Source organism: Sturnira hondurensis, unplaced genomic scaffold (assembly GCF_014824575.4).
Source record: "Sturnira hondurensis isolate 20B ecotype Veracruz unplaced genomic scaffold, ASM1482457v3 Scaffold0008196, whole genome shotgun sequence".
NCBI lineage: Eukaryota > Metazoa > Chordata > Mammalia > Chiroptera > Phyllostomidae > Sturnira > Sturnira hondurensis.
The window spans coordinates 21,277,907-21,420,383 of NW_028080827.1; the positions used below are offsets into that span (position 1 = coordinate 21,277,907).

Below are 142,477 nucleotides of genomic sequence, written 5' to 3' on the forward strand. Positions count from 1 at the left end.
AGGCACTCTGCAGAGAACCTCAGGCGCTACATAATCTCACAAACTGGGCTCTTTTTGACAAGCATCAGCCTTTCATTTCTTCCAAGAAATATTCTCTTTTTCCTCCTGAGGACTTGTTCAGAAAAGAGATACTCAAGTGATAGGTGCTTCACAAATATCTAGATAAAGGGGAAAATGGCATGAAGAATAATTTAGACAAAACAATGTAGATTGCCATGGAAACAATCTTTAAAACACACTGGGGAGAAAGAACCATTGTTAACACAGTTCATATTTTGCAAAGATATCTAATCATCAAATTCAATTCTGGACCCTTCAATCATTCTCTTTTCAAAATTCTGAGGTTGTCACACCCAGAGAGCACATGCTGGTTTTCAGGGAGCCCTTTTCTTCCTCATCTAATAATCTTTAATGAAGATAATGCTTTAATTATGGCAACTTATTGTTTCCCTGTTGGTTAATTTAAAACCAGTGAAAAGTTAAGTTACCACTAACACAGCGAGTTTACTAAGCTATTATGGAAGTATCTTTTTTTCTGACAGCAGAGGCTTATAAGAATATGAGAAAATGTGCATAAGGAAAATGGAAGGTTTATCATTTGTATTGCATGGAAAGAAAGAGAAGCCATTCTTAACTACTCAAAAGCAGTTTTTCTCAGATTTTTCTGCCCCAACATATGCACGAAAGTATATAGGTATGGATGACTCCTGATCAGTAATAATGATTCAATATGGGTGTTTAAACAAAACTTCTGGGGATTGCTAATGAACAGTTTGTTTTAGGTGCTACTTTAAAAAAAAAGTCACAAGAAGGACAGTGGCTTTTGCAAGTGAGGCCTCAGAGACATATGGTCACCATGGCCCAGGTGCTGGCACAGAAATGCAGGATCTGCCATGGTAATCTGCCCACTAGTTTCACGGGTTCCATCCCCGACCACTCACTCCCCAGGCTCCCAACCTTCCCAGGGGAAAGTTGGTTGTGTCTTCATTGGGAGGCAAAGCCATTGTCTTATCTTGTGATCCAGAACCAGCTGTATCACAAGTCATTCTGCACCCACCTGAGGACTTCTGGAGAGTGTGGTTTGTGTTCTTTTCTCCCCTTTCCTTGTCCCTCAACTTCCCAATACACGATTGGTGCAGGCTCAGGGAGAAAGAGTTAGTCTGCTTGTCTGAAATAGATGCCAAGCCTTGATGGGATTATAGGATTAAAATTATAGGATTTCTTTTTTTACCTTCTTCTATTTATTTTTACATGTATTTGTTGGGCATGTGCAATGTACAGCAGGTCCTCCAATAACATTGTTTCATTCAATGTCATTTCATTGTAAGTGATGAGAAAAGAAATTGATACCTGGCTGGGTCATTGTGTATGTGGAGTTTGCATGTTCTCCCCGTGTCTGTGTGGATTTTGTCCATGGACCCTCGTTTCTTCCCACATCCCAACGTTGTGCACATGAAGTGAGCTGACGTGTCTATCCCAGTCTGAGTGAGTGCAAGTGGGTATGAGCGGCCCTGCCATGGAAGCGTATCCTCTCCAGGATGGGTGCCCGCTCTGTGCCCTGAGCTGCCAGGAGAGGCTCTAGCCACCTGAAACCACAAACTGGAATAAGCAGGTTGGAAAACGATTCTCTTACTTGTTTTCATAAATGTATGTATCGCTAACACTTGGTTCAATGTTTTACATTAGAAAATGTTTGGGGTGTTTATTTAGAAGTTTGGTGACATTTTTGTGACCTAAAATAAGCCATAGGAACTTGCTTATTGTTAGTATCAATTGGCCCATGGTAAAATTGATTTCCTTATGCAGCATTTTGCTTTAAGTCAGTTTCCAAGAACCTCTCCATGTTAAGTCAGGACTTACTGTATCTGGCAAAGGGAAATGGAATAGAGGAGACTGGATGAGCTCAAACGAGATTCATTCCTGGAGCAAGGGCGTTGCTGAACTAAAGCTGGGTTCTGTTAGAAAGAAGGAGGGGGTGGGATTCTTGCCGTTGGCTGGGTAATCAGGAGTGGCTGTCCAGGGAGCCTGTCATCAACTTATCTGTTAGCAGTTGAGAACTTACTACAGTCAATGCACTGTATATTTCTGATTCCCACATGGCTTGTGCACTTAGTAGACATCCAATAAGTATTTGTTGTTGTTTTTTTCAAATTGATGGTAAAGGGTTGAGAGAAAGGTGTAGAATTCAGTTTTTCTGAGATCTTGTGGTTCAAAGACTTAATTTTTGCCTTCACTGTTAAAGGAAATGAAAGATTACCACATTTGTGTTCTGGCCATTTAAAGCATGGAGATGTAAATGAATCTCAAACATATCTTAAGCTGTAAGTCATCTCCTGGGTAACTTGTAAATTCTTTGACTCTGTATGTATGGCCCATCTATATGACTCTTACATATGTAAAATGAATTTAGACAGGCACTGTATGTAACTTAGCTAACTGGTCTCCTTTTCACATGTCTTGTCCTCATTTTTTATTTAATAGGCAAATTGCTCTCCCACTGAAGCTTAATTCACAATGTTATGACTTCAGAAACACAGTTTTATATTTAGAAAGAATTTCAATCTTCTTACTGTCAAACATACTCTGCTCTAATGTGGACACTTAATATGGTCAGCATGTCAATTTAATTTTGACACAGCCCCCATAGATAGAATTTTCAGTTTTTTATTCTTAGTTAATATGGATGGGTAAGAGGATGTTTGAGGTTTTTCCCTCTCTGTTTTCATGGAAACATATATTTTACTGTAAGATTGGATGACAGTAATGTGTTTGTAAAGTACTCTAAGCTTTTGAGAGCGAAAAGTGTCTCTAGTGCTCAAAACCTACTATTAACTGCCTCCAAATGCCCACCCCCCTGGGGTTGTCGTTATCTTTGAATGTTATGATCCTCTTAATAGTCTGTAGGGCACAAGAACTTTTGTTTCCACCAAGATATGTTTTCTTCCATTTTCTTTTGGTGTGACACCACTTGACTTTTAGATGTAGCAAGTTATGGCAACAGATCCATTGTTCTTTGCCCTTTAGGTCATGTTAGTGCCTGATGATTACTAGGATGTGAGTTTTTTGATTTTTGTTTAGGAGTAGGACTGGACTGAACTATTCTCAAGACTCTCATAATAGCTAGCTATGGCTTCATAACAAATGATTTCAAAATGAAGTGGCCTGAAACAATAGAGATGTATTATCTCACACAGTTTCTGGGTGGACTGGGAGAGGCTTAGCTGAGTGATTTTAGCTGAGAGTCTCTCATGAGGGTATACCAAGGTGCTGGCTTGGGGCTGTGGGTCTCTGAAGGCTGGGTGTGGTTTCCAAGGTGGCTCACCCACACAGCAATTGTCTGGAGGCCTATGTTTCTTCCCATGTGGGTCTCTGCTTGAATGTACCTAAGACAGCAGCTGGTTTGCTCCAGAGTGAGTGGTCAAAGAGAGAGACCGAGGAAGAAGCTGCAACACCTCTTACAACCAAGTCTCAGAAGTCATATACTGCCGCTTTTGCCGTATTCTCTTTATTGGAAATGAATCACTCGTCTAGCCCATGCTCAGTTCATGGAGAAGGGAATTAAGCTCCACTTCTTGAAGGGAAGTACATCGAAGAATTTGTGGACATACTTTAAACCACTACTTTTGATTTTTTTCCTTTTGTTACAGGGTGTTTGCAAAAACAAACCAAAGCCAGAGGTTCATGGTCAGCAAATGGACAGATGAATACTGCTGCCCCAATCATGGGGTAAATCATACAGAATTTCAGCCTTCCAACCTAACTGAAGTGGTGTTCTGCTCAAATTCTAAAAGGGTGGAGTGGAGGCTGGACCTAAGAGAGGCAGATTTCTTTCAGCTTTTCACATAATACTGTTTTCTATGTCCCTTGTGAATGTACAGTGGCCAGGAGGTAGCTCTTCCCAGGGTATGAGCAGAGTGGGACAGCAATAGGGATGGGTGCCGAACAGGGATAGATGTGTTTGTGTTTGGTTGTACTTGTCTGAACTAATAGGTCGGAATCAGGCAGCAGATGGTAAGACCTGAGTAAGGAATTAGTTGGTTCTGTTCCGCTGCTGATTGGCAAAGATCAGCCACAGATGGTGAGAGTGAGACTAGGAGCAGAATCGACTCTTGGGATCAAGCAAGTGCCAAAGCCTCCTGCTGAGATTATCTGCAGCACCACTGAGAGATGTGCAGAATCCGTGGGAGGAGTTCTAGGCTTGGATCTCAAAAACAGAAACCATGACGGTTCTGGCTTTTATTGCGGGGTGTGAGGGAAGGAGCACTTGGTACCAGATGGAGAGGTTACAAGAACAGAGTGTGACTGTCAGACCACAGAGTGAAGCATCGCACCATAAAGACAGATGGTGAGAGGGGTTGCCCCCGTCTGTGGTGGCTTACTGCCTTTTTGGTACTTATCCTGCCTGTGTACCCTTCACATAGGGCCTCTTCAAGAGCTTCTACTTCCAAAGCATTTTAATTTAGAAGTCAAATGTAAGTGTTCCAAACTTTAGTCCAGGCTGAGCACTTTATAGCTTTTCTTTTTTCCCCACATTTAGAGACACCTGGGTTTCTGATACACTAGTAAGGAATCATAGAATGGTATAATTTATGAACTAAGGCAAAAGAAGATGCCATATAAAGGCAAAGTATAGTGAAGAATAAGTTTTCTTTCCAGTACATTACTGCCATTAAGATACCAGTGCAAGAGAAGAGAAGGGGGGAAACATAGAAAACACAGAGATTTATTTATACTTCAAAATACAGATCAATTATGCAAGTCATTGCCCTACCAAAGAAATTCAATATTTCTCCTGGTACCACCTATAGATGCAGGTGGGAGAGGCCCGCCTTTAAGGGGCTCTGCCCTTGCCCCTCTCCAGCTGCACTCCTACCTACTAAACGAAAGACCATCAAATGGAAAATAATGTGCCTGTCCAGAGCTGACTTGACACATTTAGACCTTCCTCCAGGTACCCAGAAGCTAGAATATTTTGCTTAAATGGCCCTGAGCCTGCAGCCAGGACCCATATGGGCCTCTTCCCTAGATCCTGAAATATTTCTCCTGGACCTGGGGAACAGCCAAGAAATGATAGCTTTATAGAGGGAAATGTGGGGAACAAAGTTTGGACATGTGGATTGGAGTGCCCAGGGAACGTGGAGTACCTTGCAGTGTGGGCCGAACTGGCTGTGGGAAGCAAAAAGGGCAAGGCTGCTCTTTGTGGGGACCAGCTCTCCCTGTTCCAGCAGGGACGCTGAGAAGTCCCCGAATTCTAAGTGCAACCCTGGTCTTCCAATTTTTTTAATTTCATATATTGTTGCCTTGTTTTATAGCTTTTACATATTTAGACATTCGACATGTGGGCCTCCACATGTAGCATTTTTGTGGGTTCTGCAAACATTGTGGTTGGTTCTGGTTCCTCATTTAATACACAAGCAAGTTGAATTATCTGGCTTGGTTTTTTAAGGCCTTCTATTATTGGCTCCTCTCTAATATTTCCTCCCACTGCTCTTCTGTAGGAATCTCCCATGCACCAAACTGGTTTACCCATCACCAGGCTCTGCCCACATCATTTTCTCTGTGTTCAGGTTCACACTATTTTTCTGAAAGGCCTCCATTTCTGTCCTGCATTTGGGGAGACCAAGCTACTGTTTTAAGACCCATCCTCATAGTCTTGTTTCCTCCCTCTGGATTCTTCTAGTAGCTTTTGTTTGAGCCACTTATTGGCACTCAAAGTGTACAATGGTGTGAAGTCATTTTTCTTATTATGCACAGTGTGTGGCTATAAGATAAGGAGACATCAACATGCAACAGTTTTCAAACCAGGAAAGAAGATTTTTTTTTAAAGTCAGAAGAATAGCTAGAGAATTAGGAGACTATGGTTAGTTACGTACCAAAGGAGGTGATGGTCAGCATTGTCTAAAGGCTGCAGAGAGGTCATTGGGAAAGATGTCCCCAAATAGGACATTTGTCCACTAGGAAAGAGGTCTTTTGTGATTATTGAGAGAACAGCAGGTTGTGTGGGCAAAGGCAACATTGTAATGGGGAAAAACAGAGGTGAGAAAGTAGAGATAGCAAATATACTTTAATGTTCCTCAAAAAGTATGATTCTGAGAAGAAAGAAAAGGAGCTAGAGTAGCTTGAGAGGTGGTTTTGTTCTGTTGAAAAGATGGAGGAGATTGAGTGTTTGTGGAAGAAAAGTGCTAGCTTAGAGGGGGGATACTGATGAGGAAAGAAAAGGCAGTTGATTAGACAAAATTTGGGAATGGCTGAGATCCAGTGCACAGGTGCTGGGGTTAACCTTGATGAGCAGAAAGGCACTTCTTGTTGCTGTAGAGTAAGGCAATGAGGAGGGGACAGTGAAAGAAGGCTACAGGACAGGTATGACCATGAAGAGACTGGATTTAAGGGCGTGACTCTCCGTGTAGAGGAAAAGCTAGGAGAGCCAGAATTGTAGGGGGTGGGTCAGATTTCATATATTTAAATATCACGTTATTCATTCATTCCTTTCACATTTACTCAGTGTCCTGTGTGTGCCAGACACTGGGGTCTACAGAGACACGACTTTTCATGTCATCTGCTGTATCGGCGACAGTAAGATTTACTTTTTACTTTTCTAGATGGCTTTAAGTAGAAATAAATGCACGAACCAGAAAAGGGTACTTTGTCAGACCAGATGTCCTGAATTGAGGTTTAGAAAACATGGGCATCTGAACAACGGCACCATGTTTGAGGTGGAGAGGGAGGAGAGCCCGAGATGGAGGAATGGTAGTTTAGACAGCGTAACCAAAGAGGGTGGTGCGTCTTCCACTAGGAAGATGCGAACCTTGTCCGCATTTCAGGCAGAGCTGTAACCAAGGGTAACAGAGTCTGCCTACACAGGTGTGAAGACCAGCTTCTTCCCTAAACCAGGTGTATCAGCAAAGGCTGTGCAGATCCGGATACAAGCCAAACTCGCTATCAAAGTTACTTTCCCCCCGAACGTCCACCGCCTCTACATAAGCACGGTATTACCTTTGCCCCTACTTCACTGATGAGGGGCGGAGAAGGGAAGGAAGCGGTGGGCGGTGCGAATAGCTTTTCTATTTTACAATTGGTCCTAATTGGGCCGGAGTCGCACCTCCTACGCCGCCGCGGACTGGCTCTGGGCGCTGTCACTCGAGCTGCCGCTACCTCCCCTCGTCTAGGCCCCGCCCCTAGCCGTGGCAGGGATCTCGCGGGAAGAGCTGTGGGCAAGGCTGTGGCTGGGGTTCTTGCTGGCGCTGGGAGCGGGAGGGCTCTCCTCACACAAGCGCTTCCTCGCGGAGAGGTGGGAGCTGCGGCAGCCGCAGGCCTGAGCCCCGCTTCTCTGTCACCTCCTCTTCCTCAGGGCTTCCTTGTCCGCTGGCCCTCCGACGCTGCCCAGGTAAGACAGCCCGGCGCGCGTCTCTGCCGAAGAGTGGATACTCGGAGCAGCTGGGGCAGCGGGCTCCCGACGGGGGCGGCTCCGGGGGCGGCTCCCGGGGCAGCGTGGCGCTGCCTGGTGGGCGCAAGGCTTTGGCTGGGTTCGGCAGTGCGGAGGGTGAGGAGGCGGTGAAGTGAGATCGGGTGCAGGCGCCTAAGGGTGGGTGTAGAGGGTGCCAGGGCTCCTCGGGGTGAGGGGGCAGTTCGTTGAGGGTCCTAGGGCTCTTCTGGCTTGGGGTGGAAGTGGGTGGTGGCAGAAAGGGTGCCGGGTCTTTGGGATCGAGAGAGATTTATCAGGGTCCTGAGGTTCCTTGAGGTGTTGTAGTGGGGTTCCGGGACAAGGGGTTCCTTTATCGGGGTCTTAGGCTCTTTGGGGGCATAAGATTCAGTTTAGCAAGGTGCTGCGTCTCTGAAGGGGCAGATCATGGGGTCTGGAGGGGTCCTTAGAGCGGGAGCGGGTGTCTGTTTCTCATTCCGGGGAGGAAGAAGCAGTTTATTAGGGTTCCGGGGAAAGGGGTCTGTGTATCTGGGTCCCCGGACTGGAGTGCGATGTCTCTGCGTCCTGCAGGGACCGGGCCGCCTTGGTGTGCTGCTGGGGGCGGAAGGGTGTACCTCAGAGATCAACGTCTTTACCCGGGTTTTTGCTTTGCCCAGAGGGGGGCAGTACCTTGGCATGGTCTCGAGTCTTTTCGGGGGCGAAAGGGCGAGTTAGGCGGGTCCCCGGGTGATCTTGAATGGAGGGTGCGGCTCATCAGGTGCTGGGGTGACTCTCAGCAAGAGGGGGCTTTAAGTCGCATCCTGAGTCGGCCGGGTGGACGGTCTGTGGCATCCTGGAACAGGTCTTTCTTTCCAGATGAGCATGTACTCAATGCTTAGTTGAAGGGTTGATCGGTTTTATTGCCTAGTTGGAGAAATAGTGGGTTTGTTTTTGCAGTTTTCTTTTCTCTGTCCCAGGATCCCTTTGGGGTGTGCTGGTCTCACTGCTCAGGGAACATGAGCGGCAGCATTCTAGGTGGGGGTGTAGACTGTAGGTTCTTTAGGAGGTAAGTGTCCTCAGGTTGTGGAAGCCGCTAAGGATGGGGAAGAACGAAGAACGTGTACTTTTGGTGGTTTGGGCTTCCTTTCCTTAGGTGGTCTGCTTTGCTGATACTGCATTATTAGATTTGTACTGAAGTCTTGCATGAATATTAGGCAGAGGCAGGTCGTGCTGGGAGGTGTGTTCTGGATCTTCTCTTTTGAAAAGCATATGTGGAGAGGCATAACTTCAAGTTTAGCCTCCAAGTAACATACTAGAATTTGAAGTCCCTCAGCTAGAATTCTGCAACAGCATCGTTTGAGACTGACAGCTCTTGTAGAGAGCCTCGCTCACCAGCTTGATTGTAAAGGTACAGCTACTGGTGAAACTTACGCAGAGTTCTTGGTAACTAGTCCAGATTAGGGTGGAATTAAAGTAAAATGATCTGTATATATGTGTATAAGGTTTAATAAAAATCTATAGGTCAGAAAGTTTGAACATTTGCCTGGCTTTTTATGATAGAGGCCTGTAAATGAAGTTTAATGTGGCAGGCAGTGGATCCTGTACAAATAGTAATTCTGTAATTTTAGGTAAATAGACAAATTCGAGTATTTCAAAGCAAAGAATTTTGCCTGCCTTAGTCTTTTTCTTTTCGTCTTAGGTCCAGAAATGCTAAGGATAATGTACTTAATCCTCAAATCTTGCAATCATTTAAAAAACCAGTGGAATCCTACACAGCAATATTTAACTTTTTGCAGAGATTAGATTGCTTGTTTGTTATAATTCAAACCAAAATACCTGATTGACTTTTATAACTATTAAAAACTGATCAGCTGAGCAGATATTTGTATGGAACTATGCGCCCCCCAAATTTAAGCAGACTTCCCCCCTCACTTTTGAAAGACAAATGAGATATTAAGCAGATTTCAGTAACTTTTTTAAAAAACAGCTTTTCTTATTTCCAAGTAAACATAGTTATCAGTCAACAAGTATTTGATTATCTCGTAGGTGTCGAGCACTGGAGGTGCAATGATTCCGGCTCTCATGTAACCTACATGAACAGAGGGAAAGACAACAAATAAATACATACATAAAATAATCGAGATGCCGATAAAGAAGAAATAAACAGTGTGCTTGAGGTTTAGCTCACACTCCTGAATGATAATACAATTGATGCCTATTGTGGTAACTAGAAACCAAGTGAGATAACGGTTTACCTTCTGAATTATTAAAGAAATATTAAATTATGAGAAGTAGAGTTTAGGTGTTAAATATGTATTGTCTCCGAGGATTAGTACCTTTTATTATGTAAGCATAAAAAGTCTGAAAGGACACACATCAAATTTATTGGAGTTGGGTTTTTTTTTCAAGAGAAAATTGCAAAGGCACAAGACAGCTGTTAATTTTATGTTTTTATATTTTTAAAATCTATTTCAGTGAGCAGACATTACACTTAAGTGTAAATTGGAGAAGTCAAAAATTTAAAACATTTGGTCACTGTGCAAATTTGTGAAAAGTACAGTATTTATCAGGCTTTGTGTGTGTTGCCACTTATACTTGTGTGTACCAGTGGAGGAAACGCACATATTTAGGATCCCAGAGTTATAGCAGTGGGGCGGGAAGCACGACAAAAATAAGAAAAAGACTGGGACCTAAGTAAAATGTTAAAACATGTTCAAAGCATTGGAAATTTAATTACATAAAGGTAAATTAACCTTAGACCTTTCCTCTTTCAAATTTAATTGTGTCCTTAGTTTGACAAAGGAAGTTTTTAGACTCCCTACAGAAGGGTAGGGTGTGGTTTTATGGCAGAGAGGGAGGTGTTGTTATTGTAGCACCGACGTCAGGGAGAGTTCGTTTTATGAAACACATGCAGATCTAATATGTTTTTCTTGTGAGGCGTGTGAAACATAAAAATAGTTTTATTGTTCAGTATTACACTACTGGAAATTACAATACCAGAGTGTCTTTTGGATTATCATTCAACATTCTAGAATTATAAATATGATATACTAAGGCAGTTTCTAGAAAGGAAATCATAAGACATGAATTCTGTTCTTCACTGTGCAACTAGCCATATGACCATAAGTAATTCCTTAGTCTCTCAGGGCCTCAGTTTCTGCATGTGTAAAATTAAAGCAAAAGAAGTCTGTGTAATTAATATAAATTCCAACTCCAAGGATTCTGTTGCACTGGTTTTTATGTTGTAGATCTGCAGTATTATATGTACAAAAAGAGACACATGCCGTAAGAGTAGCTAGTTCTCAGGATGCAACTAGTAGCATATAATTTTTACATATCATACCTAATTTTGGAAGCCTCTTCATTTTTAAAATATATAGGAAATACTTAATTCCAGAATATACGTTCATAAGGATAAGTGATGTTCTTTTGATAATTTAGCTTTATCTGTTAAAGCATTGTTGTTTTTATTTCTGATTCCTGGTTCTGTAGTACAATATCTATATGATAATGTAATGTCTTTATATAAGTCTGGTTGCAGAATGAGGTCTCTAGTGGTTGAGCCCCTTTAATCCATCCTTCACATTACTGCCAAGTTGATTTTTCTAAAATGCAAATCTGTCCAGTGCCTCTTTCATAAAACCTATGCTTCTTACTTACCTACAGTATTTAGTCCAAACTATTTATCATTACAAGGCCCTTCATCATCTGACTCATCCCTTGCCACCCTCCCTCCAGCCCCTCACCCCCTCATAAACCTTGAGCTCTAACTGTACTAATAAAATCAGTTCTCTTAAAGAGCCATACTGTTTCCTGATTTGGAGTCTTTTCATGTTTCCCTCCCAGCTGCTTAGAATGTTTTTCTTTCTCCTGCCTTGATGACAAGGGCTACTGATTTTATCAGATACAACTTAAGCACTATTAGCTTTTTAAGTCTTCTGTGTCCTCTGGTCCTCCCTCTTCCCACTCCACTAGGTTATTCGCTCTGTATGTCTTGTTCATTCATTCTCTTATGTTTCTTAGTCTGCAGTAATTGTTTTGTCTGTCTCCTCCTGGACTGAAAGGCAGGTTTATATTTGTCTTGTTACTTTTTATTTTTTTAAAGATTTTATGTATTTACTTCAGAGAGGAGGAGGGAGAAAGAGAGGGAGAGAAACATCAGTGTGTGGTTGCCACTTGCTCATCTCAACTGGGGACCTGGCCTGCAACCCAGGCATCTGCCCTGACTCAGAATCAAACAAGCAACCCTTTGGTTCACAAACCCACTGAACCACAGCAGCCAGGGCTGTCTTATTACTTTTTATATCTCTGTTTCTTATTTTATACTGTTAGCGCTCATTACATGTTCGGAACTCACAATGTCAAGGCTAATGTCTTCATAATATCTGAAATGAGTTAAGTCCAGATCTCAATCTTGTCCTGTTTTTATAAAATTTGGGTCTTTCTGAATTATTTTATTCTCTTGCCTCAGTGACCTCAAACTGATAGCGGATCTGTAGTTTTTATCCTCATTTTAAGATGTGAGACTCCCCAGCACTATAGAAGTTAAGAGTACGTTGTTTAACTTGCAGAAAAGTCTTATAGAATTTTGAGGTAACTCCTAATCTCTATATCTCAAATTGCTAAGAGAATTATAACTAGTTTGGGTATTTCAGATCTTGGATATCCAATATTTGATAGATATTTTGCCTTGCCTGGTTTCTCCCTGGGAAATTATTGTTGCCAATGTGTGTTGGTTTTTATATTCCCTTAATAATTGCTTTACATACGTTGCCTTTAGGGTTTAAAAGAAGTTCTGTAGATTAAATAAGTTACTCAGGGTCACTATCTACTAAGAATCTAGATCTGTCTTACTTCAGAGTCTATAATTTTTCAAGTTAACTATACTGCTTCCTGAATATGACTGCTTATTTAGAGTTTTTAAAATTATTAATAGATACTTTACTCATTTTGTAAATTGGAGAAGGAGGTTGTAAGGTTTATTCATTCAGATTTTTCATAAAAAACTAAATTAGAGAATTTGAAGACTTTAGAGGCTATTTAATCCAGCTCCCTGGTTTAGCATATAAGGGGACTAACATAGGTGATAGAAATGGAATGACTGGCTCAGAATCACAGAGCCAGTTGGTTAAGAGTTATTCGTTGTGAACCTTAGGATTCTAAAACCATTATTTGAAAGGAATACCAGATGCCAGATTCCCACTGCTCCTCCCCACCCTCCTGCCCCCTGCAGGAAAAAAAGCTTAGCGTGGCCTTTAGAAAAGTGATGTTGAGGATTTCAGAGTCTTAAGAACATGGCTCAGAGATAATCCTGACTTTGGATCATGACACATGGAGACACCTCAGTACCTTTACTCATGTATTAGGTTGGCCAAAATGTCCATTACATTTTTTCCCATATGATGGCTTAGTAGTATTTATTGTCTTTAACTTCATTCAAAACAATTTTGTTAGATTGTTTTGTGACAGTTGTCATATCAGCGTGCATTAAAAAAAAATTATCAGCCCTGACTAGTGTGGCTAAGTGGACTGTCTGGGAAGGTCCCCTGTAGGGGGCCTGTGAGAGACAACCACACATTGATAGTTCTCTCTCTCTCTTTCTCCTTCCCTTCCCCTCTCTCTAAAAATAAATAAATAAAATCTTTTAAAATTTTTATCAAAATTAGTGAATTTTTATGCAGTCATTTTAATATTGAAGATAGATGGAACCTAATCAACAAAACAAACAAGCAAGCAAAGTATAACCAGAAACATTGAAATAAAGAACAAACTGACAGTAACGAGAGGGGAGAAGGAAGAGGGATAATGGAGGGAAAAAAGGGGAAGGTCCGTCAAGGAACACGTGTAGAGAACACATGGACAAAGCCAAAGGGGATAGGTTTGAGGGTGGGAGGTGGGGATGGGTGGGGCTGGGGGCTGTGGTGGGGTAAAAATGGAGACAACTATACTTCAACAATTTTAAAAGAGAAGAAAATACATAACAGTTTTGGTGTATTATTCTTTATTGTTTCAAGAAAGCTAAAAATGCAACTGAAACCCAAAAACAATTTGTGCAGTTTATGGAGAAGGTGCTGTGACTGATTGAATGTGTCAGAATTGGTTTGTGAAGTTTCTTGGTACTATTGACATTTTGACCAAATAATTCTTTGCCATGAGCCTGTCTTATGCATTGGAAGATATTTAGCAGCACCACTGGCGTCTACCCACTAGAAGCCAGTAGCAGGAGACAGCTGGCCCACTCAAAATATCCAGATCAATAAAGTTATTGGTGAAAATGAAAAAAATGTCTTTTACAGAAAAAGAGTAACAGACTTTTTGGCCAACCCGGTAGTTCCCTAGTCTTGGTTTCATTCCTTCCTCTTTTTTATTTTTAAAGTTTACTAATCTTGTGCCTGATGTTATTATTAGCATTGGCCTTTACTGGTAACCATTTGAGTGCCAACTATGAGCCAAACACTAGGGATACAAAAAAGCATAAAATCTAGTCACTGCTTTGGAGAGGCTTGGTTCGTTTCGGAGTAGGAGGCAGTATACACAAGGGTTGGCCAAGGTAGGTTTACAATTGTGAGTATGCAAAACACAGTTCATTCTGGTATTATTAATTAATTAATTATTGTATTATGTGAACAACTGTAAACCTACTTTTGCCCACTCGTGTATTTAATTACAAGATAGTATATAAAAATGCCATGAATAATACAGCTCCAGAAGCAGAGAAGATTAAATAAGTATGGAGTGGCTAGTGGTTATAGAAGTTTCTGTGTATAAAAGGTTTATCTTAAGTTAGTGTTTTTTGTTAAGATTTTATTTATGTATTTTTAGAGAGAGGAGAAGAGAGGGAGAGGAACATCAGTGTATGAAAGATACGCATTGCCTCTCCCATGCTCCCAGCTGGGGACCTGGCCTACAACGCAGGCATGTGCCCCGACTGGGAATTGAACCCATGATCTTTTTCACAGGCTGGCACTCATTCCACTGGGCCACACCAGCCAGGAATTAAGTTAGTCTTTAAATGAAGAGTTGGCGTCACCACTCCAACTGAAAAAAGGAAGATTTGGGGAAAATTCGAGCCTCTTTTTTTTTAACCTTACCCATGCTCACTCCTCTTCATTCACAGTGGCCACCTTGTTTTTTCAGAAGGCCTAAAACATGTTCTTACAGATATCCGTATGTCCCCCTCCCTACTTCCTTCAGGTCTTTTTTTGTTGTGTGTGTTTTTTTTTAATCCTCACCCAAGGATATGTTTTATTGATTTTAGAGAGAGGAGAAGGGAGAGACACATTGATGTGAGAGAGAAACATTGATGGGTTGCATCCTAGTACAAATCCTGACTAAGAGTCAAACCCTCAACCTAAGTATGTGCCCTGATCAAGAATTGAACCTGCAGCTTTTTGTGTGTACTGGTTAATACTCCAACCAGCCAAGCTGCTTGGCCAGGGCCTCCTTCAGGTCTTAATGGAAATATCACCCCTTCTGCGAGGCCTTTACTTGCTACCTTATTTAACACTATAATATCCCTCCACACATCTCTTCATATTCCTCTTCCCTGCTTGGTTTCTTTTTTGTGCCTTTTTGCTGTCCAGCATACTCTGTATTTTAATTGTCTTTTTATCCCTATTATAATTTAAGAGATTATAATTTAATCCATGAGAGCAAGGGTTTTTCACTCATTTTATTCAATGCTATATACCCAGCACCCAGAACAGTACCTGTTACAAAGTAGGTGCTCAGATTTTTGTTGAATGAATTGGACAATTGAACTTTAAAACAGAAATGTGGAGATCATTTGACCTAACTACCTGCCTTCCCTTCCTTCCCTCCCTTCTGGCTGGTACAGAGGAGGTGGAGGAACTTTTTCTTCCATGTTTTTCTAAAAAATCTTATAGGACTTTTAAAAAGGTTTATGTAGAAGTCATGAAAAACTCCGTGAATCTCTACATATGTAAACATGTAATCACCAACCAGTTCAAGATATAGAATACTTGTAGGACCTTAGAAGCCTTTCTCATACTCTCTCCTACTTCCCGAAGGTAACCACTATTCAGATCTCCATCACAATAGATTAGTTTTGCTTATTCCTGAACTTCATATAAATGGAATCAAATCATCCTTTTATATATCTGGTTTTTATTGTTCAACCTTACGTCTATGAGATTCATGTTTTTAGAGTTGGCACTAGTTTATTATTTTTTATTGTCTAGTATTCCATTTTGTGAATAAATATTTATTTATTCTACTGTTGATAAACATTGGTCCATTTTCCAGTTTTTAGCTCTTAGGAGCAAAGTTGCTATGAACAATTTTATACATGTTATTTTAGTGAGCATAAGGTTAATTTCTTGGCTAAATAACTAGGAAATAGCCTCATCTCTTTCTAGATAGATAGACATAATTCTTAATCTCACATTGTTCTTAGCATATACTAGATGGTTATTAAATGGCTGAAGATAAATTATTAATTAATCATGTACTGTGAGATTATCTCAAATTTATTAAAAATACTGGAGAATAGTTCTTACACATTTCTATTTACTCTTGCTTAACCTCTAAAAAAAACCATATTCTTGCCCTGGCTGGTGTAGCTCAGTGGACTGAGCTTGGCTGAGATCCAAAGGGTCGCCAGTTTGATTCCCAGTCAGGGCATATGCCTGGTTTGCAGGCCAGGTCCCTAGTGGGGGCCACATGAGAAGCAACCACACATTAATGTTTCTTTTCCTCTCTTTCTCCTTCCCTTCTCCCCTCTCTAAAAATAAATAAATAAAATAAAAAAATAAAACCCATATTCTTTTTTTATGGAAGTCTTCTGATTATTTAAGCAGAAGGTATCACTTATAAGAAAGCTTTATTTTTTTTAAATATATTTTATTGATTATACCATTACAGTTGTTCTGTTCCCCACCTTCATTCCCCTCCACCCGCAAGCTCCCTCCCCCATCATTCTCCCCCCCCCCCTTAGTTTACAACCACATGTNTTTGCTGGATAAAGCAATCTTGGCTGTAGGTCCTTGCCTTTCATGACTTGGAATACTTCTTTCCAGCCCCTTCTTTCCTGTAAGGTCTCTTTTGAGAAATCTGCTGACATTCTGATGGGGAACTCCTTTGTAGGTGACTGTCCCCTTATCTCTTGCTGCTTCTAGGATTCTCAACTTCATTTTAATCTTGGCTAATGTAATTATGATGTGCCTTTGTGTGTTCCTTCTTGGGTCCAACTTCTTTGGCACTCTCTGAGCTTCCTGGATTTCCTGGAAGTCTATTTCCTTTGCCAGACTAGGGAAATTCTCCTTTATTATTTGTTCAAATAAGTTTTCCACTCATGGCTGTTCCTTTTCCCCTTCTGGTACCCCTATAATTTGGATGTTGGAACGTTTAAAGATGTCCTGGAGGTTCCTGAGCCTCTCTTCATTTTTTTGAATTCTTGTTTCTTCATTCTTTTCTGTTTGGATGTTTCCTTCTTCCTTCTGGTCCACTCCATTGATTTGAGTCCCAGTTTCTTTTCCATCACTATTGGTTTCCTGTGCATTTCCCTTCATTTCAATTAGTTTAGCCTTCATATGTTCCTCTAATTTGTGACTGTAATCAACCAGTTCTGTGAGCATCCTGATCACCAGTATTTTGAACTGTGCATCTGAGAGGTTCACTATTTCTTTTTCACTTAGAGTTATTGGCTCTGGGGCTTTGAGTTCTTCTTGAGCCATGTTTTGGACTGTTCGTGCCTGTTATGTATGAGGAGCAGAGCCCTAGGTGTTCACCAGGGCGGGGCCACTCAGTGGCTGGGTTGTGCTGCTATATGTGGGGGCGGGGTCAAAGGAAAGCAATGGCGGTCCCCTCTGCTGCCTCCTGTCCCCGGGGCCGCGCAGTCCGTCCCACTGCACGCAAATGTGTGACCACGGTCAGCCCGCCGCCTTGTGCACTCACTGGGTTTGCCCGCTGGGACCTGCGTTTGGTCCATCTCACTGCTCATTCCTCTGCTGGTTTATCTGCGTTTGAATGTGTGACCTCGGTCAGCCTGCCCCGCCCCCTCACTGGGTCCGTGCTGCTACCCCGGCTGCCTGCCCGGCTGCCTGGTCTGGGTCGGGGGATCTTTCCTGCCTGACCCTGCTCCGCTGCTGGCTCTGCCCCTCTTACTGGTCCCGGTTGAACGGTTCGTTGTTAGACATCCGTATACTTCAATTTTCTGTTCTTTGGCTGCATTTTTGTTTATTAAACCTTTGTTGTATTCAAACTTGGTTGTGGGAGAAGGCACAGTGTTTCCACCTATGCCTCCATCTTGGCGGAAGTCCTAAAACCCATATTCTTTATTACTTGCTCTCCTTCCTCCAGAAGATGGGAGAGATATGTGTGTAAAAGAGAAACATTAAATTAATTTCAAAATGTGAATTTCAGAGCTCGTTGGCTATTTTCCTGTGTTTTTTCATAATAAAGGTCATTTTTCCAACTGGTTTTACCATAATTATATTTTTCTACTATTCTATAGTTTGAAATCAATGGCTGCAAGAACTAAATCTATTTTTTATTTCTTTCATGTGTTAATAACATATTTGGGGATATGTCAAGCAAATACTTTTTTTGATGGCCTGAAGTCATTTTAGAAGTGGCTTAGTTGGTGAAGAATGCAAATGAGAGCCCCTACAGTAATAGAAAAAATCCGGAGAAATATTTTTCTAATACCAGAAAAGTTTTCAGTTCCCTTTTGAAGTGATTCCTAAGCCAAATCTTTCTTAGAAAAAAAAAATTTAATTATATTTTTTCATTATCATTTAACCCTCGTACCTAACCCTCGTACCTATAACCCCCTCCCCCTAAAATATGTCTTGAAAGATGAATAGGAAACAAGGTAGTTGGGATACCTGGTGGGGAAGGGGTGAGTGAATGCACCACTATAGGCAGGGAATTGCATTTGCAGAGAGAGCAAGGCACATTTGGGGATCTGCAGGCAATTCAGGAGGACTAAAGCAATGGATTTCAAGCCATAATGTGCATATGAATCTCCTGGTAGGAGATTCATGAATTTGGAGTTCTAACATGTTAACAGGTGATGGAGATGTTGCTGGTTCAAGGATCACACTATGCAAACCACTGGTCTAGAACATAGAAAGCAAGTAAGAATGAAGGAGTAGGGAGTGAAAGAAAGAAAGCAAGGCATGAAGGCTCTTATAACCAATGTAAAGACCGCATTAAAGCAGTGGTAACCCACTGGAGGATGCTAAGCATAATAGTGCCTGAGATTTGTGATTTCCTAGTTAGGCAACTAGTGGTAGAAATAATCTTTAGGGGCAAACTCTATTTACACTTCAGACTGTATGGATAGTAAGTATTGTTTCTCCCACTAGCAGACTCAGTCCATTTAAAGGAAAAGTTTGGTTTTATTTATTAATTTAGATGTTCTCTGTTAGTTTAATCAGTTCCTTCTTACAGGGGTATTATTTATCCTAGTAAGTATTAGAATTTAATTTATAATTACATTATTAATCCTATTTGGGGTTTAATTTTTTGTCTATAATCATCTGATAGGCTAAAGTTTTCTTTTTTATTGTACTGATTTAAAAATAAGCTAGCTGGGAGTGCTTATTGTGTGGTAGGAATCATCTTAATTATATATAGTGTCTAGATTAGTTTATCATTGGCTTGCACAAATATTATCAATCAGAAGGATTAAATTTAATTTGTTTTAGCTGTTTAAATACCACATCAATTTTGCAATATTATAAACTTAAAAGTCTGTGTGTGGTCTATACATATATAATATGTATAGTTACCCCTGATTTTATAATTTCTAGGAACTCGTTTTAAAAACTTAGAGAAACACCAAAGACAAAAATCTAGTGCCTCAACCCAAATTTAAGCATTGCTAATATTATGGTATATGTGAGTATTCTTCCTTCTCCCATGAATGTATTTATTTACTTGTATAATGATTATCCTTCCAGCAAGCAGTACATTATGAAGATTTTTCTACTTTGTTAAAAGTGTTTCAAAACCTCCCCTGGCTGGTGTGGCTCAGTTGGTTGGAGCATTGTCTTGTAACCAAAAAAGTGAGATTCAATTCTCTGTCAGGGCAGTGCCTAGGTTGCAGGTTTAGTTCTCAGTCCAGGTGTGTGTAAGTCCCAGTTCGGGTGCATCTGGGAAACAGTGAATTGATGCTTCTCTCTCGCATTGATGCTTCTCTCCTTTCCTCTCTTCCTTACTATCCCTAAAAAGCAATAAAATGTTCTTCAGTGAGAATAAAAAGAATACTTCAAAACCAAATTTTTAGGTCATAGCCAGGAGTATCTCCATCCCTCCACGCCCCCCACCCCTTATGCCAAGGTTGCAGGTTCCATCCCATGACATGGTACATATAAGAATCAACCAAAGGATGCATAAATAAGTGAAATAACAAACTGATGTCTCCCTCTGTCTCTCTCTCTCCCCCCTCTTCTTTCTTTCTCTAAAATTAATAAATTAAAAAAATTAAAAACCCTAATTTTACTATCAGCATATTTTCTATTGAGTGGATGTATAATGATTTAATCATTTCAATTATTGAATGTTTTATTCCTCTGATGATAATATTGATGAAAATCATTGTACATAAATGTTTCTCCATATTTGAGCATTTTCTTAAGACAAGAATAGAAATGCTCAATGAAAAGGTAAGAACTTAAAAATTATAGGTATTGACACATTGCTTTCTAGAAAGGTTATGTCAATTTATATGCCAGTATTCAATATTGGGTTTTTTGCTACCCTCTTCAATATTAGTTTTAAAAATCTTTTCTAATTTGATAAGCAAAAATAGTCTTACTGTAATATGTATTTCTTTGATTATAAGTAAAGTTGAGCATTGTAAATTGTTTTTGAAACAATTTGTTATAAAATAGTTTTATTTTTATTTTATTTTTAATATATAATCTTTTATATTTTTTCCATTACCATTTAGTCCCTTTATATCCCTTTTCTCCCAGCAGTCACCACACCGTTGTCCATGTCCGTCTTTTCTCTTATAAAATATTTTAAAAAGCTAATGCCTCATACATTATTTTTCCTCATCTGTTATTTTTAAGGTAAAATATTTCAACTAGAATTAATGTTTTATTGTTGTAGTTTTTCCTTTTAATAGAAAAATTAATTGTTTGAATAGTTATTATAAAAAACCAAACAGTTGCCCTCGAGGCAATCACTGTTGGCAGCTCCTTTCATATACTTTCAGAGGTATTGTAGGTTGTGTGTGGGAGGGGATATTAGACGAATTATGGAGAACATTCATTAAAATACTGTGTCTAGTTCAGATGTGGTATTGTATACTAAATTGTGTACTAAAAATTTGAAAGGGTCTAAAAATGATTAGTATCTGGCTACTGGCCCAGAAGGAAGAAAAGCAGGGTCTGGCAGTATTTGCCAGTAATTTTCTATAAGACAAGTGGCCTTAGCTCTTTTTATTATTGGATCGATTCTTTGACAATAGCACTTCTGTTTATAGTACCAATTCTATAGTACTGTTCCGGAATGGAAAGCCAAGTTTTAGACAGTTGGTACCTGAAAGAAACTCTGTAAAGTATAAAAGCTATTTGGAGGTATTTAAGAAAACATTTAGTGGAAAGATACTTTATTCTTAGGTATGTTAGGATTTCTGTGCTCAATGGTTACAGTTTTAGCAAAATTTCCATGACTTCACTGCTTAACAGTAATAGTTTGAACCTGAAATATTTGCAAATAAAAGTCATCATTTTCGTAAATTCTTATTTTTTAATTAAATTTATTGGGGTGACATTGGTTAATGTGGTCATATAGGTTTCAAGTGTACATCTCTTTTTTATAAGATTTTTATTTATTTTTAGAGAGAGGGGAAGGGCGGGAGAAAGAGAGGAAGAGAAACATTGGTTGGTTGCCTCCTGAATGGCCTGGAACCCTGGCACGTGCTGTGACTGGGATTCAAGCAGAGACCCTTTGGTTTGCAGGGTGGCACTCAGTCCAATGAGCCATACAAGCCAGGGCTCAAGTGTACATTTCTATGATACATGATTTGTATATTGCGTTGTATGCTGACCACCCAAAATCAAATCATCTTCTGTCATGATATATATGGCCTCTTTACCCTTTACTCCCCCTCACCCCTTTCCCTCTGGTACCATCACAGTGCTGTCTGTGTCTATGAGTTTCAGTTTTTTATCACACATATGAGTGAATCATATGGTTCTTAGCCTTTTCTGACTGGTTTTGCTTAGCATAATATTCTCAAGGCCCATTCATGTTGTTGCAAGTGGTAGTACTAAATTCTTATTTACCTAATTCAAAAACCAATCAGCCATGATATAAGCACATTTTAAAAATAAATTTTATAAAGATTTTATGCTAATAGTTACAGTAGTAATTTGGCTCATACGTCTAAGATCTTTGAGCTTGACTTGACTGCTGCGGCTAAATGAGTGGTGAGAGGTTTTAGTTGGATTCTGCAGAGTTTTAATGTTTTAAGGAAAAGATACTTACTTGGGATAGATTTTTTTAAAGGTCCTTATTTCCAAAAATAAAATTTTGGGATGACCGTTGTTCACTGAATACTAATTTTCTATGTGGCCAGGATAAATAGGGTTTTTATAAGAGCTCCTATTTGCTGGAATTTGTCTCTCCTATTCCAGATTAATTATAGGGCTATAAAGGCTGCTAAAGAATTTTCACCTAATAATAGTTGGTAATATTTGTGGAGCTTTAAGAAAGAATTTATCAGAGGTGGTAGAAGATAACCTGGATTTTAAAAAGATGTTTAATTTTGAAATGGTTATATATTCAAAGAATTGCAAAGATAGCACAAAGAATTCTTACATACCGTTCACCCAGTTTTCCCTAATGTTAACGTCTTTTAAAATTTTTATTTATTTATTTATTTTGAGAGAGGAGGGAAGGGAGGGAGAAAGGGAGAGAACTGAAACATGGATCAGTCACCTTCTGCACATGCCCTGACTGGGGACTGAACCCACAACCCAGGCATGTGCTCTGACTGGGAATCACACCAGCGACCTGCTTTGCAGGACAACGCCTAACTAATTGAACCACACTAGATGGGGCCCCTAACGTTAACATCTTATATAATTACGGCACATTGATCAAAACTAAGAAATTCATCTCAATTTTTGAACAAATTCAATAAACCTTGTTTTTGAATACCTACTATGCGTAAAAGAGTGTTTTAGCTTCTTAAGTATGTGCAATATTGGAAAGGAAGTAAAAACTGCAGTTGATTATAATAAACTGGTAACTTTGGTTTCATTCTTGAACAGATTCTAAGATTATTAAACACATGTACTGTTGGTACTTAAACAATGAGGCAGTGATCACTAGGAGCCAGCATGGGTTCACAGAGAAAGGGGCTTCAGAGCATGGGTTCACAGGGGTTCACAGGCTAGTATGACAAATCATGCCATCCTAGCCTCACTTCTTTTCATACAGGGCAAGTAAACTGGTGGGTAACCCAGGAGATACTCTTAACTATAGCCTATCTAAAATTATAGCTACATTTATTGCAGTTTTAAATTTTGTGCTGTACACTGTAAACATAAATGGCCTTGTGTAGTCCTGTTTTAAATAAGGAGAGAGACCCCCCCAAGGTTATACTGTTATATGTGTGACAGTTTTTTAAGATATCTTTGTAGACAAGAAATGTAGTCTGAATAATTACATAGGTAGGCAGATTTGTAATTGATTAATGGGCTGATGGTAAAAATAAACTAGTTTATTCCTAGTGGTGTGCCTCAAGATGCTGTCTTCCCCCATGTGCTATTTTAAATGTTTATTTTTATTTTTATTATTTTGCTCTGTTACAGTTGTCCCAGTTTTCCCCTGTTGCTTCTTGTGCCCCATCCCTGCTCCCCCAGTCAGTCCCTACCCTGTTGTCCTTGTCTATGGGTCACTTATACCGGTTCCTTGATTAGATCCTTCCCCTTCTTTCCCCCATACCTCCCTCCCCTACCCCCTCCCTTCTGATTGTCATTCTCTTCCTTGTTCCATGCCTCTAGTTCTATTGTGCTTGTGTATTTGTTTTGTTCATTAGATTCCTCTTATAGGTGAGATCGTATGCTCTTTGTCTTTCACCACCTGGCTTATTTCACGTAGCATAATACTCTCCAGTACCATGTTTTTTTACTTTTGAAATTGTGAGGTGGAGTACGTTTGTTATGTGACAGAATCAGGATCCTCCCTGTCCTCCCTCATCCCCCTATTTTTAACAATTAGAATGAAAGATTATGTCTTAAGAAATTATTTGTTCTAATAAGTTTATATCTCATGTGTATGTATTAGATAGGAACAAACAAAACTGCACAAATACAGAGTTTGGGGACTTGGAGACCTAACCAGTAGATGGGGCTTTTTTTTTTTTTTTTTTTTTGAGCAGGTGTGTGTCTGGGTGTGTCTTCTTATTTGTCTGAAGTTGGTGAGTCAATGGTTTACTATAACTGCCCCAAAGGCTAACACCCACTAAAAATAACATTATTTTGGAGCATATTGTCCAGACATAGTTGATTATCCTTTTGTACTCTACATTTAGCTTAGTGTTCTCAGTTCCATTTGTCACATTTTAAGGAGGGCATTGATAAACAATATATTCAGAAGAGAGTAATCAGTATGAAGCAGTGTCTTGAAAAAGGTGCTTGCTAAATAATTGAAACATTTAAGATTTTCAGCCTGGAAAAAAGGACGTTTTCATGGGGAATTCTCTTAAAATTGAGTAAGTGAATGATCTTTCCAATTCTTTCTGTCTCAAGTCTGTGATTATGTGAAACAAGAAGGAATTGCATGTAGGAGAGAAATTAAACTTATCTTTTGCAACCCCAGAGAACAGAACTAGAAACAATGAATGAAAGAGGAAGGGGGGAAATATTGGTACATATCGATGTTTTTAACAACTGAAACAGAAATAGAGTAGACATTCTGTCATTGAGACATTAAAGTATGTATTGAACAGAGTTTAATCAAGATATTCTCTATGGACTTTCCAGCTCCAACCTTTTTAAAAAAAATTATTAATTGATTGTAATTCTCCATAGCAAAACTTTCTGTTAGGTACATTGCTTGTTCTCAACAGCTAATGGTTTCATAATAGCAAGTGTTAATGATAGAATATTATTACGCAAATTTAAACTACAGCAATGCATTTAATTCATTAATAATGTGTAACTATTACCACTGTCTAGTTCCAGAATATTTCATCACCCCAAAAAGAAACCTGTACCCATTGGACAGTAATTCCCCATTCCTCTTTTCTTCACACTGCCCCCTGCCCAACAATCTTTTGGTCTCTGTGAATTTGCCAATTCTGGATATTTCATATAATGGAATCAAGCAGTATGTGCTCTTTAGTGTCTTGCTTTTTCACTTAGCATATTGTTTTCAAGGTTCATTCAAGTTGTAGCATGTAGCACTACTTCATTCCTTCTTATGGTTGAATAATACTTCCTAGTGTAGATATAAAATATTTATCCATTCATTCATTGACGAACATTTGGGTTGTTCCCACTTTATGGCAATAGTGAATATTGCTACTGTGAGTATTTGTGTAAAATTCTTTTTTAAAAACACCCGTTTGGTATATCTACCAGGAACAACATCATTGTATAATATGGAAATTATATAATTAACTTATTCAGGAATTACTATACAGGGGTGGGCAAAAGTAGGTTTATAGTGAATGCATGAAACAGTTTATTTTTATTTTATTATTTATTATTTATTTGTATTACAATTGTAAACCTGCTTTCCCCCCCTCTACTGTTTTCCATAGCAGCTATAACATTTGAAATTCCCACCAGCAATGTATTATGGTTCCACTTTCTCTACATCCTTGACGTTAATTTTTTTTTTTAGGTATAGCCATCCTAGTGGGTATGAAGTGGCATTTCATTGTGGTTTCGATTTGAATCTCACTAGTGAATGACTGGTGATGTAGAGCATCTTTTCATGTATTATATTTATTGTCCGTTTGTATATCTTCTTTGAAGATATCAGTTCAAGTCTTTTGCTCAATTTTTAATAGGCTTGCCTTTCTGTTAAGTTTTAAGAGTTGTTTATATATTCTGAATATTAGATCCTTGTCAGATGTGATTTGCAAATATTTTCTCCCATTCTGTAGGCTTCCTTTTTGCTTTCTTGATAGTATCTTTTGATGCACAAAATTTAATTGTGGTGAAGTCCAGTCGATGCATTTTTTTTTCTTTTGCAGCCCATGCTTTTGGTGTCATATGTAAGAAACCATTCCCAGTCCGAGGTCATGCAAATTTAAACCTACATGTTCCTCTTGGATTTTTATGGTTTAAGATGTTATATTTAGACCTTTGCTACATTTTGAGTTAACTTTTCTATATGGTATAAGATAGAGGTCCAAGTTCTTTTTCATGTGGACATCCAGTTATCCCAGCAGCATTTATTGAAAAGACTATCCTTTTCCTGTTGATGGTCTTGGCACTCTTGTCAAAAATCAGTTCATCATAGACAAGTGGGTTTATTACTGGACTCTCAAGTTTCTTCCATTGTTCTGTATGTCTGTCTTTCTGCCAGTACTGCAGGCTTACTGTAGCTTTTAGTACATTTTAAAATAGAGAGGAAAAAAAGAGAGAAGTATGTCTTACAGTTTTTTTTAATCAAGATTATTTTTTGGTTGTTTGGAATCCCTTCTAATTCCATGCAAATTTTAGGATCACTCTTGTGTTTCTGCAAAAATAGCTATTGAGACTTTGATAGGGATTGCATTGAGTAAGTAGATCGCTTTGGGGGGTATTGCCGTCTTAACAATTTTAAGCCTTCCCACTCTTAAACATGGGATGTCTTTCCAGTTATTTAGGTTTTCTTGAATGTCTTTCAACAGTCTTTTATCACTTTCAGTGTACAAGTCTTGCAGTGCAGAAAAATGACACCTTTCCTTTCTCATGAACTCCACCTCTCTCCAAGTCTGAAGGAATATCCAATCCAGTGAAAAATATTAATTATAAAAATTAAGAATAGATTTGTTCTATTTCTTTTTAAAAGTTGTTTTATAATTTGTTTTTTATTTTATATTACTATATTTAAATTACCCACTGAAAGAATAACAGTGTTCTAAAAAATCTTTTTAAAAAATCTAAGAGCTCATTTTGGTTCTTAGGCAACTTTTCTTGCCCATCAGCTACATGTATTACTTCCATGTCTGTTTCAGTTAGGCCCCTTCCATCTGTAAGTACCAGAAAGCCCAATTCAAACAGCCTTCCTTATGCAATAAGGAAATTTGTTAACGTAACTGGAATTCAGGGGCACTGTAGGCTTCAGGATTTGGTCAGTACTTTAATGAAGATGGCGAGGATTCTTTCAGATTCTTTACATTGTTCCGCTCTGTAATGCTGGCTTTATACCAAGGAGGGATTTTCCTTGTAGTTGTATGATGGGTCCCAGGAAGTAACCATATATTCTTCAGAGAAGAAAAAGTCTGGCTTCCTCTCAGCAGAAAGGAAAAACAACCAGAAGCTACCAAAAAACCTTTTCTTGGGTCATTGGCATGGTTCGTTGTTTGTGAATCAGTTTCTGGCAGTGATAAGGCTCACCCTTTTTAGTTCTCTAAGATGCTGCCACTTGGAGCTGTGGATTGGCTAGTGAAGCAGGCAGTCGTAGTGTCTGCTTTGGTTGTGTCCTGTGGCTCTGAGGTTTTTTCCTTCATTTTTTTGGTGGTGGTTATACTTTCATAATGAGATAAAATATGCTTAGTCATGTTTTATTCATTTAATTACCCACGTTCAGAGCTTTCTGTCATATACAGCAACATAGCAATTATTAAGCATTCCTTTCTTTAAAAAGAATGTTTAAGTAGTGAAAAGACTGGAGTAGTTGGCAAATTTGAATCTGTATCTCCTTGCAACCAATAACTGTTAATTGCTTTTACATCCAGATAATTGACTTAGCTACCATTTACATGGAGACTAGTGATTTGTATCTCCTTTCTCTCTTCAAGTTGCCTGAAGCATTGTGATAAAGTAGAAAGTGAGGTGGGTTATGATTAAGGTTCTAATTAATTCTAGCTTCACTGTCTCCCAGTTATATGTGGCTCATGGGCAAATCACTTCCTGTCTCAGATCTTCAACTGTCTTTTCTATAGGCTGAGATAATACTAACTATCTTCTCACCAAATTGTGTTTATGAGAGTTAAATAGAGAGATGTGAAAGAAATATGAGAAGTATAGAGTAATACACAATTTTAAATTGTCTTAGTATTACACTAATTAAAGAGTAGGCAGTTAAAAGGAGGAAACCTAAATTACATGGGGCATTCTGTTCCTAAAAAATAAATAATTGATCTTAGATTATGAGTGTTCAAAATATATCAGTAGAAAATAAAGATGTGTCCAGATTTTTCTAAATTGAGTGCTTAATGAATACTAGAAAGATGTTTTATAAAATCTCTTTGAAGGCTTGATTCTAGTTAGTGTAACCTAGTGGCTACTTTTCAAGTATTCCCCAGAATTTTTTTTACTTCCAATTTTTGCTCTGATTTTTTTGGTTAAAGGTGTTTTTCAAGCTAACAAGTAAATGTAAAGTGTAATGTTTTATGTGGCTTGCAGGGTATGATGGATACATTTAGTTATTTCAGTTATTGACTGTTCTCATATCTACTCTGTTATTTCTTTCTTGGAACATTATTCTTTAAAAGAACCCTGAGATTTCACACAGGAATGTGGGTGGAATTTGGTTGTTATTACCAAATAAGATGTCACATTTCATTGCTGAGAGCTCAAGAGCAAAACTTTGTATTTAGAGTTGAATGAAATTAAGTTGACACTAAGAAATTTGACTTTTAAAATACCATTTAATATATTCATCATGTCTTCAGTTGATGTAGGTGTTGAGTTTGAATATGTTAATAAACTGTAGAATGTTAAGTATCTCTCTGTACCAATAATGATTGGTAAAACAAAGCATATATGCTTCTTGAATTAATTATCATTTACCTTTTGGTTTTGAGCTAATTGCTGTTATGTATCAAGTTGGATTTGGGGCATTACCCTTTTCTAAATGAGAAGACTGATCTTACAGAATGTCTTTTTCTGTTATATTGGAGACTTATTGACATTGAAGGGAGAACTAACATGTTTAGTCTGCTATTATGTACAAGTGTACCAAGTCCCTAACATTTATGTCACTTTATTTTTCCTCCACTCTGATGGGAGAGTATTAGTATCCTCATTTTACAAAAGAAACGTTTAAATATAGAGATTTAGTAAACTCAAAATTACTCTATTGTAATCCCATTCTCCCTCTCTCACTCCTACTTTCATTACATTTTTCATACCCGCTTTCATTTAATTACTACAGCTCCTCTTTGAGGAAGATGTTCTTTTCTTTTTCAAATGAAGAAAAGAATTAATAGGAGTGTACAGTTTAAGAATAAGAAAATAAGAACATGCATACCACATTAAGGAATAGAATCTTATATACAAGTTTTTTTTAACATTGATTCATTTTCAAATCTTAAACCAACTTTGCTTTTCTTGGAAAAGCACCACTTGCTCATAGTATATTACATTTTTTAATTTATTGTGAGACTTGATTTATGGAAATACTAAGAGTTGTTGCATCTACATTAATGGGAGATTTGGCCTTATACAATGAGTTGAAAAGTGTTCCCTCCTCTTCAGTTTTCTGTAGTTTTTTTTAGAATTGGTATTATTTATTCCTAAATTTTTGAAAAATTCGTCAGTGAAGTAAGTGGGCCTAGATTTTTTTTTTTATGGAAAGATGTTTAACGATGCAGTCCTACCTCAGAAACGTGTCAGGTTTAGAACTCATCAAACCCTATACTCCTTGCATTTTGATGTGAAAAATGTGTTGCAGCACTTAGTGCTTGCTCGGCACTCACTGCACGTGTTAGACCTTGTAGGAATCACAATGGCCTCTCAAAAGAAAATGCTCATTGTTTGGTACTCACCGCTTTTGGCACTTGTCAAGACTTGCAGGAACAAGTAACAACAAGTACTGAGGTACCACTGTAATTCCAGTATTTTTAATAGATATAGAATTGTTCTGGTTATTTGTTTCTTCTTAAGTGAGCTTTGGTAGTTTGTCTTTCAAGTAATTTGTCTATTTTGTCTGAGTTAAATTTATTCATGTAAACATAACATTTTCTTATTCTTTTACAAAAGTTTTATTAATTATACTATTACAGTTGTCCCAATTTCCCCCTTTTTGTCTCTCTCCATCCAGATTCTAAATGATAGCTTTGCTGGGTAGAGCAATCTTGGCTGTAGGTCCCTGTTTTTCATGACTTGGAATATTTCTTGCCAATCTCTTCTAGCCAGCCCCTTCAGCTGGCAGTCTTATGGGAACTGCCCTGTACGTAAGTAACTGCTTTTCTCTTGCTGCTCTTAAGATTATCTGTTTATCTTTAACCTTCAGCATTTTAATTATGATGTGTCTTGGTGTGGGCCTCTTTGCATCCATCTTGTTTGGGACTCTGTGCTTCCTGGACTTTCATGTCTATTTCCTTCACCTAATTAGGGAAGTTTTCTTTCATTATTTTTTCAAATAGATTTTGAATTTCTTGCTTTTTCTTTCTCCTTCTGGCACTCCCATGTTAGGAAAAGAGAGGCTGCTTACACTGTCCTTGTGTTTTTGGATTCTTTTTTTCTTCTTGTTCTGGTTGGTTATTTTTTTGCATCCTTATTTTCCACGTCATTGATTTTCCCCCCTGTAAATTGTCCTTTATTTTAATCAGTATATCCTAGACTTGGCCCTAAAAATGAATGGCCCTCAGCACCAAGGCCAGATTCTGTTCATTCCAAGTGTGCTATTGCCCACTGGGCTGAGCTGGCAGCCATATTTGCAGTTTGAGAGTCCCAGTAAGTCTGACATGGCTTTAGAAATGAATCTAAATTTCATTTCTAGGGCAAAAGAATTCATTCTTACTATTTTCAGTCCAGATTTTCAGGGTTATTCAGATAAGGTTGTAGTATGAGGTCTAGCAGTAGTTAATATGTGTTACCTGAAGTAGCCTCTGTTAAGTATCTTCTGTTGGCTGCAGTGTTATAAGGTATCTGTTTAATAGTTCAAAGGTTCTAAAACGTTGCTCTTGCGTGCAGAGAATAACCATTTAATCTCATTTTACTTTTGCTTTGGATATTAAGGTTTTTTTAGTTGATTTTTACTGACTTCTTTGATTTTTTCATCTTGTTTTCTATAAGAATATTAGCACATTTGTAACATCTGCAAAACACTTTTATAATAGGTTGGAATGTGCAACCCCCAATGCTGAAGGCAGACATCTTCACAATCAAGTCTTTGTAGACTTATGCAGCCATTACCTTTCCTTTAATCACTGGGTGAGGTAATGTGTCCTGATAAAAAGCACGATTTGGGAGAACTGTTACAGTACAGGTTGAACCACTTACAGCTTATTGATCTTTAGTAAGTCAGTCAATCTCTTTGTGACTCAATTTTTTTTCATCTGTAAATTGTGTGTAAGTATGTTGGAGGTAGGGGAGGATGTGAGTGTATCTGCCTGCTTATTTAAGTACATGTATGTCAGTAAGGAGATCATAACAAAGATGTAATAGCACCATTGAAAATGTGTAAAATGCTATACAAATACTATACTATACACATTTTCACAAATATGTGAAAATAATATTTATAAAATTATTTTCTGAGCTCAATCAAGTCTATTCTTATCTTTGAGAAACTGTTTAAATATTGCTTCACCTAAGTAGTTAATTTCTTTTGTCATTGGTAGTTTTACAAATAAGGAAATGAAGTAAATGCAGGTTGGAAAATGGATGGGAAACACATGATATTATCTGTAGGTTATAAATTACCTATAAAAATTTATAAAATCTCCTTAAGGTATTTTGGGCTTTTTTTATGCTAGTAAAATTTTGATTGAAATTTTTACTTGTCTTCTCTTAGACTCTTAGACTTTGAAAATTCTTAACAGTTATACTTTATGAAATGTTGCATTTGGATTTTCCACTTTGGATTATCTTTGAAAAATTACTTTTTTAAATCAACCTGGTTGTTCCTTGTTGTCTAGGATGATTCTGGACTATGTTTACCCTCTTAATTAGTATGCAGTGAGGGGAATGCAAACTAACAATATAAGCCCAATATAAGTATAATTAAGAAGTTAAATCTGATGGACTTCCGCCAAGATGGAGGCATAGGTGGAAACACTGTGCCTTCTCCCACAACCAAGTTTGAACACAACAAAGGTTTGGAGAACTAGGACACACCCAAAGACCAGAAAACGGAATTAAACGGGAGTCCGACAACTACGAACCATTCAACAGGGACGGTAAGAGAGGCGGAGCCAGCAGCGGAGCTGGGTCGGGCAGGACAGATCCCCCGACCTAGGCGTGCAGGCAGCCCGGAACCAGTCGGGGTGCAGGGCAGACTGACCTCGGTCGCACATTCGCGCACAGTGAGACAGACCACACAGGCCCCAGGGGGCGAACCCAGTGGTGGAGGGCTGAAGGTGGTGGCACACTCGAGTGCAGTGGAACGAAATGCGTGGGCCTGGTGATGGTGGTGGCTGTGGCGCCGGGGCCGCCGCCCAAGGCGGCAGGTGGCAGACAGGAAGCCATTGTCCCTCTTTGACCCCGCCCCCACATACAACGTCACAACCCAGCGACTGAGTTGCCCTGTTCTAGTGAACACTTTAGGGCTCTGATCCTGCAACAGAACAGGCACAAACAGCCCAAAAGATGGTGCAAGAAGAACTCAAAGTCCCAGAGCCAATAACTCTAAGCGACCAAGAAATTGCCAGCCTCTCAGAAGCACAATTCAAGACACTATTTATCAGGATGCTCACAGAACTGGTAGATTATAGTCACAAATTAGAGGAACAAAGTCACAAATTAGAAGAACATATGAAGGCTAAACTAATTGAAATGAAAGGAGATGCACAGGAAACCAATAGTGATGGAAAGGAAACTGGGACTCAAATCAATGGAATGGACCAGAAGGAAAAGCAAAACATCTGACCAGAAAGGAATGAAGAAATGAGAATTCAGAAAAAATGAGGAGAGGCTTAGGAACCTCCAGGACATCTTTAAACGTTCCAACATCCAGATTATTGGGGTACCAGAAGGGGGAAAGAAACAGCCACGAGTGGAAAACGTATTTGAACAAATAATAAAGGAGAACTTCCCCAGTCTGGCAAAGGAAATAGACTTCCAGGAAATCCAGGAAGCTCAGAGAGTCCCAAAGAAGTTGGACCCAAGAAGGAACACACCAAGGCACATCATAATTACATTAGCCAAGACTAAAATGAAGGAGAGAATCCTAGAAGCAGCAAGGGATAAGGGGACAGTCACCTACAAAGGAGTACCCATCAGACTGTCAGCGGATTTCTCAAAAGAGACCTTACAGGCAAGAAGGGGCTGGAAAGAAGTATTCCAAGTCATGAAATCCAAAGACCTACAGCCAAGATTGCTTTATCCAGCAAAACTTTCATTTAGAATGGAAGGACAGATAAAGTGCTTCTCAGATAAGGTCAAGTTCAAGGAGTTCATCATCACCAAGCCCTTATTATATGAAATGCTAAAGGGACTTATATAAGAAAAAGAAGATGAAAAATATGAACAGTGAAAGGACAGCAAACACACAGTTATTAACAACCACACCTAAAACAAAAGCAAACCAAGAGGACAGCTAGATCAGGAGTGGAACCATAGAAATGAAGAACACATGGAGGGTTAGAAACGGGGGTGGGAGGGGGAGGAGGGGGGAGAAGGCACAGAAAATAGCATAGATGGTAGGTAGAAAATAGATAGGGGGGAGGGCGAGAATAGTGGGGGAAATATAGAATCTAAAGAACTTGAGACACATGGTTATAAACTAAGGGGGGGAGAAGGGTGGGGGAGGGAGTGTGCGGGTGGAGGGGAATGAAGGGGGGGAATAGAACAACTATAATGGTATAATCAATAAAATATATTTTAAAAAACGACAAAAAAATAAAATAAAATAGAAAAGTCAAATCTGTCGGAACATAAATCACAATGATTAAAATATGAATGTAAAATTTGGTACCTTTGAAGTTTTTTAGAGTACCCAGTCAATGAGAGAATCCTCTTGGTTGGTTTAGTCATTCATTAAACAAATATTAATACAGTGCTTACTATTGTATTTACATGTCCCTCACCCATTACTAAATTATTGTTACCTATTCATTATTGAACTCTTGATTCATTCACTATGGTGTTTTTATTCACTTCTATGTGCCTATATATTATTAGTTATCTTTTCCTGCATAGTAAATTATCTCAAAATTTAGTAGCTCAGAAGAGCGTTTATTATCTCACAGTAGATCAGGAATGCGGAACAGCTTAGATTGGTCTCTTACAAGGCTATAATCAGTGAATCCCTGGGCACGCAGCCCATCCATCTAAAAGCTTGCTGTGGAAGGATCCACTTCTCTAGTTCACTCATGTTGTGGTTGGTAGGATTAGTTTCCTTTCAGGATTGGCCAGTACTTTGTTTCTTGCTACATGGACCTTTTCATAGAGCATCGTCCTCAGAATCAGCAATTGAGATCAGAGCGAGTAAGCAAAAGGGCAAGAGAAATTGCCAGCAGAAAGGAAATCACAGTCTTTTATAACCTAATCAGAAAAGTGACATCCCATCACTTTTGCCATGTTCTCTTTTTTAGAAGAAAGTTGGTAGGCCCAGCCCACCCTCAAAGGAACAGGACACACCACAAGCATGTGAATACCAGGAGGCAGAGATCATTGGTGGTGCATCTTAGTAGTCTGCTTCCCAGTCCCCAAACCCTGGTACTGTAAAATGCTTAACCTGTTGAGTGAATTACCTTCCCTATGCACCCTCCTAGCTGGTAGCATTTCTTTGTAAGAGGGCTGGCTAAGGGTACAAATTTAGTTTGAGGCTGTCAAACAATAACTTGCTACTTAGGGGTTCTTTCCACTGTTTCTGTGTCATTAATGATTTGCTTTAATGAAATGAGTTAATATTGGTAAAAAGTCAGTCATTTAATATTTTTAGGACCTAAATGAAAACAGGAATGCTAGTTAAGAAAATCAGAATATGTGCAGTGTGTAATTTAATGGGGATTCAAGAAAGTCTAATAGTGAGCTGTATTTTGAGATAATTCAAGCATCCTTGTCATCCCTAGCACATTTCATTTTATGACCTGGGGAGATATAGTGGTTTATCAAAGTCTGTGCAGTTGAAGTATAGCTAAATTTCTACTGTAAGATAATCACAGTAGAAAATAAAATCAGCCTTAAACAGGCTATAATATTAGATCATGTATTTTAATTTTTTTGCATAGTTTAAATATTGAGGCCGTTTAATCTTTAGAAGAGAACTAAGGAATCTCATCCTAGACTGGTAACATGTTAGATATTAGTAATGACTTATCTAAGCTTATCTTTTTACAGAGAAAGAAGTGACTGCCCTGTGACATACCGAGGCTTGCTGGTGGCAGTAGAGCCAATGCCAGATCCCAGGCCTCCTGATTCCGTTCAGCGTACTGAACCACACTGCTTTGCTAATAGTAAACTGTATTGGAACCACTTAGGGATCTTTAAAAATATTGATGCCTGTCTCATACCCAGACATTCTGATTTAATTGGTATGGGGTGGAACTTGAGCATTGGGATTTTTAAAAGCTCCAAGTTTGGGAACCTGTTCCATAAAAGTATTCGTATGCCTAAGGACTTGAAACTAAGTAAAATCAATAGTACAGACTTCCATCCATTCTGATTCCTTAATCATATATTTGGCTAGGTTTTTTTCTGGCCAGTAAGAAAAATCTTTACATTGAGAAACAGGCAAGAGTTCTGCTAAACAAAGTCTTTCTTAATAAAGCTGCCCTTCCACTCATAACTGTGTACTTTGTAGATGAGATAGACTGCAACAAGGTTCTTCTTCCTCATGAAATAGAAGAACAGTTCTTTGACACTGCTCAGGAAAGGAGAAAGTCTTCTGCCATCTGTGTTGTGGCATGTTCTGCTGTTGTTTTAACTAGATAAAATTCTAATTATGGTTAAACAGATTGTTTATGAAGTTGTTTTTAATATTTTAGAGCAAGTGCAAAGAGGCAAAGAAATGGTTCCAAATTTCAAAACAAAAGGCCTTTCCTTTGAAAGTAAATCAGGATTTGACACACTGGGTTGTTTAGTAACACATATGAGTGTATGCCCTTGGTACTGTATGTTGCAAAGTATGAAATTTGAAGTTTGATTGTAACTATTCTACATAGCTGTCATGTACTCTTTGGCACAATGCTCACCAAATATTGTAACTGGAAAATACTAATTCTTTTTATTTCAAGATATCCATTCTTTTGAACAAGATCTTTCCTTCATAACAATAGGCAGGAGAAGTGTGAAGTACAAGAGTTAATAAGAATAGGAGACTGTGATCAGACTGAAGTATTTAAGAATGTTAGATCTTTTATTGAAGTAGTGATAGTATGATGAGAAGAAGCAATATATTGGGGTTGCTATAACAGAGGTTAAAGGGAATGCATTAGTTTTCTATTTCTGCCATAGCATATCACTACAGACTTAGTGGTTTAAGCAAGAAAAATTTATCTTATATTTTGTAGGTCATTAGGACAGCATGGGGGTCCCACAAGGCTAAAATGAAAATTTTAGCATGGTGGTGTATTTTCTGGAGGTTACAGGGCAAGGTTCTTTTCTTTGAAGTTGTAGGGCTTAAATCCCAATTGCCCTGCAAACTGTTAGATGAGGGCTCTTCCCAGTTTCTAAAGCCCACCCTCATTCCTTCATTTGCAGCCTTCCTTCCTCCATTTTAAAAGCCAGCAACAACAGATCAGGTCTCTTTAAGACTTCCAGTATCTCCTCCTTCTGTCTCATCTCTCTGACCCATCTTTTTTTCTCTTTCACCTTAAAGGACTCATGTGATTAAATTGGGTCCACTTGGATCATCCAAGATAATCTCCCCATCTCATTGTCCTTGACCTTAATTATAACTGAAAGTCCCTTTTGCCATGTCAGGAAATCTAGGCTGGGAGAAGGGCAGGGATGTCTTTGGAGGCCATTATTCTGCCTGTGTAAAGCAGTAGGTTCCTGGAGTCCAGGAAGCCAGGTATCAGTATTGACATAACTGTTGAAAGTCTTCATTTATCAAAAAAATAATTTTTATTACTTTGTGCTAGGTATTACAATAGGCACGGAGGTTGTTGTAGTGAACAAGACAAGACACGTGCCCTGCCCTTATGTATACAGCAGTATGCTTATATAGAAAAAGCAAAACAGCAATGCTCAATAAAGGATTCTTTGTGTATTTTACGTTTATGTAAGTTCTTTGAAAGCAGGTACTAGGGCAGTGTTTTCTGTGTTGGCCCTTCACCCCACCACTGCGAGTGTTTTACATACTAGACTAGATGTTCAACAGATATTGTTAACAAAGGCTTACTTTGTTTTTCCTTTGTGTTGTTGGGAACTCGCCTTTGCTCTCTTTTTTGCTATGTTCTACTCCAAAAGCAGAGAGGAATTTTGAGTTCGGTAATCCAGTCTCAGGTGACAATTTAAGATTCTTCTGAAGAATTTTTTAAAAGGCCTTAAGAATCATCATGTATGCCCTGGCAGGGTAGCTCAGTTGGTTGGAGCATCATTCCGTACACGAAAAATGTTGTGGGTTTGATCCCCAGCCAGGATGTGTATGGGAGGTAACTGAGCAATGTTTCTCTCTCCCTCTCTCTCTAAAAAGTCAATTTTAAAAAATCCTTAGGTGAGGATTTTTAAAAAGTGAAAGAATTTTCACATAGTACTCCATTTTATTTTTCTTAGTAAAAACTCTAAAGTGCTAAAGGCAGCTTCAAAAATGCTGTCATCATATAAACTGATAAATCTTCACCTTCCCCCCTGCATTCAATAGCCATAAAGTACTTATCAATTAAAAAATGACCAACAGTTGCTTTAAATAAGTGTTTATCAATAGATAGTAAAGAATTGCCAACCCAGAAGCATATTAAAACAAACTTCTCAGTATGGCTTTTCTGTGAATGGATAGACTTAAAATAATGAAAGAGATTTACTATTTGTCATTTACATCTCTTAGAGCTTCTGCCTCCCTTGTGTACAATTCCCTATTGTGCTCCCACTATGTGCTGAATGTCAGTCTACTCTTTATGGGAAAACCAGAAGGTTCTTATCGAGTGTTCATAGACTTCTAGAGACAGTTATTCTTAATTTTTTCAGAGATGGTCAAGGTTACAGTCATGTACCATGTGGTTTCCCAAAACTGGAATATGGAATTTTAGTAATTGATGGATTGGGGTAAGCATAGATATAGGTAATTTATAGATAATCTGCTCTGGCATTAATTTCAAACTTGACCATCACAGAGGAAATTATTTTTCTTTTTTTAAATCTTTTTTTTAATTTTTAAAAATATTTTATTTATTTATCTTTAGAGGGGAAGGTAAAGAGAGAGGAAGAGAAACATCAATGTATGGTTGCTTCTCGCGCATCCCCTGCTGGGAACTGGCCTGCAACCCAGGCATGTGCCCTGACTGGGAATCAAATTGCCATTGTCTGGTTCACAGGCCTGCACTCAATCCACTGAGCTACACCAGCCAGGGCTTTTTTTTTTTTTTTTTTTAACTTGGGACTACTAGTGAGTGGCTAAATATACTTGTAACAGAAGTTTAGGTTACAGAGTGTAAATGTCACATGGGCTCTTAGGCCACCTTAATACATATGAATTCTCCATCCAAGATTCCTTCATGATTCTTTGGCAATTTAACATTATTTATATATAATTTCTTATCAGTATGGCTCTTTATGTCTCCAAAAAAGTAGCCAAACTATGTTTGTACAACATTTAATTTCTGAAAAAGTAACTTGGAATACTGGATAGAAAAGTCATTTGATTTGCTTATAAAGAGATAGCTATTGTATTAAGTTTGGATGATACTAACTTGATTGAAGGAATATAATAGCTACTTTTATTTTATAAAGGTAGATTAATGTATTGTCTATAAAACGTGACTAGATAAAGTTGATTTCTGTGAAAAATATTTTTTGGCTCACTTCTCCATCTATTAGAATAAGCACATTTCTAGAGGCTCAAAGCACTTAAGTTTTTTTAAAAATTATTAAACTTGTCTTGATTTTCTCCCCTTTGCCCCCTCTCTACCCAGCACTCTCTACTCCCTCAGGAAAGTCCCCTGATGATTGTTCATGCACATTAGTTCTTTGGCTACTCCATTTCCTATAGTGTACTTGACATCCCCATGGCTATTCTGTAACTACCTATTTGTACTCTTAATTCCCTCACCTCTTGACCCATTCCCCCATACCCCACACTCCCATCTGGCAACCATCAAAATGCTCACTGTATCCGTGATTCTGTCTTTGTTCTTCTTGTTTGCTTAGTTTGTTTTTTAGATTCAATTGTTGATATATTTGTATTTTTTGCCATTTTATTGTTCATAGTTTTGATCTTCTCTTTCTTAAATGAGTCCCTTTAACATTTCATATAATAATGGTTTGGTGATGATGAACTCCTTCATTTTTTTCTAATCCGGAAAGATCTTTATCTGCCCTTCCATTCAAAATGGTAGCTTTGCTGGGTAGAATATTTTTGGTTGTAGGTCCTTGCTTTTCATGACTTTGGATAATCCTTGCTAATTCCTTTTAGCCTGCTGAGTTTCTTTTGAGAAGTTAGCTGACAGTCTGCTTTGAAGATTCTGTCTTTATATTTAACCTTTGGCATGTTCATTATGATGTGTCTTGGTATGGGCTTCTTTGGGTTCATCTTGTTTGGGAGTCTCTGCACATCCTGGGCTTGTGTGTCTGTTTCCTTCACCAAGTCAGGGAAATTTTCTGTCATTATTTTTTCAAATAGGCTTCCAATTGCTTGCTCTTTCTCTTCTCCTTCTGGAATCCCTTGATACAAATGTCAGTACACTTGAAGTTGTCCCAGAGACTCCTTACACTGTCCTCATTTTTTTTTGGATGCCTTTTCTTTTTGCTGTTCTATTTGGATGTTTTTTGCTTCCTTATATTCCAAATGGCTAATTTGTTTCTCAGCTTAATCCACTCTATTGTTGATTCCCTGTAAATAGTTGTTAATTTCAGTTAGTGCAGGGGTGTCAAACTCATTTTCACCAAGGGTCACATTAGCCTTGAGGTTGCCTTTAAAGGGCTGAATATAATTTCATCTCCTTAACAGTTAAGGAGTAGTAACATTTATACAGTCCCAAAATTCTTTCAGCCCTTTGAAGTTAACCCTGAGGCTGATGTGGTCCCCAGTAAAAATGAGTTTGACACCTCTGAATTAGTATCCTTCGTTTCTGACTGGATTTTTCATGCTCTTGAGGTTCTCACTAACCTCTTTGAGCATCCTTATAACCACTGTTTTGAGCTCTGCATCTAGTACATTGCTTATCTCCATTTTGTTTAGTTCTTTTTCTGGAGTTTTGTGTTCTGTTCTTTCATTTGGGCCTTGTTTGTTTCCTCGTATTGGCAGCCTCCCTGTGTTTATTTGTACGTATTAGGTAGAGCTGCTATGTCTCCCAGGCTTGTAGAGTGGCCTAATACATTAGGTCTCCTGTAGGGTCCAGTGGCACAGCTTCCCCGATTACCAAAGCTGAGCACCTATTATGTTTACACACTCCTCTTGTAGTTGAGCCTTGATTGCTGTTGGCACATCCAAGGTCAGTACCACTTGTGTTCTGTCTGTGGTCACATAAAAAAAGCAACAAAGCAATCTGCACATGGCTAGTACTTGTGCTGGGCTTGGAGGTGCCCTGGCAAGGTCAAGCTGTGAACAAAGGCAGGCTGCTCCTAGTGCCCTGCTTAAGGCCACTTAGTGAGAGGTACAGGCTTGCTGAAGCTAGATGTTTCTTTTCTGAGAGAACTTAGGAAAATCTGAAGCATGGGACAAGATAAGCCATTGGTATGGAAAAGCACTGGAAACAGCTTGGGTAGGCCTGAGAGTTGGGTGGGGCAGGGCTTCTGGGAATCAGCAGTGTGGAGCAAACAGTGTGAACCAGGCTGATGGAGTGTGAGATGTGGTGCATGCCTCCTAGTTCTGTGGCTCTGTGGGGTGAGGGGGTGGCTCAGAAAAGGAACAATGGCCTCTGCCAGCACTCTTGTCCCGGAGAAGGCTGCCCCCCAGCTCTTGCCCTGGTGCTGGATAATTCAGTTCTTCCCAGTATGTCTCTGATGCCTTTCAGTCTGCTGCCCCTAGGCTGGAACTCAGAGGAAGTGAGTCCAAGTAAGTTTGCATGGACCCTTTAAGAGGAACTGCCAAGGACTCCAGAAGTTATGGAGACTTATATTCCTGGCACTGGAAGCCTGGGCTGGTGGGCCTGGTGTGTGGCTGGGGCCCTTCAGTCCTGAGATATCCCTCCTGATTTTTATCTGCTATACATGGGTGTGGGACCAACCTGTTCAGCATCTCTGCCCCTTCTATGCCAGTCTCGATGTGGTTTTGCAGTTTTAGAACTTCCATTCTGCTCAATTTCTGATAGTTCTGAGTGATGGTTGTTCTGTAGTTTAGCTGTAATTACGATGTGGTTGTGTGAGGAGGCTGGTTGTGTTTACCTACACCACCATCTTGACTGGGAGAGGGAACTACATATTTTTAAGCACTTGTACCTCTGCCATAATAATGTCTTCTTTAAATAATTTTATTTATCTTTAGAAGGGAAGGGGAAGAGAGAGGGAGAGAAATATCAATGTGTGGTTGCTTCTTGTGTGTCCCCTGCTGGGAACTGACCTGCAACCCAGGCATGTGCCCTGATTGGGAATCAAACCGCCGTCCTTTGGTTCACAGGCCCGTGCTCAATCCACTGAGCTACACCAGCCAGGGTGGATAATGTCTTCTTTAAATGAAATCCAGCATAAAAGGGATTGAAATATATATATATATATAGTCATGATGCAAATGCTTTGGAGATAGTGAAATTAGTCTGTACTGATGCAGATCCTGGCCTGCAGGATCGTGTGTTGCAGTTGAACAAGTACAGACAGACACCAGAAGTCCTGTGTACAAAAAGGGATGACATGGCCACTCTCTGAGAAAGAGAAGGGTCAAAAGGGCCCCAGCCCCTGCCCGGACAGGCTTTTCATTGCTTCTCTGGGTACATTACATTGAGGACGGCCCTCATTTACTTTACACAGGTTCACTGCAGGGGATTACCTTTTAAAGATAACAAAAGAATGAATGTTGCTAATTATTCCAAAGAGAAGGACGTTGCAGATCAGGGGAAAAGTGATTGAACTAGATGCACTCCATACTTGGGAGGTTTAGAATAGATCTTAGGAAGTTACAGTAAGCACTTCCTGCCTTAATTCAGGATGAGGGAGTTTTAGCAAAAGCAGTGTAGGTACAGGCAGGCCTCATTCCCCACAGGAAAACCTCTCCGTGGGCGTGGTCCTGTGTGCCAACTCATTTCCCACTGGTTTTCCACATGGGAGCTGAGCTACATTTCCATGCCACGAGAACCAGTTCCCTACGCTGTAACACATGGAAAGAGATGTAGTTTGCACAGAAATTCTACAAGGAAGTGCTGGCAAAAGCTGTTGTTCCTTTTGTGAGCCCTCCCCCCACAGAGCCACATTTGGATTTCCAAGGCTTATGCTGTTTATTCTGGTGCTAATTTTCTCCAAAAGGTTATTTGCTTGGGACCAAAGTGATTAATTCTCTTTGTCCCATGTTGGCAGGATCTCTCATGTTTCAAAATGAATGATTCCACCAATCTGGTCAATAAATGCATTCATACGTCCTTCTGTTATCATTATGCTATCTATTCTGCCTTAGCTGCAGGAATCTCTAAAAGAGCTCCAAGTTCTTCAAAGTTAATATTATTATATAATTTGCTTGCAGACAACAAATTGTGTTCACTAACAGCGCTCTGTCCAAGATGCTAGAATTATTAGCTGTAGTTCCTTTTTGGTGAGGCATGAGCATAGCAGCAGATTCTTAAAGTTCATTTCCTGGGATGATTGTTCAGGAACATTTTCTCTAGGATCCCATAAGCAGCAAGTTGCATCTTTCATCCTTAAGAAGAGTAGCTAGCATTCAACAACGCTTTTGTCTTGCTGATGCTAAGATGGTACAGTGCAAACATGTTTTAAGGCCTCTGTCTTTCACCGTTGTGGACTGTTGTCTTGTAAGAGACTCATTGTACCTTTGTGCAGCTTAAATGAATTTTCTTTAATAATCTAAAACACATGCATGGCATACCTTATAATGTCTCTGTAAGTATTTGTTGGTTGATTCATCTGAAGCAGTGATGCTCAACTTACATAAGCATTTGCCTGGACTGTATCAACATCTTCTAGGTGGATATAGCCTAGCAATCTTCAGCTATGTCTCCAGTTTATAATCCACTTGTACTTTTTTTTTACTGTTTCCAAAGGACTTCCTACCAACACCTGGTTTGCCTTTCTACCTTCTTCTTTCTCATATGTGGTTGCAAGATGCTGTCTTATGGAAGCAACCTGCTCCTCAAATGAAATGACTCTAGGCTGGATCTTTTCTAAGGTGAAAATAAAAAAGATTTCTTTGGCTTGCCATCAGGCAAGTTAGGGAGATATGTGCAGGAATCAGTGAGCAATTGTTGAGAGATCATGAAGCTGACATTTTCATTTACCTTTGCTTCCACAAAAGCTTTCAAAGCTTCTAGTTGTTCTGCCTCAGATAACTGAATGGTATTTTCCAGGATCTGACTATATTTGCCCACCAGATCTTTATGAGAGCTGTTCTAATTCATGAGCTGGGCCAAATCTTGTCACATGGCTGCCACCATCTTTCTTCCAGCTCAGCCAAGCTCTGTGAATTTTTTTGCTGTCTCTTGTCTAAGAAAGTGTAGCATCCTGTTGGATTTTGTTCATATGTAAAAATTCTTATTAAATGGAAACTTTTGAAGACAGCTGGAAGTGTATCAGTGAATGGCACAATGATAAAAATGACTGAGGTTCTTGATTCTTTTGAAAAGAGAGGGAAAAGCCCTTTTGTGGTTATGGACCTTAAAATAAAGGAGTAACTTAAATACATGCAGTGCCACAGAGAGACAGATGAAATTTACTGTCTTACTGAAAGCTTTTGAGAGGTGCATTGCATCTTTAGAAGTCAGATTTGAATTATTAAAGCAAGCTTTGTTTAGTAAATTGAGCATCTGAGAAAATTACATAGAGGAATAAGCATGTTTTAATGGGTGTTGAAACTAAAATGGTCTTAGTGAACTCTTAGAGTAACGACATCAATGGCTTCAGTTAAAAAGGATAACGTTCCAGATGTAAATCATGTATTTCTCCAAATGGGTTTTTGCGCAGAATAATCTTAAATTCTTGAAACAAGCCACTTCACTTCTAATCAAATGTTATATTAGGAAAACAAAAAGCCTTAAGGCAAAAACTATTTCTTACACAAGTTTTTTGTTTTTCATTAGAAATTAGTGCAATTGTAGATTGGCCTTATTTTTAAAAATCTGATTCTTTTAAATAAGGTGTAGCAATGTGAAATTGTTGCTAAACTTAATAGCAGAGCTGAGAACAATTGTATCCTTAAAACAAAACTAATCACGGAGTTTCACTTAAATACAAGTATTTGGCTCAATATGCTTTTAAAAAATAACACCTAAAATAAATTTAGGAATGGAACGGATTAAATAATACAATAAAGGTGTTTAGGAAAGGTAGCACCTTTTACTTATGCTTTTTATATTTAAATTAATTCCACCCTGGCACGTGTGGCTCAGTAGATTGAGTGCCAGCCTGTGAACCTTAAGGTCACTGGTTCGATTCCCAGTCAGGGTACATGCCTGAGTTGCAGGCCAGGTCCCCCATTCAGAGCATGAAAGAGGCAATCTTCTCCTGCACATCACTTTTCTCTCCCTCTCTTTCTCCCTCCCTTCCCCTCTCTCTAAAAAAATTAAATAAATACAATTTTAAAATTTTTATTAATTCCTATAGTATATGAATTTGAATGTTTTGTGCCACATGTATGTATAGTCTATACATTATCTGATTTACATAAATATATATGTCATCCATTTTACATTTTTGTTTCACCTTGCCCTACTTAGTCAAAGAAAGCAATTTTTCCCCAATAATAAAGGCGGAAATAAATTATTGTGTTTTACTTTTTTATTTTAGAATGTTCTCTATGCATTTGAAGTGGAATTAAACAGAAACATTTTTTCCCTCCCAGGAATACTCTCACTATAAATCAGTATTCTTCAACTTTAATGGAAGTTCTTTTATGATGGTGCCTTTAAGTAGATGTCAGGATTTACTCTTCAGTTAGGTGGGGTTGTGATTGTTAGCAGATTAGATTCCTTTGCAGGTGATGTACTACCTAGAGGAACTGCCATTTAGGTTATTGATCTCCCAGTGACTCCACATGTCAGGACTGAGCTACGATATTTGTCACTGCTCTGTCTTAAAAGTAGCCAAAATAAACAAGAGAGTTTTTATAGACTATAAAATCCAAACTAAATATCCTGGAAAACCCTTGCTGGTTTAAAGGTTGTTTTAGTTTATAAACTTATTTTTTTTTAAATGAACGTGCAGTAGAATTGACTCTTTCTGTGCAGTTGATGAATTTTAACATGTCTGTAGATTCATGTAGCCATCATCCTAGTCAGTGTCCAGACAGTTTGATTAATTCATGAATCTCCTTCATGCTCTCACTTCTCTTTGTACCTTTCCTACCCTGTTAGTAATTCATGACAGTCCCTCTGTCATGTTAGTTTTGTCTTTTCAAAAATAATCAGTTAATGGAATTAATACAGTATGTAGCCATTTGAAACTGATACATATGCATTTATTTACTTAGCATAATGCCTTGTTACTTTTAATTACATAGTCGTATTCGATTGTGTGGATGAGTTTGTTTATCTATGCATTCTTTGAAGGATTGTGAGTCGTTTCAAGTTTTTAGCTAAGTTGAATAGAGAAGTAAATATTTGTGTACAGGCTTTCGTGTGGATACAGTCATTTCCCTTAGGTAAATAAATATATAGTGTTGGGATTGCTGAATCAGATGGTAAATATACAATTCAACTTTATAAGATATTGCTAAACTTTTCTGTTTTCTAAAGTGTCAATACCAATTATTATTCCCATCAGCAATGCATGATAGTTCTAGTTGTTCTGCCTACTTGTCAGCACTTGGTATGGTCAGTCTTTGTAATTTTAGCCATTTTCATAGGTCTACAATGATACCTGATAATGGTTTTAATTTGCATTTTCCTAATAGCTAATGATGTTGAATGTCTTTGTCATGTGCTTTTGCCATACATATATCTTCTTTGGTGAAAGATGTTGCTTGAGTCTTGTGTCCATTTTTTTTAAATAATATAAACTTTTATTTGGGAATAATTACAGATTTATAGAAAAGTTGCAAAGATAATACAGAACTTCCATAATGACAGCATCGTACAAAACTAAGTACATTTGTCCGAAACAAGAAACCACCATTGGTACATTAACCAAACTCCAAATTTTAAACTTGGATTTTCCACTAGCTTTCTTTTTCTGTTCCAGGATCCAATACAGGATGCTACATTGCGTTTGTTATGTCTCTTTAGTCTCCTGTAGTTTGTGGCAGTTTCTCAGTCTTTCCTTGTTTTTTTGTAGCCTTGATAGTTTTGAGTACTGTCAGTTATTTTGTAGAATGTCCCTCAATTTGCTTTTGATGTTTTTATGATTAGATGGAGGTTAAGGATTTTAGGGAAGGTTTTCATCACATCGTATTGGGGAGTACATGATAACATCGCTCAGTTTAACGTCGTGTTTGCTAGGCACCTTCACTGTAAAGTTATTATTTTGTCTTTCTGTATTCTGTGCTTTGGAAGTGAGTCACTAATTCCTGTGCTCAAGGTGGTGGGGCGATCGTTTCATTTTATGGATATGCTTCATTTTATGAATGTACTACATAGTAAGCAGTAAATATGTTAAGTTTATACCAATGTCTGTGACTCTAATCGAGTACCATAGGTTCATTCTAGCCTTCTCCCCCCTGGCTTTTAACATGTCTGTAGATTTGTAACATGTCTTTGTAATTTCTCTCTGATAGTGAGGTACTCGGCTTCAATCATTCATTTACTTTCTTATTCCACCCTGGTATACATGTAAAGCAAGTTCAGAATTACTAAATAGTACCATGATGAGAAATAAGTTTACCAACTAAAGTATAGTGTTTATGTACAGGTCCTTTAATATTTAGACTTAAATTTCCATTCAGGACACTGTTTTCCAGATTTACTTAGGTCAACTCATTTTCCCATACTCCCCTCAGTGGGAATATGCCATTCATTTATAGTGTAGTCAGATCCATTTGTCACAGACTGTCTTCTCTCTTGAAATTCCCCCAACATTTTAGTGGATTATTAAAAATTCCCATACACTGAAGTTCAGTCTTTGTGGTACATAATATTATATGGGTTTTGACAAATGCACAGGGTCATTGTACACTACCCTTGAACCATACAGATAATTTCATCACTTTAAAAAATCCTCCTGTTAAAAGGATCTGGACCCAGTTACAATGTGTGTATGGCAGAGGGTCCCCGCACCAACAAGTAATTCTCAGACATCAGCTGGATATCCTACAATTCAACTCAATTCTGATGCTGTCTATCCAGAGATAACATCAGATTCCTCAGATTAAGGGCCCAGTCCCATAAGACTGCTCGCCCCTGCCACACCTCCCCACTTCAGATGCCAATCCGAAGACCATGTTCTCATCTGTGCTTCTGACTCACCAGCTGTAGATTGGAGATTTCCCTCCTTGGGTTTGATAGAACTCAAAGCAACGCATTACTTACAAGATTACTGGTTTACAAAAGGATATATAACTCAGAAACAGCCAGATGGAAGAGATGCATAGGGCAAGGTATAAGGAAAGGGTGTGGAGCCTTCGCGCCCTCTCCAAGCCCACTATCCCCCCCAAATTTTCATGTGTTTGCCAACCCGAAAGCTCTTTGAAACACTCCTTTCTGGCTTTTATGGAGGCTTCATTGTGCAAGCCTTATTGATTAAATCATTGGCTGTTGCCATTGGTGATTGATTCGACCTCCAGCCTCTCTTTCCTCCCTGGATGTTGGGGGTAGGGTTTGGGGCTGAAAGTTCTCGCCTTCTAATCACATAGTTGATTCTCCTGGCAACTGGGCCCTATTCTCAGTTGCTTTCCAAAAGTCACCTTATTAACATAAACACAATGTGGTGGAAAGGGGCTTGTTATAAATGATAAGACACCCATTTCACCTTCATGGTTCTCAATTATCTGATGTTGAGGACAAGAGACCAAATATTATAACAAAGGATTCTTCCATTGCACTTACCACTAGAGAAATTCCAAGGGTTTGGGGAGCTGTGGATGAAGACCAAATATATGTATGAAAAATCTATTTTGGTAACCTGAATGACCAAATATATATATTTCTTATAAATTACGGTATTGCGGCTGTGCATCTGCTTTGTAGTCAGCCATTTCCCTATCCTCCAATCCCCAACAATCTCTTTTCTTTTTCTATAGTTTTGCCTTTTCCAGTGTGTCATAGTGAATGCAGTAATAGAGTATACAGCTTTTTGGGTCTGACTTTCAAGATCTAGCAAAATTCATTTAAAATTTATTCATGTTATTGCATGAATCAAATAGTTTATTCCTTTTTATTCCTGTAGAGCAATCTATTGTATGAGTATACCAAAATTGATTTTTGCATTCACCTTATTGAACTAACCTTCTAGGCCCAAGATGGAGCTGCTCCTGCCCGAGGTTCCATTGCAAAGCAAAACTTTCTGTGTGCCTGTAAATACTCCACTTGACGGCCAATCCCCAACTGCCAAGCCAACTCTGGGCCTTCTTACCCTGAACTGTGTGGCCCTAGCTAATTAGATATTTTCTGTTTTTCTGTTCCTTGTTCTTTATTCTTTATCTGAAAAAAAGCTTCCTGCCTCCTGCCCTATTTTGCAATTCACTGAATGGAAGCTGTCCATTTCAAGAAGTGTTAAGTTTATATCAGCCAAATTGTTTTAGTCATTCTAACAACCTGTTGAAGGACATCTTGGTTCCTTCCAGGTTATAGTGATTACGAATAAAGCTTCAGGTAGACATTCATGTGCAGATTTTTGTGTGACTGTAAGTTTTCAGTTCACTTGGGTAAATATATAGTAGATTTTTAGTCTTTCTAATTGGTGTGCTTCTGCTCACATGTAAATTGTTGAGTTTTAGAGTTCTTTGTATGAAGGGGAATCCTAAAAATACACAGTTTAGTTATTAAAAATTGTGTATTTATTCTTACATGTTTAAACTCAGTCACCTTCAAAGTACTTTCCATTTGATGCAATACACCTATTGAGACCTTTTTTCCACTGCTCAAAACATTTTTGAACTTGTTGATTTTGATTCCTTTAAGTGCTTCTGCCATTTTTTGTTTCACCTCTTCCACATTTCCCTTTGAGGACTTTTTTCATCCAGGGAAACAAAAAAACATCATTCGGGGCAAGATTGGGTGAATAGGGAGTATGGGGCATTGGGGTCATGCCTTTTATGGTAAAAAAAACTGCCGAACACTCATTGTGGTATGGGCAGGTGTGCTCATAAATAACCCCTCATGAAATGAGCAGACACATTGAAAGAATCTTTAAAAAAATTCACTGAAGCTGAATGCAGCCTCTCACAACACCACCAGCTGGTGCACTGATACAGACGGGTTCCTAGAACACTCACCTAGTGAGGGAAGTCTGTACTACAAGGGGCTCACCCTTTAAAAGATAAATAATGTTTTTTGGGGCTCCCCTTGTATTCTGGCTACAAGTCCTTTGTTGGATATCTAATCTGCAAACATTATCTCCCTGTTTGTAGCTTGTATTTATGTTAGCTATCTCCCCAAAGCAAGAGTTTTTAATTTTGATAAAGTCCAATTTATCATTTTTTACTTCTTATTTTGGTGTCATATTTAAGAACTTTTTGTCCATTCCTAGGTAACAAAGATTTTGTTCCTTTTTTGGTAAAAATTTTATATTTTATGTTTAGGTTTATGATCCATTTTGAGTTAATTTTTATATAAAGCAAGAGGTTTAGGTCAAAGTTTATTTTTTTTCTTTTCATATGGATACTCAGTTGTTCCAGTACTGTTTGTCAAAAGGCTATGCTCTTCTCATTTTACTGACTTTGCACCTTTTCAAAAATCAGTTGACCATGTTGTATGGAACTATTTGTGGACACATTGTATTACATAGATCTGTATGTCTGTCCCTTTGCCAATATCACACTGTCTTAATAACTACTATAGCTTAAAGCCTTAAAATTGAATAGGGTGATTTCTCCAACTTTGTTCTTTTTTAAAAATTTGTTTTTAATAGCTTTGGTTACTTTAGTTCTTTTTCCTTTCCATATTAATTTTTGAATTAGCTTCTCTATAACTACAAAAAATCCTGGGATTTAGACTGAAATTGCATTAAATCTGTAGACCAGTTTGGGAGAAAATTGACATCTTTACTATTTTGAGTTTTGTAGTCTGTGATCGTAGTCTGTATTTCTATTTACTCAATTCTTCTTTGACTTACTTTATTAACATTTTGTAGTTTTTAGGATATAGATCCTACACATATTTTATCAGATTTATACCTAAGTATTTTATTTCTATAGAGCCATTTTGAATGCATTATTTAAAATTTTGTAGGTTTCAAATTGTTCATTTAGTATACAGAAATATAATTGATATTGATCCTATTTGTTTACCTTGGTAAATTCATTTATTACATCCAGGAGGGTTTGTATGTTTGTTTGTATTCCTTGGAATTTTCTATGTAGATAGTCATCTCACTTGCAAACAGTTTTATTTCTTACTAGTCTTACCAGTCTGCAGTTATTTTTTTTAAAGTTTTTTAGTCCTCACCTGAGGACATGCTTATTGATTTGAGAGAGAGAGAGAGAGCTCAATGAGAGAAACATCAGTAGATTGCCTCCGGTAGGCACTGTGACTGGAATCAAACCTGCAAACTTGGTGTGTGCCATGATGAGGGGGTCAAACCTGCAACCTTTAGGTATATGAGATGAGGTTCCATCCAACTGAGCCCGACCAGGACTGCATTATTCCTTTTTTAAGTGTTCAGTAAATTAGTGAAATCATCTTGGACTGGAGAATTTCTTTTTTTTTTAAAGTCTTTTAACTACAAATTCATTTATTTCATAGTTAAGGAACTATAACTTACTTTCATTGTGGGTGAATGTTGGTAGTTTGCAATTTCAGGGAATTGGTCCATATAATTTAAGTTGTCAGATTTATGTACATAAGATTGTTCATAGCATTTTCTTATTATTCCTTAAATGTTTGTAGGGTCTATGGCAAAATCTTATGTATACTGATGCTGAGAATTGGTGTTCTTTTCTCTTTTTGTCTTTTCCAGTCTTTCTTGTATTGAACTTTTCAAAGAACCAATTTGGGCTTTATTCATTTCTATATTATATTGCTGGTTTCAAATTTATTGATTTCTCCTGTTTATTATTTTTTCCTACTTGCTTTTTAGTTTGCTCATTTTCTAATTTCTTAAAATTAATCCTTATTAATTTTAGATTTTTCTTTTTTTCTAATATAAGCATTTAGCACTATAATTTATCCTCTATTTACTGCTTTGGCTGCATGCTATAATTTTGATTTGTTATATATTTTGTTCATTGGAAAATATTTTGTTTCCCTTTGAAACTTCCTTTTTGACCCATGGGTTGCTTAAAAGTGTGTTTTTGAATTTCCTACTCTTTGGAGGCTGTTCTGTTGTCTATTATTGATATCTAGTCTAATTTTATTATTGATCAGATAATATCCTTTATGTGAGTTCTTTTTTTTTCAGTTTGTAAAAGTTTGTTTTATGATCCAGTATACTGGTTTTCTACCACTGTGTGCAAATTTTTTAAAACTACTATAAACAGTGGCTTAAACAGCACAAATTTATTATCTTACAGTTCCAGAAGTCAAGTTTGAGACCAGTTTCACTGAGCTAAATTCCAGGTGTCAGCAAGACTGCATTTCTTTCTGGAGACTCTATGGGGGAATTTTTTTGTCCTTTCTACCTCTTAGAGGTGTTCACTTTCCTTGGTTCGTGACCCTTTCAGCAATGGCCTCATTACCTATGGCATTATATTTAAAGAATGTTTCTACTATTCTTTTTTCTTTCTTTCTTTTTATTGGTGTTTGTAGATGTTTTACATTTATGTAATTATTAATATATTTGGATCTGTGCCTACCATTTTATTTCTTCTTCTTTTTGTTATTATTGTTGCCCCTGTGTTTTGTTTCTATGTTTTCTCTCCCTACCTTCTTTCAGATTGAGGGGTTTTTTTGTTTTTGGTTGGGTATTACATTATAATTTATTGATTGTGTTTTAAACTATATTTGTGTGGGGGTTTATTAGTGGTCACTCTGAGAATTACAGTGTACTTAAGTTTTCACAGTCTACTTAGGGTTAATTTTTATTCAAGTGGCAATAGAAATGCACCACCATTCTTTTTTATTGAATTTATGGAGGTGACATTGGTTAATACAAATTGTATAGGTTTCACATGTATAATTCTGTAATATATCATCTATATATTGTATTGTTTGTTTACTACCCCTGGTCAGGTCTCCTTCCATCACCATTTATCCCTGCTTCTACCTCCCCCACCCACATTTCCCTCAGGTAATTACCATAAAAAAAAAGAAAAGAAATATACCGCTATTGAAGTCACTTTACTTGCCCCTTTATGCTGTAGTTGTGTTACATATTACATTGTATTACAAACATACTAAATATATACATTGGAAGTCCCATCAGAATACTTTCAATTATCAAACTTATTTTAAATTACTCAAGAAGATAAGAATAGTCTGTTATATTTACTCAGATAATTAACAGTTATGCTGCTCTTTCTTCATTCCTGGTGTCTCAGAGTTTCCTTATGATATACCCTTTATAATCTTTGGAAGAACTTCCTTTAGCAATTTTTTTAAGTAGTTCTGTCAACACATTCTCTTGTTTTCCTTCATCTAAAACTGTCTTTCACCTTCATCTTCCATTTCATGATTTTTTTGTCTTTAGTTTTCTGAAGTCTAATTAGTGTGTATCTGGCCATGGATTCCTTTGTGTATATTTTGTTTGGGGATTTGCTCTGCTTCTTGAATCTGAGTTATGTCTTTCAACAAATTTTGAAAATATTTTAAAATACTTTTATTACACTGAACTCTTCTCTTTTGCTGGGATTCTAGTGTCACAAATATTGAACCCAAGGCACTCTTCTTTTTTTCAACCTTTTTCTCTCTTTTGTTCACATTAGATGATTTCTACTCATTTATATTAAGTTCATTGACTTTTTCTTATGTCTTCTCCATTGTACTGTTGAGCTCATCTAGTGAGCTTTTAATTTTGGTTATTGATATTTCTCTCTAATTCTGAGATTCACATTTGGTTCTTTATATCTTCTGTTTATTTTCTGAGTCTTTCTCTTTTTCCACGTGTTTCAGGAGTGTTTGATCTTACCTGATAAAACAGTTTAAATAGTTGCTTTAATATTTTTTATATCTTTCTTAGATAATTCCAGTATCTGTGTTTTCTTGGTGTAGGCATCTTTTCTCATGTAAGTTGAGATTTTCCTGGTTCTTTTATGTCAAGTGGTTTGGGATTATATCCTGAGCACTTTTACTCTTATGTCATGAGATTTTGGGTCTTGTTTAAATCGTATATAGAACGTTGTTGTATTTGTTCAGTAGGCAATCAGCCCATTTAGGTTCAAACTGCAAGTCCTGTGGGTAGTGGTTACAACATCAATTTTCAAAGACTTTGCTGTGCTATTTGGATTTGGATTTCTCCTGCATGCCCACCACCCATTGGCCATTCTGGAACTTGATAGTGGTCTGTCCCATGGGTTCAAGTCTCGAAGTCTGTATATGCTGGTTTGGGTCAGATCCACACATGTGCTGCTTGAGGGTAAGCCCAGGAGTTCATAAGCAACTTTGAAGTGTTGCTTTCTCAAACTCCTCCTTTGGGGTCTCTCAGTAATTTCTGATTCTTCAAGACTCCTCTTTTCCATTCTCTGACCAGAAAGGTAGGGACTTATTTATCCTTCTCCAATGTGCATTACCTACAACTGTGCTGGTATCTAGGGACAAGTGGCAGGAGGACAGGGGAGAGGAAAAAAAGCAACAGGAATTCACCACATCCCCTTGGGAGCATAGCCAGTCTGATCAGAGAGGAAGGTGTTCCTCTCCACAGTCTTAGGGTCCTGGTGGCGTCTATTGCCACAGCTGCCACAGGATGCTAAGCTTGAGGGAATGGAGAAAAGAAGTGGGGAGGCATTTCCACACTTTTCTTGTTTCCACACTTTCCTTTTCCTAGAACCCTCACTAGACGGCTTCTGAAGTTTTCTGTGTGCTAATGCCTACTTCTGGATGAGGCTGTATTAAGTTCAGGCTGGAAGAGACCAGTGGGAAACAAAATGCTCTTTAAGTGATACTTCACATTTCTGGTCTTCTTACCCAACCTGCTACCTGTTCACTTTTCAGAGTCCTCAAGTAGTTGCTCTATGTAGTCTGTCTGGTAGCTACACTCACCAAAGTGGAGTGTGACTACCCCATTTTATCTGGTACTGGAATCTGACTTAAAAGTTTTTTATTTTGTTTTTCTAGGAATTTGACAAGAAACTGAAGTTTTGATCAAAAATTATTTTGAGTTTGAAACCAGACATGTATTAGAGTTTAGATTCTTTCATTTGATTAAGGTAAGATTGTTTAATAACATTTATTCATTTTCAAACTTGTATTTTAATGTGTGCTTTATTAACACATTTTAATTTTACAGTCTACCTGAGGTCCTGAACTCAGAAAATTTTTTCATGGTTCCTTTGTGATTTGAATAGCTAATGGTCCAGGTACAACTTCCAGATATGAGGGGAACATGTGATTATATGTTTACCGAAGGGGTTGTATATTGATAATCAGATCTGTTTGCCTAGTGCAGGAGTTGGCAAGCTGTGGCCTGCAGGTCAGTCACCTGTTTTGGTAAATAAAGGTTTATTGGAACGTAGTTCACCCATTAATTCCATGTTGTCTGTAGCTGCCTTAGCGCTACAGTGGCAGAGTTGAGTAGTCGCAACAGTGTATGGCCTGCGAGCCTAAAGTCTGGCCCTTTTAGAAAATTTTGCTGACCCTTGGCCTACATGATTAAATCAGGCTGTCCTACTGTGCTGTGTAATTATAACATGTGAGGTGATAGCTAACCAATTTTTAGTTGTTGGTAAGTGCTGTCAAGTATGAAAACTACTTGAAGATTTCAATATGCATATGAGTAGATGTGCTCCTACCCCAAGCCATACTTCTTGAAGTGAAGAATCTGTATTATTTCTTAGGAAAAGGTATTAATTTTCTAAAATAATTGATTTAAAAAATAAGACAGTGCTGTGAGCAGCTAAATGCCAAGTGCTTGTTTCTGAGTAGGTCTTTATTTTGCTTAGGTCTTTAAAAATAAAAGTTTATGTGAAAAAAGTCAGGCTTTTTCCTGCTCTAAAATTTTTTCACACCGATGTATTTAATTATATCTTGTCTTTCTTGGTAAATTTAAACAAAAGTAACATTTTGAGAGTAGTGATTATATGTTTTTAGTATCTGCCTTAGTAACAGTGATTTAGATTAAATGAAATTTTAAATGAAAACATTCTGATATAAAACTGTGTTTAGTACTTAAAGTTGGAATTATATTTATCTCTGAAGTTTATATTGAATTACTTATACCTGTTTGTGATTCCTAAAATTATGAGTGTTTAAAAAACGTAAGATAGAAGGAGAAATTAAAATTTGACCCTAGAGAGTATATAAGATGTTTGCTTGGCTCCTTAGGAATCTCTTGGCTGAAAAAAACACATTTTTTAAACATGACATATAAATTAGAATCTCTAAGCAATCTCAAATTAAATACAGTAGCAAATGAAATACATGATAAAAAGAATTTTCTTGTTTTGAATTTGTTTTGGAAACCAAAATTGTTAAAAGACATTTTTGGCTAGTTTAAATACCCTCTATTATGTCTTTTGGATTCCTAAAAGACTTCTGAGATATCTTTGTGTTCTAAAAAGTGAGTTTAAAACTTTTAAAAATCTACTTTTTAAAAGGGAGAAATATATGAATTGATTTGTAAGAATATCTTTGTGTAGTTTTATGTCATGATACATTTTATATTTAAATCAGTATAGATTAGAAATAGAGTGCTTGTACATACAAATTATAAAAGATGGATAAAATTAAGCTGCAGAAGAATCGATAGGAATCCTGATAGGTCGAATATGTGAACGACGCCACCTCAGTGTTTTGTGCTGTTGTCTAAACTGGATTGCACTTTTAAAGTACCTGTCTGATTCATAGACTGAGACCTATGCATAAGAATTTCCTTTTCTTTTTATTTTATTTTTAATACATGTTAAAAATTCTCACCCAAGCATATGTTTATTGATTCTAGAGGGGGAGAAAGAAAGAAGCATCCATGTGAGAGAGAAACATTGATCGGTTGCCTCCTATACACGCCCTGACTGGGGGTCGAATTCACAGCCTTTTGGTGTGTGGAACGATGCTCCAACCAACGGAGCCACCTGGGCTGGGCAAGAATTTCCTTTTAAATGATAGATGATATAAGAAGGTACTGCTAAGGCTTTTTGCCTCTATCAAAACCATATCTTAAAACATCTTTTTAAAAAACCATTCCTGATTTATATTTCAGTACCATACGTAAAGAAATTTTAAAAACAACTTGCAGAAAAGCTCACAATTTGATATTTTTCTTCCATATGATCCTCTATACAATCTTACTTTTCTAAGTCAACATAAAATATTTTATTTTAAGAATCAAATGCTGAGCAATTGCCAGTTTGGCAATATTACTGAAATTAGATGTGTTTGTATTAGTCAGTGGCAGAATTTTTTAAATGGAATATGTTGCTTATCTTTTGTACAGCTGGGTGAGAAAGGGCTTGGGTAGAGTTGTTTTTGAATTTTTTTTATTCATATCTTTGATGGTTTTCAGAGTAAAACAGAATCAGTGTTGTAGTCTATTCAGGCTGCTATAACAAAGTAGCATAACTGGATAACTTACGAACAATGAAATTTATCCCTCACAGTACTGGATGCTGGGCATTTCAAGATCAAGGTGCCAGCAAATTTGGTGTCTAGTGAGGACCCACTTTCTGGTTCATAGATGACTGTGCTTTTGCTGTGTGTTCCCATGGTGGAAGAGATGAGGGAGTTCTCTGGGGCCCCTTTTATAGGGGGCACCAATTCCACTTATGAGGGAGGATCCTGATCACCTCCCTAAAACCCCTCCTTTAAACACCATCACATTTGGAGATAGGATTTTAATGTGAATTTGGGGGGTGACACATACATTCAGTCTATAACAGTCAACTTTTTAATTTTGTAGACCCTGATCAATGCCATTGTATAGTCTTAGGTCAATAAAGAAACTAAATAAGAAGTTCATTTGGAAATGAATTTCCAAGGTTTAATTCTCATAGAAGATAATGTAAAAACATCTTAACTTTAATTGACTACTATGGGTTTTCTTTTTAAAAAACTTTAAGTAATGTACTCTTTACAGCTTTTCCTTATATACAGTCATTTCATTTCTACCAAAATAAATTGGTAAATTTCTACCAAAATAAATTGGTAGAAATTTAGAATAAAAACAATTGTATTCACAGAATTTGCTATCAAGAAAGGTATACACACATTTGAAAGAGAGTAATAAAGGCTATTTTTTAAAGCTTCCTTTATTTTTTCTTTTTTAAAATTGTTATTCTTTTACAGTTATCTCACTTTTCCCCCTTTTCCTTCCTCCGTCTTGTCCCCCCCCCCGCCCCCGACTGCTCCCACAGTTAATTCCCACACCATTGTCCATGTCCATGGGTCAGTCATACCTGTTCTTTAACTAGTCCCTTTCACTTCCTTCCACCAAGATCCCCCTCCCCCACCCTCTGGCTGCTGTCAGTCTGTCCCATGTTTCTGTGTCTCTGGTTCGGTTTTGCTTGTTTATTTATTTTGTTACTTTGATTCCTCTTATGAGCTCTATCACATTGTATTTGTCTTTCACCACCTGGCTTAAAGCTTACTTTTTAAAAAAAGCATTTTATTTTGGAATAATTTTAGATATACAAATAAGATCTAAAGATACATAAATAAATTCTAAAGTGCAGAGCTTTTGTATATTACTTATTCAGCTTCCCCTAATGTTAACTAACATCTTTTTATTTTTTATTTTTTGTTAACTAATATCTTATATAACCTTAGCACAATGATCAGAACTAAAGAATCAACAATGACCACTAAAGGACAGGCATCATTAGGATTTCACCAGTTTTTCCACTAATGTCCTTTTTCCATGATCCCACATCACATTTATTTGTCATATTTCCTTCATCTCCTCCAAAATGACAGTTCCTCAGTCTTTGCTTATATTTCATTACCTTCACACTGCGGAAGCCTACAGGTATTTTGTAAAATGTCATTCAGTTTGGTTTTCTCTGCTGTTTCCTCATAGTGAGTTGAACTTACAGATTTTGGGAAAGGTTACCAGAGAGGTGATGTGCCCTTCTCAGCTCGTGGTATCAGGGTTTCCGTGATGTCAGTGTGACTCATCATTAGTGACTTTGTCAACCTCAATCACTGGATTTTGGTGATGTCTGCCAGATTTCTCCACTGTGAACCTACTTCCTTAATTAATAAATATTTAGGGAAAATACTTTGAGGTTACACAAATGATTTTGTTTCTCCATAAATATTTGGCCACTAATTTTAGCATTAACTGGTGAGTGTTGCCTATAGCAATTATTACTCTGATATTCTAATGGTGATTTTCTATTCCATTCCTTTCTTCTACATTTATTAATTATAATTCATCTTTAAGAAAGATTTTTCCCTCCCCACATTTATTTTATCTAATCATGTATTTATATCAGTGCACACTGATGGATATTTATTTTACTCTCTGGATTAGAATTGCAGCTATTGTTATTTATTTTGTTGCTCAAATTGTTCAAGCTTTGGCCACAGAGAGCTCTTTGAAGTTTGCTTTTGTGTTCTTTCAACATGTCTTATATGTTCTGTGTGTGTGTGTTTTAAAGTAATTTCTCAACTTTCTGGCTCTGCAAGATGCTCGAGGCTCATCTTGTATTTTCCCTGCTGCAGGCCTGGAATTACCCACTTTCCAAGGAGCTCAGGTTCATCTTATTGGAAAATAGTGTTTATAAACCAACTTCTGGGTACTATGTGCTCATTGCTACTGAAATGTTGCTGCTTCTAGGCCTTTCAGCTGTCAGAGCTAGAAATGTATGTTTCTTTACTAATCCATACATATACAGATGAGGACAAAAGTAGGTTTAATTGTTTGTATAATATATACAAATATATTAGAATATATTTCTAATATAATTGTATATATTTATACAATCAAATATATTTGTATATTTGATTTATACAATCAAATATATTTGTATATATTTGTATAATATATACAAATATATAAGAATATAATAATAATAATACAAAAATAAGGTCTGTATTTTTCATATTCACAACTATAAACCTACCTTTACTCTACCCTGTATATATACACCTATGTTTATTTCTGTATGTATTATCTACCTGTATATACAGAAACAAGTGTGTTTATATTGATACCTCCAAATCCAATCTAGTACCATAGGGATTATTCTAGCATTTCTCATTTGCTTATTGGCAACTACATTTACATATTTGCTATACATGTATAGATAGTAGTTTTAGAATTGCTAACCCATACTCCTATGAGAGACAAATTTATCAAACAGAATACAGTGTTTGTAAACAGTTCTTTTTTATCTTTATTCTCATAGTATCCAACCAAAATGCTTGTTTCCAAAGTTAATTAAGTCAGGTCTTCTCTGTCATATCTCCTTCAGTCTGCTATGTCATTCACTCTAACACCGTTTGTTTCATTTGTCACAGTTTGCATTCCATCTTCAGTTTCCCTGACACCCTGGTTTGTTTAAATTTGTATTCTGTAAAATTCACTCTTTGTGCTGCACAGTTGTGGGTTTTGAGAAATGCATAGAGTCATGTATTTACCAACAATGGTTCCATCACCCCCTAAGTTCCCTTGTGTTGCCCCTTTGTAGTCAGCCCCTCTCTCTGCCCCAAACCCTAGCAACCACTGGTGTATTTTCCATGCCTTAGTTAGTTTTTTCCAGAATCTCATATAAATGGAATCTCTGGCTTCTTTCACTTGACAAAATTTATCTAATGTTCATCCATCTGTTGCATAAATCATTTGTTCTTTTTTTTTCTTGCTGAGTACCACTCCATTGTATTACCAGCTTGTTTATCCATTTGCCTTTTGAGGGATATCTAGATTGTTTGCAGTTTTGGGCAGTTATTAATAAGCTCTATACAAACATTAACATAAAAGTGTTTTGTATTTTTTGTGTCTTTCTTTGTCTTTGTTTTTATTTCATTTGAGTAAATACCTGGGAGTGGGATTATGTACCTTAGTGTATATATTTAACTATATTTAACTTTACTTTTTTCCAAGGGGCTATACAATTTTGCATCCATACTACTATTATATGAGAGTTTCTGTTCTCCATAGTTCTCAGTATTTGTTAGCTTGTGTTTGTCTTTTAGCTGCTCTGCTGTAAGTGTAGTGGTATCTTGTGGTTTTAATTTGCATTTTCTCTAAGACTAATGACGTTGCTATACCATTCATATGTTTGTGAAGGGGCATCTGGCCCCTTTTATTTCTCTTAATTTTCTCCTTTTATGATCAACCAGGTAGATAGAGGGTTTTTTTTTCATGTATTTTTGAGTGAACAAGTTACCATCATCTCTGAATGTTTGCCTATATTTTTAATAAAAACACACATTTCCATATATGAGTTTCAGTTTTCTATGCTTAGTGCAATAGAATGAATATATAGTTTTTTTATACAGCTGAGTGTTTGAATGAGAATTTCATTGTTCAAAACTAGATTGCCTTGTAAGAATCTATTCATAAACTACATCTTGGGCTGAAAAGACATATAAGACAAGGTAAAATGTAATGAATTCTGCTAGTGGAAAAGGTTGGCATTGGATTGACAAATGTCACTTTAGAAAAAGAAATTTTAGGGTCTTAGGTAAGATGTTTTCCCCTTTGACTATCAACTAAAAAAGGAAAGCTGATACTTTCTTTTGATGTCTATTTAATGCCTTTGGTATGCTCTCATAACTAATCAGTTAATATTAGATGAAAGAGATTACAAATGAATGTTTTTAAACTTGGGTCTTTTGTGTAAACATTGAAATTGACTGACAGGTTAAAAACACAACTATTTGCTGCCGTGAGCTGAATTAACAAGAATGTGTGGAATTCTACTTTCTAGAACTTCAAAGACTACTGCTTAAAAACCTGTAATTCAGTAACTAATTGAATTCTTAGCTCATGTTTAACTTTTATCAGAATGGAATACATACAGTTTTAGTGAGTGATTTTTTTACCCTATTTGATCTTTATATTTACTACTTTTGTTTTGTAAAAACCTATATTTAATCTATTAGAATATGTGCAGGGATATCATGTTATTTAAGTCGATTTTTGTTTTGTTTGTTTTTTCTGTATGAAGTCCTTTCAGGAACTTAATATATTACATAAAATATATGCTTAAATTGGAAAACTACCATATGCCTTGAAGGATAGCATTCCTATCACATTGTTGGGTAATTATGATTGATTCCCTTGATACAGATTCTAGTTAACTAGGTGCATTAACCCTTTATTTCAGTAAGAGATAACCAAAACAGTATTTTATATACACACTCAGATTCTGAAAATGTTGGTGTTAGAAGTCATTACAATGGAAAGATGTCTTGTGTACCAGAATGAGTGTATCTCTTTTAGCATTCTATTGGATAGTGTGGTTATGTGACTGATATTTCTAGTGGCTAAACCCAGATTTGTTGTAGTTATGGTGGTGACAGTCTTGAAATTTAAGCCAGTAGAACTTTTTTTCATTTTTGGTTAATTTTTAATAGTCTTTCCCATGTCTTCATATAATTTTTCTTTAAAAAAAATTAGGCTTATATTACACGTGATGTTTTCTTGCCTATATTTTTGAGTTCACAATATACCATTTCCCCATGGTATACTGGAGAAATAAGTCAATAAGTAGGTATGTACATCACTATTTTTAAAGGTGTCTTAACCAATTTTACCATAATTTAACCACTTTCTTATTATTGGATATATAGGTTGTTTTAAATTTTTACTCATTATAAACAGTGCTGTTATTGATGTTCTTATAGTTAAATCTTTAACCTAATTTTGTCTTAAATTTCTGAAAGGAGAATTTGGGAAAAGGGGACATGTATATTTTAAGTTTTCTGTTGTTGTTACTGAATGCCAAAATGCATTAATCAACTGTAATTCAAACTTATAAAAAGTTCTGTAACAACTTAAAATTCTACTAGTAATATATGAGAGTATTTATTTACTTGTATTTAATTAACAGTGGATATTACTATTAAAAACAAAAAACTGTTAATTTCAGAGGCAAAAATGCTATCTTGTTTAATTTTTGCATTTTTCAATCCCTAGTAATGTTGACCTTTTTCTGTTTATTGACCATTTGCATATTTTTTATTTTTCAAGTATATTTTATTGATTATACTATTATAGTTGTCCCAAATTTCCCCCCTTTGCCTCTTCCAGGTACCCCCTTTTTCTGCAGCAACCCCCCTCCCTGCACTCAGTTCATGTCCCTGGGTTGTGCATATAAGTTCTTTGGCTTCTCCATTTCTTATACTGTTCTGAACACCACCACCCCCACCCCCTGGATTTTGTACCTACCATTTATGCTTCTTAATCCCTGTACATTTTCCCATATGTTCCCCTTTCCCCATCCCCACTGGTAACTCTCCAAATGATCTCCATATCTGTGATTCTGTTCCTGTTACAGTTGTTTGCTTAGTTTGTTTTTGTTTTGGTTTTTTAGATTCAGGTGTTGATCATTGTGAGTTTGTTGTCATTTTACTATTCATAGTTTTGATCTTCTTTTTCTTAAATAAATCTCTTTAACATTTCATATAATAAGGGCTTGGTGATGATGAACTCCTTTAGCTCTACCTTGTCTGGGAAGCACTTTATCTGTCCTTCCATTCTAAATGATAGCTTTGATGGATAGAGTCATCTTGGGTGTAGGTCCTTGCCTTTCATCACTTTGAATACTTCTTGCCAGTCTCTTCTTGCCTGCAGAGTTTCTTTTGAGAAGTCAACTGATGGTCTTGTGGGAACTCTTTTGTAGGTAACTCTCTGCTTTTATCTTGCTGCTTTTAAGATTCTCTCTTTATCTTTAACCTTTGGTATTTTAATTATGATGATCTCAGTGTGATCCTCTTTGGGGCCAGCTTGTTTGGGACTCTCTATGCTTCTTGGACTTGTATGTCTATTACCTTTGCCAAATTAAGGAAATTTCCTTTCATTATTTTTGCAAATAAGTTTTCAATTTCTTGCTCTTCTTGTTCTCCTTCTGGCACCCACCCCTATGATTCAGATGTTGGCCCTTTTGGAGATGTGCTAGAGTCTTCCTATTCTCTCCTTTTTTTTAGAATTCTTGTTTCTTCATTCTGTGTCTAGTTGATTATTTATTTCTTCCTTATCTTCCAAACATTTATTTGAACCCCAGCTTCCCTCTCTTCACTGTTGGTTCCCTGTGTATTTTTTCTTTATTTCCCTTAGTGTAGCCTTTATTTCTTCCCTTATGCTGTTGCTGTACTCAGTGAGTTCTCTGAGCAGCCTTATCACCAGTGTTTTGAACTCTGCATCTGATAGGTTGGCTCTCTCCATTTCACTTAGTTCATTTTCTGGGCTTTTGTTCTGTTCTTTTATTTGGGCCATATTTCTTTGTCTCCTCAATTTGGCAGCCTCCCTGTGTTTGTTTCTGTGTCTTAGATAGAGCTGCTTTGATTCCCTGTCTTGGTGTACCTGCTAGGTTGTATGGGACAGAGCCTTAGGTATTTGCTGGATAGGGCAACCTGCTCCACTGCTTCATGGCTCAGTATGTGGCAGAAAGGTCAGAGAAGGGACAGTACTGCTGCTAAGCCAGCAGGTTTGAAATTGGAAGGTGCAGACCTTTCTATAGTGCCTGTTCTGATCACACCGTACATAACATAACTTATACTGTCCTATTTTGTCAGGCTCTCTTAATAATTAAGATATAAATAAGACAGTTTTCCTAGCCTTGTGAATGGGGGGAACTATATATACATATATTTATATTATAAATATATATTTTATTTAATCTTTTCCTGAACAATAGGGATAAAAAAGGAGAGTGTGAGCTTTTGTTTGTTAAGGTCTTTTTGTCTTTAAGATTTTATTTATTTATTTTTAGAGAGAGGGGAAGAGAGGGAGAGAAATATCAATGTGTGGTTACCTCTCATGTGACTTCCACTGGGGACCTGGACAACAACCCAGGCTTGTGCCCTAACTGGTAATTGAACGAGCGACCCTTTGGGTCACAGCCCACACTCAGTTCACTGAGCTACACCAGCCAGGGCTGTTTGTTAAGGTCTTGATGGCAGCCTGCTTCTTTGTTTATGGATGACTTGGAAGATGAAGTTTGAGACTTCAGTTGAGTACTCTGTAGAGCCAAACACTAATAAAGTAGCAGGTATAACAGTTGTGCTTGTATGACAGTTGACAGTATTACCTGACAGTGTTGAAATAAGCATTTTTGAAATTGGGGGATTGAGGAAGGATGATGTCTGATTTCTTTTGAGCAACTTTTTTTGGTTAACTCCAAGTTGGGCATTTTGCTTTGCATGTTATTTAACTTAATCCTCACAGTTACCCTACATGGTTTGCATAATGACCCACATTTTACAAGTAAAGAAAATTTATCCCAGGTAACAGAATTAGTATTGTTGAAAGTCAGGATTTGAACCTTCATTTTCTTTTTTCTAAATTTTAAAATTTTTATTTATTTTTAGAGAGACAGGTAGAAGGGAGGGAGACAGAGAAGAAACAACAGTGTGAGAAACAAACATTGATTGGTTGCCTCTCCTACATGTCCCAGCTGAGGACAGAATCTGTAACTCAGGCATGTGCCCTGACTGGGAATCAAACCAGCAACATTTCACGTTGTGGGATAATGCCCAACCAACTGAGCCGTGCTGGTCAGGGCTGAATTTTTGTTTTCTTACTTGAAAGTCCACTCTTATCTACTATACTGCACTACTTCTCCTAAGATTAAAAACATGATGAAAATCATTAGAAAAATCTCTGAATTTTTAAGCCCCTGGGAGGAAAAGTAATAATTAGGTAAGACTGAAATTATCTTAACCTTATGTAGTGTTTTCTTCTCCCTTGAGGGGTGTCACTTTTGGAAAACCTATTTTATACGTGTTATATGAGGGAACAGCCAACATAGTACTTGTTAATGCTAATTATATGAACCTCTAATTGATATCTTAGAATTCTCAAATGATATTAGTGATAACCAATAGCTTTCTTGAAAATAAAAATCATCTTATTTTCAGAAATCATACACATGTACATTGCTGTTAGCAGTAAACATATCTAAAAACTTTAGCATATTTGCAGTAACTTTTTGTGGGGTATAGTGAAATTTATTTGTATTGCATAACAAGGTAGGGCTCCCTAAGCCTTTCCCTTTTTTCAGGGGGTCTGGGATGGAAACTGTGGAGGTCAGGAGATTCTCAGTGTGTTGGGGGCCTGATCTGGGACAAGGACCTGTCTTCCTCTTGCTGAGGCTGGTAGTCCAGGTGACTTTTACTCCTTGGAGGCCATGTGGACCATAAGGTCCACCACCCTATTGCTGTAGCCAAATTTACTGCCATACCAGGCAAGGAGCTTGGCATGGTGGTCACTGAGGGCAATGTCATCCTCAGCATTGAAGGTAAAGGAATAGGTGTCACTGTTAAAGTCAGAGGAGACAACCTGGTCTGCAGTATAGCCCAGAATGTCCTTAAGGGGGGCATCTGATGCCTGCTTCATTACTCTCTCTTTTAAAAAAATATTTTTAAAGATCTTTATTTACTTATTTTTAGAAAGAGGAGAAGGGAGAAAGAAAGAGAGGGAGAGAAACATTAGTGTGTGGTTGCCCACTGGGGACATGGCCTGCAACCCAGGCATGTACCCTGACTGGGAATTGAACCACAACCCTTTGGTTTGTAGGCTGGCACTCAATACTCTGAGCCACACCAGTCAGGGCATTCACTCTTTTTGTTTATTCCTCAGCAAGGGACATGTCCATTGATTTTTGAGAAAGTAAGGACACAGAGTAACAGAATCATTGATCAATACATGCCCTGACCAGAGACCAAACCCACTACCTCAGTATGTGCCCTGATCAGGAATCAAACCCACAACCTTTTAGTATATGGGACAATGCTCCAACAAACTGAGTCTTCAAACCAGGGCTTCACTACTTTCTTGATGTCATTGTATTTGGCAGCTTTCTGCAGGTGGCAAGTCAGATCCACAACCAACATATTGGGAGTGGGGACATGGAAGGCCATGTCAGTGACCTTCCCATTCAGCTTCTGCCACCTGGAAAAGCTGAACGGGAAGCTTCTTGCCCACAGCCTTGGCGGCACCATTAGAAGCAGGGACCTTGCTCTGGGTAGCTCCTTGGCCAGCATGCCGCAGCTTCCCAGAGGGGCCACCCACAGTCTTCTGGGTGGCAGTGATGGCACGGACTGTGGTCATGAGTCCCTCCACCATGCCAGAGTTGTCGTGGATGACCTAGGCCAGGGGGGCCAAGCAGTTGGTGGTACAGGAGGCATTGCTGTCAGTCTTTGGGGGGGTTGTTATACTTGTCATGATTCACACTCATTACAGATACGGGGGCATCCACAGAAGGAGCAGAGACGATGACCCACTTGACTTTCCCTACAAGTGAGCCCCAGCCTCCTCCAAGGTGGTGAAGACACCAGTGGACTCCACAACATATTCAGCACCAGCATCACCCCATTTGATGTTGGCAGGATTTCGCTCCTGGAAGATGGAGATGGGCTTTCCATTCATGAAAAGCTTTCTGTTCTCAGCGTTGACTGTGCCATGAGTAGAATCATGCTACAACATGTAGACCATGTAGTTGAGGTCAATGAAGGGGTCACTGATGGTGACAGTATTCACTTTGCCAGAGTTAAAAGCAGTCCTGGGGTCCAAATGCCCTCTATGGCCAAATCCATTCATCTGACTTTCCCTATCCTGCCTCGGGGTTGAAGCTGGCCCTGTGCAGGAAGACATGGCTGTGTGTCGAACAGAAGCAGCAGAGAGCCCTTGCATGAACTTTTTAGTAGTCTAATTAAACTCTAGAAATGATACATGGTATAACATTTGCAAAGCAAAGTTGTATAACTGCAAATAATGCTTTAAATTGTTTGTCAATAAACTCATTTTATGGTAGATCAATAGATTCCATTTGCACAGTGATTAGACCCTCTTTATCTTAATGTTATTTTATTCCGTAGTAATAATATACTGCCAAAATTAACACTTACATGTAGACTTGTTGGTCGGAAGAATTTTTCTTAACATTTTTGTTACATTAATGATCTTATTATACACTTCATTTATCTATAGGCCAGTTACTAGTTATTTAGTATTTATTTTTAGCATACTAAAATTCTCAAATGACTAAATATAAAAGTATTTCAAATATGATAAATTTGTGTGGGAAATTGTTTCAGTATGTATAAGCAGTCAAACTATAGATGTTTTGTTTTAAAAGTGCTAAATGTTAGTTGGCATCTGATAAGGAAAAAATCCAGAATTCAAAATTTCAAAGTATTATATGAGTCTGTTTGTTTATTTTCTTATTTATTTATTTATTTATTTATTTTGGTGTTGCAGGTTGATCAATAAGGGAAGCAAGTTGAAACAGAAAGTACAGCCTTAGAAATTCATACAGTTGAGGTCTAATGTTGATGCAACCCATACTAGTTGTGTGACTTTGGACAAGTCATCAAACTTCTCTGGATTTTAATTTTTTTGTCTCTAAATAAAGTAATTGGACTGTGGTTTCCAAGATTATTACCAGTTCTATGATTCTTATGCCAAAAGTTACATCAGTGGTAAACCTGACATAAAAGGTGCAGTTCTACTTTTCTTTTTGATTCTTAACCAATAAATAGGGATCGTTGTGGGGTTTTTGTTTGTTGTTTTTGTTTTTGGAATGGGCAACTCAACACAAGTATGCTGATGAATTTGAGTGCTTATAGTGCTATATTTATACCTACACTAATACATACATGTAAAAAAATATGATTCTTGCCATTAGGAATGAAAGACTATAATATTAGCCAAATATTTTTAAAGCATTCCCCCCAGGTAGGGAAGGGTTACATTATTTTGTTCTCTCTAGGCTTGGCAGAGTCAGCCCTTAGTTCTGGAAATGCCTGCAATACATTAAACATTCTTGCATCAGCTCTCATGGAATTTCCTGTCATTTTAGACAAAATATATGTTCTTTGCCACAAGACCAGCATTAATTGTATATGGTATTAATACTGAATACTGTATTTTTTTCCTTTTTTATTGTTGTTCAATTACAGTTGTCGCCATTACTCTCCTTCCCCCTACCCACCCCCACTTCCCACATTGAATCCTTGCCCCCCCATTGGCTTTGTCCATGGGTCCTTTATACATGTTCCTTGAGGACCCTTCTCCTTTTTTCTGCCAACACCTCATAATCCCCCCTTTTCTCCCTCCCCCACCTCCCCCCGTCACTATCAGTTTGTTCTTTATGTTTCTTCTGGTTCTGATTTGCTGGCTTGTTTATTTTGTTGACTAGGTTCCACTTATAGGTGAGATCATATGGCCAACTACTGTATTTTGCCATGTATAATGCACACCCACATTTTTTGGCCCAAATTTTCAGGAAAAAATCATTTGTTTTAATTAATTAATTAGTATTTAGGTACTTTTTTGTATTATAAAGGAATTTTAGCATTTATTTTTGAACATATTATGGTACAAGAAATTTTATGTAACAAATAATTACAAAACACAAGAACAGGTACAAAGTATTTCAGGCACTACCCATGTATAATAAGCATCCTTATTTTTCACTCAAAAATTTGGGCAAAAAAAGTGTGCATTATACTTGGCAAAATAGATCATTTGTTAATAATGATTATACGGTTTTAAGGGGCTGTTATTTTACCTCTTATTTTTAATCCTACCCTATTTTTGAACCCCATAGGTTTAGGAGGAAACTGAGATGTAAACAAGTTAAATAAATGTCCTAAAGACACAGAGTTATTAATAAGTGATAGAGCCAGGACTCATACCCAGAAGGAACAGTTAGAAGCCTACATCCTTAACTGCTAATCTGCATAGCTTCCCAAAGTTATGTGTGTGAAGTTTCAGATTTTTGTTGGACTGAGGCCCTAAATTCATCAAAACTGACCTTCCTAAGTATGTGCATGCACACACACACCTATTTCAATTCTTTGTTATTAGATACAGTGATTAGACTGTCTTATGAGCCTAGCATTTTCTGTTGCTAAACTACTTATCTTTAGGTGAGTTGGAAAGAATTGGGTCTATGACACAAATATCACTTTTGTTCCAAATTATTAACAATTTAGAACTATTTAATGAGTAATAAACATGATTTTGGCTAAGTTCCAAACATTGCTGAGTACTCTATAAAGATGAATAAACAATGCAAATGATATGGTTTTGTAAAGATTTCACAAACTCCCTGGTCCGTATAAACCCGGCCTGTTGCACAAATGGACAAATGCAGAAGATAGAAAAACCTAAGGCAGTAATACAAGCCACTCAGTCACTTTTTAAATGTAGCATTTTTACTTTGTCCACAGTGTTTATTGCAAAATAGCAGAGGAGTAATTAATGGAATACTCCAAGTAATGCTAAACGACCAAGTAGAAAAGTTCATACGAAAATGAATTACAATTTAGTGAAAATCAAAACATGGCTGCATAGAAACATTATAAGGACTTCATGTGAGTGTATATTTCTAATCTATAAATCAAGACTTTTAATATAGATTTCATGCTTCAGCCAGAGTAAGCCTGCTAAGTAGTATAATCTTGAGTAGATGTCAGTAGAAACACACACACACACACACAGAATTATCGCCTAATTAAATCATTGGTGAGATAAATCAATGGTGATTGTTTAAGTGTAATTTGAATTTGAGGCATCGGACTATGTGTGAGCAAGAAATAAATTTGTTTGCTAAGTCACTAAGAGTATGGGGAATAATTTTTACTGCCCCAGGTCATGATTATCCTGATTAGACTAATTTGTATGTTTTACAGTAAGGGAATCCAGTTAATCATTAGAGATGACCCCTGTTTATATAAAAAGATACTTGGAGAGAAAACATCAGTGTTAGTGAAGCTCTATAACCACAACATCAGTCACTAGCCTTGAATATTCTCATTATACAGATGATACTAGAGTATGTATGTCAGAAGAAGCTTTTAAAAACACAGCATTCAGCCCTGGCTGGTGTAGCTCAGTGGATTGAGCACAGGCCTGCAAACCACACGATCGTGGTTCGATTCCCAGTCAGGGCACATGCCTGGGTTGCAGGCCAGTTCCCAGCAGGGGACTCACGAGAGGCAACAATACATTGATATTTTTCTCCTTCTCTTGCTCTCTAAGGATAAATAAATAAAATCTTAAAAAAACAACAACACAGCATTCAGTAGAATGAACTGTTAGATAACTTAGTGAGAGGAGTCATCAATTAATTTTTTATATAACCGTTAAAAAAGGGGGATAATTTTTTCTGGTCAAAGGCTTTGGTCCAAACGTAAGCCCTACAAGAAGCATTCATCTACAAAAAATGTAGAACACAAAAAATAAAAGTTAAAGCCAACATTAATGAAATAAAAAACAAAGAGAGACTCAACAAAATCAGTACATTTAATAAAAATAATAAACTTCCACAAGAGGACAGATGAAGAAAAAAAGGAAAAGGCATACATTTCCAATTTCAGGAATGAAAAAAGGATATCTTGGATACTACAGAACTTAAACAAAAAATAAGAGGATTTTTAAAAATTATTTTGTCAATAGATTTAAAATTTTAGCAAATTTGAATGTAAAACTCTGAATAGTTGCATATTAATTAAATTGAATGTGTAATTTGGAACTTTTGCATGAAGAAGTTTCTGGGCCCAGAGGGCTTCATAAGTAAGTACTTCCAAGAATTTTCAGAAGAAATAATATCAATATTACTAAAACTCTTTCAGACAATAAAAAAAGAGAGTTGAATAACCTTAATGTCAACACTTGGTAAGGACATTAGAAGAGGAAAATTTCAGGTCCATTTCACTTGTGAACATAGATGAACGAATTCTGAAAATTTTAGCAAATCAAATCTAGGAAGACAGATGTAGGTAGATGCCATGAGCAAGTTGCCCTTATGGTAGGAGCACAAGTTTGGCTTACCATTCAGAACTCAGTCAATGAACTGACCAAATAAATAGAAAAAGAGAAAGAATAATATTATCTCAATAGATTTTATCAACTAGAAGTATTTGATTTTAAAGTTATAGGTCATCAATCACTCTGGCCACGCATCAGGTGCTCAATAGGCACATGTGGCCAGTGGCCACCATATGCCACAAATATAGAACATTTCCATTATCACAGAAAGTTCTATTGGACAATGCAATAAGGAAGGAAGCATAATGATCAGGAAGAGAGGAATGAAATTGCTATTATTTATGAATGAATGATTGTTACAAAAATTTTTTTAAACTACAAACAGTGGAATTAAAAGTGCATTTAGCAAAGTTGCCAGATACATAATTGATACACAGAAATCAATTTTAGTCTTGTATACCCACAACAAACAAAAAATTAAATTTAAAAAGTGGTACCAGTCTATCAAAACATCAAATACCCCAAATTAATCTAACAAAAGACTTCTACACTAAACTTTTAAAAAGATTTTATTTATTTATTTATTTTTAGAGAGAGAGGAAAGGAAGGAGCAAGGACAAAAAACATCAATGTGCAAGAGAAACACCTTGCTCACCCCCAACCCTGGCATGTGCCCTGACTAGGAATCAAACTGGCAACTGTTCGGTTTGCAAAGGTCTGTAGGACATGTGCTACCCACCAAATCACACCAGTCAGGGCTATACTGGACATTTTAAGACATTATTGAGAGAAATTAAAAAGACAAATAGAAAAATATGTCAGTTCATGGATTAAGAGACTTAGTGTTATAAAGATGTCATTTCCATATAAATCCAGTACAGTCTCAAACAAAATTCAGTGCAGTCTCAAACAAAAGATTTGTTTGCTCTTCAAAATTGGCAAGCTGATTCTCAAATTATTATGGAGATACAAATAGCCAAGAATAGCCAAGATAGTCCTGAAGAATAACAAAACCGGTGGATTTATACTATAAGATACCAAGACTTACTATAAAGCTACAGTAATCAAGACAGCGTGGTCCTGGCACAAGAAAAGGCAAACCAGTGAAACAAAACAGGGCCAACAGATGCACACACACATAGTCACTGGATTTATATCAAAGATAACACTGTAGTGCAGAGAGGAACGGATGTTCTTTTCAATGAACTGTGCTAGGTCAATGAGATATCCATGTGAAAAGAAAAGATAAATCTTGATCACAACCTAAAGCCATACAAAGACATTAATTATAGATGTATTACAGATATGAAAAGTAAAATAATAAAGCTTCTGGGAGTAAACAGTATCTTTGTGGCCCTGAGGTAGGCAAAAATTCTGAAACAGACTATGTGAAACCTTAATAATAAAAGAAAAAATGATAAATGGGACCACATTAAAATTAAGAAATGCTGTTCATTAACAGACACCATTAAGAATGGAAAAGCAAGCCACAGAGTGGGGAAAGGATATCTGCATTTGCATTACATATACCTGACAAAGAACTCAGCCAGACTATATAAAAAATTCCTACTCGGCAATAAGGAAGACAGATAACCCAAGAGAAAAATGAGCAATACACTTAAATGGTCATTTCCCAACACGTATTTAAAAAGCAAACATAGCCCCGGCTGGTGTGGCTTAGTGGACTGAGTGCTGGCCTGTGAACCAAATGGTCACTGGTTCAATTCCCAGCCAGGGCACATGCACGTGAAAGACAACCACACCTTGATGTTTCTCTCCCTCTTTTTCTTCCTCCCTCCAAAAATAAATTAATAAAATCTTTTAGTCTTAATAGTCTTCTGCAAATTGCAGAGTAAACCCATTATGAGATACCACACGATCTTAAAATTCTAGTCTTTGGTGTACCTCTGTAGGCAATAGGAGGTTTATAGTTGTTCATAGCGAAAAAGACGTGGAGGTTGTGATTATTATAAGTAGCTTTACTAACTCAAAAGAATGTCACAATGGCACAATAAATCTACTTTTTCCCACCCACCCGGTATATCCAACCAAAATGCAAACATCTGTTTACTAAAACACANCCTCTTTTTCTTCCTCCCTCCAAAAATAAATTAATAAAATCTTTTAGTCTTAATAGTCTTCTGCAAATTGCAGAGTAAACCCATTATGAGATACCACACGATCTTAAAATTCTAGTCTTTGGTGTACCTCTGTAGGCAATAGGAGGTTTATAGTTGTTCATAGCGAAAAAAACGTGGAGGTTGTGATTATTATAAGTAGCTTTACTAACTCAAAAGAATGTCACAATGGCACAATAAATCTACTTTTTCCCACCCACCCCGTATATCCAACCAAAATGCAAACATCTGTTTACTAAAACACATGTATGAATGTTCACTGAGCAGTAGTCATCTATCCCCAAACTGAAAACAATCCAAAATATTCAACAACAGCAAATTGGGTAACTAATTAGTTATGTATTTATATATATAATGCAATGCCATGAAGCAAGGAGAATAAATGAATTGTTGCAATACACAACTACATAGATGAATCTCAGGAACATACTGTTCATGGAAAAAGCCAGTCACAAAAAAGTACCCATTGTATGATTCCAGTTATATGAAGTTTAAAAACAGGCAAAACCAATTTATTGAATTAAAATCAGGAGAGTTGGTCCTGTGTGGGAAGGGTTTTGACAGAGAAGTAGCATGAATGGATCTTGTGTGGCTGATTAAGGAAGTTCTGTTCTACTGATAGTTTGCTATAAGCATTTAATAAAATCGGGGCGAGGAGGCAGGTGGTAAATTTTCTCAAAAGTTTCTGTTAGATAAAACCTATTGAGATGGTGTGATTTCTCTCTCTTTTTCTGTTACTTTGAATTATGAATGTGAAACCAACTCTGTGTTCTTAGTAGTGTTGATCTGGGCACTGGTTACTCGGGTGTATTCACTTTGTGAAAATTAGTATATGTGCTGCTGGAGGGAGCACTACTTTGTGAAAATTAATCAGTGTGTTGTATAACACACTACACACTATGTATATTATACTGTGATAAAAATGTTTATTTACATTTCTTAATTTAAAAGAATTAAAAAGATAGTTGGAGAGTTAGCCAAAAATGTACATGTTCAGTTTATAGGACAAGAAGATATAAAGACAATTTTACATTTCCACAGAAGAGTATCCTCAGTCGAACTTGACTTAGACTGAGCTCAATAGAAGAATAAGATTTTATGAAATAGTTTAATAATTAACCCTTCCTCCTATGAAGTCAGCTACAAGCACAGTAAGGCTTTTTATGTCGGAGCAAAACAATGGCATCATAATTAAGTGGAACTTATTAATGGTAAGAATTGACTCTCAACTTTGCTTGTTTTCCTAATTGTGGATTTTCCGACTTGGATAAAAGTCAGTCTAGGATAATGATCTCTGAGAGAAGAGAAACAAATGAGGTGAGCCCACAGTGTTTCCAAGCCCCAGTGTAGAGAGAGGGAACATACATATAGCCCAGGAGTCTCACAGGATTGAGTCTCGGTTTCACAGATGAGAAAGAAGCTAAAATTTAGGGCACAATTTGGGGAAGGTCAGAGCTGCACAAAAGGAGAGCTCCAGAGATCTGCAGGGGGCCCCTTCAAATCCTTGCCTCAGGATCAGTCTCTGCACACACATGAAATAACTACTGTACACTAGGAAAAGAACCACTGGAAGGAGTAGGAAGAGAAGTCCTTAGAGGAGAAGTCCTTAGAGCAGTGGTCCCCAACCTTTTTGGCACTGGGGATTGGTTTCCTGGAAGACAGTTTTTCCACAGACCATGGGTGGGGAGGATGGCTGTACAGCCTGCCACCAGATGCAGCTTAATTATCACTTGCCACTCACTGATGGGATTTTGCTGTAAGTCTATAAGCAGTTGATTTATTATGGTCTCTGCGCAGTCAAACCTCTCTGCTGACGATAATCTCTATTTGCAGCCGCTCCCCAGCACTAGCACCGCCGCCTCAGCACCACCTCAGATCATCAGGCATTAGATGCTCATAAGGAGCGCGCATCCTAGATCCCTCCCATGCACAGCTCATAGTGGGGCTGCACTCCTATGAGAATCTAACGCTGCTGCCAATCTGACAGAGGTGGAGCTCAGGTGGTCATGCAAGTGATGGGGAGTGGCTGTAAATGCAGATGAAGCTTTTCTAGTTCACCCATTCACCTGCTGTCCAGCCCAGTCTATGGGGTAGGGGAGGGTGGGGTAGGGGACCCCTGTCTTAGAGATTGCAGAGAGTAAGGTGACCTCACCAACCAAAATGTAAAGACCTTCTAATGGACTGGCATTGGGTAAAGTCTTAAGTAGGGTATTGACCAAGAGAAGCGATTTTCAATCTTTTTCATGGCATGGCATATACTACTGATTACTAAAATTCTGTGGCACACCAAAATATATATATTTTTTGCCAGTCTGACCAAAAAATAGCTATAATTTTGATTTACAAAAAATAATAGTAGTTACCTACCCATTTTGCTCCAAAGTAACTTTAAAAATTTTTTGAATGTTTATTTTTATTGATTTGAGAGAGAAAAAATAAAATATTGATTTGTTGTTCCATTTGTTTGTTCAGTGATTGATTGATTCTTATATGTGCACTGACCAAAGATCATACCTGCAACCCTGGCATATCAGGATGATGGTCTAACCAACTGAGCTACCCAGCCAGGGTCCAAAGTGACTTTTTAAACAATCAGGTCCCTATACTTGTAAATAAGTATTTTTGGTACTGAGATTTAACCAATTAGATGCAACCTTATTATGCAGGATGATGCAGTAAGGTGCAATAAGGTGCAGCTCTATTGTATGACCTATGTATTTACGGTTCAAGACAGAGCATTCACACTGGATGGCTATTGTTGTGTTGGCTGTTGTCGTTTTTTTATTTCACAATCTAAGGGAAAAGAGATCAGTACCCCTGACTAAATACTGAGATATGGCATGTCTTAACACTTCTTGGAGCACACCAGTTGAAAATTGCTGCCCTAGACCAAAAGCTAGTCTGGTCCCACCTAACAAAGTTTATAAGTAAGCCTTGAAATGATCACACTGTTGCCAAGTGACTTAACTACACCCAGAACAAAACTCAGAAACACTTAAAAGGATACAAAAAAATCCATACCGTATGACCCAGCAGTCCCACGTCTAGGTATTTGTTCAAAATAATTGAAGTTAGATCTTGAAGAGATACTTGCAGTTCTCTGTTCGTTGAAGCATTATTCACAATAGACAAGGTGTGGAAGCAGTGTAAATGAATAAAGAAAATGTGGTATATACATATAATGAAAAAGAGGGACTTCTGTCATGCAACAACATGGATGGAGTTTGAGGACCTTATATTAAGTGAAATAAGCTAGTCACAAAAGGAACCAATACTGCATGATTCCACTTATGAGGTATCTAAAGTAGTCAAAATCATAGAAGCAGGAGGAATAATGGTTGTTGGGTGCTAGAGGGAGGGAGGAATGAGTTGCTGTTTAATGGGTATGAAGTTTCAGCTCTGCAAGATGAAATAGTTCTAGAGATCTGTATAAAATTGTATTTATAGTTAGTAACAATGTACTATACACTTAAAATTTTGTAGAAGATAAACAAATAAATTATACAAATTTATTTGTCCACTCACATTTTTTATAAATGGCATTTTCTGCTTTTTAGAAAATACACAATATGAAAAAAATCAAAAATTAAAGATGGAGGCATAGGTAGACACACTGTGCCTCCTCACACAACCAAAAGAAGGACAACAACAAATTTGAAAACAAAAACAACCAGAACTGCCAGAAAAATTTAGCCATATGGAAGTCTGACAACCAAGGAGTTAAAGAAGAAACATTGATCCAGACTGATGGGTGGGGCAGAGATGGGAAGCTGGGGTGGAGAGGACTCTCAGCAAGGTGGTGGCTGGAGGGCCAAGCCAGGCAGTGGGTTGCAGAATGGGCAGTCCCACATTCGCATGCAAATAAACCAGGAGGAACAACTGGGGAGCAAGACAGACCTCTCAACTCAGGGTTTCAGTGCAGAGAAATAAAGCCTCAAAACCTCTGACGGAAAACACTTGGGGGTTGAGGTGGCAGTGGGAGAAACTCAGAGGAGAGTTTTGGGAGAAACCCGTGGGGTCCTAGAATGTACACAAACCTACCCACCTCGTATTCAGCACCAGCAAAGCCCAGTCTGGTTGTGGGTAGCAGGGGAAGTGACTGAAAACTGGCAGAGATGGGAGCAAGCAGCACTGCTCCCTCTCTGACCCCTCCCCCCATACAGCGCCACAGTGAATTGACAAGTGTTGCCCTGCCCTGGTGAACATCCAAGATTCCACCCCTTACTACGTAAGAGACGCTCTGAGACTCCCCCCACCCCCCCAAAAAAGAAAGAAAGAATGGCTCAAATGAAAGAATAGATCAAAAAGCTCTAGGAAAAATACAGCTAAGTGACAAAGAGATGGCCAAACTATCAGCTGCACAGTTCAAAACACTGGTTATCAGGATGCTCCAGGAAGTCAATTGGGTACTGCAACAGCATAAGAAAGACCCAGGCAGCAGTGAAGGTTGCATTATGTGAAATAAAGAAAAATCTACAGGGGACCAACATTGACGGGAAGGAAACCAGGACTCAAATCAATGGTTTGGACCAGAAGGAAGAAAGAAACATTCAGCCAGAACAGAATGAAGAAACAAGAATTCAAAAAAACGAGGAGAGGCTTAAGAACCTCCAGGACACCTTTAAACATTCCAACATCCGAATTATATGGGTGCCAGAAGGAGAAGAGGAAGAGCAACAAATGGACAACTTATTTGAACAAATAATGAAAGAGAACTTCCCCAATCTGGCAAAGGAAATAGATTTTCAGGAAGTCCAGGAAGCTCAGAGAGTCCCAAAGAGGTTGGACCCAAAGAGGAGCACACTAAGACTCATCATAATTACATTACCCAAGATTAAAGATAAAGAGAGAATCTTAAAAGCAGCAAGAGAAAAGGAGAGAGTTACCTACGGAGTTCCCATTCGACCATCAGCTGATTTCTCAAAAGAAACCTTGCAGGCAAGAAGGGGCTGGAAGGAAGTATTCCAAGTCATGAAAGGCAAGGACCTACATCCAAGATTGCTCTATCCAGCAAAGATACCATTTATAATAGAAGGGCAGATAAAGTGTTTCCCAGATAAGGTCAAGTTAAAGGAGTTCATCATCACCCAGCCCTTATGGTATGAAATGTTAATGGTACTTATCTAAGAAAAAGAAGATTAAAAATATAAACAGTAGAATGACAACAAACACAGCTATTAACAACCAAAAAAAAAAAAAACCTGAGCAAACAACTAAAACAGGAACAGAATCACAGAAATGGAGATGACATGGAGGGTTATCAGTAGGGGAGTGGGCAGGGGAGTGGGAGGGGGAGAGAGGGGAAAAAGGTACAGAGAATAAGTACTATAAATGATAGGTAGAAAATAGACAGGGGGAGGGTAAGAATAGTATGGGAGAAGTAGAAGCCAAAGAACTTACATATATGACCCATGGACATGAACTAAAGGGGAGAATGCAGGTAGGAAGGGGTGTGCAGGGTGGAGGGGAATAAAGGGAGAAAAATGGGACAACTGTAATAGCATAATAAATAAAATATATTTTTAAAATTTAAAAATTTGCCATATGTTTATATAGTGAAACTTAAATACAAAAGATAAATACATATCCATAACAAATCTGAAAAAAATATTCAGTACTCAACAATGAAAAATTCTTAAGTGTTTTGCATCCTAAAACTCACCAACATTCAAAGAATCAGGAAAATATGACCCATTGTCAGGACAAAAATCGACCACTAGGAAGAGAAAGACATGACACATATGAGTGGAGTAGCAGACAAGAGCATTAAGACAGCAATTGCAAATCTACCCCTTGTGTGCAGGAGGGTAGAGGAGTACATAGCGTGCCAAGGAGAGAAATGGAAGTTATGTTTTAAAAAGAGACCCAAATAGAACTTCTAGCAATGAAAAATACAATATCTGAAATGGAAATTCAGCAAATAAGATGAACAGATTAGATATTAAAGGAGAAAAAGATTAGTTAGAGCCTGAAGACAGCAATAGCAACTATCTAAAAAGAAGCACCAAGAGAAAAAAAGTACTTGGAAGAAAATACATCAGTGAGTCATGAGACACTATTATGCAGTTTATACAAAATAAACAAGTGTCAGAAGGAGACAAGAATACAGAAAAATATTTTTACAAATAGACAAAGATTTACCAAGTTTGATGAAAGCTATAAACCTTCAGGTTACAGAATTTCACAAATCTCCAAGCAGAGGAACCAGGCAAAATTATCAAATTGTAGAAACCAAATGACAAAAATCTTGAAAATTGTCTTAAAAGCAGCCAGAGGAAAAAAGTATCACCTTAAATAACAGATGAACAGATATATATATAAAAAGTCATGCAGACTTCTTGTCAGAAACTATGCGTGTCAGAAGACAGCAAAGGAACATTCTTAAGTACTGGAAGAAGAAGAAAAGAGCCTAGAACAGTGTACTGGACAAGAAGAAAGATCTTTCCAAAGTGAAGGCAAAAGTAAAAACTTTTTAGAAAAAAATGCTCAGGGAATTTGTCAACAAGAAGCCTGCACTACAAGAAATGTTAACAGTAGTTCTTCAGGCAGAAAGAAGGTGGTACCAGGTAGAAATTTGCACCTACAAAAAGAAATGAAGAACACTGGAAATAGTAAATATATAGGTGGATATAAATGCCATTTTCCCTTCNACTGGAAGAAGAAGAAAACAGCCTAGAACAGTGTACTGGACAAGAAGAAAGATCTTTCCAAAGTGAAGGCAAAAGTAAAAACTTTTTAGAAAAAAATGCTCAGGGAATTTGTCAACAAGAAGCCTGCACTACAAGAAATGTTAACAGTAGTTCTTCAGGCAGAAAGAAAGTGGTACCAGGTAGAAATTTGCACCTACAAAAAGAAATGAAGAACACTGGAAATGGTAAATATACAGGTGGATATAAATGCCATTTTCCCTTCATATAAGGTTTTTTTCCTCAAGGATTGCTTAGAACAAGAATAAAAAAATATATATGACTGTAACATAAGTAGAAGTAAAATAAATAAAAAGGTATAACTAATAAGTCAGTGGTGGAGATAAAATGGAATCATAAAAAATACCAATAGATGATGGGGAGAAAAAGAAAAACAAAACAAAGAAAAGATGTTATAAATAGACAAATAGAAAGAGATTTAAATTCAGCCATGTCAATAATCCATGTAAATTACATTTAATTTACATTAAATGTAAATGTTCTAAATACCCTCATGAAAAGAGATTGTCTGATTAGATATTTTTTTAAAAGACTCAATTATATACTGTATACAAAAAACACACTTTGAATATCAATATACAGGTTAAAAGTAAATAGATGAGAAACGATATACAGTGTAGACACTACTCAAAGCTGGAGTCCCTATATTAATATCAGAAATGTGGATTTCAGAGGAAGAAATATGAGGTATTTTATAGTGGGTAGGCATCTAATAACAGAGCTTTAACAATTGATGAAGGAAAACTAGTAGAACGGAAAAGAGAAATAGATAAATACACGATTATAGTTGAAAACTGTATTTTAGTTTTAATGTTTTTCCTCCAGTTAGTATTTGCTGTTTCATGAGCCGAAAGATTATGCCTGCCAAATCTGATTATAGAAGTAGTATCAAAGGTGAAGATTCTATATAAGTATCTACAAGAAGGTCAGTTAAAATAGTAAATACTGGGGCTTACTAATTGCTAGGTGTATTAGTTTTCTATTACTGTTGTAACAAATTACCACAAACTTAGTGATTTAAAACACAGAAATTCATTATCTTACAGTTCTGGAAGTCAGAAGTCCAAAATGGGTTTCACTGGCTACTTCCCCTTACAGGGAAGATGCAACTCATTGTTTAGGATAGCAAAGTAGAATTCGAAGTGGAGATTATATTCATAGGAATTTATTCAAATGTATTCCAGGAATAATTAGACCATTACATGGAAGAAAAACAAAGCTGCATTACCCTAAGTATTTTGAGAGGGGGTAAATAATCAATTTACACATGGTTTCTCCCCATAAGGAGTTTATTTTCAGATACAAATGCAACAGCAAGGTTGTATAAGAAATTCATACTTGGAGAGTTGCAAGATTCAGATTAGTCTAAAATCCTAAGACCAAATGCAAGTATTTTTGTTTGAGTGGAGGAGGTATGATATGGGGAGAGCAGCAACCAGGAGAAATGAGGCAGAGAATATACAAATGAGCAGTAATTATCTAGTTGTAAAGAAATAACTTACTTGACATTATTAAAGACATACAACATCTGCATTTGGGCATTTTAGGGTAATTTCTCATTTTTGAGGAAAAGTTGGAGGGAGGTATAGTGGCTTAGAATTTGATGAGTCATCTTAAGGCATTCCTTCCAGAAAAATATGTTCCGGTTGGGCATATTTAATTTTAGGGTGCTCTATAACTTCCAAGAGTTGCAGATTTAAAGTATATGAAAAACATGTAAAATGTTCTATATGACCCCCAAAAGTCTTGAAATAACCAGCTTCCCTATGACCTGCTTGTTTTTAGCCTATAAATAAACTCTTGTTTCTGCATTCAGGCTATGTAAATTTACACCAAGGAACTGCTAGAAGAATTTAATTTTCAGTCAAGAAATAAATATCAATAACACACTTGAATGCCCTCCTTTCCTACCTCAGGCAGTAGTAAGGGAGTAGAAACAATCATGTCATGCCTTCAAATGCAGTGTATAATATTAAACTTCTTTTTAAATTCACTCTACTTCCTAAAGATGGAGTTTTGGTACTAACAAAGAAATATGAGCTCTATCCTTGTTATGAGCGTGCATCATAGAACAAAAGAGAAGCTCAGTTAATAACCTAGATTCCTATTGGATTGTTTGGAGCTCCTAGCTGCTTGGTAGTTGGCTTAATAGAGAAGGGAAGATTTGTGTATCATCTTAATTTCTTATTCCTTAATCAATATTTCCCACAGTTCAAAGCCTAAAGCTTATAAGATGTGAGAATACTTTTAAATTCTATTCCGAAGGAGCAATTTTTAAAAAACGTGAAGCAGTGGTGAGGCTTGTTGCAGAAAGAAAATATATATATCTGTATATAGATATGTGGAACATACGTGATACATACATACAATTATGGAGAAAAGAATTTCGGTTTGGGGAGAAAAACAGAAGATGTAATTTTCTCTTTGCCCAAATATTTATAATTTAAATCTTACCTTCGTAAATAATCCCAGTACCAAGATCTGAGACTGTTTATGTGTCAGTGAAAACTTACTTTCAACCCTTAGAACAAATATATATTTATGTGCATTAACAAACATTATTTTGGATAAATGTCATCTCCACTTCAGTCTCCTTATTAATTTAGGTAAGTGGAATTTGTGTTGTACTCTTATATTTGTCTCCAATTTAAAAACCAGCAGAAAGTATCTATGTCCTCTGCTCAGCACACAGTAAGGTCTTAAGTGGTAGTTAAGTGAAAGTTCCTGCAGTGCTGGAGTTAATTCCATTTGGTAACTTTCCTATTTGCTTAAAAAATTGTACATCTGGGAAATCTTAACCTAAATCTTATTTAATTTACATTTATTGATGATAAAATTTATGTTCCATACCAATATATCATTCTGTGGAAAGGCAGATTGTATGTGTTTCTCGATTGCTGTTCTTTTCAACTTTTATGACATAATAAAAATTACTGAAGCTTAGAGAAAGGTGTTCTTTTCAGGGGTGGAGAGATGTATTTCTCTCTTTTTTCAGACTGCCTATTTGGAAAATGTTAATATACCATGTGGGGGGAGACTCCAGAAAACCTAGAATTTATTTATAAAAAGTGTGTGTTTATTCTTACATATTTAAACTTCATTCACCTTCAAAGATGCAATAATGTTTTTTCCACTGCTCAAAACAGTTCTTGAACTCATTGACTTTGATGCCTTTTGATGCTTCTGCCATTTTTTGTTTCACCTCTTCCACATGGGCAAAATGTTCCCTTTGAGGACATTTTTTAATCCAGGGAAACAACAACAAAAAAGTTGCTTGGGGTGAGATCAGGTGAACAGGGAGAGTGGGGCACAGGGGTCAAGCTATTTTTGGTTGAAAACTGCTGAACACTCAATGCCAGTTAATCAGGTGTGCTTGTAAATCACCTAGCATGAAATGGAGAAATGCAAAGCTGAACACAGCCTCTCACAACAACACCAGCTGGTGCACTGATACAGATGGGTTCCTAGAACACTTACCTAGTGAGGGAAGCCTGTACTGCAAGGGACAGGTCCTCTAGAAGATTATTCCAGTTTTTTGGAGGGATCCACACCCCTCATATAATAGATGCATAGAAAATAATACAGGGGTGAGGCACAAAAGTAGGTTTTCAGTTGTTTGTATTACAACTGAAAATAATATAGTAATGAATAATAATGCAAGGATAAACTCTGTGTTTCACCTACTCACAACAGCGAATCTGCTTTTGCCCACCCCTGTATGTTGATTAAATTAATTGATATAGATAGATGATTACTCCTTTATTGACTTAAAAAAAGTGATATCACTTCATCTGTAGACATTTTCTTTTGTTTGACTGCTATGTGGTGGGAACCAAATTAAGTGTTCATTTAATTTCACAACTGCTTTATGAAGTAGAAGGTCTTTTCTCCGCTTTACAGGTGACAGGATTCCAAATCAAGATTTGGAAAGGTTACTTGACTTTTCCAAGATTGTCTAGCTTACTAGTATTCAAATTTAGGTCTGTTAGACTCAAGAGCTCAGGTTTTTTCCAAAATATAGTATCTCCATTTATTTGACCAGTTTTATTAGTTTCTTCTGTATTTTCATAGCCTCAAAATAAAACTTATAGAAATGCATTTATTATTGACTAACTTTACAGGCTATTTTAAAAGTCAGGTTTATTGAGGTATAATTTACATACAATAAAGTGCACTTCTTTTGAAGTGTACAGGTAGGTGAGTTTTAACCGACATACACCTTCGTGTAGCCTGTACCACAGCAATCAAAATTTGGAACATTTTCATTACTCTTCCCCTCTCAAAGTTCCTCATGCTCCTTTATAGTCAGTTCCTTCCTGCCACCACTGATCTAACTTTTATCCCTACAGTTTTACTTTTTTTAGAATGTCTCATAAATGGAATCATATGTTAAGTAACATTTTGTGTCTGGCTTCTCAGCAAAATTCTTTTAGGATCCATCCATGTCGCTGCATATGTCCGGTATCAGTTTATTGCTGAGTTATATTTCATTGTATGAATGAGCCACTGGATAAGTTTACTTATCCAGTCACCAGTTGATGGACATTTGTTTTTTTTCTCCAGTTGGGGATTATTATGAATAAACTATAAGCATTAATGTTCATAACCTATTGAGTTTTAGAATTTCTGGGTTAGTATAGCATTCTCTTGAGTGACTAGATCACAGATAATCTAAAACAGGACTCCTCACCAAGGGCTCTGAGCTCTCTGTTAGAAATTGGGGTTGAAAAACATGTTGACTGTTTTCAAAATTTAGAGGTAGTGCATTAATATCCACTGAGCAGTTATGAGAATTACATGTAATTATATTAATAAGGACTCAGAACTGCTAGTCTCTCCCTTCCCTTTTTACAAAGGTCCCTTTTCCTGTCTCCTGCTCTACTATTCTGTTAACTGTTATTAAAAGAAATCTAAAATGTGGATGCTAACCTTATCTTTTCTTGATTACAAAAGATTATATAGTGTTAGAAGATTGGTATATTAGGTTTTTCTTTTTATCATAAACATTACAAAAACAGTAAGTCAGCTAGCAAATAGACTTCACAGTATAGTCCAGCAACCTGACAGTGTTCTCACATGAGTCCTATTAGCACTTTCTCTGTTATTTTTTTCCAATATGATGCTTTCTGCATGGCTTTGTGAAGTAGCTCACAACAGCATTTACTACTTCTGTGTCAAAATTAGCCTAGTAACTAACTTCTCACGTTTAAAAACCAGCACTTACTCTTCCACATACATCTTCTGCATGGCCAAGACTGTATCTTTATGCCTTATGATTGTTTAAACTACTATAAGCAAGCATTTTGATGGACCTTCCCTTTCTGTCATTCCTGTTTTGTGGGATTGCACCAAACGTGATAAAACATTATCAGCAGCCATTTTGTAGAACTTCTTAGGATAGTTCTACCAGTTTGTATTGTAAATTCCCCTGTCCATGGGTCATGCAGAGTAAACACATCATTAGGTTTTCCTTCTCCTGACTGCCCTAATGAAGGGAGAAATCTCACACCACTGGAGAGACCTTGTACTCCTTTCTGAACTGATTTATTTACATAGCATACACTTAATTTGACACATGCTTAGAAGAAGCAGAAACCTTTTTTTAGTTAAGTACTATACAATACTTCAAAGAACATTTTAGCAACACTGTAATTGTTTAGCTTTTTTGGATACAAAGCTGCTCTTTAAAAAACATTCCTGTCCTAGTTCTTTATATTACTGCTTTCAGTGTGAGAGAGAATTCAGCTGAATATATTTAGAAGCTCTTTTCAGAAACAAATTTTAGTTTCAGGAGTTGCTGTATAATGCTAGCAGTTTAAGATGTCTGCACAGACCTAGGGCAAATCATTGTGCTCTGGTCTAGTTGGTGAGAAAGTAAACGGTGACTTGGAGACAGAAAATATGCTATTGTGATCTGATATAATAAAAATCTACACTTTGAAGCCAGATAAATCTAGGTTTAAATCCCAGTGTGTGCTTGCTAATAATTTTTTTAAAAAACTACTCAGTTTTTTAACTGTGCTTGTGATAAGAGCTCCTTCTCAGGCTGGATTTCAGTGACTGAAAGTATGTGTAGCACCTGGTATATGGTAAAACTACCCATTAAATGTTTCCTTTCCTCCTACCCCCACCAAAAAAAAGTTATCATTCAATGCAATTAGGTAGTTTTTCAAAAACTTGAATATGTCTCATGCAGGTTTGAGGATAGATAAAGGTAACAGGGTTGACCTACCGATGGAATGCTGGGGATGAGTTTTCAGCACAAACTCTGGACTATGGAAAGACTAGGTTGTCATATTAGGTAGCACAAGTCAATAGATTGGTTTGAAAACGTACATGACTATAAACACTGTGACTAGATACATACCTTCAGTAAGGCTGAATAAGGTACATTCCAGTATAATATTTGAGAAGTACCTACAGTGGATAAGACATTGTACTGAGAAATGGTTTGCCATTATGCCCTTCGTCTCTCCTCTGGGCTACAACACAAACATACTGAGGCTTCAGCTGCTTTCCTGGGCCACAGTGTGATGTAAACGGATGGAAGGGGCCTAGATCCTTGATGATGTAGGTATGTATTAGGTCCAGACTGCGTACTATTTCTGAGTTTTGTCAACTGAAAGTATTGCTAACAATACAACAGCAACAGGAGTCCCCAGTTTGAAGTGCAGTGAAGGAAGAGAAGAGAGACTTTATCCAGTGCAAATATTTCAATTGTGATATAGCTTAGTAGTGAGACAGCATGGCTGTGAAAAAGCTCAATAGTGATATAGCATGGTTCGGAACAGCACAGGTGTCAAACAGCTCTGGCCAAGAGGCTGGAGTGTTGAAGCTCCACCTCTGAAGATACAGCTCCACCTGGGAAAACACAGTCTTTGGTGGTGGAAAGACTGCACTTAGAGTGCATTCCCAGGAAGTAGAAGTAGCTTGCTTTCATAGATAGTAGTGCCCGCCCCCAGGCTCTGATTGGCTTGTTCTTGTACAAATGAGGCCTCCAAATCTTCTCAATTTGATTGATCCAAAAAGTACTATCCTATTTAGTCAGAGCGGAGCTGCTCTGATTGGTTGGTAAAGATGCAAATGAAGATACAGTTGCACAGCTTCCATTGGACAGGGAAAGTCTCAGTCCTATTGGTTGAAATACCATCCTAGGAGCTTTCTTATAAGGGTTGGCTCAGAAAGCAGTTACACAATGCAGGAGGCTTGACAGCCCAGTCTGTGGCTGTTCCCTGAAATGCAGCATATGTGAGAGACTTCTGTAAACAATGGCTTTTACACTCTGGTTATGAATTTGAGTTTAGATTACCATGAGGAGTCTTTCTTGGCAGGTACATTCTTCTCAGGTTCAGCAGTTTTTTGTACTTTTGTGAAAAATGACAATGGCTAGAATATATAAGGATTTTTTTTTCTGGTGCCCGCTAGTAGCAGCAGAACCTAGTACAGGCGTTTGACTCCCTGTAACTCCACCCCTAGTCACTATTGAAATGACTAATATATCTAAAAATGGTACATCAGCACTGAAGGATGGAAAGGGAGTATTTGTCTACCTAAAATACAGAAATGTCAGAAAATTTCTATTAGAAATAATCTTGATATTCCATTGAAAGTAACTAGAACTCTTTGAAGAGTGGCCATTTCAGATCTTTGGCAGGAAGTATGCTGTATGAACTTGGGGTATCGTGTCGTACAAGAAAGCAGGAAAGCTATCAGAAACAATTTGAGTTGTGTCAAAAGGACTTCTTCAGAATTCATCCTGATGAAAGATGGGATAATTTGAGCATCAAGAAGTAATAACTGCAATGGATATGATTAGAATTTGTGAGTTCATATACTACTAAAATTTATTGTTCATTTTTGGAGGCTTTTAGGGAGCTAATTCATTATTTTTAAAATCGATAAGTAAAAAAGAAAGATTCAAACACTAATTCTGCATTTCCTATACAAACTATATACCTCATAATAACCAAACAGGTGGTAAAGGCAAGATTTTCTTTGCAGAAGTATTTCAGCTAATACATTAAGATGGGCTGATGGAATTAGAAGAGCATCATCTTGTTATGCCTGAAACAATGAACAGTGGTAGCTAAAACTATTAGATGGACTGCTAATGAAGAACTTTATAATTGCTGTATCAGGCTAACAACACCTGAACATACAGATTAATATTAGTATAACAAAAAGAGAAACTATCAGACATTATATACTTTCTGATGAAAGTTCACACCTCTGCCTTAAAGTATTGTGATGAAAAATCAAACCCCCAAAATCAAGCTGTAGATCCAGCAGCTGTTTTACAAAAAATAACCAGAACGGAATCTGAGATAAGTCTCTGCAGCCACTAAAAAAGAAGAATGTGGCACTCGGTACAGGGCAAAAGCTTATTCTTGATATGTCACATAAGGAACATCCAAACCTGTAGAGAATTTTTATAAATTTATTTGAGCCAAACTGATGGCAATTACCAGAAACCAACATCTCAACAGATTGAGAAAATGCTCTCAAAAATGGCAGTTTTGCAGCTTATTCTATACGTTAGAATAAAAGGAAATGTGAGGAGGGTTACATGAAATTCATTGATGGTTGATTCTGGGGGCAGGAGAAAGCAAAGTGGAAAATTCTAGGATTAGATAAAAAGTAAAACAGAGAGACACATACTTTTATATTGGCGGGTACAGGATAGTTAATATTTACCATTTATAGCCCATAGAAATGGTTATGAGGAACAAGGTAATGAGTTTCTGTGGTCTCCTGCTCTGGTGCAGAAGCTATGCCCTGAGGGGTCTGGCAAAGGGGATCACTCTGACCTTTCAAAGGTATTTTCTTGGATATAAAAAGACTATAGACAAGCTCACTTAAGGTCAAGATTGTCTAGGTAGCTTGACAGCCCTAGGAGGTGACTAGGACCATGACTGCTTTTAGTTAGGAATTTTATATTCAGGCCTTCCGAAGTGATTTATTTGTCTCTGAGTTTGTAAGGCCTACCATGCAGGCCTCCCCTGAGCTTGTCAGGTCCAACATGTGGCTCCTTTTTTGTCCACAACACTAAAGGTCACTTTTAATAACTAGGGAATCTTTGGAAGTTTTTAAAAATACTTGAAAATTTCAAAAATTGTGGAGTATTTGGAGTAAAACATGGAAAATAAGTTTATAAGACAGTAGACTAAGAAGAAAGTGGACTAGCTAATTGATTGGGAAGCATAAATTAAAAGGATATTGAATAATATAAGAAACTGTTGCCTGGGCTGGTGTGTCTCAGTGGATTGAGTGCCAGCCTATGAACCAAAGGGTTGCTGGTTCGGTTCCTAGTCAGGGCACATGCCTGGGCTGCACTGTGGGCCGGATCTCCAGTGTAGGGCATGCAGGAGGCAGCTACACATTGATGTTTTTCTTCCTTTCTTCCTCCCTCCCCCTCTCTCTAAAAATAAATGAATGAATAAATAAATACACAATAAAGTATTTAAAAAGAGAAACTGTAGGTTGAAAACTAAAAATGCAGTATCCAAATAAGAAACAATAGGTTACTAGATATGCAGTATCCAAATTAAATTGTACAGCAGAAACAATAGAGAGCGGATAAGAAACTTAAGAAAAAAGGGCAAAAAAAGAAGGGCAAAATCAGAAGATTCACATTTCTAATTTTAAAATTTAGTAGTACAAAGCTACAGTAATCAAAATAGTCTGATACTATCATAACAACAGACATACAGATCGGTGGACTAGAATAGAGTCCCAAAATAAACCCTGACATACATGATCAAATGATTTTTGACAAGAATACCAAGACATTCAGTGGGCAAAAGGACAACCTTTTTCAACAACTGTTGCTGAGAAAACTGCATATCCACATGCAAAAAAATGAAGTTGGACCTCTATGTTACAACATATATAAAAATTAACTCAAAGATGGGTCAAAGACCTAAATGTAAGATCTAGAACTATAAAATTCTTAGAAGAAAACTTTGAACAAAAGCTTTACATTAGATTGGCAATGATTTCTTGAATATAACACAAAAGGCATAGACAACAAAAGAAACAAATTGGACTTCATGAAAATTAAATTTTGTATATCAAAGGACAACATCGACAGTAAAAAGGCAATCCACGGAATGGGGAAAATACTGGCACGTCACATATCTAGTAAGGGATTACTAGAGAACTCTTAAAACTTAATAACAAAATAAGCAGTCCAATTCAAAAGTGGTAAAAGGAATTGAGCGGACGTTTCTCCAAAGAAAATATACAAATGGCCAATAAGCACATAGAAAGATGCCCGGCATCATTAATTGTTAGAGAAATGCAAATCATAACCACAGTGAGATGCTACCTCACATACGTGCAATGGCTACTATTAAAAAACAAACAGAAAATAGCAAGTGCATTTTGGTGAGGATGTGCACTTTTGGTGGGAATTAATATGTTACAGCCACTGTGGAAAACAATGGTGGTTACTCAAAAGCTTAAAAATAGAATTACCATATGATCCAGCAATTCTACCTCTGGGTTTATATTCAAAAGAATTGAAAACATGATCTCAAAAAGATATTTGTACACTCATGTTTATAGCAACATTATTTGCAATAGCCAAGAGATGAAAGCAATCCAAGTATCCATCAATTGATGAATTAATAAGCAAAATGTGATATATACATACAATCAAATATTAATTAGCCTTAAAAAAAGGAAGAAAATTCTGGCATGTGCTACAACATGGATTAAACTTGAGATCATTATAACTAAGTGAACTAGGCCAATCACAAAAAAGACATACTATATGATTCACTTATATCAAATACTTAGTCCATCTAAATGCAGAAAGTAGGTTGGTGGTTGCCATGGGCTGGTGGTGTGAGAGAATAGGGAGTTACTGTTTAGCGTTTAACGAGTTTAAGCCTTACACAACGAAGAGAGCTACAGAAGTAAATGGTAGTGGTGGTAGCACAACATTATAAATGTGTTTAATACCACTTAACTGTACACTTAAAATGGTTAAGATGATGACTTTTATGCTATGTCTATTTTACCGCATTTTTTAAAAATATATTTTATCTATTATACCATTACAATTGTTCTATTCCCCCCTTCATTCCCCTCCACCCGCACACTCCCTCCCCCACCATTCTCCCCCCCTTAGTTTATAAGATGTCTCAAGTTCTTTAGATTCTATATTTCCCCCACTATTCTCGCCCTCCCCCTATCTATTTTCTACCTACCATCTATGCTATTTTCTGTGCCTTCTCCCGCCTTCTCCCCCTCCCACTCCCCTGTTTCTAACCCTCCATGTGTTCTTCATTTCTATGGTTCCACTCCTGATCTAGCTGTCCTCTTGGTTTGCTTTTGTTTTAGGTGTGGTTGTTAATAACTGTGTGTTTGCTGTCCTTTCACTGTTCATATTTTTCATCTTCTTTTTCTTATATAAGTCCCTTTAGCATTTCATATAATAAGGGCTTGGTGATGATGAACTCCTTGAACTTGACCTTATCTGAGAAGCACTTTATCTGTCCTTCCATTCTAAATGAAAGTTTTGCTGGATAAAGCAATCTTGGCTGTAGGTCTTTGGATTTCATGACTTGGAATACTTCTTTCCAGCCCCTTCTTGCCTGTAAGGTCTCTTTTGAGAAATCCGCTGACAGTCTGATGGGTACTCCTTTGTAGGTGACTGTCCCCTTATCCCTTGATGCTTCTAGGATTCTCTCCTTCATTTTGGTCTTGGCTAATGTAATTATGATGTGCCTTGGTGTGTTCCTTCTTGGGTCCAACTTCTTTGGCACTCTCTGAGCTTCCTGGATTTCCTGGAAGTCTATTTCCTTTGCCAGATGGGGGAAGTTCTCCTTTATTATTTGTTCAAATACGTTTTCCACTTGTGGCTGTTTCTTTCCCCCTTCTGGTACCCCTATAATCCGGATGTTGGAACGTTTAAAGATGTCCTGGAGGTTCCTAAGCCTCTCCTCATTTTTTTGAATTCTCATTTCTTCATTCCTTTCTGGTGGGATGTTTCGTTCTTCCTTCTGGTCCATTCCATTGATTTGAGTCCCAGTTTCCTTTCCATCACTATTGGTTTCCTGTGCATCTCCCTTCATTTCAATTAGTTTAGCCTTCATATGTTCCTCTAATTTGTGACTTTGTTCCTCTAATTTATGACTATAATCTGCCAGTTCTGTGAGCATCCTGATAAATAGTGTCTTGAATTGTGCTTCTGAGAGGCTGGCAATTTCTTGGTCGCTTAGAGTTATTGGCTCTGGGACTTTGAGTTCTTTTTGCACCATCTTTTGGGCTGTTTGTGCCTGTTCTGTAGCAAGATCAGAGCCCTAAAGTGTTCACTTGAACAGGGCAACTCAGTCGCTGGGTTGTGACGTATGTGGGGGTGGAGTCAAAGAGGGACAATGGCTTCCCGTCTGCCGCCTGCCATCTCCTTGGAAGCTGCTTGATTTCCATGCCGAATGTGTGCGTGCAAAGCTGGCTCAGAGTTTGGCAGATGCTTGGGAGGGAAGGGAGTTTCATTTTATAATCAGATGTAGTTTTGAACTTACAGGCTGTCTTGAAGGCGTTCCAGTTCCTAGGGTTGTGTTTTACCACAAGAACAATAGTGGGTCATCGAGAACCAGCCGCACGTTTCTAGTCTGGCAGGCGGCGGGAACGGTCCCTGCTTCGGCGCCGCAGCCACCACCGTCACCAGACCCACGCGTTTCGTTCCACTGCACGCGAGTGTGCCACCGCCGTCAGCCCTCCACCACTGGGTTCGCCCCCTGGGGCCTGTGTGGTCTGTTTCACTGTGCGCGAATGTGCGACCGAGGTCAGTCTGCCCTGCACCCCTACTGGTTCCGGGCTGCCTGCGCACCTAGGTCAGGGGATCTGTCCTGCCCGACCCAGCTCCGCTGCTGGCTCCGCCTCTCTTACCGTCCCCTTGAACGGTTCGTAGTTGTCGGACTTCCGTATAATTCCGTTTTCTGGTCTTTGGGTGTGTCCTAGTTCTCCAAACCTTTGTTGTATTCAAACTTGTGGGAGAAGGCACAGTGTTTCCACCTATGCCTCCATCTTGGCGGAAGTCTCTTTACCGCATTTTTTTAATTGAGGAGAAGAAAGTGAGCTTCTACACTCTGGAGTAATAAAAGACACCAGGTGGTCTCAGCTCTTCTTGCAGATACAGTACCAGACCACAAGTGCATCTTCCCCAGTCCCCAAGTTTCTTTTTGAGTGTTTATTTATACAAGTAACGTTCTTTGTTTAATGGTTCTCCTTTGCTTCTATAGTTAGAAGTTTTTCATTTTTGTTTTGCTTCATTGTTTTCCTTTTGTGGCAATGGATAAGTTTATAGGAGAATGGCAGAGAAAGCAAAAGTACTGGGTTAAGTTGCTTCAAAGCAGATTCATGTTGAGTAACTGAGCAGATAAATATGAGCTTTGATGTCACAGATAATTTTCATTCCGAGGGTAATATAGGCAATCTAAATCCAAGATTATATTTTCTTGCCAGAAATTAAACTCAATAGGAAAAAAAGATTAAAACATTTATATTTCAGGTTCTGGTTTTTTGGTTTTGTTTTGCTTTTTGGCCATGGCTAATTAAAGACAATCATGAAATGAAGATATTTTCATTTTAAGATTTATACTTTTTACACCCCAGCTTTTTATACTAATGCTAGTTACTCTCATATATGCTTCTTCCTTAGGATTTTTAGAACACCAACATATTATTTTCAATGCCTCAAATTAACATGGACTGATGAAACTGTAATTATGTTCCACTTCTATCGCTGGAGAAAAGTTTTGCTCTAACAAGCTATCCCAGAACATCAGTATAATTATTAGCAGAAATGAAGCTTTGTAATGCATTTGTAAGTGGTTGCTGGGTTTGTGGGGCCAGTGGGGATCCTATTTTCAAGGGCTTTATTGGACTGTATATACATAAATATCCACAATTATTACTCATTTCAACTCTTTCCTTAGTGTGGCATGTAATTACACTGTTAATTTGAAGCAAACTCAAAAATTCAGGTAGCTTCATCCAGAAATACTAATAAATTTTTAGAATACCTGGATAACCTTTTCTAAAATTGTATTTTACCTTTGCAAAACTATTGATTCAACATCAAAATTCCGCCTTGTCTAGAATAAGACCTGTTAATGTCTGAGTTCAATTCACAACTGATAACCTGATAGAGATTAGAATATCCCCTGGGGAAGGGCAGTATTCAGCTTCAGAAATGCTGTATACATATGCTCAGAGGTACCCTGTGACATGTCAGCTAGAACACAAGGTTTGGAGTCAAACAAATTTGAGTTCAAATCTCAAGTGAACTATCAAGTAATCTTGTGACCTAGGTACAGTAAATTACTTAACATCACATAGCCTCAGTTTTATCATCCGTAAAATAGGGGAAATACAATTTTTAATAAGGTTTAAATTCTCTTTTATCTTGGCTTTGTCCCTGTCCTCTAGTGAAGTTCTTGTGGGCTGTTATAACTTATTCTCTTCACTTCTAAAGTGTAAATAATGTAATATACCATATACCCCCTGCTCAATTTCTTTGGGATGTTTACCTAGAAATATAATGTTATTTGATGCATTGAGCCACATGTATCGAAGACTACTTTAACTTTGTTATTTTAAAAAATAGACTAGCAAAATTATCTTCTCAGTTTGTCCTTTTTGAGGTTAGTTGCCAGAGAATACCGCTTGTTTACATTACCGGAAGGGACCTAACCACCAGAAATATTAATTCAGTTTTCTTTTGAGTTAGAGCTGTTACAGAATACTTAACCAGTTGACTGCACAATTTAAATCTTGATCTATCAATCAGTAGATGGATGGAACATAACTAAGAGCAATAATGAATTGTAAATACGTTTTAAAGAGTTGACCAATGTACAGCATCACAAGCCATGTTCTCTTGCATACATTATGTTCAGTTTTACTTGGATTATGATTTCAGAATACCCAAATATGGGGGAAAAAACTAAGTTGTCTATTTCAAATGTCTGTTATTTTTTAAAATTGCATGCTTAACATTGTTTGTTCACTCACCAAATCTACACTGAATGCCTACTGTGAACTGGGCACATTTTTAGCCACTGGGGATCCAGCAGAAATGAAATCACAGTCCTTGTGGAATTTAAATTCTAGTGTATTAGAGATGGCTCATAATCTAAGTATGTATATATAATATCAAGTGGTGATACAAGTTAAGAAGAAAAGTCGATTTACCCAGGACCTGGAGAATGACAGGGTGAGAACTGCTATTTTAGATAGGGGGGTCAGAAAAGTCCTCTTTGATATATTATGCCTTAAGCAAGGACCTGAAGAAGAAGCAAGGGAGCCAGCCAGTGGCTATTTGGGGGAACAGTACCAGAGAGAGAGAGCAAGTGCAAATACCCTGAGTTGGGAGCATGCTTGGCCGTCAACCTTCTACTCATTCCACCTTGAAGCTTTCCTCAGTGCCTTACAAAAATAAGAAAGTTACAGGCTTCCTTCTTTGTGTTTCACACCAAATTTGTATAGCCTTTTTATAGTTTTTGTCTCATTATTTTCTGTATATATAGTCAGTTTGATTATCTATTGAGCAACTACTGTTCCTTCTATCTACTTGATACCAAAGATTATAACAAATTAAATTGTTAGATATATAAATAAATGAGAGAAAAGAGTGAGCAAGCAAGCATTGGTCTACATTATTCAGAGGAAAGAAAAAGCCAATTTCTTTCAATGCAATCTTTTACAAATTTATTTAAAGATTATTCATAACTGAAATATGACCTTCCTATTTTATAGATTCCTTCTGATATTCACAGTTCTAATGTTTACTGATATATTCTAATGGTTATTTGAAATATTTGGTTAGGAAAATGAATTTGAAAAGTAAGGTATCACAGAAGAGTTCTTTGAATTGAAGATACATATTTTTACGATTTTATTTATTTTTAGAGAGCGGGGAAGGGAGGGAGAAGGAGAGGGAAACATCAATGTGTGGTTGCCTCTCATGTGCCCCCAACTGGGGACCTGGCCTGCAACCCAGGCATGTGCCCTGACTGGGAATCAAACCAGCAACCCTTTGGTTGTCAGGGCTGTACTCAATCCACTGAGCCACACCAGGCAAGGATGAAGATCATTTTAGAAGAGAACAGTTTGCTCTCCCAAGAAAACCTAAGTTAAATTTTGCTTTTCCTAATTTTTATTCGTGTTTGCAAAGTTTTTCCAGTTTCTTTACAATCTTACTGAATGTTATTTTCTGTTTTAGATCTCCAAAGTTACTAAAGCCAATTTTTATTGGATTAAGTTTCTAACAAAATAGATTTTTAGGGTCAGCAATAGATGAGGTTTCAAGGCTTTTGGATTTATGGTTTTTTAAAACATTTTTTTTTGTAACTTGAAAGGTTAATCTAGTTCATGGATGTGGCAAAAGTTAAAGTTAAATGGGAAGTTTATCACCAGTCAGCAGAAAACCCTCACTTTAGCTCTGAAAGTTACTATCATTTATACTTACCAAAATGTCAATGCAATCTACTTTTTGATATTTGAAAATTTCTAATTTCTAATTTCTTTGTCTAATAATAAAAATCAGAGCAGAAATAAACCAAATAGAGTCTTAAAAATGATACAAAAGATCAAAGAATCTAAGCTGGGTTCTTTGAAAAGATAAGCAAAATTGACAAATCTTTAACCAGACTTATCAAGAAAAAAAGAGAGAGGGCCCAAATAAATAAAATCAGAAATGAAAGAGGAGAAATAATAACTGACACCAAAGAAATACAAAGGATTGTAAGAAAATATTATAAACAACTATATGCCAACAAACTGGACAACCTGGACAAAATGGATAAACTTGTAGAAACATATAATCTTTCAAAAATGAACCAGGAAGAATCAGAGAATCTGAATATACTGATTGTACCTAGTGAAACTGAAGCAGGAATCAAAAGACTCCCAACAGACAGAGGCCCTGGACCAGATATCTTCACAGGTGAATTTTATCAAACATTCTGAAAAGAACTAACACCTTTCTTTCTCAAACTATTTTTAAAAATTCAAAAAAAGAGGACACTCCCAAGTTCATTTTACAAGGCCAGCATTATCCTAATTCCAAAACCAGATAAAGGCACTATAGAGAAAGAAAAGAATAGGCCATACATAACATATATGCTAAAATCCTCAACAAAATATTAGCAAACTGAATACAGCAATGCATCATAAAGATCATACACCATGATCAGATGGGATTTATTCCAGGAATGCAAGATTAGTACAACATTTACAAATCAATACATATGATTCACCACATAAATAAAATGAAGGGTAAAAACCACATGATCATATAAATAGATGCAGAAAAAGCTCTTGATAAAGTCCAGGGCCCATTTATATTAAAAAAATAAAAACAACAACAAAAAACCTCTCAGCAAAGTGGGAATAGAGGGAACATACTTAAACATGATAGGGGCCTTATATGACACACCCACTGCCAGAATCATATATTCAATGGGGAAAAACTACAAGCATTCCCCTTAAGATTGGGAACAAGACAGGAATGTGCAGTATCACCTCTCTTATTCAACATAGCACTGGAAGTCCTAGCCATAGCAATCAGACAAGAAGAAGAAGTTAAAGGCATTCAAATTGGGAAAAAAGAGGTAAAATTGTCTTTATTTGCAGATGCCATGATACTGTACATACAGAACCTTAGAGATTCCACCAAGAAACTACTAAGACTGATAAATGAATTCAGCAAAATAGCAGGATACAGAATTAATATCCAGAAATTAGTTGCATTTTTATATGCCAATAACTAACAGAAGGGGAAATTTAAAAAGCAATCCCATTTACAATTGCTTCAAAAAGAACAAAATTTCTAGGAATAAATCTAACCAAGGGTGTAAAAGACCTGTACTTGAAAATTGTAAGACACTGAAGAAAGGAATTGGAGAAGATAAAAATAAGTAGAAGCACATGTTGTGTTCATGCATAGGAAGAATTAGCACATTAAAATGTCCATACTACCCAAAGCAATCTATAGTTTCACTGTAGATTGCTATAGTTTCTTATGACTTATTTCACAGAACTAGAATAAATATTTTAAAAATTTATATGGAACCACAAAAGGCTCCACATAGCAACAGTGATCCTGAGAAAGAACACATTTGGAGGAATCATGCTACCTAATACCAAACTATACTATATGGCCATAGTAATCAAAAGAGCATGGTACTGGCATAAAAACAGACACATAGATCAGTGGAACAGAATAGAGAGCCCACCTGGCTGGTGTAGCTCAGTGGATTGAGCACGAGCCTGCAAACCAGATGATCGCAGTTCGATTCCCAGTCAGGGCACATGCCTGGGTTGCAGGCCAGTTCCCAGCAGGGGACACATGAGAAGCAACCATACATTGATATCTCTCTCCCTCTCTCCTTCCCTTCCCCTCTAAAGGTAAATAAATAAAATCTTTTAAAAAAAAAGAATAGAGAGCCCAGAAATTGACCCACACCTTTATGGTCAATTATGTTCAACAGAGGAAGTAAGTACATACAATGGGCTAAAAATGGTTTATTTAGTAAATGGTGTTGGGAAAACTAGACAGATATGTACAGAAAAATGAAACCAGACCATCTTCTTATAATACACACAAGAATAAATTCAAAATGGATCAAAGACTTAAATGTTAACCTAAAACCATAAAATCATAGAAGAAAGCATAGGCAGCAAAATCTCAGGCAAAGCTTGTAGCAATACCACTTCTAGGAATATATTCAAAGGAACCCAAAACACTAATTCAAAAGAAAAGAACCCCTATGTTCATTGCAGTGTTATTTACAATTGCCAAAATATGGAAGCAGCCCAAGTTTCCATCAGTAGACGAGTAGATAAAACAACTGCAGGACATTTACACAATGGAATACTACTTGGCTGTCTTACCCTTTGTGACAGGATGGATGAACCTGGGGAACATTATGCTGAGTGAAATAAGCCACTCAGAGAAAGACAAATACCACATGATTTCATTCACATGTTGAACAAACTGAACAAGCAAAATAGAGACAGACTCATAGATAGCAGAATGACAGCTAAGCAGAGAGGTCGGGGGAGGGATGAAGCAAAAAGGAAAAAGGACTCATGGACATGGACAACAGTGTGATGATTGCCGTGGGGAGGTATAATGAGATTAAATGGTAATGAAAATAAAAATTATTTTAAAGAAGAGAAATTTAAAAATTATTTCTACATTATTAGCCACAGTTTGTCTGTAAAACAGAATTTTTCCTAACATCTAAGGCTGTTGGTTTGTTCTCCTACAAAGGTCAGATAAATTCTTTAACCAGCTCAGAAGATAATGTAAGTTTTTTTTTCGGGCTCTCTCCTTTTTTAATATCATTGTAGACTCATGGATTTTTATTGGATCAGTTAGCATTGGTCTTAATTCTCAAAAGTTTGACTAGCAAGGAAGGGGATCTTTCAGGCTAATCCCTGTGCTGTGCCTTTTTGCTCTGATACTATGTTTTAAATTATGAAAACATTTCAACATAAAGAACAGTATAGAGAAAAATACAGTGAACCTCCAAGGTATCTTTCAACTTTATATATTTCCAATCTTCTTCTATTTGTCCTCTTCTACTTTATTGATCCCCTGGATTATGATCCTGTTGATATTTGAAAGTCTTTATGTTTTCTGAAATGGAAGGTCCTAGACCTGGAATCTTCTATTTCTCTAAGAAGCCCTGATTGCTTTTAGTAAGGAATGGCATCAGGTAAAATCAAGGCATAAAGGTTATTGAATATTTTAAATTATGATTTTTCTTTCTTTTCCTCTCTTGTGCCCTATCATGTTGGTACCCTAGTTCTCATGAGCAGAGTTACTCTCATTTGGATCATGGAGAATGAGCACTTCTCAAAGATGGGACCAAACAACTTTATATTTCTCTTCTTTTTTTTAAGATTCTATTTATCTTTAGAGAGAGGGGAAGGGAAAGAGAAAGAGAGGGAGAGAAACATACACGTGTGAGAGGCACATCTATCAGTTGCCTTATACACCCCCAACTGGAGACCTGACCCACAACCCAGGCATGTGCCCTGACTGGGAATCGAACCAGCAACCCCCGAGTTGCAGGCTGGCACTCAATTCACTGAGCCACACCAGCTGGAGGGGGGTGGGGGGAACAACAAGCTTTATATGTCTATTTTAATTGATCTACATATTAAGTATAGCTGACAGATGATTCAAATTGTGGCAGGTACTTATTTGGGGCTTTTAAAAAAGATTTTATTTATGTATCTTTAGAGAAGGGAAGAGAGGGAGAGAAACATTGATGTGGGAGAGAAACATCAATTGGTAGCACCTCTCATTGAACCTGGACCAGGGACTAAATATAACCCAGGCATGTGCCCTGCCCAGGAACTGAACCAGTGACCTTTTCACTTTGTGGGATGACACCGAAGCAACTGAGCCACACCAGGCAGGGCCAGATAAGTGTTTTTAATAATGGACCTTTTATAAAATAAACACCATTTGGTGTTATCAGTTTACTTGTACTACAATATAAGGAAATTCTCTGAAGATTAGTTTATATCACACTTTGTTTTTTTAGCATTCAACACATTTTCTCATAGTAATAATGTAGATGATAAAATGTTATTGGATTCTAGCTCTTGAAGTCTGTATGATTTCCAAGGTAGATTAAACCCATATCTTTGCCTCCTTTTCCTCCTGATGCCCCACAGAAATAAAATGCATAGAAATAAGAAATAAAGGAGCCAATAACAATAAGTAGGAAGACTACCCAAGAGTGATAATTGAACAGATTTCTGAATCTTTTCCCGAGTACTAAAAGACACCCTCTTCTCACTTCCCCATACCTCTCCCACCCCTGTACTTGGATTACAGATAGTTGGCATGAACCCAGGCAAAACACCAGGCAGATTTCCCGTAGAGAAATTGGGAAAAGCTAAGGCTTCTAGGGTACAAGTTATGTCCCCAGAACAAAAGGAAAAGCCATCTTTATTCTGGCATTTAGAGAGCCTGCTGGCTCCTCTCCTACACAACCTTAAAGGAACACTGTATACCTAGCCTACACAGAGGCCCCCTCAGGAGAGCAATCTAATGAAAAAACAGACCATCTTGACAGTAACAGAGAAAATCTGTGTTGGCTAATGTGTCATTCCGGCCTAAATATGAATGCGTAACCAGAGATTACAAGGCATGGGAGGAAGACTAATGGCATGAAAGACTAAAATAATCAGAAAATATGCCACTAGAGAAACTAGAGTTAACCAGAGAGAACTTTACAAAAAAAAAGGAGCTCTAATATACTCAGAGCTGCAAGAAGATACAACATCCATCAAACAAGAATGAGGAGACAGAAGTTTTTGGATTGAAAGGACACACCAAGTACTGAAATAGTGAACCAGACGTCACGCTGTAACACATTCTCGTGAAACTGCAGGATTCCTAGGATAAAAGATCTAGAGAAAAGTCATGCGCAAAGCAACAAGTGTCCGTCTAAAATCAAACCTCTCATCAGTGACCTTTAATGCTAAACTACTACTGACAACGTTTCAAAAGAAAACACTGTGCAGCCAATGATCCTATATCCTACCAAACTATTAATCAAAGATGAGAGCAGAATAAAGTTGTTTTCAGACAGGCAAGAGCTCCAAGTTTACCTGCTCTTGGAATTACATGAATGGCTTACATATTCACCATCAATATTCTTGAGAAACAAATTCATTGTGTAATTTTTCATTAAGCATTTTCATTTTGTGCTTTGATTTTTTAAAAATCTCACTGGTTTTTAAAAGGGATTATTGCGAAGAAATGGGGAAGGTTGATTACAAACAATAAAATTAGTTGTGCTGCCTTAACTGATGTGACTTGGTTGGGCATCGTCCAGCAAAGTGAAAGGTCGCCAGTTCATTTCCTGGTGAGGGCACATGCCTGGGTTTCAGGTTCCATCTTTGGTCAGGGCACATAGGAGAGGCAACTACTGATCAATGTTTCTCTCTCACAGCAATGTTTCTCTTTCCCCTCCTTTTCCCTCTCTTTAGAAATAAAATATATAAAAACTGTTTAAGTAGTTGTGAATTTACACCACAAAATAAATTACAGATCTACGATAGCAAACAACGAGACTGATTATTTCCTTTACTCTCAGCAGGCTGAAATGGTCCATACATTGCACATATAACTAACCCATGATTTTTCATGTTTCTCAGTGACCCTAGCAACAGGCAACTGGGACTGCTTATGTGCAATCCCAGCTGGCTGGTATACCATGTGACCAGCAGGGACAACAGCATCAAATTTTTCTCCCATCTTGACTGGAATGACATGATCGAACTTACATTTAAAAGCATCATTCCAACTGCTGCATTGAAAGTGAACTTGGGGGTAGAATAGTAGTGCAAGGGTAGAAGCACGAGACCAGTTTGGACGTCATCACTGTATTCCAGGTGAAAGATGACAGTGGCTCTGACGTGGTGGTAATAGAGGTAACAGAAAAGTTTTCAGATTCTGAGTATAATGTGAAGGTAGAGCCCGTAGGATTTCCTGACTGATTAGACATGAGGTAAGCAAGAAAGAAGTCAAGATTTCTAGTCTGAGCAGGTAGAAACGAGAAACAGATTGAGGGGAAAGATTAGGGGGTAAGTTTTAGGTGTTATATTTCAGAGTCCCTTTGATGTCCAAGTAAAGATGTCAGTTACTTGGATTAGCACTTAGAAATATGTGTCTGCGGTTCGAAAGAAAGGTCTGGCTTTGAGACTGGGTTTTGAGGGATGAGGAGATAAGGAGAGGTCTGTAGACTGGGGCCCTGTGGCACTCCCATATTTGAGATCCAGGGAGATGAGAAGGAATGGTCAAAGACGACTGAGGAGGCGCAGCCAGTGGGGCATAAGGAGAACCAAGACAGAACGGTGGCCGGGAAGCCATGGGAAGCGAGTGTTTTATACTAAGAGGACAAGGAGGATGAGCACTGAAAATTCACTGTTGGATTTGGCAGCATGGATGTCAGTGTTTACCTTAAGAAGACCTGTTTTTTTGTTAATAGCTACTAAGTTGTGAAGACGAAAATATGTATTAAGTTGTCTGGGCCCAACTACTTTAATAAATGGAACTATTAGATGTTTCTTTGGGCCTATGAGCTTTGTGAAAAAATTACTAAGGTACAAATGGAGCCACAAACAGAAAATTTGGGGATCTCTGCTTTAGAGGGTGATGCCAACTGAGCATTTTATTGGGTTGGCCAAAAAGTCCATTTAGTTTTTTCCATAAACTGAAAAATGCATTTTTCATTTTCACCAGTAATTTTATCGATTTGGATATTTTGAGTATGCCAGCTTTCTCCTGAGTGGTATCACGTTGATTGTTCTCAATTAATGTCTTGATTTGATCACTATCAACTTGAACTGGTTACCCAAGAAGTCTCCAGCATGAAACTTCACAAACCACTTTCGACATATTCAATCAGTCACAGCACCTTCTCCATACACTGCACAAATCTTTTCTTTGTGCTTCAGTTGCATTTTTACCTCTCTTGAAATAATAAAGTACAATATGCCAAAAATCTTACATATTTTCTTCCAGTTTCAGTATTAAAAACTGCACAAATATTCACCAATTTTGATCAGTTTTTTTTATAAACACTGATATGACAGCTGTCACAATACAGTCTAACAGAATTGTTTTGAATGAAATTAAAGAGAACAGCCCTGGCTGGTATAGCTCAGTGGATTGAGCGCGGGCCTGCGAACCACACGATCGTGGTTCAATTCCCAGTCAGGGCACATGCCTGGATTGCAGGCCAGTTCCTAGCAGGGGACTCACGAGAGGCAACCATACATCGGTCCTTCTCTCCGTCTCTCCTTCCCTTCCCCTCTAAAAGGCAAATAAATAAAATATTAAAAAAAGAGAGAGAGAACTAAGTGCTACTGGAGCCATCTTAAGAAAAAAACTAAATGAACTTTTTGGCCAACCAATAAGAAGGGAAAGTAGCTCTTGTCTTTTCTTTGTCTCTGCTAAAAAGTTTGAGTTAGTAATTTTAAATCTGAGTAAACTACATGTGATTAATAAAATTTGCCAAATGTGGTTATGCAACATAAAAAAATAAAATCTTGTGAAATGTCAGTAGTACATCAATGCATGATTTTTTCTTCTTGACTCCATAGGTATGGTCTGAATATGCGTTGCTTGGCAGCTCGGGTCAACTATAAGACTTTGATTATCATCTGTGCACTCTTCACTTTGGTTACAGTACTTTTGTGGAATAAGTGTTCCAGCGACAAAACGATCCAGTTTCCACGGCACCTGAGTAGCGGCTTCAGAGTGGATGGATCAGAAAAAAGAGCAGCAGCGTCTGAGAGTAACAACTATGTGAATCATCTGGCCAAACACTCAGAGGAGGCGTTTCCTCCAGAACAGCAGAGAGCACCCCCTGTCGCTGGGGGCTTCAATGGCAATGGGGGGAGCAAGGTGTTAGGGCTCAAGTATGAAGAAATTGACTGTCTCATAAATGACGACCACACAATTAAAGGGAGACGAGAGGGGAATGAAATCTTTCTTCCTTTCACTTGGGTAGAGAAATATTTTGACGTTTATGGAAAGGTGGTTCAGTATGATGGCTATGATCGGTTTGAATTCTCTCATAGCTATTCCAAAGTCTATGCACAGAGAGCTCCTTATCACCCTGATGGTGTGTTTATGTCCTTTGAAGGCTACAATGTGGAAGTTCGAGACAGAGTCAAGTGTATAAGTGGGGTTGAAGGTTAGTATATCTCTGCTCCACTGCATTTTTCTATCTCGGTTGTATTGAGGAATAAGAAACTGTAGGTGTTCGTTATATAGCGAGTATGTACATAGCTTGCTAGCAAGAGGCCTTTCATCACTCTGACTTAGGAGGGAGAAACAATTTATTCTGGACCTGGGGCAACTTTCTAGGTGATGTTATTTATATTTATACCTGATCAAATAGGATTATTCCATTAACCTGCCTCATAATCTAAAATTTTCACCAATAAGGCCAAGGCACAGGAGCTCCAGAAATTTTGGTTAAAATATATAATTATCCTATGAGAGGAAGATGGAAAGGAGCAAAGACCATTCAATGGACCCATCAGTGTCCCAATATAATCTTGTTACCAGATTAGCTGGGTATCATCTCCTAGTGGAGATTTAAAGTCCTCAGAAGTAGACAGTAGATACCATTTTCCCTCCACTTGTTCTGAACTGCTATCATCTGTTGCAAATTGTTTTTCAAACCTGGAGCAGTTGGTGTTTCTTAGGAGGGCATTAGTACAACTTGAAATTTGTATTTCAAACCTAGGATTGATCAGAAAGCCACACTGAATTTGACTTTGCACTTATGATTTATTAATGTTAGAAGTTTTCAGTTCTATTTACTAAATTTCAGGATTCTTTTAACCTCTTCCTTTTGTGTTTAGTTTCTCTGTACTTTCACTAACAATTTTATGGTTTTGTTTTATTTTACATTTAACTTTTTAATCCAGCTAAATTGGTTAATGTTTTGGTAAATGGTAAAAGAATAAGGTCTTACTTTAGACTTTTTCCCCCTATCATGTATTGAATAATCTCCTCTTTTCCCCACTAATTCATGATGCAGGCTTTATCATTATACTAAAATATTTTGAATACTAGAGTATGTTTCTGGCCAGCTATTCCATTGATTGGGGTATATCAGTTCTTAGACCAATTGTACATTATTGTAAATAGTTAGCACCCATCTTTAACGGGATTGCATAAACCTTCCTTTTATTACCACAAATGAAAATAATAAAATTTTGAATTTTGAAAAAATAAACCACCCTTTGGAAAAAGAATTCAGAAGTTAAAAAACTTATTTGTAGCCTAGGTTTCTTAGCTTCTTTGGCCCCTGATTTCTTAAATTATGTTGAAACTACATCATAACACGTTCAGTTTTATAGGTTTCCAGTTTCTACTAGGACTGGAGCTACGTACAGACAGGAGTGTATCCCTCGCCACATAGCGCCATGACGCAACAATACAGTTATCTGTGCAGTCTGGTATGAATGTGTTTCCCATGTAGGGAATTACTAAAATAAATACACCAAGCACTTAAAAAATTTTCCTTAGATCTTTAGAAGAGGTAATCCATTAATGAATTATTTCATTAATAATGAAACATATAACTTTGTTTAAACATATAACTTTTACTCATTTAAAAAGACACTGCTTGTTCTCAAGAATTGCATTTTGACATGAAGGATACGAAAAAGAGTTGCAAGCTTGTTTACACTTTAAGTTGCCTAATCATAAGTGGGTTCTTAAGCAAGTGCTTTAACCATCAGATTATACACTTATGAGAACACATCTCGACATTGGAGAGAGAGGAATATGCAGTTAACTTGATTGTTAAGTATAAATGTTTAAGAAAGTTCAGGGTTACTATTCTATAGTAAAACTATAGTAACATTATCTACATGTATTTAAATAGTGCAAACCTTGAGTGTATGAAGCAGGATTATGAAACATGACATCTGTAACTATGAGCAAAAGTTACCTAAAAAGTCAGTCCTTAAAAGATAATGTACAACATCGCATTTGCTGTCAACAAATAATGAATGAAAGTGAATGAACCCTTAATTTTGTTTTTTCATATCTTGTATTTTGGTACTATTTTTAGTTAAATATGAAGACAGTATAATAAAGAAGCTCAAATTTTGCTGATAACCTTATAATATCCCCAGAAATAAAACAGTGAAGAGGGGTATTCAGAACAAAATTATGACTATCTGGACATAGTTATTTATTTTGTTTCTCTATTTTATAGGTGTACCTTTATCTACACAGTGGGGACCTCAAGGCTATTTCTACCCAATCCAAATTGCACAGTATGGGTTAAGTCATTACAGCAAGAATCTGACTGAGAAACCTCCTCACATCGAGGTGTACGAAACAGCAGAAGACAGGGACAAAACCAGCAAGCCCAATGACTGGACCGTGCCAAAGGGCTGCTTTGTGGCTAGTGTGACTGATAAGTCTAGATCCACCAATGTTAAACAGTTCGTTGCTCCAGGTAAGTGACGTATCGTGTGTCTGCTAACTTTATGTTGATTTTTGGCGTCTGAGTCTCTCTTAAAATTGTTTTTTTTTTCCAAATACATCAGCAGACCCTTATTTTACATATATAAAGAAACAAATTGTGTCACTCAAGTGAGAGAAATCCCTAGTAAAGAAACAGCTAAAAATTCAAGGTATAAAAGGCATATTTATTGTATGAAGAACCAAGCCGTAGACTGAATATTTAGGCCCAGGTTACGGCATGGTGTGCATCTCTCTCCAGGGATGTAGAGCCCATAAGAATGAAGTTTCTGTGTCTATTTTAATACTTAAGTGCAGTATTTATTTTTTAATTATATATATATATATATTTTAGAGAGAGGGGATAGGAAGGAGATAGAGAGGGAGAGAAACATTGATGATGTGTGGTGGCCTCTCCTGTGGCCCCCACTGGGACCTGGCCTGCAACCCAGGCATGTGCCCCGACTGGGAATTGAACCAGTGACCCTTTGCTTCACAGGCCCATGCTCAATCCACTGAGCTACACCAGCCANATGAAGTTTCTGTGTCTATTTTAATACTTAAGTGCAGTATTTATTTTTTAATTATATATATATATATATATATTTTAGAGAGAGGGGATAGGAAGGAGATAGAGAGGGAGAGAAACATTGATGATGTGTGGTGGCCTCTCCTGTGTCCCCCACTGGGACCTGGCCTGCAACCCAGGCATGTGCCCCGACTGGGAATTGAACCAGTGACCCTTTGCTTCACAGGCCCATGCTCAATCCACTGAGCTACACCAGCCAGGGCTGTATTCTTCAATTTTTTAACTATTTTGCATTTATAGAGAGGCATCCTTTCCTTTGCCTATTTTTAACAGTAGTTTTTTATTTTTTCAAAGGTAAGACAGCATTACCAACTAGGCATGCATCCATATTGAATTTTGTTAGTGTACTAGATTGTCTCAAACTTCATATAAAACCATTTCATTAGTAAAATCATTTATAAAATCAAATTAACTTTATGCAACATTTCCCCTTTTACTAAGACAGTCTCATTAATTAGGATGTAATGCATTTTTCTCTACTAATCAATATCCATGAGAATTAATAAATCCATTACTTAAAAGGACAATGAAATAATTTTAGCTAGCACTTCAGGCCTAAATTCTCTATGGGGAAATGTCAAGAACAGAACTCATTCCATCTCCCACCAACCTTGCAGTTGGTAAATAGAAAAAGAGGTTATAAGACTGCTTTTGTATTCTCTTCTTGTCCTTTATTGATGATTGGGTAATTCGCAGACCTTGAAAGCCACAACACAAATCTACTCATTCTGAGTGGCCTTAAGGAATGGATTTATGAGTGCTTAATGCAGTGCAAATAATGAGTGACCTTTCATTTTTATTGTGACTAGAACTCCTTTTCTTCTACGGCGTTCTGTGCATAGAACACTTTTGCTTATTGTAGAACAGCAGGTTTGGCTGGGTGAGAAAGTAGGAAATATTTAAGAATGTTTAGCTTGTGACACCTAAGGGGTTATTGCAGCAGGAAATGAGTAGAATAAGCAAAAGGATATTAGGCTTGGTGTGCACCAAAGGCATTTATTTTGGCATTAGTTAGTAATGTTGTTTGGATTCAAGTGGAAAACAGCAGCCCTCATGTTAATCTCAAGTGCTGGGAGTTTTTCTAGAACAATCTTTTGAACTCTATCCTATTTAGAACAATAGATTTTACAGTGCACTTTTGGGTGCCCTGGGTAATACAAAAGATAGGCCCCCTCAACAAAGTGAGGGACCCTCGCTTTAGCCCTTCGTTCTGCAGCCAGTAGCTGGAGATACAACTACTTCCTAAGGTGGTTTCAAGCATGTGGAGGAGGGAACTCTGTCCATGATGGTAACTCTGCCAGTAGGGCACAAGCTGTACTTGGAACTCCCCATTGATGGGAGTGTGCTCGTTGGGGATGGAGTGCTTGTTTGGATACCCTGGGTATGCCTGCTGTGGCACTCGATACAAGTGCTGGAGGGAGAGCGACTTGGAGTTACATGGGTACTGTTGCTTAGAGCAGGAGAAAGGAATCCCAGCAGTGAGTCTGTTTTATTAAAGCATTGGTATGGGAAATGAGGCTTTTTAGAAAACATCGACCTCGTAGGGGAGAAATTCAGAGAATCACTGTTGAGAAGAAATCGGGACTTGGATGTAAAAGCATAGGCCTAAGTGACATGAGGCTCCAGAGAACCAAGGCCTGAGTGTTTTTGGCCTTTTATGTTTTCTTATTTGCCCTTGATTCCCCCCACCCCCAAAAGGTACAAAATCATCTGGAGGAAAGAATCATAACATGGATCTACAGCATGTTTTTTTATTGTTTTGTTTATTGGATAATATTTTTCACCTCTTCTTAATTTTCAAATGGAATGAACTGAAACTTTATACCTGTCCGACTCTAATAAATTAAGTTAGTTTCTGCCCTGACCAGCACAGCTCAGTTTGTTGAGCATCATCCCACAAAGCAAAGGGTCTCCAGTTCAATTCCTGGTCAGGGCACGTGCCTGGGTTGTGGGCCAGGGACCCCAGTTGGGGCGACAGGCAGCTAACTGATCGATGTTTCTCTCTCACAATGATGTTTCTCTCCCTCTGTTTCTCCCGCCTTTCCCCTCGCTCTAAAGTTGAATAAATAAAATCTTTTTAAAAATTAAATTAGTTTTTTCTTTCCCAAAGCACTCTTTTTACTTCGTTTCCATGGTCACACTTTTTCCTCTCTCTATAGCCCTTCTTTCTCAGGCTTCTTGTGAGCTTCTCTTCCGTCTGGCCCTGATCCCCCAGTGTTTTGAGTAGGGCCTCTTCTCACTCTCATAGTACACCTGGTGGTTAAAGTGAATGACTTGTAACAGTTTGTGTTTTATGTGAAAACATCGGTTGAAAGAGTACTCTTAAATGTTTATCATTCTTTGTTGCCTAAAGTATGTGTACACATATACTAAAAATAGACACTTGTCATGACTCCTGGGAGTAACTGCTCAGAGAAGAGGTCATGGGTTTCAAACAGTTAGGAAACTCAGAGTGTTCTATTAGTAACTTTAAAGCACTGTGGTTGCTTTAAAACTACCCATAGTCACATTGCATTTTCTACTATTCACATCCTTCTGAATGATGTTGACAGGTTATTTAACCTTTCTTCTACATCTATAAAATATGAGTTAAAAGAACTATCTCATAAAATTGCCATGAAGGTTATGATTGTCAGTAGATTGATTTAAATTGGGGATTGTGACTTCTGTGTCACTTCTCCTATGTAGCTCAATAATCCCCTCTGGTGGTGTGAGGTTTTAGGAAGATTAATAGTAGTTTTTTAAAAGGTTACATTCCATGACATCATTCCTTACTGAGTCGTTTAAACTAATCTGTTATATTGAGATATAAGGTGATTGACAGAACTACATCGTTTCATTGGATTTATATACATAAAGTGAAAATCAGAATGGAACTCAGGGAGAAAAATGGGTACTTCTTCAACTTTGTCCCATTTGAACTTCTAAAGATGGGTCATTGTTACCGTTTTCGTGAAAATGGACATCATAGTTAATACTCTTGTCTGACTAATGAAGCATTACCCTAGGAAGGAAAAAATAAGTAGCACTCAGAATAGTCTGCTTTGCTGAATGTCATTCAGTCTTGAGTGATTCAAAGTCAACAGAATCCTGTAGTGTTTCAGGGATGCACTGAGCATCAGATTCCATTTTACTATTGATGCAGGAAAATTCTAGTTAAGAGAGAGATTTTGTATTGGCATTTTTTCCAGACTAAGTCAATTTTAACTGTACAAGTATACTTCTGAAATCACTTTTTAAAAGCCCTGGCTGGTGTAGCTCAGTGGATTGAGCATGGGCCTGTGAAGCAAAGGGTTGCTGGTAGATTCCCAGTCAGGGCACATGCCTGGGTTTCAGGCCAGGTCCCCAGTAGGGGACACATGAGAGGCAACCATACATTGATGTTTCTCTCCCTCTCTTTCTCCTTCCCTTCCCCTCTCTCTAAAAATAAATAAAATATTTTTTAAAAAATCACTTGGAGCATCATTTGATGCATAAGTCTTTCAAGATGTTCTCGTTCTTTTTTTTTAATTTTCTTTTTTAAAGATTTTATTTATTTACTTTTAGAGAGGGGAAGGAAGAAAGAGAGAGAAACATCAGTGTGTGGTTGCCTCTCACACGGCCCCCACTGGGGACCTCTCTCACAACCCAGGCATGTGCCTTAACTGGGAATTGAGCAGGCGACCTGGTTCACAGCAAGGCACTCAGTCCACTGAGCCACATCAGCCAGGGCAAGATGTTCTCATTCTTAATACACTTTCCATAATTGTCCCTCAGATGAAGTAATTAAGAGCCTTGGGTCAATTGTATCCACACTGGTAAAGTCTAGTGTTGGGAGAGTTAACAATCAACTCAGCATGCTAATACTCTCCAAACTAATCACACTGTACACACTATCATCAGTTCACATTTCTAGTCTTCACTCCTGGTCACACACTAAAGATTTCCCCAAGGACTACTCAAAGCAGATCTGACTCTCTGGTTATATTTAAGAGAAATAACTCTTTCACTGATTACTCTCATGAGAATGCTACTTCCAATATCATTTCTTTTTCACAATCTTTGAATTTGAGTTCAGGAATCCTGGTTTCTAGTCTCTACTACACCAGTAATTAGCGTTTGGCTTTGGGCAAACCTTTTAACCTTGCAAAGCCTCAGTATTTTCATCCTCAAACGGAAGTGGTAATTCCTGCTCTACCAGCCTTGGTAGATTATTGTAAGGGTCAAATGAGATAATACCTGTGAAATTGTTTGAATATTTAAGCTCTATAAAGATCAAGATATTTATATTTGCCTTTAATATTATAAAATTTGTATGGCATTTTTTTTGGTCATTTCTCTTGCTGTTGCTGCTGTCTGATTCGGTGTGCTCAACCTCTCTGCGTGGTAGACCCAGCACAGCGGTGGGCAGAAAGTCGTGTTTGGGGGAGCCAGTTATTACTGTACGACTGATACTCAAGAGAAGTTTTCTATTTGATAACTTGCCAGATTGAACAGCTTCTACTGTTTGATCATCTTCTGAAGCCAGTAGCTTCAGAATAATAGTGACAGTCACTATCATTTTTTGTTATGATCAAAGCCACAATCTTTTTTTTAAATTCTCACAATGACCTTGCAGAGTAATATTATCTCTATTTAACATGTGAAGAAACTAAGACTCAAAGAGGTGTATTTATTGAACATCTGAAAGCTAGTAAATGGTAGAGTAAGAATTCATACAGGCAGGGTTTTTTTTCTTTTTAACTCCACAATCTGTGCTTCTACTTCCCTCAGTTTCCCTCGCTCTTTGTTGATTACATGAACCTATTCCTTAATTACCAGAAATTTTATTCACAATTCCAGCAGATATCTGAAAATAAACGTATCGTATTTAGTATCAAATAGTGACTGGGAGCATGCATTGTGGAGCCAGACCGTCTGGGTTCAGCTGGCTTTGGGCCATTTTTCTTGTCGTAGAGTAGCAGACTAGCACAGTCCCAGGTTGCTGGTCGACCAGCGTTGGCCCCATAAAACGCTGTTTGATCAGCAGTGCCTTCGCCATTTGCTCTTAACCCTCTAATGTAAACTGTGAGGGCCAAAAGATAAGAGTGTTAGTCTGATGCTCACAAGCCATCATGGCCTCACCTATCAGTTGTGGTTAATTTAGTAAAAATAATAATAAGACCAACAAAAATAATGGTGATTTGATGCAAAATATTGAAGTGTTACTTTAGTATGGTCAGTGGTGGTCAAGGATGAATTGCAGTTTACTTTTAAATACAAAGAGGTTTTATTCTAATCAGTCTTTGTTGATATATTTTATCTCCTACAGAGACCAGTGAAGGCGTATCTTTGCAACTGGGGAACACAAAAGATTTTATTATTTCATTCGACCTCAAGTTCTTGACAAATGGGAGTGTATCCGTGGTATTGGAGACTACAGAAAAGAATCAGCTCTTCACCATCCATTATGTCTCCAGTACCCAGCTAATTGCTTTTAAAGAAAGAGATATATACTATGGCATTGGGCCCAGAACTTCATGGAGCACGATTACCAGGGACCTGGTCACTGACCTCAGGAAAGGAGTGGGTCTTTCCAACACAAAAGCTGTCAAGCCAACCAAAATAATGCCCAGGAAGGTGGTACGGTTGATTGCAAAAGGGAGAGGATTCCTTGATAACATTACCATCTCTACAACAGCCCACATGGCCGCATTCTTCGCTGCCAGTGATTGGCTGGTGAGGAACCAAGACGAGAAAGGTGGCTGGCCAATTATGGTAACCCGTAAGTTAGGGGAAGGGTTCAAGTCTTTGGAGCCCGGGTGGTACTCTGCCATGGCCCAAGGGCAAGCCATTTCTACCTTAGTCAGGGCCTATCTACTAACAAAAGACCATGTATTCCTCAATTCAGCTTTAAGGGCAACAGCCCCTTACAAGTTTCTATCAGAGCAGCATGGAGTTAAAGCTGTGTTTATGAATAAACATGACTGGTATGAAGAGTATCCAACCACACCTAGCTCTTTTGTTTTAAATGGCTTTATGTATTCTTTAATTGGGCTCTATGACTTAAAAGAAACTGCAGGAGAAAAACTCGGGAAAGAAGCGAAGTCCCTGTATGAGCATGGCATGGAGTCCCTGAAAGCCATGCTCCCCTTGTATGACACTGGCTCAGGAACCATCTACGACCTCCGGCACTTCATGCTGGGCATCGCCCCCAACCTGGCCCGCTGGGACTATCACACCACTCACATCAATCAGCTGCAGCTCCTCAGCACCATTGATGAGTCTCCAATCTTCAAAGAATTTGTCAAGAGGTGGAAAAGCTACCTGAAAGGCAGTAGGGCAAAGCACAACTAGAGCTCACAACCAAAGTCCTATGGCGACCTCTGCTGTACACAGGAACTATGGGCCCTAGCTCAGCAGTGCAGAGGCACCTGCTAAAAGGTCATAGACTAGGTTTTTGTGGATGACGTCAAAGTGATAAATGATCCTTAAAACCAATCCTCTGAGATATCTGCATTCCATAGGTTGGGTGCTTAAAATTGTAGGTGGCATTTAGAGCAGGAAAGTGTTTAGTCAGTGGGCCGAACAAAGGTGCTTAGCCTTGCCTTGCTCACACCCGGTACAGTTCCACAGGTAGCCTGGGCCCTCTTGGTTTGGGAAAATGAACGGTAAGTAGTTGTGACTGGCCAACTGTCTAGCACTTCCCTGAAAACGTAGTATGGGGTGCTTTTAAAATGTGATTATTTATGTTTATGTTGAAAGCAGACTTTCAAAAATAATGTGCTGTAATACAGTAAATACTTGTAGCCTGAATAGTGGACTGTGTGCAACTTTTTTAGAGTGATATTTTTTTCCTATAGATTAACCTCCTGGGGGCAGGTGATCATTTGTTGCATTTGTTCAATTTGTTATATATGGAAAATATTTTGAATTTATGGTTTTATTGTTGTGTCAGTTAAAAACACAGTCAGTGTTCAGGCTTCACAGTTACGGAATGTAAGCACAACTAAAATGAAACATGTTGACTGCACAAGAATCACAAAAATGTCATCTGTTTTATGAAACTTGATCTACAATCAGAAAAGATTTGATAATCGATCTATCTCTTCCCCATCCTCATTGTGATGGTTTCTTTTGTCACTATCTAGAATTTTGTATTTCGTTTCACACTACACTCAAGAGTTTTTTCTATTTGAGGGGACATTTTGAGGGACATTATTTGGGATATTTTATTATAAACTTAGATTTGAGAAAGAGCTAGTCATTTTGATAAGTCCACCACCACTACCCTTTTAGGACTTTTTCCCCCTTAAGGAAAAATACGAGGTCAGATATTACGTACAAGAGTCGCAGCAGGTTTTTCCTACTTAGGTCATTCTTGGTCATCAGCTTGTCAGACCATTGGCTCAGTGCATCATTGTTTTTCCTTTGCGATTTTAATTTTAAACTATTTAAACCATTGGATAGAATTGAAGCTACTGCATTTGTTGTACATGCGTAATCAGACTTTATTTAGCTTTTATATCCAATTGCACCCCACCATACCTACAGGTTTCTTAGCCCACATGCCCTCAACAGTGTCTGCTGTAGAATTTCAAGCACTAGGTCGGAACCAAGGGAGGCTGATTTTGCTGGCTTTTGTTTTCCTGTGAGTTGACACACTAAATCAGTACTGTGACTCAACTGATTGGGAATATGAGACCCCGCATTCTCAGGGGTCATGTACAGACAGTGGAGTTTGTCTGTGACCTATATTAAATGCACATCACAACTCTATTTTGCCCACAATAAAATAGTTGTTGGTTAGTAGGTTTCCCCGTAGTTTGTGGCCTTTGTAGCTCTTAAACATTAGACGTCTCAACAAGAATATCTGGATTCCCCCCTTTTTCATTTCAGTGCTCAAAAATAAACTTTCTCCAGTCTGGAACCTTTTTACTTCATCGTATTTGTTATTATTTTAGAGTAGTCTGGCTCCTGCCTTGAGTTTGCATACTGGTATTTCAGATTAAGGGACTTGGTGAAAACGGTATGGTACTGCTTCTGTGACAAATATCAGTGCCTTAACAACATGTCTGTCCTTTCCCGGCAAAAACAGACAGGCGCTCTGACCTAGAAATGGCATCGCTCTCTCACTGCTGTTGGTTTCCCACTGCCTTCCACATTGCAACAGCGACTCGATTTTTCTCGTGATCCCAGAATTTTCTAAGAGAAGGGATTGAACCTGTAGCAGCACTGTCGGTATACACTGATGGTTCTCAGACTTTAGGATGTCTCGGAACCACCTGGAAACTTGCTGAAATACAGATTCCAGATCCTCAGTAAAACTGCCTGTGAACCGTGGTGACCTGAGTTGCCAACAAGCATTCAGGTGACACTGGTGCAGATGGTCCGGGGTACACATGCAGGAATACTGCCCAAGAGCATCCGCTGCATTTTTGTTCCCAAACACCTCTGGCATTTTCTAGGATTTTACATCATGTAAAATGTTTACTTATTCAGAGCTTACAGTGAATGGGGAAAGTGTTTTAAAGTTTTAGTTTGTTTCTTTAAATTTGTCTTTGTGTCAAGATTATGGGTATTACTTTACACTTATCTTGAGTTAGCTTTGATGTTAAGTTAAATCTATTGCCACTTTAGTTTTTAAACTAGCCAAAAGTCTCAGATAAAGGTCAAGTCTGACCCTTTAGCAGTTACTGTACATAAAGGCTTCATCCCAAAACCAGCCAGTGTGTGCGAGCAAACACAGAAATGACACACAAGCACAACTCTGCAGGCATGGCAGTCCTTCTTCTTTGTCAGCGTGCAAACTTCCACTGAAAGCTGCTATCTGCATCCTCCTTGAACTCGTTTTTTTTTGTTTTCCTCCATTGTACATGTGGGTTATATACCATGTGTTAAATATGCAATAAAGTGTTTACTGGATGCCCTTCTGAAGGGTAGTCCTTTGTAAAGCTGTACAGACTTTGCAGTTCAAGCACAATGTGCACATGTTAGTTTTATATACAGCAGAAGTTGATTTTTTGCAGATGGAAAGGTATTTTGTTTCTATACAAAGTAAATGGATTGTTTGTGCTTAATGTAAAGCTGCTTTATAAAATTGTAAAATAAAGTTTTTATCTTAAAAGGAATAAACCTGGATATTTCTCTTTTTTCTCTAATTATTCTAAGATTATTTGATCCCAACAAGCAGATTTCTAACCATATCCTCTGTTCAGCCTGTGGCAACTAGTCAGGCAACAGCGTTTTTTGAAAGGCGTATCAGACCTTTTAAGACAATATGGGGAGGAGTACATCACAGGGGCCTTAACCAGGAGGTCCAGTCTACAGGGGGTACATGGTGCCCATCAGACAGTGTCAGGAAAAGAAAAGGTGGACTGTGTTCGGTCGGAGAAGGTGTCGTGGAGGAGAGAGAGCCTGGGCAGGGGCTGCAGGCCTGGGTCCAGGCGGAAGGAGAGGGGAAGGGAAGGAGCAGAGCCAGGCTGCCCACCAGCTGTGAGCACGCCCTTCCCAAGCTAATTCAGGCTGGTAACTATTTATATCCGATTTAGATTGATTAGAAAGTTGGTCCTTCCTTTATTTTTTTATAGTGGTCCCTTCCCCAGAACAATAAGCATTATTTAATCTTTTCCCTTGTTGTCAGGGAGTAATAAGTGATTTGGGCTCCCAAATGCCTATAAAGTCATAGACCCATCTGGCTTCACTATATGTCTCATCGCCCATGATTTTGGCGGCTATAAACATGCTGCATTTATATGATGGAATTGCCATTGATCACCAGTCAGCTTTTTCCAGCTTACGGGTACACATTTTGGTGGGCTGGTAGTCCACATCCTTGGCCTCTCTTCCTTCTCTGTCATCCTCAGTTGGGAAACAGCCATAAGAGGGCAAGCAGTTGCGATCTGGATGAGGTCTCGGGCTGCTGCTGCTGAGGTTTTGCCATGTGCAGCCGAACGGTTACTCCGTTAGCCATTCCGCTATAGCACACTGAACACGTGTCTGCCTCCTCGCTGCCCCTGAGTGGGGACAGACCCTCCACACCACAGAGCACTTATTCCACAGCCTGGTGAGTTCTCCTTTCCTGAGGACACCTCCTTCCTATCCATAGGACTCCGTTGGCCACTGTATGCCCTGTGGCTCTGCCTCTTCTGGGTGTGACTGCTAAATCAGGGGTGAGTCCCTGACTCAAACTGGGCCAATGATCTCTTCCCCAGGAAGCCAAAATTGGGACAGATTTAAAAAAAAAAAAAACTGGCAATGGGCGAGGACACACCTGATTGGTGATGTTGCTCTTATATCAGTCAGGGGCAAAGCAGTTGTACAGTCCTTAGTTCATCCTAGCTTGTTGCCTGCATTGGTGACCAGAGCTGGTTCATGCCTGGGGCACATAAAAAAAAAAAAGATACAGAATATGTCAAAATAACAAGTTGTTAGATTTGTTTAATGACAATTTTTTTTAAATCTCAGGTCTACATTATTGTAACTCACAAACTATTAATATAGGGATAAAATATTGATTTTTATTTTGCCAACTCATTAAGGTTGTCAAATTGGAAATGGATATGAATTTAAACGTTGTATTGGTGATGAAATTGAATGTTTGCTGCTGCTCACTTTCCGATGAAACGAGATACATTCACCATCTGGTAGGCATGATTGGTAACTTGTGTGTTTGTGCTGCGTCTCCCGAATGCTAAGTAGCAGCCACACTGTAATTTTGCTCATCCTTTTCCAGAAGTAGAAAAATCTGAAATGACAGGACCGCGAAGCAAACCACTGAGGGGCAGGAGCGAAGTGAACAACAAAAGGGAAGGAGAAGGCCCTGTGAGGAGTGCAAGTAGAGCGGCCCTTATACATGTATATTGGGGATATATTTCCATGTCTAAAAAAGTATTAATGAGTAAGTAAATGAAGTGTGTGTCTCTCCGAAATAGAGAGAGAGAGAAATAGAGCTGCCCGTGGGCTAATGATAAACAGTTTAGAACCAGGCGCCACCCCAAAGAGCCGGTGCCTTCTTGGGATTTTGTGCTGTTCTCATCAGCACCCAGTGAAATCACTGAGATAGAAATGGCTGAACCCTTTCAGTTTAGAAAACCTAGTAAAGAGGGTTAATCTCTGGGTCTAGAGAAGGAGGTAAATCCCTAGGTAGTGGTGGGGGTCTTGGCAAAAGTGCATGATTTTAATTTAATGCCTGTTGCTCTTTTTTAACACCAGCGATATTAACTCTGTGCAATTCAATTGAATATAGAGTGGGAGGCCCCAAACTCATCCTCACATCCCATCAATGACATGGCAAGGTAACCAGGACAACAGTGCAGCTTCCCAACTCCTGCAGGTAACCGAGAGAGGCACCAGCTCCGTCTGGAGATACACACTGCAAGGTACTATCCGGGCAACTTCTTACAAGCATGAGTAAATGTTCAGAGTTCTTAGTGTCTAGGTAGAGCAAACCATGGTCCTGGGTTGGGGCTTCTTTCTCTGGGAACAGGGAGAAGGAACCAGCCCCGTGGAAGGAGTTCCCCAAACGGAATCTCATTTACGACTCACCCCGACTTGAAGCCCACCTCTGGAGGCGAGTGAGAAAAGGAGACATTTAAGGTGACTTGTTGCAGGTCACCCAGTTCTTTTCACTAAATACTTACTGACACCTTTCTACCAGTCGTGTACTACCTACATACCAAGAAGAGGTGAGAAGACCCTTCCCCTGCCCCAGTCCCGGCCTGGAGGGCTCTTCCCTGGTGGGCACTGGGGAGCCTTCCCTTTCCACAGGCAAAGGCCAAGCAGTGGTGTCATTACAGCGAAAGTGGCCCAGGGCCTGTGGTAAAGCTCTTGCCAAAGGACTCCACGGTGTTCTTTCTAATTCCGAAAATGTCACATGAACGTGACACATCAGAAACACAAGCTTGGAGACGTTAGACAACTTTCAGTTTCTGGATAAGCCAAGGTCTGGAAACCAGGTGCGTCTGCCCCCAGATGCCATGTTCTAAAGCATCGACCCCTTTCAATAGCCACGATGCACCCTCTGCCTCCACCCCCGGGTCCCGCAGAGTGTGCTCCTCCAGGGACGTGGGTCTCCACCCAGTGCTCTCCCACACACGCCAGACAAGAAGGTAAGTCCGCTTCACCTGTGGACTCTGTATCAGGTGTGCTCCACTTGGTGCTTGCTCCACTAAACGGTGAGGAGAGCCTGCAAACAGGAGGCTTTTCGGCAACCGAGTCCCTGGGACGTGCCCCATTGCTTCAGCGTCTCTGCACCATCTGCTTGCATCCAGTTTGGGATGACCCAGCATCACAGCCCCTCCGCAGCCTCTCCAACACCCTCCTGCTGTTTACTGTCTCCATAACAGACTCGAAAAACTACATATATTACAGAGTCGCCTGCGCTTGTGTATGTGCAAATGCGCACACACACATATGTAAATGCACAGAAAACATCTGGACGGATTCACAGCAAACAGTTACCAGGCACTCTGCCTTCTGCTGGGGCTACAGTGCTGAGTAAGACGGCCCCCACCCCTCTATGAGTCTGCTAAGTAACAGATTCTGAAGGCACACAGTTTTTATTCTTGGCTATGAAAACAAAATATGTTTAAAATATTACCAATTCCCGATTAGAGTTTGAATGAATGAGAGTCTAGAGTCCTTTCATTATTTTAGTTTTTCCTCAGTGTGGTCTTAGGGGACCAGAGGCGTGGGAGTCTCCTTTGAATGGGGGAGCAGAGGCGTGGGGGTGGGTCCAAAGCCAGTGCACCCATGGCAAAGCCCAGCCAAAACCGGGTCTCTGGACTTGAAGCGCTGCCTTCACGTCCCTTACGGGACTGTAGAAAGGAGCCCCCAGGAGGGTGCTGCCTGGGGTGGACCCGAGCAGGGCCTTGTCCTGTCTCCTTTGGCCCTAAGCTTGGCATAAAAAGGGGGTCTGGGGGCACTCCTTTCTTGGTTTCTGTTTCTCTTTGGTTATCCGTCCAGCTGTCTCATCGCATCTGAGCTCTCCTGACAGTACGGAGGAAGCGAGGGAGAAAACCACCCGAAGGTCTACCTACATGTTGCTCAGTCACCATGTTTAAAGATAGGTTTTTACCTAATGAAAACACATTTTAGGGGAGAAAATACCCTATCTTAAGAAGCCAATTGCTTCATAAACTTTAAGGAAGATAGTTTTATTTTGTTCCCAAGGAAAACCCAAGCTGAGCCTCCACCCCCGAGTGGCTCCCGTCTTCATTTTCATGCCGCCACGGGAAGGGTGACTGACTGGCCTGCGGCTCACTAGCTGGGGGAGGTGCGGTAACTCACTCTCCGCACCTCAGCGACTCCGCCGGGCGCGTGGACACGGGGTTGCAGAGGCGGGAGTGGCAGTGGGGTGAGCACGGCAGGGGCTCCGTGAGGGGCGGGATGGAAGTGAGGTGGCCAGATTTGGCGGCATTGAGGACACGTGGCAGAGCAGGCGGGCTGGCTGTGCGGGGCGAGGGGTGACAAGGGATCCGGTGCAGAAGGGCCGCTGGCTGAGATGGGGGGTCTGCATGACCAAACAGGGGTCTTCTAAAGACCTGGGTCCCCTCCTGGGCCTGAGAGCAGAGCCATTCCCCAGGGTGTCTTAAGGTTTGAGGAAGAGGATTTGGGATGAGTGTGTTGCACCTCTTTACTCACCATTGGGATTTCAGTCTGGTCTCATTGTTGTCCTGTGTTCACATAGCCAGCAGAGACACTTCTAGAATAAAAAATCAGATGCTTAAAACTTTCTAATGGCTTTCCATTGCCCAACAACAGAATCCAAACTCCTCCCCAGCAAGCTGGCAGCTCCCAGCGAGCCAGGCCTGCCTCCCCCTGGCCTGGCGCTCCTTCTTAGCCTCCCCCCATCACTCACTGGGCTCAACACTGAGGACTTCTTGAACAGCCAAGCTCCACCTTGGGACTTCGCACTGCTCTGCCTCTGCCTGGGACTCTGCTTCCTGACTTTTCATGGCTTCTCTTCATTCAGTCATCAGTTTCAATGGTCAGTTCCTTGGTGAGGCCCCTCGGGCCACCCAGCTAAGGCAGTCTCCTGGGTGCCTGTTATCACAGTACCTGGCTTTCTGTGTTTGCTTAGCCTTTCTCCCCAACAGAAAGGGACTTGTTCCCATGTCGGTTTCCCAGTGCACAACCCTGCCTCCCCCACGGGGTGCAATCTCCTTGAGAGCAAGAGTGTGGCTCCGGTCTCTGCCTTGTTCCTAGTACCAAGCACAGAGCTCCACCCACAGAATGAGCTCAATAAATGGTGAGTGTTTCATTACTTGGTTATTGAAAGCTTCCAGAGAAAGAAGGGGACGGGGAGCTGGCTTTCTCCTCACAGCACTCTGACGGTGTTCTTTCCACCCTGCAGCATCAGCACGAGCGTCGGCCAGGAGCTTCCTGAAAATGAAGAATCTCAGGCTCCATCCCAAACCTACTGAATCAGAGTCCCCCTGTTTCACTGTCCCCGGGCACCCAGTGTGCAGATTGAAGTTTCAGAAGCACTTCCCAGTGCTTCCGATCTCATCTGTCTTGGTGTGGACTGGACTGTGCAACTGATTATAATGTGCAGCCAAGGTGGAGAAGTAGCTTGTGTCTGGTGTTGTGTCCAAAGCTCAAGGAATAAACACAGTTAAGGCTTGAATTACATAGGGTGGGAAGAGGGAGGGAAATATGTGATTGCCTCCCTGTCTTTGGCGCAGGCAGGCCTTGGCAGGGCACTTGTGGGCCTTATTGGTTGTATTTGCGCACCCTTCCCTTAGTTTCTGCATTGCCCTGGGCCCTGCTTTCTTCCTCTTCCTCTGAATCCAGGGCCATGGCCACGCCATCAGACTAGGGTGTCACCCAGGGTGGGGGCTGAACCTCGATTGGACAGGGACCTCCCCAACACTTTCATTTTTTCCATCCCCCCAAAACAAGCCAGTCCCCAGAGTTCTCAGCCCGGAGTTTTCTGGTGGGTCAGGGACAGACCTGAGTGTGAGCACATGTGCATGAGTGTGCCCCAGCACAGTGAGCACTCTCTCTGTCCCCTTGGGGAATCCAGAGCCCTCCCCCCCTTCCCCAGGAAGTCCTCTGGTCAAAAGTTTCAAGGAGGCCAGATTTACAGAAAACCAGGAGAAGTCAGGATAATCCCACCCAAGTGCCATCATTTTAATGGAAAGGAACGTCTGTGCTCAGGTAGAACCACCCAGAAACAATGCCAGGCTGTGCTTGGGTCTCAGAGAACAATTCCAGGTCTCAGATAAAGCAAAGGGATTTGAGTCTGAGGACAGGACACCTGCCCCTCCCCCAACCCCCCTCCCAGGCCCCATTCCAAAGTCGTCCTCCACCCTTACCTCAACCCCAGCAAGTCACTGGGAAATCAGACTTAGCCCTGTGGCTGAGCTATGATCGCAGTCAAAATGCAGAGGGGACTGTTTTCAACACCTACACCTGGGTGTAAGTGGAGTAAGAGGTCCTTTTGTACAAGCAGTTTGCTGGGAGGCCGCACAGCCAGGGACCCCTAGGGCCAGGGTGGGAGAGGCCTGGCGTGGCCCACACCACCTGGCCCAGTGCCGTCCCTGGCAGATGGCAGCCTCCCAGCTGTGTGCTTGTCTCCCTCCCAGGTTCTGTGTCCTTCAAAGCGGCCTCCTAATGCGGGGAGGAAGTCATTAACTGAAGGCTTTCTCTCTGGTTCATGAAGTCACTCACTTTGCCTGGCTGCCCTAAATCAATGCTCCCAGCCCTCTGGTGACAGCCACAGTGCCTGCCTGTGCTCTAAGCAGATCTCACAGTGCATTAATATTTTTAATTACCAGCTGAATTAAAACAGACTGAGAGGAAAAGGTGAGCAGAACTTGGCCTTGGGTCTCTCCTTCGCTGATTGCGGAAAATTTCTCCAGGAACCAGCAGGGGCCCCCTCCCTACATAGTGAGGCGTCTTTCAGGAAAGAGGGGGAGACCCTTTGGAGAACTCTGATAGCTAGGAGCTCTCTCACCAGAAAAATGCTCAGAAAATCTTAGGTACATTTCAGGCCTCATGATTCCTGCCCCAAATTATGGAGCGTCCTGGTGCCCTGAATTTTATCCAAAGATCTGGAGAGGGTCCATCAAACCCAATTGGAAAATAACTATTTTTTATATTTAAAAATATAAGCTCGCAAGCCTTCAGAAATCTAGTGGTTAAAATGTTGTAAATGAATAACTGGGTCAGTGTATGATAAGGAATGGTGCGGACTGTGACTAAAATTAGGCATTTCAAATTTCAAATTTAATTTCAAAAATTAAATTATTACTAGAGGTACCAAACAAAATACACCTTTAGACTAGATTTAACTCATGGGTAACCTTTGTATTGTTTTAGAGTTTTTCAGGTGTTTATACTCACCCTTACCCTCCAACTGATAATGAAATCTGCCCACTGTCGAAGTCTCTTTCTCCCCAGTCTTACCTGGTGAGAGTTCTCTCACCTGTTTTCCTCTGTGCTGTTGCCAGTTCCTCCAGGGCTCTGCTCGGCTCTAAGACCCAAGTTCAACAGCACTTCAGCCATGAAGCAGCCTGACAGCCAGAGCTACAGTGTGCTTCCTGAGCTCTGACTCAGTGGTCAGCTCCCATTCCCTGCACCAATGGTCATCAACCAAAGGAGATTTTGCCCCCTAGGGGACATCTGGTGATGTCTGGAGACATTTTCCCTGGTAGCAGTTTGGGGGACAGGTACTGCTGGCATCTAGCAGAGCAGGACAGGGATGTTGCTAAACACTCTACAATGCACAGGACAGCCCCCCCCAAAGAACCATCTGGGCCAAATGTCAATAGTGCCGAGGTTGAGAAACCCTGCCATGAGCCACCCTGAATGAGATCCTTGAGGGCAGGTCTATGTCTTGGTTAATGCCATGCTCCCAGCATTTGGGACACAGTAGGTGGAATGAGGGGGTGAGCCTAAAAAAGAGAAAAATCCCATCTCAGCCCAAATAGCACACAGGTGAGTCCGGAAGGCGGCCCCCTGAACATCGGCTCTCTACACAGACAGCTCAGCCAACGCTGACAACCACGAAGTGAGTTTACTGAGAGAAGCTTCGTGAGTTTGGGGAGGGAGCATTAGAACTATGTGTTTAGTTGGGTTCTTTGGGTTGTAAGGACAGATGACACCCAGGGCTCCTTCAGAGGTGGAGCATTCACTGTGAAGAGAGACACGAATGGAAACCCAGGCCTTGGGTAAAGCAGTGTGGCAGCCGGAAGGCCGGGCTGGGAGCTATCACCCTGGCCCCTTCCATTCAGAAGATGCAGATAAAGCCACATCTCTTCCCTCCATCCCGCCCCACCCCTCCCCTAGCTTCTCATGGACCTGCTTACCTTTGACCTGCACTCCCACCAGGCCGACTTATTTGTTAGTCAAAGTGCCTCGGGCCCACAAAAGTGTTTTAATTTTAATTTCTTCTAAAATGAGAAGAACAAAAAAATATAATAATGAGTATAAAATAATGAATCTAGCCTGGATTATATTCATCTTTATACNGCATTCACTGTGAAGAGAGACACGAATGGAAACCCAGGCCTTGGGTAAAGCAGTGTGGCAGCCGGAAGGCCGGGCTGGGAGCTATCACCCTGGCCCCTTCCATTCAGAAGATGCAGATAAAGCCACATCTCTTCCCTCCATCCCGCCCCACCCCTCCCCTAGCTTCTCATGGACCTGCTTACCTTTGACCTGCACTCCCACCGGGCCGACTTATTTGTTAGTCAAAGTGCCTCGGGCCCACAAAAGTGTTTTAATTTTAATTTCTTCTAAAATGAGAAGAACAAAAAATATATAATAATGAATATAAAATAATGAATCTAGCCTGGATTATATTCATCTTTATACCAATGTAGTTACATTCCATTTGATACTCTATTTATATAAAAAGAGGGGGTCCCACACTGAAGGCACTGCCCAGCACCCCCTCCCAGCCACCTCTGTGGCTTCCCTGGTGCAACTCCAGCCACGGACAACTGCCCCTTGTTTCTCCATGAAAACCCCACATAGAATCCACTGGGGACATTCTGAACACAAACATATAACTAGAAAGTATGTGGACTTTGATGAATTTTCCTTGGGAAAGGGTTTTCCGGAATGGACTCCATTAAGTCAATTTAATTCCCTGATCAATTTTCTATAAAGCTCAGTTAAGCTATTTCCAATTTTTTCACTTTTTCATTTCGAGTTGACTGATACTATTTTCATTGGGACCAATTCTTTTTTTTCACTTAAGCTTTATATCAGAACTTTGCTTCATAGATGGAACTTTTGTCAATAACAAATTTCACTGATGATAGCTTCTGTCATGGCAGGTTTTCTCTTGTAACCTTTACAGCTACCAAGTCCATTTTCTGGGGCTGCATTGCATTCTAAATCTTGTCAAGAACATTTGATTCTTTCATGAATTCTAGTAGATAACAACCTAATTAAGCCATCTAAGTTTGTCTATGCATTGGATAAAAGACTTTAGAGTTTATAACTTTCTTTGCTTAAACCACAAGAAAATTGTGACTCCATCTATGAAACAGAAAGGGTGATGCCGAGGGGGAGGGGGAGTCACCAGGGGTCTTGGGCTCTGGGTAGAATAGTTCCCATCTGGATAGTTCTCTCTCCACGACACGGAGTGCTTCCTCGAGTGTTATTTCACATGATTTCTGAACAGCCCCACAGGGCAGGCAGTATCACTTTTGATTTACAGATGACAAAAGAAAATAAGGAGAGCAAGGTGGGTCCTCTTGTTTCAAATCCAGGATTCCCCATTATGCCTCACAGCCTGTGGAAAGAAGGCCAGCGAGGCGTCTGCATAAATCACATCACAATCCACCAAGGTCTTCAGGGTGGCTCCTGACATTCAGGGGCCTGAAGAGTGCAATTGGAGGTCCTCAGTCCTGTGGCTAAATATTTAAAAGTTATTAATCAAGCTCAGAAGCCCTTAAAAGAAAAATTTTTCTCCTCTTACCTTGACGAATAATACCTTAATAATGACAAAATTGAAAAATAGTGTTTTTTGGCCCTGGCTGAGTGGCTCAAAGTGGTTTTGGAGCATGGTCCCATGCACCAAAGGGTTGCGGGTTCAATCCCCAGTCAGGCCACATGCAGGAGACAACAAATTAATGTTTCTCTTTCTCTCTCTCCTGCCCCCCACATCTTCTCTCCTTCTAAAATCAATACAAATGTGTCATTGGGCAAGGGTTAGAATAAGTTTTAAAGAAAAATGATGTTTCCATATGACTGAAGACCGGTTTTTTATACAGCTGAAAGTTAGTAAAATGTCAAAGAGGACAGCACTCGATCAGGACTAGGTATGTCTGAATGTTCTGTGGATAAGCTAGCAATGTTTGAAAGAACAATAAAATATAAACACATAAGTTATACATTCTTTCTTTATTTCATAAAATTTGTCTCTTTATTCCAACAGAATTACTAATTATATTGTTATAATCAGGATTTTTAGGAAAGTGTTGTTCTACTGGCAGAAATGCCAAATTAGACCATCTTTCTTGAGTTCTTAGACACAGTACTGCTTTAAATTCTGCATGGAGATACTTCAGTTTTCTAAAACAATAGGAACTGGAATTATCAATATATTCCTTAAAGCAGTACTTAGATTCTTAAGTGAACCATAAATTTTACATATCATGTTCAAACACTCTAATGGGCTTTTATATGATAACTTATTACTACAGGAAACATGATATAACATTATATTACAGATTCAGCCTCTCTCGAAGCGCAGCCCAGCTTGGTGCCACACAGCATCCCACCCCTGGAACCCTTGGTGCTGGTCTGCGACACGGGGAGGAGGCTGTGAAAGACTGTGTCCTTGTAGGTGCACCCTTTAATTCAGCTGGATTTTTTCACAGCGAGACTTTCCTGATGAAGAAGGCAGTATGTCGATTTACATTTCCTAATTAGCATAAAGATTCCATGTGGCGTTTCTGAAGTTCTTTCACATTTTTCAACACTGAGATATTATAAAGAAAACCAAAAAGGCCAGTACTTTGCTCATTTGTGCAAACCTTTCTTCAATTGAGGCTCTGCCTTCATCTATAATGACTGGAAAATAGTCTCTAGATTTGAACTATGTGAATGTGAATCTTCTTTATGGTCATTTTATCTGTGTTGCCTAATTTCCTTATCTTTTATTGGTATATCACTTTTATTGCATATTGTATATGAAGGTTTGTTGTATTGACTTAAAAAATTTCTCTAACCATTAAAATATATTTTCAGTAATTTATGACAATTTACATCTGTTTTTTAAAAATATATTTTATTGATTATGCTATTACAGTTGTCCCATTTTTACCCACTTATTCCCTCTGCCCTGCACACCCCCTCCCACCCCATTCCCCACCTTTAGTTCATGTCCATGGGCCATACATATAAGTTCTTTGGCTTCCACATTTCCTATTCTATTCTTAACCTTCCCCTGTCTATTTTCTACCTACCATTTATGGTCTTTATTCCTGTACCTTTTCCCCCTCTTTCCCCCTCCCACTCCCCCACTGATAACCCTCCATGTGATCTCCATTTCTGTGGTTCTATTCCTGTTCTAGTTGTTTGCTTAGTTTGTTTTGGGTGGTTGTTGTTTTAGGTTCAGTTGTTAATAGCTGTGAGTTTGTTGTCATTTTACTGTTCAGATTTTTATCTTCTTTTTCTTAGATAAGTCCCTTTAACATTTTATATCATAAGGCCTGGGTGATGATGAACTCCTTCAGCTTGACCTTATCTGGGAAGCACTTTATCTTTCCTTCCATTCTACATGATAGTTTTGCTGGATAGAGTAATTATGCATATAGGTCCTTGCCTATCATGACTTGGAATACTTCTTTCCAGACCCTTCTTGCCTGCAAGGTCTCTTCTGAGAAATCAGCTGGCAGTCTGATGGGAATTCCTTTGTAGGTGACTGTCCCCTTATCTCTTGCTGCTTCTAGAATTCTCTCCTCCATTTTAATCTTGGCTAATGTAATTATGATGTGCCTTGGTGTGTTCCTTCTTGGGTCTAACTTCTTTGGGATTCTCTGAGCTTCCTGGATTTCCTGGAAGTCTATTTCCTTTGCCAGATTGGGGAAGTTCTCCTTCATTATTTGTTCAAATAAATGTTCAATTTGTTGCTCTTCCTCTTCTCCTTCTGGCACCCTTATGATTCAAATGTTGGAACATTTAAAGATGTCCTGGAGGTTCCTAAGCTTCTCCTCATTTTTTTGAATTCTTATTTCTTCACTCTGTTCTGGTTGAATGTTTCTTTCTTTCTTCTGTTCCAAACTGTTGATTTGAGTCCCAGTTTCCTTCCCTTCACTGTTGGTTCCCTGTACATTTTCCTTTATTTCACTTCTCATTGCCTTCATTTTTCCCCTCTAATTTGCAATCATATTCAACCATTTCTGTGAGCATCCTGATTACCAGTGTTTTGAACTGTGCATCTGATAGGTTGGCTAACTCTTCCTCACTTAGTTGTATTTTTTCTAGAGCTTTGATCTGTTCTTTCATTGGGCCATTTTTTTTTTTTTTTTGTCTAGGAGCACCTGTCATGTAGTAAGGGGTGGAGCCTTAGATGTTCACCAGGGCAGGGCACTCACGTTACTGCGTTATGGTGCTGCCAGTGGGGGAGGGATTCAAGAGGGAATAATGCTGCTTGCTCCTCTCTCTGCCAGTTTTCAGTCACTTCCTCTGCTACCCACAATCAAATTGGGCCCTGCTGGGGCTGATTCATGGGTGGGTGAGTTTGTATACATTCTAGAACCATGTGGGTCTCTCAAATGAACTCTCCTGTGAGGCCGGGAGTTTCTTCTGCTGCCTCAACCCCCACAGGTGTTTTCAGTCAGAGGTTTTGAAGCTTTAATTCCCTGCTCTGGGACCTTGGGTTGCTCAGTCTATCTCACTTTCCAGTTGTTCCTCCTGGTTTATCTGCACACAAATGTGGAACCGCCCAGTCCGCCAGCTGCTGCCTTGCCCAGTCCTCCAGATATGGCCTCTCGGTGAGTCCTCTCCACCCGGGTGCCCGACTCCACCCCTCCTACTGGTCTGGATGAATGTTTCTTCTTTAACTCCTTGGTTATAGGACTTCCATACAGTTGGATTTTCTGTCAGTTCAGGGTTTTTTTTTATTATTGTCCTTCTTTTGGTTGTGTGAGGAGACGCACAGTGTGTCTACCCACGCCTCCGTCTTGGCCGGAAGTCCTAGATCTGTTTTTTTAAAAACAATTGTTTGCTAACATTATAGATAAGCAACAGTTTATACCAAATAATTATGAGCAGCACACATTTTAAAATTAATTTCATTTTCTCTCAAGCACCATGACTAGCTCTTTGAGGACCTTCTGCTGTTTCACCAAACTCTCCTAACCATACTGCATCTCATCCCAGTTACTTCTGACGCCTTTAGGAGCATTTGCTGGCCTTCCAGCTAAGTGCCTGTGAGTGGCTGTCAGGTCAAATTTGACATGTGTTTCATGAAGATGTTCTACCTTGAGACAGAGCCAGAAAACATCAGAGGTAATTGCTGAATGTCCGCAGAGCTGTTGCAGACACAGCTGAACTGAAGCCATGAGCTGCACGCAGCGCAGAGGTTGCGTCTTCATTTTTGGTCACATCAGTAGCATCATCAGAGGTTTACCCTTGACAAATTTTTTAAAGTAATGCCTGTAATCGAAAGTTGTTATTCAGTTTGTCACTTTAATCGAAGCCTATACTTTTCATAAAAGGTACAAAACCAATGAAATACTCCTTATTTTGACTTTTCTTTTTTTGTAGTTCAAAACTCATAGAATAAAAATTAGTCATTCAATGTAGCTTTTGTCCCTGATACAACCTAATTGATTGGAGTGATATTTGTTTTTTTTTAAATATTCTGTTCAATTTCTTCTCTCACTTTTCACCCTCCGAATTAATCTCATTTTGAGCTCTGCATCCTACATAATTATTTGTTTCACTTCTTAAAAGTCTATCTACATGTTTGTCTATTTTAGCATCAAACTTTAAATTCATTTCTACTGAACCTAGGCTTTATTAGTTCATTTTCTGTGTTACGTCCACAGTGTCTCTCCTGACCCCAAACACAACACTGTTTGGCTGAATACAATGGGCACCTCATTTTATTCTTTAAACTACCCCGTTGATGTTTCCCACTGGTGTTTACTTTGTTCATTGAGAACTGTCCACACTTGGCTGTTTAGTCAGCTCCTTTTCTGTTTCTAGAAATCATGAGTGTTTTTTAGGGTGCAAGTAAAATCTGCTCACTTTTGTTGGCAGTTTTAAATATTTTAAGCAGAAATAGAAATAGAAAATGTTAAGATTTTCTGTCTCCTCTTGCCTCTTTTGTCACAGCTCCACGTTCATAATTCCTCTCTCTATCACAATCTCTATTCGTGCTCATTCTCAGCGATCCATGGGATTCACAATAGAATCAATTACATCATGAGTATAAAATTTCAGTGTTTTCATCATAGCAATGTAAATTAAATCAATGGTAAGAAATGAACTTTTTGGAAAATATATGCAACAATCTTTTTCTAAAATATTCAAAAGTTTCTATTAAATTTTAAAGGCCAAATATAAATTATAATTAATGACTACCAAAACTTAAAATCAAAATGACCCAAACCTGGAATTCTCTATTTAATTTTTGAAATTATAATTATATCTTAACTAGTTCATAAAAGCAAAACCACTCGTGAGCCTAACATTCAATGTCCATTTCATTGGCAATCTGTCCTGTCCTGATTCTGATACATCCTGTGTGCTGAACAGCAAGACCTGCGAACGTTTATTAAGTACTTGTTGTGTGTCCTGGCAACCCTATGAAGTAGGAAGGATTATTCACATTCCTAGGGTGGGGAAACAGAGATACTAAGGTCTTGTCTGGTGTCGTCAGATAGTGAGGGGCAGCATCAGGAGCTGGCTTACCGCACACTAAGTACCACCCTCGAGAAAGCCTGCAGGACAGGACCCATGAACAGTTTGGGGCCGGTGGGCAAAACTGTTTCCCCAAACCAGATTTTTCTCTGTCTCCACACTAAAGCCACAGCAGCTACTCCTCACCCCTTCTGGCCTGAGGCATGGGGTCCCGCAGCCCCTTGCTTGAGGCTCTGTGTGGAGCAGGTTAGGGACCAGACAATTGGCCAAAGGTCCCAGCTGTTTGGAGAGCAGGACCAAATCGGTGCCACACATTGCGCTGGCATGAGGGCGCCACCTGCAGGGCAGAAGAGGCCCTTTCCAACCAAGCCAGCTATCGTCAGAGCAGGAACAGCTATGTCAGAGCAGAAGAGGCCTGGCTGGGTCCGGCCCAGGCGGACCTGGTGAGAAGGAAGGAAGTTTGGACAAGTACAACCAGGCAAGATCCATGCTACTCTCTACACCATTGACTGTTATCCTTTTTCACTTCTTCCTCTGGCAGAAGGAAAGTTCTTCCTAATGTCTAACTTCAGTCTCTCACAAAAGAAGCCCTTTCACTGCAAAGAAACAGAGCAAGACCAAGCAGTCTTTGTAGCTGCTTCCTAGGGTTTCAGGAGATACAGCTCCATGGAAATGCATCGGGAGTTCCTCAGTTGTGTGCGCATTTAGAATCCTGCTCCCAGATTACACCTCCGTAGCTTTCAGGACAACCCAGCAAGATCAGGGTGGTTATTGCGATTTTCAGATGATGGGACTGAGGCTGGGAAGTTGGTAGGACTTGTTCTAGAGAATCAGGGACAGACCAGAAACAAGCAGCGAGCTGATCCCAAGCCTAGAGCACATCTCCTCTTGTGGGAAAGGAGTGTGGTGTAAAGGTGAGTTCCTGCACCTATTCTGTGTGTAAATGGGGATGTGCTCATGTGAACATCCAGCCCCAGGTGCACACTCACGTGCTTTGCACAAGTGCAAGAGTGACTGGTACAACTGGACCTCTATTTGCAGGACCAAAAACAAGAAGACCTCTTACCTACCCCACATCTTATAAAAAATTAACCCCCAAATAGATCATAGTCTTTTTTTAAGATTTTGTTTATTTATTTTTAGAGAGAGGGGAAGGGAGGAAAACAGAGAGAAAGAGAAACATGGATGTGAGAGAGAAACATTGATTGGTTGCCTCCCAAATGTGCCAAGACCAGGGACCAAACCCACAACCTAGGCATGTGGCCGGACTGGGAAGTGACCCAGCAACCTTTCGCTTTGCAGGATGATGCCCAACCCACGGAGCCACACCAGTCAGAACTAGGTCATAGTCTCAAACATAAGATGCAAACCTATAAAAACTTCCAGAAGATATAGGAGAAAAATACTGTGACTTCAGGTTCAGCAAAGAATTCTTAGATACCGAAAGTACAATCTGTAAAAGAAAAAAAACTGATAATAAACTGGACTTCATCGATATTAAAAACTTTTGCTTTGCAAAAGACACTGAAAAGGAAGACAGACTGGGAAAATATTGGCAAATCATATCTCTGACAAAGGACTTACACTCAGAATATATAAAGGAGTCAGCCATATGAAATGACCTAATTAAAAATAGGCAAAGGATTTCAAATGATATTTTACCAAAGAAGAAATAAGAATGGCACACGAAAGATACCGAACGTCATGCATCTGAGAGTAATGTAAATCAAAACCACAACGAAAGAACTCAAATGGTCAAAAATACCACAGTTCCCCCTTGCATGCAAAGGGTACATGCTCATACCCCCGGTGGATGCCCAAAACCTCAGATGGTAACTGGACCGTGTATACACGGTACTATATTTTCTCCTATCCATACAGATCTATGATAACACTTAATTTATAAAGTAGGCACAGTAAGAGATTAACAACAATAACTAATGATAACATAGAGCAATGATAACAACATACTGCAATAAAGGGCATGTGAATGTGGTCCCTCCCTCCCTCTGACTGCTGAGTGGGCTCCCAAGTGACCCACAGGAGGGGAGCCTGTGTGTAGCAGGAAGGGCGAGATTTGATCATGTTACCTAACCCAGAGCATAATTTCAAACTTTTGGATTGTTTATTTCTGCAGTTTTCCATGTAATATTTTCAGACTGAGGTTGACCATGGGCAACTGAAACCACAGAAAGCAAAGCTATAGATAAGGGGAGAAAGCTGGAAGGGTGTGGGTAAATTACGGTACATTTCTACAAAAATGTATTTTCCACCTTTCAAAAATTATATTTTCCTCTTCAAAATAACACAAAAATAGAACAATATATGAAGTAAAAGAAATAAGATTTAAAGATACAAAGCATTACCTCAATTTGAAGGAAAATTTTGTATGTGTGCATGTTAAATTACTTGTATTAAGTAAAGATGGAAATACATAAAAATATAAATATGCCTCATTGCTGAGCATGACATTTATAGGAGATTTCGGGGGTTTTCCTTACACTTCTCAGAATTCTCCAAAATGTTTCCCAACATACACATACTGCTTTTATAAATTGTCTAACTAAGTCAAGAGGAAAAAAAAAGGATGTGTATCTGCACCTGTAAGCCGACCCTAATCGTTCAGTTCTTCGCAGAGGACACGCCGCCCAACTCCTGACAGCTCTATCCAGAGGCCCCTCTTGGCGCTCTGCTCTGGCGCTGCGGACCTCCCATCCTTCTGGAAAGAACCCTTCCCTAGCATTGTCTGCACTCTCCCCTCGCCTCCACTTGCTCCTTTTGTGGCTATTCCTGCCGCCCCTCCCTACTGCCTTTTCCTTCCTGGTCTTCACTCTGTCCCTGTAGAATTTCACTCACTCTGTGGCATCAGCAAGGGCGCCCAGGGCACCCACGTCGCAAGGTTGCATGTAAACGGTTGCTGCTGGCTCCAAACCCTTGCTCACTCACCCATCCACTCAGCAGATGTTCACTGCAAACCTACTGCCAGGTGCTGCTCCAGCAGCCGCAGCACAGGTACTGCTTTCACAGCCCCGACCTTCTAGCAGAGGGTTCAGGCAATAAACATGGCAACAAATAAATGAGCAAATAACTGCAGAACCTGTGTGTTAACAAGATCCCCAGGACATGGGAGGCACATTAAAACTTAGGAACCACCGTTCTACATCAAGGGCTCTCAAAGTGCAACCCCCCAGATGGCAGCCTTAGCAACTCCCGGGAGCCTGTTAGAATGCACATTCTCAGCTCGGACCTACTGACTCTGAAAGTCTGTGGGTGGGGCCTTGGGTGGGTGTTTGACAGCCCTTCCCAGGATCTTACACAGCCCCATAAAGGGCTCCTCGAGGTTAGGGACCACATCCCATTTATCCTGGCATCTGTACTGGTTTCCTATTGCAGCTCTAACAAATTACCGCAAACGAAGTGGCTTAAAACAATACAAATGTATTATCTTTTGGTTCTGGAGATCAGAAGTCCAAAATCAGAGTCACTGGCTAAAAGCAAGGTGTTGGAGGGGCCACGTTCCTTCGAGAGGCTCTCGGGGAGAATCCATTTCCTCCCCTTCATCAGGTTATAGAGGCTGCCTGAAATCCTTGGCTCCTGGCTGCATCGCTCTGCCTTCTGTTTCTGTGGCCGCTCTTCTGTCTCTGACTCCTCACTCTCCTGCCTTGCTCTTACAAGAATCCTTGTGACTACAAAGGGCCTTCTCTGATTATCCAGGATAATCATCCCATCTCAAGATCCTTCACTTGACACATCTGTAAAATCCTGCTCACCATATAGGTAACACAGTCACAGGATCTGGAATCCGCACGTGACATTTTTCAGCTTACCAGAGCCTCTGTCACAGAGCAGGTGCTCAGTCAGGCTCTCGAGGAAGCCTGATTGAGTGAGCAAAGGAAGAAAAAAATCAGGGGCCAGATGAAGCCCGCCCTTCCCCACTCTGTGAGCCCAGGCTCACCTGTGAGCTTCTGACCTGGTCCTGAGGCGATGAGTCCCCACAATGCTCCTGGGCACACTGGTCCTTCAGTTCAGCTGGACAGGTGCCCAGTGCACTGGGAAGGTGAGGCCCAAAACTGAGGCTGTCCCAGCCAGGACGGAGCCCGGCAGGTGGCACTCACCAAGCTCGGGGGCAGGCAGACTGATGATCTGAAGGTTGGGGGTGAAGGGAAGACTGGGGTGCCAGTTGGACAAGCTGGGTGTCTGGGGTCAAGAGAACATGCACTGTGGGTTCAAGTCCTGACTCAGCATTTGCCAAGTGCATGAGCTGGACTAAGGCATTTAACCACTCTGCAAGTCTTCCTCTTCTGAGACTTCATCTGCGGGTGGGGGAGGGGCGGGATGATAACATCGGCCTCACCACAAGTGTCGGGAGAACTAGAGAAAAAACGATGAAGTCTGGGCCCTGGGGCGGTGGATGGGGGGCAGGGAGACTAATGCTGATGAAGGGGTGTAACAGGGAGCTGGAGGGGAGCTGGAACTGGGTCCGGGCGGGCATGGGGGGCCGGTGCTCACTCTGAGTCTGGGTAGCCAGGAATTAGCCCCCCCCTTGAGGCCCCTGGCCCCTGGCCCCAACAGTTGTGGACTTGAACTAGGCTCTGGGTCTTACAAGACCCTTTGTCTCTGGGTGATTTGCTGACTCCCTTTAGACATAATTACTGGAGAGCTGAACTCCAAGAAGGGAGGAGTCATGGGGGCCCATGGTCCTGGGGGCCTCCCCGTGGACCCCAACGTGGGGCAGAAAATGCTTGGAGTTTGAGTGGAAAAAAACCTGGACTCAGCATTTATCAGCCTCCCTGACTCTTTAGGCTTCAGTGTCCTTATCCCCAAGCAGGGACGACGCAATCGGTCCCACCTCTGCCCTGGCCCTTGGGGATGAAGATGTGCCAGGCATGGGAAGGACAACATGGTGTGGGCTGGGAGGATGGGGGAACAGAGTGTTCAGTTAACAAAAAGAGGCTCTGTCTGGAATCTTCTAATGGGGGGGTTTGATGTGAGCCTGGGAAAGGCTGTTTGCCATTAGTTAGACTCAGGAATACTACGATAAAGACATTAATGTTCGTAATTAAGGATACCAGCTTGGGGCTAAATTAAATATTTACACAGCCTTCAACTATCTTCTCCCTCTTTAGCAACTCCCTCCCCCATGCTAACATATTTATTTAGCAGGGACTTCAGAAGTATTGTCAAACAGAGCCAGGGGTCAGAAAGGAATGCAACAGTGAGGAAGACTTCGACCAATGTTCTCACTCAGCAGACCCCTAGCCGCTGGCCGTGGCTGTCGCTGGAGGCCAGGGCAACCACTAAGGCCTGCTCGGAACTGTGTGTTGGAAGAAAGACATCTCACTTGGATCTTTCAAAGGCAAACTAAATAAACCGCGTGGGCTGATATAACACAGACTGGACCCGAAGGGACTTTCTGGTGTCAGAACCGACCCCGAAAACAGTTGCACAAGGATTTCTGAAGAGGAAGAAAGCCTAGCAAAACAGCTGGCAACCGAATGCAATTTCAGCCTTTAATTCATGGAATGACCTCAGAAAAGTCACTTGTCCTTTTAGGATCTTACTTTTCCTGGAATAGCTAATAGAGCTCTACCTCCCTATATTCTTCTAATGTATGAAATTGACTATAAGTTCTCCATATTTCCCATAAGTGGACAATTTCTCAAAGGCTTGATCCTGTGAAAGCCTCAAGATTGGCTGGCTAACGTGAACTGGAGTCATATTTTGACCTTTAGCTGCAGAATATATGTAGTGGGGAAGGCATGTTCCAGGAAAAATTACATACATATTTAGTGTTGGGACTTTGAAATGCACCCCCTGGTTAATAGGAAAGGCAGTACGGCGCAGCAGCTGAGAGCACGGACTTTGGACCAGTTCTGCATTGATACCAATGGAGTGACCTTGTACAAGTCACTGCCTCAACTCTCCAGCTGTGAAATGGGGACAATGACAGGCATGGGGCTGTGTGAGCATTAAGTGAGATACCATGCCTGGCCTGTAATAAGAGCTCGGTAAACGCTGGTTATGGTTATCCCTTTAAATCCTCCTGTTAAAATGAAGCCTTCCTGCCCGGCTAAATGTTTCATGTAAATCTGGATTTCCATACCATAGGCAGACTGGGCAGGCCACGACGTTCTTCAGAGCCAGAGCTGCCCTCCCAGCCAGGCCCCAGGAGACCCTGGGGCAGCACTTCGGCCTCCCGCCGCTAGCAGCTCCCGAGTGGGTGTGGACAAAGAGCCCAGCAAGGCTTCCTCCATCCTTTCCTGAGAACACAACTTCAAAAGGTCCACACCCAGACTCTGAGGAAGCCTCGGGCCCAGCGCCAGCCCCCTTCCTCCTGGGGTTAGCAGTCGATCTCAGCCCTATTTCTCAAGGTGTCCTTGGTCATCCAGGCTGCCACTGAGGAGGCTCTGGATAGCACTGGGTCACCCCTGTACCCCAGGGAGAAGCCCCAAAGGTAGAGGGGAGAAGCCCTGAGAGGCAGAGGTGGGCGCACTGAGGCTGAGTGGGTGGGAGGGAGCATGGAGAAGAGGGCTTATCCACAGGCGGGGACCTCAGGGCTTCCCCACCTGTAAAATAACTCTGCTCCCCTGGCCTGAGCACCTTAGTTTGTCTGAAACTTTAGCTTCTTTCAAAAGCAAATACTCCACAGAGGTAGCCACAGGAGGACCTGTGCTCCTTTATCCCTGAGCTGGACCAAGCGGACTCAAGAGCCTTCCCTGAGTGCAAGACTAATAATAATTACTATTACACACTCATACAAATACGTATTTATTGCATACTTATTAACACAATACCAGAAATCAGAAAAAGAGTCACTCACAATCCCAGACCTAGTGAATGGGAATTCTGGTTTTCTTTTTTCCCCCAATTCCCCTCCAGCCCTTGTATGTGCTCATATACAACCTTTTCATGGCTGGATTCCTGCCCAGTGGAATTTTGCACTCAGTGCCACATCATTGGCATTTTCCCACATTGCAACGGTCTCCACAATTAGCTTTTAAAATGGGTGGGCTGCTTCGTATCTGCGCTCTGGAGCCGGACATTGAGGTTGCTTCAAGTTCCCTGCTGTTAGGTATAATGCTGGAACTTTGTTCAAAGAGCTTTTTCATTGTGTGAGGATTATTCCCTCAGGATGCATTCTTAGGTGTGGCATTGCTGGGTAAAATGTGATGAATATTTGTGTGGCTCTTGAAAGGGAGCTGAGCCCAGGTTTTGTCAAGAGCTTGCAGGCAGCTGGTACCTGGGGATTGAGGGAGACCTGGAGGTCAAAGAGGGGATCTGTGGGTTCCCTAGAGTAGCCAAGATTTTTCAGGAGCAACCCATAAAGGCTGTGAGCCCTGGAGGAGAGGCAGCAGCCTCAGGCTGAGGGCAGATACCAGAGGCTGCCCAGAGGAGCTCCCTCCTTCCCACTCCTCCGGCAAGTGCAGCATCCCCAGTGGGCGATAAGGATTCTGGGAGAGGAAGAAACCCAGGGAAGTGGTGAGCCACATGCATGAGGGGGGGACCCAGAATTCAGGCAGGAAGTGCAACTGCAGTTGCTGCGGGGGAAATCCACCACCCAGCTATGGGCTGAAGTGGTCAAGGCAGCTTCCCCATGCTCCGCACACATTTCTTTGCATATACAGAATATTTGCTGTGTGCTGAGCCCAGTTCAGGGTACTGCAGGGCAGGGTGATGGTGGCCGCAGCTCTCTAGGCACCCCGAGAGTCGAGCAGCTGCGGGAGCTGGACTATCGTGGGGTCTCCATGCTGGCTGCACATCAGAACCACTTGGGGACTTTTAAAAAGACTTGTTCCCACCTGGAGAGGTTCAGATTGAATTAGTGGCTGATGCTGACATCCGCCAGGACTGAGAACCACTGGACTGAGTATTATATTTTCTCATCAGAACACTTTTGGATGCAGGGACAGAGGCCCTCTGAGGCCAGGAGGAGGGAATAGAGATGGTGAATGTAGTGGGCGGGGGAGGGTGTGTGAAACCCCCTTTGCAATCTCTATGTGTGCCCTTTCCCTAGCCACCCAGATGAACTTTCCACCCAAATAAAACCATGCTTCTCTGAAATGTAGCTTCAAGACCAGTCCCCTAGCTCTCCCCTTGCAAGCAGAGGGCTGCCAAAGCCCCTGTATGGAAGATTGCAGGCCCTTTGGATTCTCTGGCTCTTGACAGATCCTGGCACTGGGCAGGCCTGGGGCTTCCTTCAGGGACCTGAGATGTCGGGCCCTCATGGTCTCTCCCTGGTGGGGCAGGGGTCTGAGCCTAAGCATGGCCATTTGGCCTGGCCCTGGCCAGTGTGAGCCCCAGACATGGTAGGTCATCCTGCTCCCCGCCTAGCATCTTCCTTCTCCACACATACTCTTCAAGGGCCAGCCTTTCACGCTCTGCCTCCTTCCATGCTGCTCTGAGGACAGGACCCACACCTTGGGAGCCACTGCTGTGCCCCCCACTCCAGGGGGCTGTGCCTGGAAGGCTGTGTTCTCTGCATGGAATGCAAAGCTTTGTTGCTCCCTGGCACAGGGCTGTCAGCCCCTGGACATCAGGAGAAGGGTTGGGGCATGGAGTCGGGTGAGCACATTCTCCAAAAGGGGCAAGGGGGCAAGATGCCTTCCACAGGTACCTCATGACGGAAAGGTGTTAGAGGAAGGGGTGCAAGCGTGCTGTTGAAACAGCTATGGTCAGACTGTGAGAGGGTGGGGGGGAGTCAAGGTGGGGGGTGAGTCCCCCAACTCAGTGCCCCCAGCAAGGCCCCCACATGGCTCTTGTCTCCTTTCTCCTCTGTAACAGCAGCAGATGGGAGAAAACACTGTAGGAAGCTCTCTCCAGGCAGCTGAGATGAGGTGAGAAGGTGAGGGAAGAGGAAAGGAGGAGACTGACCTCGAGGGACCACCAGGGACTGCCACTGGGAGGAAAGACACTGTAGCAGGTCAGTGTCCCCTTGAAAGATACGTCCGTGTTCTAACCTCTAGTCCCTGTGACTTTATTTGAGAAAAAGGGTCTTTGCAGATGTGATTAAGTTAAGGGTCTCGAGATGAGATCATTCTGCACTCAATGACTGGCATCCTTATACAAATAGGAGAGGGCACGGTGACACAGAGAAGGCCGTGTGAACACAGAGGAGGAGACGGAAGGCATGCCACCACAAGCCAGGAGACTCCCAGAGCCACCAGAAGCTGGAAGGAGTAAGGCACCTTCTCCTGGGGAAACTTCACAGGGAGTGTGGCCTAGTGAACCCCAGGATTGGGGACTCCCGGCACGCAGGACTGTGAGACAGTCAGTGTCTGTGTGAGCTACTGCCTCTGTGCTGATTTGCTACAGCAGGAGAGTAACTGCAGCAGTGAGTGCTTATCTGAGCACAGAGCCTGAAAAAAGGGCTCTCAGAGAAGTCCCTGTCGCCCACGGACAGTCCCTAAGCAGCTTTGTCTTCCTCTGTACGAGCCTAATATGTCTCCCAGCCCTGATGGGACAGTGCCTGGGAAAGGGCCTTGTCAGCGGGGCCGTCCCGACGGTGCAGGTGAAGCAATGGTTCTAGATCAGCCTGGGCACCTCTCCCAGCCTCAGTTTTCTCATCTACAAAGTGGAGCAGTTAGCCTTACCCCGAGGACTCCCTCACGGAGGGGACAACAAGACAAGGAGGGCTTCCATGTCAAATTAGGGCTGGGTGCGAGAGGGCCAAGAACGCAAGAGGGACCTGAGTCCTGCTGTGCAGTGGGGTGCTGGCCCCCACTGCGCTGTTCCTGCTGTCGGACAAGGCATTTCCCACATGGAGGACAGTCTGGGGCCCACCCGGGAGGGGCCAGCACCCCAGCGCCAGGTGAGGGAAGTGACTTCTGAAGTGCACCCCAACGCCCAGGTGCCAGGAGCGGCACAGATGGACAGGAGATTCCAGTCCCAAGGATGGGGCGGGACTATTCTCCCAAAAAGGGTATTTGAGTTACATTGCAAAGGTATCCAAAGGAGATGCGACACTTATGACCAGCATTCTCCTTGCTTCCTGCGCTCCATGGGTCCCTTTTGATCACTGCAGATTCTCCTCCCCTTTTGTGGTCCCGGCACCTGTTGCCAGGAAGAGACACTCAGGGCCCAACCCAACTTGGGTCAGCTCCACAAATGTTCACTGAGGTCAAATTCACTCAGCAGTCTGCAGCGATAGAGCACGTCCAAACGCATCCTGTGGTCCTCCTCGCCATGACCCTAAAGAAAAGACGTTATGATCCCGACTCTACAGAAAAAGAAGCCAAGGGTCAGAGAAGAGAAACAGCTGCTCAGAGCCATTTGAATACAGGTTGCCCCGCTCCTGGTGCTTTTTCCGTGTCACCTTAGTAACTTCCTGTCATCTGCTGCCATGTTGGGTAATTGGGGGACTGTGCCTCTCTGGGAATATCCTGTGCCACGTCTCCCCAACTGCTAGGGCCTCAAAAACCCTGCAAGCACCCTCCCTTCCTTCTGCTCACTCCTACCCCTGCACCTGGGCTCAGCTCCTTCTCCCGACAGGAATGCTTCTGCCAGTCACTGGCACATGTCCCCTTCCTCCCTGTGTTTCACATTTCCTTGGGCTACACAGAAGGCCCCAAACCACCCCCTCCTGCCAGGCTCCCGCCCTTCCCATTTTCCTGCTCTGCCCTCCCTGTGTGGTCACCTCTGCAACAGCCTCTCCTTGCTCCACGTCTCTCTCCAAAGCATTCCTGTTTAATCATTCAGCTAGATTTTAATCTCCGTAAGAGCAGAGCTGGGTGTCTGGCACCCACGGACCAGGTGTTCAACCGGGACATGCTGATAGGCTCATTAGCAACCCACTGACCACCTCCCTCTAGGTCAGGAGCTTCTTGATCGTCCCTCTTCAGCTTCCCAAGGTGCACTCAGGGGCCTGCAGGGGGCCAGAGTCTGGGGAGCTGCTGTGCATCTGTTCACGTTGCTGGTAGTGGAAGCGGGGGTGAGGTACATGCCTGCACTGTCCATCCTGCAGCTTCTGCAGGGGTGGACAAGGCCGTCACTAGGTTCTGAACATCTTGGGTCCTTTTCTGCCTCCCAAGTCCATCACTGTCACAGGTATCAAGAGATGACATCAGCCCTGGCTGGTGTAGCTCAGTGGATTGAGCACAGGCCTGCGAACCAGACGATCGCGGTTCAATTCCCAGTCAGGGCACATGCTTGGGTTGCAGGCCAGTTTCCGGCAGGGGCCAGTTCCCTGCAGGGGATGCACGAGAAGCAACCATACATTGATGTTTCCTTCCTCTCTCCTTCCCCTCCCCTCTAAAGATAAATAAATAAAATATTTAAAAAAAAAAAAAGAGATGACATCAGAAAACACACAACCTCTTGCCTTGCCCAGTTGAAGGACTCCATATCTAATATCTCAGTGAGCCCCCACACTTTCGGGAAGGCAAAGGGAGGATTATTAATGAGGGACTTGTCTGAGGCCACTCTGAACTCAGCATAAGCTGGAACCAAGATTTACTTCCCCAATGCC

The 142,477-nt window shown here is 39.5% G+C and overlaps 1 protein-coding gene, 1 non-coding gene and 2 pseudogenes across 3 annotated transcripts; 2 read left to right on the forward strand and 2 right to left on the reverse strand.

The window, feature by feature from the left end:
* The first annotated feature begins 7,177 nt into the window (after nt 1-7,177).
* On the forward strand, nt 7,178-116,309 carry GLCE (glucuronic acid epimerase). 2 transcript variants are annotated; one of them, XM_037054233.1, is made up of 5 exons: nt 7,178-7,384; nt 53,991-54,082; nt 103,742-104,337; nt 106,381-106,626; nt 112,511-116,309. In XM_037054233.1, exons 3-5 carry the CDS (start codon nt 103,755-103,757, stop codon nt 113,533-113,535), a joined length of 1,854 nt encoding a protein of 617 aa, XP_036910128.1. In that variant the 5' UTR covers nt 7,178-7,384; nt 53,991-54,082; nt 103,742-103,754; the 3' UTR covers nt 113,536-116,309. The 2 variants fall into 2 exon arrangements, with proteins under 2 accessions (XP_036910128.1, XP_036910129.1); XM_037054234.1 differs by lacking the exon at nt 53,991-54,082.
* On the reverse strand, nt 41,964-43,130 carry LOC118992495 (COP9 signalosome complex subunit 4-like; annotated as a pseudogene).
* LOC118992363 (glyceraldehyde-3-phosphate dehydrogenase-like) lies at nt 64,854-66,679 on the reverse strand (annotated as a pseudogene).
* A 1,118-nt stretch (nt 116,310-117,427) lies between the features above and the next one.
* Nucleotides 117,428-117,569, forward strand: LOC118992665 (small nucleolar RNA SNORA48). Its single transcript, XR_005067684.1, has one exon. It is a non-coding gene; the product is annotated as a small nucleolar RNA SNORA48 (small nucleolar RNA).
* The last annotated feature ends 24,908 nt before the right edge of the window (nt 117,570-142,477 follow it).

Coding starts and splice junctions, on each gene's coding strand:
- GLCE (XM_037054233.1), top strand. CDS start 103,755: ATGCGTTGCTTGGCAGCTCGGGTCAACTATAAGACTTTGATTATCATC. Junction 104,338..106,380: donor GTGTATAAGTGGGGTTGAAG/GTTAGTATATCT, acceptor TCTATTTTATAG/GTGTACCTTTATCTACACAG. Junction 106,627..112,510: donor TAAACAGTTCGTTGCTCCAG/GTAAGTGACGTA, acceptor TATCTCCTACAG/AGACCAGTGAAGGCGTATCT.